General features: G+C 51.6%; 3 protein-coding genes across 3 annotated transcripts in view; 2 read left to right on the top strand and 1 right to left on the bottom strand.

The window, feature by feature from the left end:
- Positions 1-53,715: 53,715 nt before the first annotated feature.
- On the top strand, positions 53,716-55,085 carry FAM181A (family with sequence similarity 181 member A). Its single transcript, XM_040256593.1, has one exon. It carries the CDS (start codon positions 53,803-53,805, stop codon positions 54,682-54,684), a length of 882 nt encoding a protein of 293 aa, XP_040112527.1. The 5' UTR covers positions 53,716-53,802; the 3' UTR covers positions 54,685-55,085.
- Positions 55,086-59,789: 4,704 nt separating this feature from the next.
- Positions 59,790-108,240, bottom strand: ASB2 (ankyrin repeat and SOCS box containing 2). The gene is made up of 10 exons (XM_040256592.1): positions 107,722-108,240; positions 93,888-94,164; positions 85,372-85,470; positions 81,729-81,895; positions 80,741-80,896; positions 78,251-78,496; positions 74,277-74,448; positions 67,019-67,583; positions 65,696-65,849; positions 59,790-60,473 (listed from the first exon to the last, which is right to left on the bottom strand). Exons 2-10 carry the CDS (start codon positions 94,091-94,093, stop codon positions 60,337-60,339), a joined length of 1,902 nt encoding a protein of 633 aa, XP_040112526.1. The 5' UTR covers positions 94,094-94,164; positions 107,722-108,240; the 3' UTR covers positions 59,790-60,336.
- Positions 108,241-126,654: 18,414 nt separating this feature from the next.
- The window catches only part of CCDC197 (coiled-coil domain containing 197), a gene marked incomplete at its 5' end in the record, with an annotated part of 17,620 nt that continues 2,520 nt past the window's right edge, over positions 126,655-141,754 (top strand). The window contains 5 exons of the mRNA XM_040257614.1: positions 126,655-126,795; positions 131,689-131,909; positions 133,190-133,272; positions 135,022-135,200; positions 138,470-138,580. Of these exons, the coding sequence (XP_040113548.1) occupies positions 126,655-126,795; positions 131,689-131,909; positions 133,190-133,272; positions 135,022-135,200; positions 138,470-138,580 (735 nt within the window). The remainder of the gene's footprint in view (positions 126,796-131,688; positions 131,910-133,189; positions 133,273-135,021; positions 135,201-138,469; positions 138,581-141,754) is intronic.

Raw genomic sequence — 141,754 nt, 5'->3', positions numbered from 1 at the left:
GGATTTCCCAGGCAAGAATACTGGAGTGAGTTGCCATTTCCTTCTCCAGGGGATCTTCCTGACCCAGGGATAGAACCTGTGTCTCCTGGCTCTCCTGCATTGCAGGCAGATTCTTTACTACAGAGCCACCAGAGAAACCCTCATATTTCCAAATTTCCCAGAAAACCGTTCCTTAGCTATGACCTACCATCAGGTCATGGGGGCAGGATGAAGGATGAGTGGGTGAAGCAGCACAGGCCAGAAAGGAAGGTGGCTCAGAGCGGGGCTGAGCTGGGCTTCAGATGGGCAGCCTCAGAAGATGGGTGTGGATCTGGTAGCTGATGGTGGTGAGCATCTGGGAAGAGCTGGCGAAGCGCAAGGCACAGTGGATGTCTCATCTCCTTTAATCCTCCCTGCAGCCCTGGAAGCAGGGGGTGCCACCCGCCATCTTTAGAACAGGGATCTGAGACTGAGCCCCCCCGCTTCCTAAGGTCCCAAAGCCTAGCATGTCTGTTTGCCCTGCAGTGAAGCGACTTTCCCGTGGGAGGTGACAAGGGCTTCATTCCTGGGAAGCAGTGACTCGTGTTGTTGTATGGCAACAAAGCTCAGATGAGGGTTGGGCTAAATGCCTTTGGTCTCGAGCACTTGATTCGGACCATCCTCCACCACTGTGGCCAGAGCTCAGCGCTCTGCTGTGCACATGGGCTGGAGGGAGACCAGAGTTTACCTGGGGCTCCAGTGCAGACCTAGGAGGGACTCACCTGGGAAAGGAAAGTATGCGTCTTGAACGTGGCACTGTCACTTTGTGTGTGTGTGTGTGTGTGTGTGTGTTCATTCACTCAGTCATGTCTGATTCTTTGAGGCCCCATGGACTGTAGCCCACCAGACTCCATTTGTCCATGGGATTTTTCCAGGCCAGAATATTGGAGTAGATTGCCGTTTCCTACTCCAGGGGATTTTCCCAACCCAGGGAATGAATCTGCATCTCTCGAGTCTCCTGCATTGGCAGGTGGATTCTTTACTACTGTGCTTCCTGGGAAGCCCCTGAAAGAAGAGTTGGGGAAAGCCTAAGTGCCCATCTAGATCTATCTAGATCTAGAATACATCTAGATATATATCTAGATACATAGATATACATCTAGAAAGATCTAGATACATAGACAATAGATCAGCAACTACAAAGGCCTAAGGCAGGACTTCCCTGGTAGTCCAGTGGTTAAGAATCTGCCTTCCAATGCAGGGGAAGCAGGTTCGATCCCTGGTCGGGGAACTAAGATCCCACATGCCGTGGGGCAACTACACTGGCACATCGCAACTAGAGAAAGCCCTCACTTCACAATGAAGACCCAGTGCAGACCAAAAGAAAAAAAAAAAAAGGCTTAGGAAGCTCTCTGAGACTGACAAGGAGCAAATCCAAGATATAGTATTTTATGCTGAAAGCAAGTTGCAGAATAGGATATAAAATGGGACAGAAAATTATCTTAAAAAATACACAAAGTCTTATGCTTTCCTATGTAATTATAAATGACTGTCAATGCATAAGAGGTCTGGAGACACCCCAAACCAATGACGGAGTTCCTTCTAGGGAAAGGAATGGAGAAGGGCATAGGATATGGCTGGAGTGGAGGTTGACAAGGGGAAATTGGGATTTCTCTGTGATGCTTGAGTTGCTTACGAGAAAAAATATAATCATATGCTTCTTTAGTAGTTAAAAGTAAATGCATAAGATAGCAACAAGAAAATGGAAAATCTGCTTTGTGAATAATAAACACATGGAGTGGCAGCTTGATCTGATTGATTGATTCACTCATTCATTCGCCCACTCAGCCAATAGACATTAAAGAGTGTGTGTCCTCTGGGAGGCCCTGTCTAGGAACAGGAGCTGCAGAGATGTAAGATGGAGCTTAGGATCCCATGAGAAAAGTAAATGGCAAACAAAAAATGACAGTCCAGGGTGATAAAGTCGTCCCAGAAGCTGTGACAGCCGAGGGAACTACACAATCCAGCTGGCCCACAAGTACCCAGGAATTTTTATCTAGAGTGATATGTAGGTGGGGCTTTGTAAGGTGAGTAGGAGCCCAACTAGCCAACAGGGAGAGGGGTCCCAGCAGAGGGGGCAGCGTGAGCAAACTGCACAGCGGCAGAGCCCAGCACCATTCTCCGGGGGGCTGGAACCTGTTTCCCCCTCCAGCTCTCTTTCTTCCACCATGGCACCAGCATACAGACACTCTGATTCTAGTTTGACTCTGCCCTCTCAGCCACATCATCTCTCTGATCCTGTTTCTTGTCTGGAAAAGGGCGGAGTGTGGGGGAGGAGGAAAAATTCCTACCCTGCCAAGTTTCCAGGATCATGATGAAGATCAAATAGGATAATGGTTGGAAAAGTGTTTCATAAAACATAAATATTATTCAGATTCCTGTCTTATTTCAAGAGGCTGAGCCAGTTGCCTGAACAGATGTTAAAAAAAAAAAAAAAAAAGAATCTGAATAGGCCCCTCTCATATCCCCAGACCTCCATTAACAAGGAGCCGGCAAAACCCTTTCAGGCTGTCTCCTTCCTGAGAAGTTAGGGACACGGGGAGAAGGGGTGGGGTGGGATGAGAGGAGGTGGCCTCATCACAGCTGCAGGTCATAAGGACAGTGGCCCTTTCCAGCCAGTCCTGTGGTGGGGCCAGGCCAGGCTCTGGCCCAGCTATGAAGTCACCAAATAGGATTTTCTTTGCTCTTGAACTTGGCTGTTTTCCCTTTTTTTTTTTTTTAAACATCTTGCCAAGGAAACCAAATCTTGGAAGATTCTGCACTCTTCTCATCCTACAGAGGGGAGTCCTGGCCTTTCTCTGGGAGGGGGGTACTCAAGGGCCCCCATGCTGAGAGGGCCATGGTCAGTTTGGCTCTCCATGGCTTGGGATATGAATGGAAGTGCTGCTCAGAGCTCCCAGGGGCCTTTGACTTTTTCTGGGATCAGAGCTGTGAGGTGAAGGGAGGCAGCTCAGTCAGCAGTGAGGATGGGGATGGGGGCAAGGAGGCTTCGAGGTTCTGCTGAGCTTGTGCAGCTTAGTTCATTGTGGATTTCCATCCAGAATCAAAGACCAAGGAGCTGTCCATAAAAGCTGCCAACAGAGCTGTTATCCCAGAATGAAATCTACAATGCTTGAGTGTAACTGCCAGTCATGTACAGTGATGACCTGAGAAACCCAGGTTTACCATTTGTCAAGCAAAAATCCGAAGGTAGTTCAGGGAAAAACTATGGTAAGCTGGAGCCTTGTCTGTTGAATTCAGCTCAAGGGACAAAGGGTTAGTGTGGATGGTGGGAACTTGGGATGAAGATCCTAGCTCATGGGCTGAGGGGGTGGAGGAGGGGTACAGACACCCTATGAAGCAGGATGGATGCAGACACAGTCAAGGGACCCCAAGATCATGTTTAGGTTTAGGAATAGGACTCACATGACTCAGAGAGCTATTTTTTATTCATGGTTATGCAATGGCACCCCACTCCAGTACTCTTGCCTGGAAAATCCCATGGATGGAGGAGCCTGGTAGGCTACAGTCCATGGGGTCGCCAGGAGTCAGACACGACTGAGCGACTTCACTTTCACTTTTCACTTTCATGCCTTGGAGAAGGAAATGGCAACCCACGCCAGTGTTCTTGCCTGGAGAATCCCAGGGATGGGGGAGCCTGGTTGGCTGCCATCTATGGGGTTGCACAGAGTTGGACATGACTGAAGCGACTTAGCAGCAGCAGCAGCATGCTTTATAACAGTGAGGGGACACTGATTAAGGGGTTAAGGGGCACAGGCTGGGGACCAGGAGAGACCAGGCATGAGCATCCCTTTGTCATCTCCCAGCAGAATCTTACAGACAGAGCTAATTCATGTAGCAACATGTGACAGCCGAAGATATTCACCTGAGTTTTGGGCTCCACATCAGTTGTGTAGATGTGGCTGACCTTAGTCTCCAGCCCCTCCAGAGGTCAAACTGGTACCACATGACCCAAAGCCCCCACCATAAATCACGTTGTTTGTGTAGACAACCTGGCATGGACCCAAGACACTTGCATTGGGAGGAATATCTCCAGGGTGAAGAGGTTATGTCTCAGGAACTGATCCAGGGCCAGACTTCTCTCTGGAATGTGCAGGGTGTGGCCAACCCAGGCCTTCTGCGAGCCAGCCCTTTGCCAGCAGAACTCAGACAGAACTCAGAGCCTGGTTTCTTTTCCATGCTGGGTAAGACTGATGGAGAGGGGGCAGGAGAGAAGCTGGCCCAGTTGGGTCATGGCTGGCAGGAGACAGCTGCTGACCTGCAGCCTGACCCAATTAGACTGAGGGAAGATTGAGAGCAGAAAACCACCTGGGAGGACTAGCACATCCATTCAAGGAGGGAAGTTCAACTGGGTCAAATGTTGTTATAAAGATGCTGTGTGGGCTGGACTTCCCTGGTGGTCCAGTGGTTAAGAATCTGCCTGCCAAAGCAGGAGACACAGGTTCCATCCCTGGTTGGGGAAGATTCCACATGCCATGGGGCAACTGAGCCTGTGTGCCAACAGCTACTGAGCCTGGAGCTTTGTGACAAGAGAAGCCACTGCAATGAAAAGCCTGTGCACCTCAACTAGAGTAGCCCCCACTCACCACAACTAGAGAAAGGCCCCATGTAGCAACAAAGACCCAGCACAGCCAAAACTAGGTTAATATATATATTTTTAATGATGCTAAGATGAGGGGCAACCAGAAAGGGGCTGAGGTGGATGGTATATCTAGCCACCTGTGGCCCTTGGCACAACCACTGTTGCATGTGAGTTGATTTCCAATCCAGAGGGAAAAGCAAGCTAAAGTAATTCCTCAGACAATTAAGAGGGATAGGGCTTCCCAAGTGGCGCTAGTGGTAGAGAACCCACCTGCCAATGCAGGAGATATTAAGAGATGCAGGTTTGATCCCTGGAAGATCCCCTGGAGGAGGGCACAGCAACCCACTTCAGTGAATAGGAGTCCCATGCACAGAGGGACTAGAGAATCCCACAGACAGAGGAGCCTGGCAGGCTATGGTCCAGAGGGTCGCACAGAGTCTGACGTTTGAAGTGATTTAGCATGCACACATGAAAGAACTGTATGTTTAATGAAGGAACAAGAAGGAAAGTCTTATTTTTAAGTATCTTTTCTTGTTGTCTCCAAGATCACAACTTGGATATTAAAATGAAACTCCTTCCATCCACCCACCTACTTCCTGAGATGGGAGATGGCAGTGGGGAAGACATGGTACCTTCAGAAGAAACCTGGGCCCTGCTATTAGGAGATAAACAGAAGGAAGATGTGGTTGATTCTAGCAGGTCATGACAATGTGGGAGGTGACTGGATGAGCTGGTCTCCAGAAGACAGAAAGAGGACAAGAGAGTGAGATCAAGAGGGAGGTTTTGGTTCACAGACAAAAGGACCTGCTATCAACCAGAGCTTCCAAAGCCAGGCAGGGCTGCCTTGACTGGTAGTGAGCTCCCTGTCTCTGGAGCATGCAAGCAGGGGCTGAGTGGCCACTTGTCAGGGAGGCCGTGGAAGTAATTCTTGCTCTAGGAGGAAGAATGAACCAAGATGAACCTCTCCTTCTTTCTCCCCAGGAGACTGCATCTGGGCTGGGGCATTAACCATCCTTTGTATATTCAAAACTCTCCAATTTAAAATTTCAACCCAGACCACTCTCTTTAACTCTAGTACCAAGTCAGCTTTTTCCATCGTATGTCCAGTATCTACAATATGTCTAATACAGAGTGGGTATTGAGTAAGTACTTTTGAACAATTGGATGGACACAACCCCCCAATTCATTCCATTTCTCTTTTCCCTTGGTTTTGTACCATCACCACTTTGAATAAGCAGCCTTCTTTCTGCAAATCATGGTCCATGACCTTTATACCAGCTGTGCCAGCTTCATCATTCTCCATGCTTTATCTCCACCCGACCCCCAGGACCCCCGAGGCATAGATCAGATGGTCTACTTTGCTTGTCCTTGTCCAGTGCCCTGCCACTGGGCATGTCCTGCCTTGTTATGTTTTTGCCTCCTTCTGCGACTGTGAGTTTCTGGAGGTATCAATGGCATCTGATTCACTGTTGCATACCCAGTGGCCATCCCAGGCACTGGCATAGAGCAGGGGCTCAGAACCCCAGTGATGCCACAGACTGCAGCATTCCCAGCTCTCCCCTTAGCCCAGGTGAGCTGGGGCTGGTCGCCCCTCCCTGTGCCTTCCGCCAGTAGAGCGTGTATTCAGTTAATGAACAGCTCTTCCAGGGGTAGGAAATCTATTTCACTTTAATGAAATCTAATTAGTGCCTTCACTGTGGAGCCCTGGGCCCTTTCAGACTAAAGATGTTGAACGAGGAGGGACGCGTCTTCCTGTAACCCAGAGGTGCCTTCCCTGCCTCCACCACCCTTCCAGGAATAGCACTGCCAGCAACTATTTCTCAGCTTCGTTTATCCAAAAAATGAACACCTGTTTCCTACATCTCCCTTTCTCATGATTCTTCGAGTGTTACTCTGCAGAGTAACATGGGGAGGATATTCTTTCACTTCTGCATCTACTCACCCATTTTCTCATTCTATCACTTACTCATTTTCCTATCTCCCCACGTATTCATCCATTCATCCACTCTTCTGTCTGAACACTCATTTATCCACCTGCTCTCCCAAAGACATATCTACCCACTCATCCCCCCACCCAGCTATCTATTCAGTCACCCACCCATCATTCCACTCATCCATCTGTTCACCCATCCATCTGTCTACCTATCCACACATCCATCCATTCACCCATCTATGCTTCCATCCATCCACCCATCCATCACCTCATCCCACTCGTCCATCCATCCACCCATCCATCCATCCACCTATCCACCCATCCATCCATCATCCATCCACTCATCCATCCATTCACTCATCTATCCATCCATCCATCTAACCATCCACTCATCCACCCATCCATCCATCCATCCACTCCATCAATCCATCCATCCATCTCTCCATCCACCCATGCATCCACTTATCCATGCATGCAAACACAGACAACAGACATTTCCTTAAGCATCTACTTTAGTCCTTTGCTTGACCCTAGGGAAACAAGATGAACAAGATTCTATTGCTCCCCTGAATAAGCTTCCAGTCTAGAAAGAAAAAAAGCAACACACAGCACTATGCTCTTACATAAATGAGCTGCTGCCCCAGGAAAACCTGGGGTAAAATACCAGCCCAACTGTTTAGTAGCTCAAATTGCTTAACTTCTTTGTGCCTCTGTTTTCTCATTGCAAGTCGTGCCCGTCTCATGAGTAATTATAAAGATTAAATGAAATATTCATGTAAAGTACTTAGTGGGAAGCCTGTTATATATTAAGTGATCAACAATTGATCCATAATATTCTTCTTATTATATTGTTTCAGTAACCATTATTATCTATTCTGCCATACATTAATGATAAGATCTTATTACTTAGGCATTTAATGATGACTTTATACACTCAATGAGTATATTTACTGAATATCTACTGCATATCCCAGACTGTGCTAAGCCCTGTGCTCTTCAGGAGTTTAGAATCTTATCATGTAGACAATACAGAGACACTTGAAATCATTCTGTAGTTATAATAGCCATTAACAGTAACAATACTTTGGCCCCTGATGTGAAGAGTTGACTCACTGGAAAAGACCCTGCTGCTGGGAAGGATTGGAGGCAAATGGAGAAGGGGCTAGCAGAGGATGAGAAGGTTAGATAGCATCACTGACTCAATTGACATCAGTTCAGATGCTCAGTCGTGTCTGACTCTTTGCGACTCCATGGACAGCAGCATGCCAGGCTTCCCTGTCCATCACTAACTCCTGGATATGGGTTTGAGCAAGCCCCGGGAGTTGGTGATGGACAGGAAAGCCTGGCGTGCTGCAGTCCATGGGGTCACAAAGAGTCGGACGTGACTGAGTGTCTGAAATGAACTGAACCGAACTGAACTGAACAATTCTGAGACAGGTCGTGGTGTTTTTCCTACTTCACAGACAAGAAAGTCAGGGCAATGTCACAGAGCTGGTAAGTGAAGCAGGTGGGATTTGAACCACTTTCAGCAAATGGGGGCTCAGCTAGAATGCTCTGCTGGAGTGTGCAGAGGGAGAGATTCCTGCCAGTAAACCTCTTGAAGAAGGCAGCCAGGTGCAGGCGGACATCCTTGTGGAGACCACCGCCTATAGCACAGCCTTTTCCCAGATGTGGACCCTGGACCGGCTACAACAGATTCACCTGTTCCTGAGCTTCAGCCAGATCTGCTGAGTCAAACCACTGGGGGTGGGGCCCAGGCATCTGCATTTTGCTCATGAGCAGCCACTCACCAAGCTTGAAATCCACCGCTCTGATGATGAAAGCGGAGTCTTGTCTCCAACTTCACTACCTACTCCTTGGGGGATATCAAGCACATCACTGAGCCCCCGTGGGACTCAGCTTCCCCTCTGGGAAATGAGGATAATGATACTTGCCTCCTGGCCCATGGCTAGGCAAGGGCAAACAGCTAGCCAAGAGCAAAAGGGTAAGCAAGGGATACAGGGCTCGGGGTGCCAGGTGCTCTGAGATGCCCTGAGAGCAGTGGCTCTCAGGGTGGTGGGGAAGGTCAAAGGCAAGTGTGGGTGCTTTCAGAGCCTGAGGATCCCTTGTGGGCTTTGTATTAGATCCGACAGGCTCCCTCTGGGTTTCCAGACCTTTGAGGTATCTGTAGAAGCTTCAGCACTGACCCTTCCTTGCTGGATGGCTTACCTCACGACTTGGTTCTCCTTGGAACGTTCTCCCAGGACAAGTGGCAGAAGGTGCATGGGATCTGCTGGGAGCTCGCTTCCCTCGCCGCCCTCCAGCCCATGTGGCATCTGTGGCCACACACACATCTAAGAAATCTTTCCCTCCTCTCCCAGCTTGTGAGTAGCAGCCAGGGTGTCTTAGGATGCACCCCCTGCTTCTGTCCAGTGAGAGACGAGGTCGCCCCTGAAAGAGGGCTCTCTCAGGAAGGCAGGGGCATGACCAAGGGTCATCGTAACAGCTGAGAGATGGAAATTCACCTGTCAGTGTGCCCGTCACCCTGACTGTCACTGTGAGGGAACAGCTCAAAGATCTGCCAGCTGCTTCCGGTGGCCTGTTTATTGCACTTTTGGTTTTTCCTTTGTTTGTTTTTAAGAAATATTTTATTTTTCTTATTCTTTTTTTTTCTTAATTTATTTTTTAGCTGCACCACGTTGGCATGTGAGATTTCAGTTCCCCGAGCAGGGATTGAACCTTGCGTTGGAAACGAGGAGTTTAACCCACTGGACTGTCAGGAAAGTCCTGTTTATTGCCCTTTTGAAGAAGACCATGTCACCTTGGAAGCCGAGGGTGGCATTAGGCAGGTATCAGGCCCAGCAGGAGCACCCACGTCGTGGCTTCTGAGATTTGAATCAGCCTGGGTTTGGTCAGGGAGCCACGGTCAGTGCCGGTGACACGGGCATTAGGGCTGCAGGGGGGAAGGTGTGTGTGTTAGCCACTCAGTCGTATCCGGCTCTCTGCGACCCCATGGACTGCAAACCACCAGGCTCCTCTGTCTATGGGATTCTCCAGGCAAGAATACTGGAGTGGGTTGCCATTCCCTTCTCCGAGGTGCAGGGCGGGAGGGGAGGCCTGCAAGGTGTGGGAGGGCTGAGGGGGTGCTCGAGCAACGCCACCAAGCGTGAGCCCAGGGGCCAAGAAGGGTGGAGCGACTGGGGAGCCCCAGACAGGGGGCCTCTGGGGGGCACCTATATCTATGAGTGTGAAGGAGGTCCATCCACACAGGCCTCAGGGTATGTGAGGAGCCCTTGTGTGAGGAAGACTTCTGCCCCAACCTCAAGATCTTTCGAGAATATTGACCCTTCCAATCTCAGGAGTTTCTCATACTGACGAGGAGGGATATTAGTTCCCGGGGCTGCGGTAACAGAGCACCCTAGGCTGGGCAACTTACAGGGCAGAGATACGCCGTCTCATGGCCCTGGAGGCCAGAAGTCTGGGATCAGGGAGACAGGAGGCCCAGCTCTTCTGATGCTTTGAGTGAGAATCTGCTCCAGGCCCCTCCCCTGGCTCTGGGGGGTTTGCTGGCAATCTTTGAGGAGCCTCGCTGAGGCATCACTGAGATCAACCCTCCACCTTCATCTTCACGTGGTGTCCTCTGTGTGTGTGTGTCTGTGTCCAAATGTTCCCTTTCAGGAGGACACGGATCACACTGGATTGGGGGTTCACCCTACTCCCATATGAAAAGTGAAAGTGTTAGTCACTCAGTCATGTCCGAGTCTTTGTGACCCCATGGGCTGTAGCCTGCCAGGCGCCTCTTGCTTGAAATTCTCCAGGCAAAAATACTGGAGTGGGTTGCCGTTCCCTTCTCCAGGGGGTCTTCTCGACCCAGGGATCGAACCCAGGTCTCCTGCGTTGCAGGCAGATTCTTTACTGTCTGAGAACCAGGGAAGCCCAACTGATAACATCTACAAGGACTCTATTCCCAAGTAAGGTCTCATTCTGAGGTCCTGGGAGCTAGAACTTGATGTGTGAATTTGGGGTGGGGTGAAGCAAACTTTAACCCACAGTGGAAGAGGAGTCTGGACAACCGTGCCCAGCCTTAGACAGGTGTGGCAGTGACGAGGTGACAGCAGACAACCCCGGGCAGAGCTGGCGGCGGTGCTTCCCCACCCACCCCTTCAGCCCTTCATGAAATGTTCACTGAGCACCTACTGCCTGCCAGGCTCTGGGCTTGGTGTTGGAGACACACAGGTGGCTTGCCCTGCGTGTGTCCTGGGCACAAGTTGACAAGTAAACGTTTACACACCATGGACCGTAGCCCGCCAGGCTCCTCTGTCCATGAGATTCTTCCAGCAAGAATACTGAAGTGGGTTGCCATACCCTCCTCCAGGGGATCTTCCGGACCCAGGGATCGAACCCGCGTCTCTGAAGTCTCCTGCCTTGGGGGCAGATCAATCCCTGCTCCGTGAGGGCTTCACTGATGCAGAAGCAACACTCCTTCTAGCGGTGGGCGTGTTTCCAGCTGACCCCTCCCACTGCTGGTCTGGGAGCTCTGGCCTTGGTGGTGGTGTCCTGTCACCTGGGAGCCCCTTGAGAGTGGGACTTTGCCTTCCTCATTGTGGTCCCCAGTACCTGGCCTGGCCAAGTGCAGGCTCAGAAATGTTGAAAACCACAGGGCTGCTTAGCTGGCCACACTCAGCCTGCTGCGGTGTCAGAGGGCCCCCTAAACCTCACAAATGTCCCTGAATCTCCATCCCTTCTGTTTGGACATCACGAACACACGAGTTTATAACTACTATATTATCTCATGTCTGGATACCAGGGGGGACAGGGAGGAGGTGGTTCTCTCTGCCGTGATAAGAAGAGCCCCTCGTGTGAGGGCAGGTGACAAGGCTCTGGGAGAAGAAGCCAGGTATCCAGGGCCCTGCAGGGAGGGGTCAGTCCTGGGGGACAAGCAGTGGGAGTATGGAAGAAGCCAGGTGACTGGATGGGGGCTGTACTGGGCTTTTCCATGCATGACTTATTTAGAGCAGAATTTCAGCCTGGGCAGGAGGAAATTGGAGGTGAGAGCCATGGGGATGCACAGAGATGGATGGAAGAGAGGGTATTGGAGTGCAGAACAGACCAGACTTTCTGGTGGTTTGACTCTGGGGAGGATAGGGGGAGAGGGAGGGAGCACGGATGACCCTGGAGGTCTGCCCTGAGCCCCGGGGAGTACGGAGGTCCCATTGACTGGAAAGGCAGGGACCAGCTGGTTGAGAGTTCTGGAGGGTGGATGGAGGCTTTGATTCGGGACGTGCCAAATTTGAGATGCCTGACATTGCTGGGCTTTTCTCTCTTTAAACTCTTTCACTACCACTTCCTATCCTGTGCCCCCCAAGTCCAGGTTTCAGGTGTGACACAAGATGTCCACACGGGTGAGTCCACGCATGTTCCCAGGAAAGATGGGGACTGGAAACCTATTCAATCTGAGAGTTCCGTTTTAAAAAATATATATTTAATTGGAGGCTAATTACTTTACAACATTGTAGTGGTTTTTTGCCATACACTGACATCAGTCAGCCACGGGTGTACCTGTGTCCCCCATCCTGAGCCCCTCTCCGACCTCCCTCCCCATCCCATCCTTCAGGGTCATCCCAGTGCACCAGCCCTGAGCGCCCCGTCTCATGCATTGAACCTAGACTGGCGATCTGTTTCACATATGGTAATATACATGTTTCAATGCTATTCTTAACTTGAGAGTTCCTTTAAGGAAAGAAACCAAATGATGACTAAAATATGTGCTATGATTGTATATATTTATTTGACTGACAAATATCACAAAGGGAAGGGGCTCCATGCAGGGAAGGAGCTGAAGCCACCCCTTTCTGTCCTCTTCACTAGATGCCTCTGACTCATTCTTTAAGACTGGAGCATCCCTGGTAATCCAGTGGTTAAGAATCCACCCACCAATGCAGGGGACCCAGGCTCGATCCCCGGTCTGGGAAGATCCCACATGCCCAGAAGAGGCTAAGCCCGTGTCCCACACCTCCTGAGCCCTTACTCGAGAGCCTATGCTCCACAAGAGAAGCCATTGCGATGGGAAGCCTGTGCACCACAGCGAAGAGTAGCCCCTGCTCACCAACCAGAGAAAGCCCGCGTGCAGCAATGAAGATCCACCGGTCAGAAAAGAAAAGAAAAGAAATCCTAAAATAGCGCTCTGCCTAGACATCCTTGCCCTTGGCTGCCTTCTCCCACCCTCAGGATAAATGAGAACCTCTTCGCTGACCCTCATGGCCAGCTGCCCCTCCCTTTGAGACTGAGCTCCATGAAGGGTGCAGGGCTGCACTGAAGTCATGTCCAAGGCTTGGTGGACCCAGCACAAGGAGAGGATGCTCAATCCAGGTCAGCTGATTCATCCTCACTCCCAGGGGGTCTGCAGCAGCTGGCAGCACTCTCTTCACTGGCCCAGCCTGAGCCTCAGGGACTCCAGCCAGGAGAGACAGGTAGGCACGTCTATCACTTTCTACCTAATGAGTGAGAGGAGACCCCTACACACAGGCTGGCTGTGGAGACCCTCTTACCCTCAGTTTAGCTTCCGTTTGAGACTTGGCAAAGTCAGAATTCTTGTTACAGGAGTACTTACTGATCTGAGGCATCAGCTGGGACTCTGCTCAGAGCTCAGTAGGATGTAAGGAAGCTCACCCAACAGTGCAAAAAGGAAGACCTTGGTTCAAGTCTGCCTTCTGCTGTGTGACCTTGGGTAGGTCACTTAACTTCTCTGATCCTCTGCGGTCTCAGCTGTAATATCCAGGTAATGTGAACCATTGCCCTGTAGGGAGGGTCAGTGGAGATAATAATATGAAGACACTTATCGTGTACAAAGATTTATAAAAATTCTAAAATTAATCCAAGAGTTCATGCTCTAAAGGACTTGGCAAAACAAAACATTCAATAGGCAAATAGTGAGCAAAGGATTCTAATATTTAAAAATTATATATATATATATATATACATATACAAACCTTTCCTGTGTGCATATATAAAGAGAGAGAGACTGAGAGGGCTGCTTAATTTTCAAAGGGCCTCCCACCTGAGTAATCTTGCTCTGACACCTATAAGAGCTCTGGACGGGAGGCGGAACAGGAATGATTTATGCCCATTTTGCAGATGAGGAACCTGAGGGTCAGAGCTGCCATGTGACTTGCTCTGGCTTGAGAACCCTGTGGCTTGGATTTGGGGTAACATGGCATCTTGGTGAGTAGGGAGGGCAGGAAGGAGGTAAGATGGTGCAAACACTCACGGGCACTCTCTCAGTGCTTGGCCGAGTGCCAGGGCCTGGCTAAGCCACAGGACAAGACCGATTTTTGCCCTCCAGAGGCTCACAGTCAAAGGCAGAGAGACAGAGAAGGCAGGGGTAACTATGAGCACCCCAGGAAAGAGCAGGGCCCAGGGAGTCTGGCCTGGGTGTCTTTAGTCCTGCAGAGCTAGGCTTGGCCTCTGGAGCGTGCTGGGACTGTTTGGGGAAGGAACAGCAACAGGTTACAGGCATAAACAGGATTGATCCCCATGCTACCTGGGTGGTAGGCCCTGCTCACTGAAAGGGCAGGGACTGGAAATGAAGGATGGTGGCCCAGGATTACTTCTCTGCACATTAGGGTTACATAGGATCTGTTCCCCTTGAAATCCTCCCCACTCCTCAAGGCCAGTCAGTGATCCCTCCTCCATGCAGCCTTCTTGGATTCCCTCTGCTAACAGAAACCATCCTTCCTCTAATCCCCGGGGCGTGATATTTGTGCTTGTCTTTGGCTGGAATTCCATCGGCCATGGTATCACCTCCCTGTCAGTCCCTAAGTCAGCTCTGGAGGGCCGTCCCCTGATACAGCTTCTCCTTACCTGCTCCTCCAGTAAAGGGGGCAGCCAGCATCTGTTCAGTTCAAGACCCTTGACCAGTTGCCCTTCATAGATGATCTCGCTTAGTCTCCAGAGCAATGTCTTTTGTGCAGCTGTGGTGATGTTCTCACTGGTCACAGCCCAGGTTTTGCAATCAGTCTTGGGTAAAACCTCAGATCCAGGGCTCTTAGGGTGGGTGGGCTTGCACTGGTTTCAGAGCTTCTCAGAGCCCTGAAATGGTCTCCTCATCTGTGGGCTGGGACGTTACACCTGGCCCTCGTGGTAACTATTATTGTTACAGGAACTGGGCTCAGAGGAGGTAGTAATAAATGTATATTCAATGAATGGACGCAGGAACGTGCAAATGTGCCTTGGCCTCGAGCAAACATTTTGCAACTGGAAGGAGGCGTGCGTCAGGGGAAATGATGATGCAAATTGGTATCCAGATGGTGCTCAAATGCTAGGCTTGGGAGAGGTGGCCGCAAAGTCATCCTCCTCCTCATTTAAAGTGAGTTATTATTCTCAGGAGAATAGGGAAGAGGGCACTTGGCTCCAGCAGAGAAATGGGAACGTTTAGGCCAAGCAGGGTTGGCAGAGCATCTGACTGTGCCCTGAGGTCGTCAGTACCAGGAGAGGGCGGTGAGCAGGCCCGCCGGGGGTACACCTAGCCCAGTGCCAGGTCCCTGGGGGAAACCAGGAATCTCTGCTCTGGGTACAGTGAGGAGGGGACTAGTGGGCAAGTCCCTGCCTGCCCGGTTCCATCAGCAAAAGACCAGGATGAACAGGATCCAGTCAGGAGAGTGCCTCCCTCATGGACAATAAAGAATGTAAGCCCTAATAGTGAAATATTGAAAAGGCTTTTGGGTCTGAGGCCTGAGGGAAAGAGGTTAGATAATTTTCAGCATGATAATAATAAGGGAGAGTGGAGTGGGGGGCTGGGGTGCACTAACTGTGTTTCTTCTAAATGGAAAATTACGTGCTAGTTGCTCGGTCGTGTCCGACTCTGTGATCCTTTGGACTGTAGCCCACCAGGCTCCTCTGTCCATGGGATTCTCCAGGCAAGAATGCTGGAGTGGGTTGCCATGCCCTCCTCCAGGGGATCTTCCCCACCCAGGGATCGACCCAGGTCTCTTTCATCTCGGGCAGATTCTTTACCATCTGAGCCACAAGGAAGCCCCAGATGGAAAAGACCAGACTTCAAAGTAAACTTGAGATGTGTCTTGGGAAAGGAAGGTTGTCTGATGAGGAGCCCTCCTCCCCTTGAGAGCAGGAGACTGCCCCCTTAAGGGAGAAGCTCCCATTCACCCTCATGGTCAGGTGTCCCCCACCCTTGGGGGCCTCTGTGATGCTCCAGGGGGAAATGTTTGGGGTGTCTTCTGCTCTAGGGAGGGAGGAGAAGAGATCACCCTCCTGGTGGAGGAAGTCTGGGCTGGGGGAGCAACCATGAAGGTCCTGCTCACAGGCCCACCAGGCCAGGATGAATCATGGCGGGTCTGAGTGGGCTAGGTTCAGGTCACTGCAACACATTTTGAGCACCTGCTGCGTGTCAGCCTCCGGGTAGCAACAAGATTGTGCCGTGACTGGAACCCAGCAGAGAACCTAATGCCGTGGGGTTGAGGGTATTGAGGGGCACTAGGGGAGGACAGTCAGGATGGAAGCGGCCTCTTCCTCCCCCACTGGGTGAGTTGTTAATTCCTGAGCCGCAGGAGGGACCCGGTCCAGACTGCAGCATCCAGACGAGGTCCCAGCAGATGCTGCTGCCAGGCGGCTGAGAGCTGGCCCTCTTCCGCTGGGTCCCTGGTACCCAGCCCGGACTCAGAGGAAGTTGGCTGAGTGCCTCCCTTTGAGAGGACAATCCGCACTGCCTGGCCTTCCAGGCTGCTATTTGCCTGCATTGAGGAGCATCCTTGGGGCAGAGAAACAGAGCCCTGATGGGGCAATTGTGTGCTGGGTGGGAAGCATCGGGCAGCCAGGTTCCAGTCCGGTCTGCCCCTTTCCTCACCCTGTGACTCCCTGAACTGACTCCCGAGCCTCAGTTTCCCCAAGTCTGGCCTGAGCTGGTGGAACCAGCTGGTTCCAGCTTAGGCTTTTTTTAAAAAAAAAACAAACTGCTTTTGGGTCAAGGCCTTTTTGCCTCTTGCAGGCCCCTCAGGGATTCATTTGCATTCTTGGAATAAAAATGTGACTGTGCTTCATGCTCAGCCGCACATCTAAATGCTTACGTGGGGTTTATTTTGGAGAAGTAACTCTCCGGACTGCCACCAGCTGGGCTGGCGCCGCCGCCTCCCCTGGGCGAGGCAATCAGCCCCCCGCCGAGGCTGGAGCCCACGAGGGGCAAAGTCTCCGGACCTGGGGGAGGCGCCGTCCAATGAGAGCTTCACCCCAGGGGCTGTCGCGAGGCTGTTGGGAAATGTCTCATTTTTATATGTAAATAAATCATTTCCAGAGATTGCTCTGATCACAGCAGGGCTGCTGCTAAAAAGTGTTTGAAGTGGGTCCTCTGCCACCGTAAACTCTGTTAAGCATTATTATAGAGTTCGCTTGTTTTCCTCCACCGATGTCGCAGAAATCTGCCCACTCCCTGTGTTTTTGCCTCTTCTGCCTTTGTCCACCCTGGTTGCATCCCTCTGGGGCTGGGGAGCTCATCTCCAAGCCACCCATTCCGTGGTAGGACTCTGAGTAACGGGAAAGTGCGCTGGGATGGAAATCCTCTTTTGGTAGCTGTCGTGTCTGCCCCCTGAACCACACCTTGGTCTTGCTGTTCAGTAGATAAGTCATATCCGACTCTTGTGACCCCGTGGACTGTAGCCCACCAGGCTCCCCTAGCCATGAGATCTCCCAGGCAAGAATACTGGAGTGGGTTGCCATTTCCTTCTCCAGGGGATCCTCCCCAGCCCAGGGGTCAAACCTGGGACTCCTGCATTGGCAGGCAGACTCTTCACCACTGGGCCACCAGGGAAGCCCCACACTGCTCTGGCCTCTCAGAACCAACTTGCCCCCTTGGTCACCTCCATATACGGGGCCAAGGCTCCTACCTCCTTCCAAAGCCTGTAACAGCCTCCACCACTTGGGCCTGCCTCCTTTTGCTCCCTCACTGATGCGCTCCCCTTACTTCCTCTGCTCCAAAGCTGTCTGTCCTTCAAATGCACAAATGCACACCCATCTTAGGCTTTTACACTACTGTTGCCTCTACCAGGATACTTTTTGAAAGCTTCCTTCTCAAGGATCCCAGTTCAAATGTCACTTCTTCCGAGCAACCATCCTAAGTGTCCTCTAATGCCGTCACTCCTTTGTCATTTCCTCCAGAGCAGGTAACGTTGTTTAACTATTGTTGTTGTTCAGCTGCTAAGTCATGTCTGACTCTTTGTGACCCCATGAACTGCAGCACACCAGGCTTCCCTGTCCTACATTACCTCCCGGAGTTTGCTCAAACTCACGGCCATTGAGTTGGTGATTCCATCCAACCATCTCATTCTTTGTCACCCACTTCTCCTCCAACCCTCAGTCTTTCCCAGCATCAGGGTCTTTTCCAATGAATTGGCTTTTCTCATCAGATGGCCAAATTATTGGAGCTTTAGCATCAGTGCTTCCAGTGAATATTCAGGGTTGATTTCTTTGACTGTTTAACTGTAATACAAAATTTACCTAGTCACACGTTGCTGTCTACCAAACTAGAATGCAAGTCCCCTGCCAGGATGGGTCTTTATCTTGCTCCCACTGTCATCTCAGGTCTAGCATATAGTAGGTGCTCAATAAATGCTTCTTCCAAGAATGTGGTACCTGTGTCCTCAGAGTCTCCTGGCCCCTGGTTCCTCAATGGCCCCTTGCAAAAAGTGGATTCAGGGCCCTCACATCTACAGCCCCGTCCCTGGACATGTTTCCTTTTGTCTAAATCACAGATGTCCAAACTCACTTAGCAGCAGCAGCTGTTCTCCAAATGAAATCTTAGCAGCAGGCCCACTATATAAAACAGATAAACAGGAAGGTAATCTCGCCGAAGTTGGGGAGGAGAACAGGGTCCCCATACTCCTTGGCCTGCCAGTTCCCAGTGTAGCCCCTCAGGCACCTGCAGAGATACCTAGTTTCTGCCCGGCCATACTCGTGCCCTCTTTGGTAACAGACTCTGATTTTCCTCTGTGGACCCAACCTCACTCATTCTCAGACAGGAATTCCATGCACCCAACCTTGCCAATCAGCCAGTGCCACACTCTGTTTGCAGTGATTGGCTTGGGAAAGACACATGACCTGGGTTGGTCCAGGGTCTAGAGCTGGAACTCTTCCTAGGAGCATCAAATAAGAAGTCTGCTCTTTGTTCTGGGGTTGCTTGGCTGGTTTAGCGGAAGGCAGAATCTGTGGGCATCCACAGGCGAGAGCCTTCCTAATATAGCCAAGTCAGAGGACGGCAGACTCAAGAGATGGAGAAAGAGTAAACAAGGGCTAATGACATCGTCTGGACTCCGGGATTGGGCTCTACCTGCACAAATCCAACCCTTCACTTTACAGTTACCTGAGCTTATAGATCTCCTACTTTGCTTAAGCCTGTTTGAGCTTGGCTTTCTCTCACTTACAACGGAAGGAATCCTGACTGTTATATTAGGGTTCACGGAATACAGCTGAAGAACCACTGTTCTATATCATCCTTCAAATCAGGCAGAATGCATTGGATGTTTTAAAATTTCTGCCAACTTGTTTTCATGGATAATAATACCAATAACTCTCAGTTCTTCAGTGGTTTTCAGGTTTCATCATGCTTACAGAAGAACACTGTGAAAAAAAACCCAACCATTTCTAACTGTAGATCAGGAAATTGGAGCTCAGTGAAGTTAAGAGAATTGCACAGACACCTGAGGGATTAATCACAGAAATGCCTTTGCAAGGGCTTTTTTTTAGGACTTATGACAAATAAGTGAGAAAAGTATTAATACTTCAGTTACAGAAAGAGCTCTCATAAATTGGCAAACAGAACAAATAGAAACGTCTTTCAGTAAATAAATGAGCCATAGAGAATTCTCTAAAGAAGTGATTTAGGAAACGATTTAAAAATGAAAAAAATATTTCAGACTCACCAATAGTCTAAGAAATTCAAGTGAAAATAAGAAAATACTATTTTTAATTCTCATTTTTTAATGTGTAAATACAAAAGCAAACAAACAAAAATACCCAAACACTGAATGCTGTCCTGGACATAGAAAGGCAGGCTCTTCCATGACAATCCATCTGAAAAGAATTTGTCAAAAGCATGTTTAAAGCAGGTGGGCAAATGTTTCCTGAAATGGGTCAGATAATAAATATTTTCAGCTGACTGAATCATACAGGGTCTGTTGTAACTACTTAACCTGCCATTATAGTGCAAAGGCAGCCATAGATGTGGATAAGGCTGTGTTCCAATAAAACTTTATTCATAAGAACAGGTGATAGGTTGGAGTTGCCCCAGGGGCCATGGCTTGCCAGTCCTTTGTTTTAGATTTTTATTGTTGAATTATTAAAATATGGTCATAAAGACATGTACTTTCATGGAAACATACTTTGGATACAAAGTTAAGTGAAAAACAGCAAGTTACCCAATTGTTTATAAACATAACCATGCAAAGAAAACCGATAGCAAATATGAGAGAAAGAAATATACCTGAATTTGTTAGCTATGACTACATTAAAAAATCTAAATTTTAGGAGCTTAAGCCAACCACTATTATTTCTCCCAAGTCTTTATTTGGCAGGGCTGTTCTGTTGATTGGGCCAGTCTTGGCTGATTTCCTGAGGTTTGGCTGGAGGTCTGAACTGGCCTCAAAAGCATGACTCATCTCTGCCACACGCCGCTGCCTCTTCTCCAGCAGATCAGTCAGGCACGGTCACCTGGGGGCGCTGAAGAGGTCAGAGAGCCAACAAAAAGCTCATTTCTTTTTATTACTGAATAATAAGTCATTTTTGGATGTACTACAGTTTATTTATCCCTTCCGCTTTTGAAGGACATCTTGGTTGCTTCCAATTTCAGTGAATTAGGAATGAAGTTGCTATAAACATTTGTGCGTGGGTTGTTGTGTGAGCATAAATTTTCACCTCCTTTGGGTAAACACCAAGGAGTGAGAATGCTTAATCGTATGGTAAGAAGACTTTTAGTTTTGTAAGAAACCACCAAACTGTCTTCCGAAGGGGCTGTAACATTTGCGTTCCCACCTGTAACGAGAGTTCCTGTTGCTTTACATCCTCGTCAGCATTTGACCTTGGCCGTTCTCGTAGGTATGTAGTGGTATCTCGTTGTTTTAAGTTGCATTTCCTAATGGCATATGATGTTGGACATCTTTTCATATGCTTCTTTGCTATCTGTTTCTCTTCCTTGGAGAGATGTCTATTCAGGTTTTTTGCCCATTTTTAAATTGGGTTGTTTTGTTTTCTTATTGTTAAGCTCTTTATGTATTACATATATTAGTCCTTTATCAGATATGTTTTGCAAATATTGTCCACCAGAGTGTAGTTTATTTTTCATTCTCTTAAGAGTGTTTTTAACGGAGCAAAAATTTTCCTTGTAATGAAATCCAAGTTATCGATTTTTCTTTCATGGATTGTGCTTTTGGTGATGTATCTATAAACTCATTGCCAAACCCAAGATCACAGATATTGCCTTCTAGAAGTTTCATGGTCTTGTGTTTTACATCAAGTCTGTGATCCCTTGTGAGTTCATTTTTAGGAAAAGCATAAGGCCATTATCTAGATCCTTTTGTGTGTTTTCTTTCTTTCTTTTTTTTTTTTGGTATGTGGATGTACAGTTATTCTATCATCATGTGTTGAAGAGACCATCTTTTTTCCATTTATCACCTTTGCTGTTTTGTCAAAGACCATTTACCTATACATGTATGGGTCTGTTTTCTGGGTTCTTTTTTCTGTTCCTTTGATCTACTTGTTTATTTTTTCATCAATACTACACCATCTTGATTGCAGTAGGTTTATAATAAGTCTTGAAGTTGAGTAATGTCAGTCCTCTGACTTTGTTCTTATTAAGTGTTATGTTGGCTGTTCTGGGCCTTTGATCTTTCCAAATAAACTTCAGAACCAGTTTGGTGATTTGCAAATAATAACTTGCTGGGATTTTTACTGGTATTTCTTTGAATGTATAAATCAAGTCGGATAAAGTGAAGAGAACTCGCTCAGTCCTGTCCAACTCTTTCGACCCCATGGACTGTAGCCCACCAGGCTCCTCAGTCCATGGGATTTTCCAGGCATGGATACTAAAGTGGGTTGCCATTTCCTTCTCCAGGGGATCTTCCCAACCCAGGGATCGAAGCCGGGTCTCCTGCATTGTAGGCAGACACTTTACCATCCAAGCTACCAGTGTACCGTTTATAAATGTACAGTTAATGCTAATAAGTGTGAGTCATAATGTAGATTCCATTGCTCACACATGCACATGAAGATTTGCATATTGCAGGTAGTGGTTTGGAAAAAATGCTAGGGACAAGAGTGGAGCACCGCTCTAAGAAGTGCTGCATCGCCGGTGCCCACGACGGCCCTGAGTCAGCACCACGTGGACAAACACGGATGTCGTGAGTTTGAGGCAAAGGTGGGCTCTGGGTATGGAGAAGTTCTGCAAATACCTTGACTGATTTATTTTGCTTCTATTTTCCTTTTAATGTATGCACAAGGGTGATACACGATTAAAAAAGAAAACTCTAGGTCTAAATAAGTTTCAACAAATATGAAACAAAAACATTTTAAGATGACAAAGAAGTGTCATGATTTACGAGTCCCCTTTGTGTCACCATTGTGACGGAGGTCTATTATTTGTTAGTGGGACATGGAAGTGATAGTGCATCTTAAAGCCGACGTCCCTAGATTCTATGACGTGCAGTAAATGGTATCTGTGAGCCTCCTCGTAGAAATCCGTAGCGTATGTAGCATATGTGGAAGAGAATGTGAATTTAGTAGAGGGGACATTTACAAAGCTGTGGCCAGGGCTAAGGGAAATCAACCAGGGTGGTATAGGGTCTCTGGCTGGCCACAGCTGGGAGCCTTATGGGCAAGGAGAAGCAGTTACCACAACCTGAGGATAGGCCATAGGAAAGAATGGCTTGACTCATGCTGCCCTCTTTGCAGGAAAGAGCCAGGGAAAGGAACACCCAGCCTCGCTGTCTGGCACCCCTGATCCTACGTGCATGCCTACTCCTGTGTAGGCATGAGCAGTATCATTTAAACGCATCCAGCGATTCCCCTGCTGGACACAGGATGGTGGGGAGAGTGGGCGTGGCTCTGGATGGGCACGCGGAAATCATCAGGCAGAGGCTGCTTCTTTTTTGTTTGTTTTTAGCTTTTACTTTATTGTAAAGTTTAAAAGTTTCTGAATTGCTTTATTTTTTATTTTACTTTTATTTTTTACGTTTTTGCAAATAATCTTTAATGAGAAAATTGAACTTGCTTTCACAAATTTTTTTTGTACCAAAGTATAGTTGATGGCACCCCACTCCAGTACTCTTGCCTGGAAAATCCCATGGACGGAGGAGCCTGGTAGGCTGCAGTCAAAGTCTTTTCACTTTCATGCATTGGAGAAGGAAATGGCAACCCACTCCAGTGTTCTTGCCTGGAGAATCCCAGGGACAGGGGAGCCTGGTGGGCTGCTGTCTATGGGGTCGCACAGAGTCGGACACAACTGAAGCGATTTAGCAGCAGCAGCAGCATAGTTGATTTAAAATGTTGTGTTAATTACTGTTGTACAGCAAAGTAATTCAGTTATATACATACATATATGTGTATGTTCCTTTTTTTTTTTTAATTTGGCTGTGCTGGGTCTTAGTTGGGCTTCCCAGTTAGTGCTAGTGGTACAGAACCCATCTGCCAGTGCAGGAGACATAAGAGATGCAGGTTCCATCCCTGGGTTGGGAAGATCCCCTGGAGAAGGAAACAGCAACCCACTGCAGTATTCTTGCCTGGAGCATCCCATGGACAGAGAAGCCTGATGGGCTACAGTCCATAGGGTCGCAAAGGGTCAGACACAACTGCAGCAACTTAGCACGCACGCATGGGTCTTAGTTGAGGCAAGCAGGATCTTTAGTTGCAGCTTGTGGGGTCTAGTTCCCTGACCAGGAATCCATACTGGGTTCCCTGCATTGGGAGTGCAGCATCTTAGACGCTGGACCACCAGGGAAGTCCCTTTTCCTTTTAAAAAAATGTTTTCTTTTCTCTGATGGTTTATCAATGAGCTGCTTCTAACTCCACGCACTGCTCTCACCCTGGGGCCCTGTGCTGAGGCCTCGTGGGCAGAGACCAGGTACACAGGAGCCTTGAGCTCCATCGCTGCGAGCAGGCCCGCTGTTTCTCCTTCACCCTCTGCAGGTTCTGCCACTTCCGTCCTGAGCGCAGCGTGGCCAGGTCTGGCTCCTGACAGTCTCCCTGCTCCCCTCCACAGCCCAGCATCTGATTTACAACGTGAGACACTGTGGGGAGAAGTGAGACGCCAGCTTCGGGGCTGACACTTGGGTCAGGGCCGGCGGACGTCAGCTCACAGGCAGGGTAGTGGGCAGCTGGAGCTCAGACTGCGGGATGTTTATAGTTTATAAAGCGAGTTGTGAGTGTTTCAGTCTTGGCCTGAACACCTGCTGGCCCGGTTGGCTTTCCAGGCAGAGTCTGTTCTGATTTAGAGCTCTCGGTCTGCCAACTTGATCTTGGAAGCTAACTCTTGCTTGTCAAACCCATGGCAGATATAGGATCAAAGGATCTGTGACATCACAGCTGTGTTATCACTACAGGTTCCCTGTCACTGGACAGGCCAGGAAACTGAGGCCCAGAAAGGGAAGGTGCTGGACCGAGGTGCCAGCACCTGGGGTGGAACAAAGAACCCAAGGGTTAGAGTTTGCTGCCTGTGTTCAAGACCTAGCCACGAGCACTTGGATAAGTCCCTCGGTCTTCCTGTCCTCAGTTTCCATCTCTGCAAAATGGGGCTGAAAATAATTCCAAGCTCATTGTTCATGAGACTCAAATGAGCTCTGAGGCAGGTGCTCTGGGAATGATTTTGAGCAATGCGGATTCATGTCCATGGCCCCTGTGAGCTAACCCAGAAAGACCCTTGGTGTTTGTCGAGTGACTTAATGAGCGTGGAAGGGGCTCTACGGACTGTAAAGTATGCGTGCATGCTATGCATTCTGTTAAGTGGTGCTCTGTAATGAGGCTGGATTTCTGCAAAGCAGTGAATCTCACCAACCCCTTCCATGGGCTAGAGGGTCCCCAAAATGAAGGTCCTGTGTGCTTTTCTCAGCAGCAAATCCAGAGGTTTTACTCATGGGATGTAAAGGTGATCCTGATGGTTTAAACAAGAACTGCCCAGCTGTCACATGCTTCTTGATCAACTGCTTAGTCCGGACATTTAATGCTGGCCTGGCACCCAAGGCAGTCATGAAGCCCTGGTTCACGGGCACAGCCAGGAGGAAGCCACTGATGCTGGGAGTGAGTTCCCAGGGCTCCTGGGAGCATGTGGGTTGGACTGGGCCCAGCATAGGGTCTGCTCTGCAGCATGCAGACCCACAGAAAAGTCTCAGCTTCCAGGACTAGCAGGGAGGGGCTGGGAGAGGCCACATAGCCCCGTCACTGCTGTAGTCTGTCATGGACCCTGGCAGGGATCATGACCTCTGCATCAGCCATGTGGAGGCTGCTGCAAGCTCCACAGAGAAAAGTGAACTCTGGCAAAAGGAACACAAGCTGGACGAGGCCTTGAAGACCTACTTGTCCCAGGCACTTTGAAGAGAAACAGACAGAGGCCCAGAGAGGGGAAGGCCTGCCATGTAACACAGCAGCTCAGCCTTGAACTCAGGTCCTCGCTTTCCTGATACATGGCCTTTCTCAGTCTCTCCAGTGACTTTACAGAATAGTTTCCAGGCTCCCAGGGGTAGGCACTGCAACTGATTTGTGTGGGGCATGTCCATGGAACAGCCAGGATGCTCTCAGCAGAGTGGCTGCTTTGCATGCCTCCCTCATGCTCTAGTCTAAAGAAATGGCAGTGCCTGGAGTTGTGCCTGGACTTACACAAAATAAACTTCTATGACAGGTCAGAGGGCATGTCCAGAAGTGGCCTATTTGCTGTGTAGACATCCCCATCAATCTTGCTAGCTGATGTTTTCCTTAAGAAGTAGGAATATACTCTAGTTAGACAACTCAGGAAGGTCCACACTCTCAGGACCTTACCTCACCCACCCTTTTGTTTACTACATAAATAAGGAAAACAAGGCTGAGAGGTGAGAAGGGATTTGCATATGATCACACAGCGAGTTGGTCCCAATTATTCTTGAGTGACTCATCTGCAGACCCCTCTGGGGCCCTGGAAGTTTCTGTGAGTCTGCCCTTGGTTTTCTCTCCCTTGGAATTCCACCCGTGTCCCCTGCAGTCCCGGCTGTGTACTCACCCCCACATCCTTGTCCATCTGCTCTGTGCGCCTCTGCAGAGGGAACTTTCCCTGAACATTGACTCCCTACCCTTTCTCTGGGTCCTTTTGCCAATCCTTCCTGCTCCCTCTGCTCCAGATCCATCTTCCTAAGGGGCCGTCCTGAAGCCAGGTTCACATAAGTACAAGCTCTCGGGGCCTCTCACACCCAGATGCCACCAGCTGTCCGGTGCCCTGTCCCCTGCCCCCTCCTCCTTTCCTCTGACCACTATGGTTTTTCTACAGTCCTCGGCCCGTCCGTTGCTGCAGTGGACCCATGTCCCGGAGATCCCGCAACCTAAACGTCTCCAGTATCTGGCCCTGCCTTCCACCTCTGCTGTCACTTCCGCTGCTCTGTCCCCCTGCTGCTCCTGCCATCTGGTCTCCCTGTCCCCCAGTCCATGCCCTCAAGGAGGTGAGAAGCCTTCAGAGGTCCTTGTAAATTTCTGTGTAGAATCTGAACAGCTCAGCCTGGCTTAGGAGCCCTTCCAGGTCCAGCCCCCGTGAGACTACCCCACCCATTGCCCACCTTCTGCTCCCTTCTCTCCAGCCTGATCAGAGGTTTGTGGCCTCATCAGGCTTTGGCAGTCTTCTGTCCTTTTCACACGTGCTCTCACTTCCTGGGCATCCTCTCACCTCCTTGAAGACCCAGCTCGAGAGTCCCCTCCGCCACACATCAACCCTAAACCACTTTTCTGGTGAGGGTAGGGTTCAAAGCACAAAGACTCCCCACCCTATCCACTACCCCAAGGCATCTCAGCAGGACACAGGCCTGAGGTTTTGGGGCTAAACTCTCTGCACGGTCATGCTACATCTACCCCCAGAACATTCTGGAAAGCCTGCCTTGCATGAGAGTGATGTCTGTACGGGAATAGCTTGAAATCTGCTTTCATTTGTCGAGAGCATCATGGACAAGCACCGGGCTTCTGGAAGTGGTTGGAAGCCGTGGCCTTGCCCAGCAGCTCACAGTGGATCACCGCACCCCAGCAGGTGCCCTGCGAGGCCATCACTTCCCAGGCAGGGCTGTAACAGTTTGCATGGTCTGCCTCCCACCAGATGAGTGCAGGGTGGAGCAAGGTGTCTTGGTGACCTTTCTTTAGCCCTGGAGGAAGATGGCTCTGGTGCGAGGGGAGAGCTCTGGGCCAGTGCTGAGGGTCAGGACCCCGCCCTCGTGAGCATTCTGTGTCGAGACGTACTCCCCTCCACCTGCTTGCCTGCTAGCCGGGAGGACCCTCACTGATGGATCTGCCTGCTCTAGACATTTTGCTTCTGACTCTGGCTCCCAGGCGGTGCTTGTCAACAGTCTCCCAGAGGATGCGACTCTGGTCTGGCATTCGGAACTTTGGGGCTGCCATTTCCATGGGGCTCCACACTCAGTATTGTTATAATAACTCTGTGAGGTAGGAGGCTATTAACACACCTGTTCACAGGTGTGTAAGGTGAGTAGGAAGCGTAAGGGAGACTCAGAGATAAGAGGCGACATGCTCAGGACACCTGAGCAGCCCTCTCTCTCCAGTCCTTGTGCTTCTGCACCTGCTGAAACTTTCACTGTTCGGCGGATTCAATTTACAAGGAGAGGGGAGGATGGAGACCAACACGAGCACTCTGCACTCTTCCAGACCCTGTGGGTGGAAACCTACTGGACCCTGAAGCACTGGTTAGCGATGCCTGGGGCCACCTGGTGGCGGCCCTGGGAACTGCAGACAGGTACCCAGGAGGCTATAAGGAGCTTGACCAGCACCAGCCCTTGGACCCCCAATTTGTGCACCCTTGGGTGGCAGAGGCCCTTCCATTTATCACGGCAGCAAGATGGCTCTACAGAGGGCCCAACATCCATCTGAGGTGTTAGCTCCTTTGGATTCTGGTTTAGAAATCTAGAGTCTTTGAATTGGGTCTGGCTGGGCTCCAAGCAAGTCCGGGCCCTTTGGGAACTCCGTTTCCCCACTTGTCAGTGAAAAGGCTGGTTTTGATCTTTGAGGAATCCTCTTGGCTTGAACATTTCCTGTGTCATGACGGAGGACAACAGATGGCATTCAGATGGGGCTAGAAGAACTCTTTCTCAAGTATGAGGTTCAGGATCTGGGAAGAGGACCCAGATCCCAGAGCTGGGAAATGTGCTTTGTCCACTCCAGGAAGGAGGGAAAGACAGGCTGAACCATGCCCAGCTCTCCTCCGGGACTCCTGTGTTCGCCAGGCGTTCTCTGTAGATGTTCAAATTAAAATATAATTGAAAAATGAGGCTGTAGCTCTGGGTTGAGGGGTGGCAGGGCCCAGGGCTGCTGACTTAATCAGGCAGCTTAATGTCATTACATCTGTGTTAATAAGAGGCGCCGTGGCTGCGGGAGGGGGCCGCTGGCTGGGGCCCGGACGCTTTCCAGCTGACGGGGCTTCTCTTCTGCTGCCTTTCACTGCAAATGCCACTTGGGTTCTTTGTCCATTCCAGAGAATTCCCTGGAGTGAGATGAACATATGGGCCAAGATGGACTTTTATATATGTGTTCAGTCACTAAGTCGTGTCTGCTTCTCTTTGAAAGCTTGAGCAGGAAAAGCTGCCTGGTTTGTAACCTGGGAAGAAGTGATGGTTTATCCTCAGGGAGACTCTGCAAGGGGCCCCGGCCCAACCCTGGAGAAGGCACCTCTTTCCCTCTCCTCCTCTCTCTCTCTGACTCTTTCATACTCTCTGCCCCCTTCCATATCCTTAGCATCGCTTCCTCTTCAACTGCTCCTTTCCCAACATATTTGACAATGGCCCCATCAAGCCCCAGACAAACAAAAGCTGGCATGACTGCTCTGGGCTCTGTTGCTATCTAGTCGCTAAGTCTTGTCTGAGTGCTGTGACCCTGAGGACTGTAGCCTACCAGGCTCCTCTGTCCATGGGATCCTCCAGCAAGAATGCTGGAGTGAGTTGCCATTCCCTTCTCCAGGGGATCTTCCCGATGCAGGGATCGAACCTGGGTCTCCTGAGTCCCCTGAATTTGTAGGTGGATTCTTTACCATTGAGCCGCCAGGGAAGTCTGTCTCCCAAATGCTGGGGTCCTCTGGACCCTGGGCCCTGGGCCTCATTTTAATTGGGGAAAATTTAATAGAGAAAAATTCTCGTAGGAAAATGATGACATCACGTACCTGCATTACTCTGAATTAACCACTGTTAGTATGTAACACATCATCTTAGTTAGTATCAGACACAACTGTGGCTTCAGGGAGGGAAGACCAGACTGGGGAGACCAGTTAAGCGCCTGTCTTTATGCAGGAGCTCATTTACATACTGCTGTGGACTGATCACTAAAGTCAAGTCAGTAGAAAAAGTTAGCACAGACTCATGGTCAAAAGGACTGTGCTGCCCTTTGTGGACAGGGTACACAAACAGAAGGACTTGGAAAATATTCTTGTCCACTCAAGCAGCTGGAGCTGCCTAGATCATCTCTGGAAACATACACCAAGGCTGGGAATGTGGCTACCTACAGAGAGGGGGTGATTGGATAGCATCACAGAGTCAATGGCCATGAACTTGGGCAAACTCCGGGAGGTAGTGAGGGACAGGGAGGCCTGGCATGCAGCAGTCCATGGGGGTCTCAAAGAGTTGGACATGATTTAGTGACTGAACAACCACAATAACACAGAGAGGGGACCTCGGAGGCTGGGGCAGGGGAGGGAGTGACTTTTTACTCTCTATTCTAGATCTTTAGGGGACCAAGCATGTGTGTAACTCTACTGTCCACGGGGAATGATGGGGTTCCAGAAGCAGGGTGGGCTCAAGTCTGGAGTCTGAGGCTCACCCTTTGGACCATGCGTATCATGAATGATCCGTCCAGAAGCGGACCAGCACTGCCTTCCTTCCTCCTGCATCCTCACGCATGGTGACATCCTTCCTGCTAGAGCCAGGGAGACCTGGCTTCTCACCAAATCGGAGACGACCCAAGGAGACCCAAGGTCCTTGATAAAGAAGCGGAAAATCACTGCTGTGTCTCCTCACATGATGGATACACCCCACGGGAGCGTCTGTCGTGTGTCACCAGCTCACCAAGAACCCTGCCTGGGCATCTGGGGAGCGCGAGGAGGTGGGTAGACAGGGACGCCTTCTGCTTCCACCTCCAGCCCTGTCTCTGGGCAATGCTCCCTCCTCTCTCTAAAGCTTCCGTAGAACAGCTGTCTGCTCGTCTCTCTGAAGGAGGTGCAGGTTCCACAATGCCCTGCATCTGATCCTGGGTTGCCATGTGCTCCTTCCAGTCTGTGTCCAGGACAGGCTCCAGCCCCTGGATGGGAGCACCCCGAGGCCCAGACCGGCAGATCAGGCCTGGGTTCCTGACCAACCAGAGGGGGTCCAGGGGGAGAGGCCATGTCTCCCAGTGGGACTCTGTATAGGACGCACAGTGGGCAGTGAAGGAGCAAGGACCTGGCCTTCCTGCCTGCCTTAACCCCCTCTCTGGACTCTGGTCTCCGGCCCCTGTGTGCCAGCACCCCGAGGGTGTTTCAGCCCCACCCGCTGGCTGTCCTATCCCACCAGGACTGCTGCTGCTGCACCTGGACCCTTGCTCATGGTACAAGCTTTACTTCTCCCTACTTGGGTGCTAGCACCCTCCTGGAGAGCCCTACTCTGTCGCAGGGACCAGTGAAGTCTCTTCCAAGATAATCTCTTACACCCACTCGCACACCTTGAACTTGGAATCCATGCAGGCGGGGCTGGAAGCCGATGAGAGTGGCAAGCCTGCGTCCTGCCGGCTCTGGGGGCCGAGTCCTTTAACTGCTCCTCCAGCAGGGGGCGCCTTGGGGCACCATCTCCCACTGCCCAGGCCAACAAGGGGGTCATACAGGGTTGGACCTGTCTGGACCGCAGGGACCAGCTGACACTCAAAGCTGCCCACCCTGCACCCCCAGTGTTAAGTGCCAGGGTTCCCACTAGCTGCTCTGTAGTTTGAGCTGCTGTCAGTAAGCCACTGTGGGCCACGACGTGCCAGTTCCAAGCTCTGAGCCAAGCCCATCCCCAGCACCGGGAGGAAGGGCACTGCCTGGTGACCTGGTCAGGCCCCTCCCACCTCTGAGCCTCCCCATATGTAAAACAAAAGATCAGGAAGCATCTTCTCTAAGACTCGTGCAGTCATTAAAAGGCCTTCTTGTCGTCATCTTGCCTGACACTGCAGACATGAGATTTTACTAAAGAAATATCCCCCTGCCTGTCCATGGGGATCTAGGCGTTGCCTGTGTTTCTAATTGTCAAGTTCCCCTCCAGTAGTGACAACCTCCTTCTACCTAAAATGCTTAGAAACACACTGCAGTCGGGAGGGGCTGGGACAGCTTAACTTGCTCTTTGTTTACCTTGCTTCTCAAGGGGGCCTGAGGCCCCTGGATGGACTAAGGGCAGGACATGTGATCTCCTTTAGGGCACCTAGGAAGCAATTAGGGAAGTCCCAGGTGGCGCTAGTGGTTAAGAACCCACCTGCCAATGCAGGAGATGTAAGAGAGATGGGTTCGATCCCTGGGTCAGGAAGAGCCCCTGAAGCAGGGCATGACCACTCACTCCAGTATTTTTGCCCCGAGAATCTCCTGGACAGAGGAGCCTGGCAGGCTATAGTCCATAGGGTTGCAAAGAGTCAGACACTACTGAAGCAACTTAGCAAGCAGGAAGTAATTTCCCTAGCCTGAGGGGAAGAGAAGGGGAGGCAAGTATAGAATAATAGAAACCCAGAGAGAAGCCCAAGTGGGTGCTGTGGGAGCTCCAAGGAGTGAATCAATTGTGAATGGCGAGTACTGGGAGACTTCCTGGAGGGGGTGATACTTGGGCTGTGTCTTGATGGATGAGTAGGAGTTTTCCAGAAAGAAGTCCGGGTACAACAGGTGGAGGGCATGATACCTGCAAAGGAGAAAAAATAAAGGGCAGCATGAAGACTCCAAAGTCCTGGAGTGCAGACTTTGGCTCTTGCCCCACGTGACTTCAGAGAACTAGCGCTTGGACACTAGGTGGGGGATGGTGGAGGAAAATGAGCCCAGAAGGGACAAGAGTGCCCCCTTTCTTCTCCCTGCCGCCACCAGCCTTCAGGCTGCAGTCTAGCTCCCTCCCAGACTCCACGTCCAAGCCTCAGTTTGCTAAAGAATCTGTCAACTCAAATCCCCAAAGGAGGCGCCCTTGACTCTCTTACCTCTGCTGACCCTGCTCGGTGCTCGGCAAATCTCGTCTAATTGCTGGTCACCTGGCTTCAGTAGGATCCCCTTTAAAAACCCACCCTCTACGTGGCCCCAGTTGACTTTCCTGGTGGAGTCACTTGTTTGTGGCATCCATAAATCCAAGCGCTAAACTCACCTCCAAAGTTGTTCACATCTGCCCTGCAATCCAGCTCTCTAAGGTGTGTGGAAATCATATTACAAACCCTCCAGCCCAGCCTGCGTCCACATCCCCAACCGCCCTCTTGGTCTTCCCTCCCCCACCACTTCAGCACCCAGGCCCAGTGCCTACAGCTAGAGATCTGCCCTGTGCCCCATCCCGAATTATTCAAGCTCTCCAGGCCCCAGCTGTTCTCAGCACCTGGCCCTGCCTTGTCTGCAGAAACACCAATGAAGGCTGCGGCCCAGGCCCTCCCCTTGCTTTTTTCTGCCTCTGACCCACCAGCCCTGGTGCTTCCCTGTGACCATGCCTGGCATGCTATCTTCCTGTTTCTAGGGGAGCTATGAGTACATTAAACTTTCTCTCAATGGCATCGGCCTCTGTGTGGTGCCTCAGTCACTTTTATGATAAATTCTGAGACCTGGGCACAACTCAGCAATCTCCTGTAACTCCCAGGCCTTAGACACTGGTCCATCGTGGTCTCCCACACTCGTGCTTTCCCTAAGAATCCGAGCTCACGTTTCTACCTGCCCTCACGACACTCCAGATCCATGTCTAAGTGATAGATCAGGTTTACGGTGGCCAGACCTGAACTCTGCATTTCCTCCCACAAACTCACTCCTGCCTCTGCTTTTCTTTTCCCGGAAAATATCCCTCCTGTTCATCTGCTTGCTCAGGTCAAAGATCACTCCCTTTTTCTTGAAAGTCCATGCATCCCCACTTCAGGGGCTCTCTCTGGGAGATACCTACTCTCACCTTGACATTCAGGTCCCACATTACATGTCCCCTCCCCAGAAAGGCCCTCCCTGACCTGTCTCATGGTCCCTGTTAATTCCCTGCTTGGGAATCAAGGCCAGAAGCTTGGATGTGTTCAGGGTCTGTCTTTTGCACATGATGGAATGGGCTGGGCTCTCCTAGGTGTCTGCTGTGTCCCAGCATCCCGGGGAAGCCCGGGCACAGAGTAACACCTCGGGGCGCCTCTGCTGGGTGTCCAGCGGAATGGCCCAAAAGTCCTCAGGGCTGGGGGCTCAGGCACCTGGCGTGTATTCTTAGGAGGGAGGAGCAGAGAAGAAGCTTAGAGAGGATGGGGAGGAGGTCGTGGCCAAGCCGGCGAGAGAGGCAGCTGACGCTCGGGCTGACTCTGGCCCAGGACCCGGAGCACTGTCAACTCCAGCCATTCACTTCCTGATTCACATGCGTCCATGTCCACTCTCTTTTTTTTAAAGAAAACTATTTTTATTTTTCCGGCTGTGCCAGTTCTTAGTTGCAGCATCTGGGATGGACTCTTAGCCACTGGACCAGCAGGGAAGTCCCCAAGTCCACGCTCCTTTACAGCCACATACATCTGAATGAGATGTGGTCATCTCAGCCTTCAAAGCCATTTGAAATCTGGTTAAAATGGGCATTTAAGGTGGCTTCCCTAGGAAGAGGTTTGGGAAGGGTGCCTGATAGGTATACGAGCCTCCAGTTTCTCATAGTAGTGGGTGGTGGTCCCACTCCTCCTTGACCAGGGAGAGAAAGGCCCTCCCCAAATCCTGCTGAGCCTTTGATCCTGGACCCAGAGCCCAGGACCCTCAGCAGGCCTCCCATCCCGGGGCAGAGGCAGGGGCTCCCGGGTCAATCAGAGCCCCAGAGAGGCTGCTTGGTCTCTGATAGTGCTTCCCCACTTATCTGAGTGAGATCTCAGACGGTTCCATCCTGCCCTCCAGGAGGAGAATGCCTTTGGGAGAAGTGGAGACTAGCACATTTGGCGATGCATGGCCAGGCGAGGAGAGAACGCAAAGCAAAGTGAACCACAGGCTTTGGAATGTAAGCATGCTTTTGGGGTCCTTGAAAGTCGTCCACTGACCCCAAGGAGGGTGTGGTTACGGTATCGAGGGGCTCCCTTCTCACTCCACCCCCACCCCCACCCCAGACCAGAAGGACTCTTTGGAAAGATGAAATTTGAAGCTAGCTTGTCATCTGTGAGTCTAAAATGATGGAAAAGGGGTGATGGGGCAATGCCAACATTCAAACAGTACTCTTCACCCCAGCGTCGGGCCCTCCTGGCCGGCAGCCTCAGGGCGCAGGGGGCACGGTGCCCACAGCCACCCGGGATCATTTCCATAGACTTTAATCCTCTAAGAGCTGCAGGATGGTCTCCAGGGAGCCTGGCTTGTCTTTCTTCCTGCTTTTATTCTAATAGGTCTTATATGAGAAACTTAAAATGACTCAGGGGAAGCTGAGGAAGGAAAAGGGGAGGGCGGCCCTGGTGGGGTCAGCGGCAGGAGCCCCGCAGGGACTGTCATTAGGGACCCAGGAAATGCATCTGCAAGCAGGTCAAGGAAGGAAGGGTGCATGCTGGAGACCGTGAACTGGAGGCTTATGAGTAGAGCCTCGTGAAAGATGAAAACACTGGTGCTGCAATATATTGTTTAATACCAGTGTTGGTGTTTTTTTTTTTTTTTTTTTTTTAGCATTTCCAGCCTGCTTCCATTGTTCATTCTAAGAGGAGGTAGAGTAGGCATTAATTGTTATTCCCATTTACAGATGAGGAGAAGTGTCCAGAGTGGGGATCCTCACCCACAGGCATGGGTCTCCCCCTGTGACTTCTTTGAACCAGGGGCTTTCTTTACTTGGACAACTCCTTTGCTTCTTTGAGAATGCAAATCAGGAGAACCGGCCTCATCCCCAGTAACGCGATGAAGTACATCCTGTCATCAGTGTTGTAACTAAGTCCCCCTCCCCTCCTGGAACATTCCCTCCGAGAGGCAGGTGACTCCCTTGGGCCCTGCTCCATCTCCCAGGCCTGGTCTCGCCCTCCCACCAGCAAGTGCTGAGCAGCTGTCAGTGGGTAGATGTTTGGGGGTGTGGGTGGAAGCAATGAACAAACATCAGTGTGGTCCTGAACCCCCTGCTCAGAAGAAACAAGGAGGGGCTTCCAAGGATCCCAGATCTATTCAGAAATGGAGACTAGATCTTCCTGGGGTGGGAGGTGGGAGGTGGGGGCAGGAAGGAGATGGGCAGGGGCTCTGGAAGGTGCTGGATGGGGTGGGACATGGAGGGCTCCCTTCAGAAGCCTGATGGGGTGGGAGCTTGGGCTGCAGGCCCGGGAGACCATGAACCTTGGAGCAGAAGGAGCTAAAGTCTCCCTCACCTGGAACACAGGAGACTCGGAACAATTCAGAGGGCGCCCACTTGTGGTCACTTGAGGCCAAAGCCGAGCACCCACAGACGAACCCCGCATTTTCCTCTCATAGCCAACCAACTGTGCAGAAAAAAAAGGCTCAAAAGAGAGGGTGGGAGCTCTGCTTTCGGAGTCAGGAAGCTTGACCTCACATGCCACTAGTTCACCAGGGTGCTTTGGACAAGCCGTTTCACCTCTCAGCTTTAGTTTCCTCACCTGATTAATAAGGAGGTCAGATGAAATGAAATGAAAGGGGATGGATGACAGAGGATGAGATGGTTGGATGGCATCACCAACTCGACAGACATGAGTTTGAGCAAGCTGCAGGAGTTGGTGATGGACCGGGAAGCCTGTCCAGGCGTGCTGCAGTCCATGGGTCGTAAAGAGTCAGACACGACTGAGCGACTGAACTGAACTGGACTGATGGAATGAATGGGAAATGCTGACCACTGGCAAGCCGTGGGCTAAGCACAGGCCTGTGTTATCTGGGCTTCTCCAAGGGCATGGCTGGTAGGCGACAGAGGAAAAACTGAGGCTCAGATTGGTTGAGTGGCTCATCTTTAGTCACCCAGCTGGTAAGTGGCAGGGTTGGGCACGCCCCCCACCCCAACTCCCATGGGTTTCTCATGGCCTCCAAGCTCACTGCTATTTCTGTCCTGTGGTTCAAGGTGTCTGCCGGAGACAGAGATTCACAGGAGCCCCCAGGGTCCTGGCAGGCAGCTAAGGCAGGAAGTGAAGAATCAGTTGGCCAGGCTTTCAGGCCACAGTGCTAAGTTGCTTCAGTTGTGTCCGACTCTTTGCGACCCTGTGCGCCATAGCCTGCTCCTCCGTCCAAGGGATTCTCCAGGCAAGAATACTGGGGTGGGTTGCCATTTCCTCTCCAGCGGATCTTCCCAACCCAGGGATCGAACCCACGTCTCTTATGTCTCCTACATTGGCAGGCAGTTTTTTAGCACTAGGGCCTCTTGGGAAGCCCTAAGTAAGCTCATATACAAAATGCACCGTCAGGACCTCCCTGGTGGCACAGTGGTTAAGACTCCCCATCCCTATGCAGAGGACCTGGGTTCAATCTCTGGTCAGGGAACTAAGATCCCACATGGCCCGAAATTTAAAGCACTATCTTCTATGGGAGTTCCCTGGTGGCCTATGGTTAGGATTCCAGGCTTTCACTGCCATGGCTCAGGTTCAGTCTCTGGGCAGGGAACTGAAATCCCACAAGCTGCATGGCATGACACCCCCCCCCCCAAAAAAAACCCCAAATGTACTGTCTTTGCAGAAGAAATTATGACCATCACTCAACTAGCCATCAAAAAACTATGTTCTCTGGGCATACTGCTTACCCAGGAGAAGATCCAGCTGCCCCAGGGCTCAGCTCTTATCCTCTGCCCTGTGGTGGTGGAGGATTTGGAGAGTGAACCTGAGCCCCTAGGTGTCTCCTTATAGATGGATGTAGTGCTCTGACAAGGGCTTACTGGTTTCAAGGGAAGCTCCCGACAGGGGGCGTCTGATAGGGACTCACAGGGACCCAGGGGGACAGGTTGAGTGGGAATGGAGGGGAAGCTGATGGCAGGGCAGAGACCCTCCTACACTGCTCCAGGTGTCTTAAGGGGAGTTAGAAGTGCTCCAGCATTGAGGTTTTGGATTTGTTTATTCTGGTCCAGGCTTTGGACATTCCCTCCAACGAGATGACCATTTTATAGGATTGAGGAAAGAAGAAAAGAAAGAGTAATTGGATGTGATGGAATGTGCTGGGCTGGGGAGCCCCTGCGCAAGGGGTAGGGCCTAGAGCTCCATCACTGTTCTTGGAACCACCCGGTGGTCAAGGCTTGCGGTGCTGCCTGTCTCCCCACGAGCCCGGGTGCTGTCTGAGCACTTGCCCTGCCTCCAGGAAGCATTCTCTCTTTGAGGACCCTGGCTCTCCTCTGCCCAGAGTGGGCAGTAAGCCCCCTTCCACTGGGGCCTTTGAGGAGAGGGTCAGAGGGGCGTGGTCCCCAGAACAGGACCCCTTGGAGAGCAAGCAGCTCCTCCCCCTGGGCTGCCAGGCGACCTGTCAGTAAGCTCAAACTGCTCTGACAACAAAGTGCGAAACGCAGGTGATCTGCTGTGGTGTCTCCTTCCTCTCTAAGGCAAACCCTTGGATTTAATAACACAAAGTGTTACTTGTATGTCTGGAAGGGAGTTCAAAGGGCAGGGGTCCCAGCCGCCTAGAAGTTGGTCTGGTTTCCTTTAACCTGTTTTTGGAATTGCTTGGCAGCAGCCACATAATTTGCAGACAGTTGTGCTACTTGTTTTATACCGGAATGGAAATGTCTTCCTACAGTTATTCATCCAGCCAGTAAGTATTATTGAGTGCCTCTCGTGTCGTGTGTTGGACAAATGCTGATGGCAGTGGCGAGCGGCACAGAATCGGCCTCTGCTCCCAGGTGCCCAGTGTCTAGGGGTCACACACCAGTCACAAACAGGAAGGGATGCTTCGAGAGTCCTCAGTGAGGCGTGCCCAGGTTTCCAAGGAAGTGACATGTGAGCTGAAATCTGAAAGGTTAGTAGCAGGCTAACCAGGTGAGGGGAAGCATCCAGGTCAGGGACTCACACGTAGAAAACACATGAGGAGGACTTAGCGAGGAACTGGATGAACAGTGTGCCTGGAGCAGCTTCTGTGATGCTTTCATCACGTGGGCATTCATTGCTTTTAAGGGTTGCCCCTTTAAACCTCCTGCTATAGAGGACTTGTTTCTTTAAGTCCAGCAAAACCTTCCTGGTGGCTTCCCCACTAGATGTCAGGAGCCCTGTGCACAGATGGCCCTGTGACCCCCATCACAGCTTCTGGATAGTCACACATAGCCAGTTCCCTGGCTTTTGCACAGTTCTCCCCACCATCCGCATAATCTTGACTCTGAAGGGGGAATAAGAGGAGCAGAAGTCTGAGTGCTTTTCACACTTGGGAAAGCCCCTTTCCCTTGGCACAGGAAGATGACCACGCCAGCCTCTCAGATCTGTCCATGCTGACATCTCAGTATCACAGGAAATGTCTATGGTTATGTTCAAGCCTTGGCCTAAAAGCCATCTGCCTAATGTCTTCCTGACAATCAGACTTACTCCATGCCTTTGGAGTACCATGATGCTGGCCAACAGGAAAGTTTTAAATTAAGTGCTATTAGTGTGACATGATGGGGACCAGCCACTGAAAGAGCAGAGTGCCCTTACTCCTGATGCAGGGTCATCAGGACTGATCCATCATGGATGCCCTTCTGCTCCCCACTCAACCCCATCAATTCCTCTCTCAATGGCTAGCTGGCCCCCTGGGGACCAGTCATAAATGGGGAATGTGACTTCCTCCAGGTGTCTCTGAGTGCCCCAGGAAGTCCTTACCTCACCCCACATGGAGAGGCATCTTGGATGTCTGGTCTACTTGGTTCCAACCTGCTCCTCTCCTCCCTAAGTGGTACAACTTTCCTCAGAGCATATTCTCCAGGGGAGCCAAGAATGCTCTCTACAAAAGACACCTTTCTTCCAGTTCTTCTCCCTTAGGCCCATTCACAGAATTAAAGCAGGGAGGATGGCAAGCATTTTCTGGGTCTTGCCCAATACATGCATTCTCTGACATTTTAATTTGGCTATAAGACAATAAAAAGGTGTTAACTTAAAAAAAAAAAAAAAAAGAAAGAGTGACTCTCTAAATTCACCTGTGTCCTCCCGGGCACTGTTCATTAACATCTAAGTTAACCTTCACTTTATTTCAAAATTAATTATTTACCTTATTGTAATAGATGTTAATTAATATTTTAACTGAATTGAATTAAAAGCAAAAATAAACTCTGTAACTATCGTGTAAGTTTCACCATTATATTGCAAAGCTTTTCTGTGTTGCTGCTGCTGCTAAGTCACTTCAGTCGTGTCCGATGCTGTGAGGCCCCATAGACGGCAGCCCACCAGGCTCCCCTGTCCCTAGGATTCTCCAGGCAAGAACACTGGAGTGGGTTGCCATTTCCTTCTCCAATGCATCAAAGTGAAAAGTGAAAGTGAAGTTGCTCAGTCACATCCGACTCTTAGTGACCCCATGGACTGCAGCCTACCAGGCTCCTCCGCCCATGGGATTTTCCAGGCAAGAGTATTGGAGTGGGTTGCCATTGTCTTCTGTGTTAGAAGAGTATTATTCTGTCACATGTAAACATTTAAAACATCACCATTTCTGCATCTCCCTCTAAGTTAGAATGTGTTAAATTTTTTTTTTAATATGATGAGAACTTCATGACATGGAAGTGGTACAGGGCTTGCCTGAACCCAGGCTGAGTTTCCCTGGGGACTGCATCCATCCATAACGGGACTCAGCCTCCCTGGGGAGAGACCTGGCAAAGGAAACTGAGTCAGAGGCCCAGAGGTATGGGCCAGACCAGTGTCCCAGAGTGTGGGAAACATTCATTCATTGAGAACTTACTTCTCCAGCACCACGTGTGAGGTACTGTTCTAGGCACTGGGACAATCAGGTTAGCAGTCCAAGTTCCTGCCTTCCGTGTGGCTGACCTCTAGTGGCATCAGTCAGTAAAGCAGGTGAGTAGTGGTCATAATTTCTTCTGCAAAGACAGGGCTTCATGGAGATGAGTGCGATGGGGAAGAATAAAGCAGAGAATGCAGCAGGAAGATGGGGGGACAAAGACATAAATGAGGTGAATGGGTGGATCCTGCAAAAATCCAGGGCAGGGGTTGGCAGTTTTCTATAAAGGACTAGATGGTAAATACTTCTGGCTTTGTACGCCTTCTGGTGTCTGTCGCAGCCACTCTTGCCCCAAAGCAGCATAGATGGATCAGGGCATGACTGTGTCCCAGTAAAACTTTATTTATATAACTAGGTGGCGGGAAGGGAGTTCCTGAAAGCGGTAACAGCAAATGCAAAGACGGAGTGCCTGGTGATTGAGGAAAAGCAAAGAGAACTGTGGTTCCATGAAACAAACCAGGAACAGGGTACAAGGTGGGTGATGTTGGCCGGAAGAGCTCAGGTCTGGCGTGGGGGTGGAGGTGAGCGGGCACTGCGTTCACCACGGTAACTCTTCTCATTTATTTATCTGTTCGTTTATTTGGCTGCTTGGGGTCTTAGCTGTGGCATGTGGGATCTTTCACTGCAGTGTATGGATCCGCCAGTTGTGGTGTGTGGGCTCCATGTGGGAATCTTAGTTCCCTGACCAGGGATCGAACCTGTGTCCCTTGCATTGCAAGGAGGATTCTTAACCTCTGGATCACCGAGGAAGTCCCGTGGTAACTCTTCTTACTCCCTTCCTACCTAGTCAGGACCCGTGGAGGACCCTGGGAAGGGAATGCACAAAGCAGGCTTGAAGAGCCCATTTGCTAGTTACGTAATTGTTCCTCTCCTGTAGCAAGACTTTGTTCAGAGAATCTTTTAAAGATATATTTTGGGTTGGAATTGGGTGACATACAGAATTGCAATCAGAGGTCAGGAAGTGAAAGTTAGATGATGAAAAGGAGTCCACTGTGCAGGACCAAAGAGGAGCAGATGTCCCAGGTGGGAAGTACAGGGCTGGAAATCCAAGAGGCCAGGCAAGACAAGAGGGGACAATGCCCCCCAACTTCTCTGAGGGGTGCAGTGGTGTAGACGCAGACTGAGGTCAGACCCAGCTCTTCTCCTGCTCAGTACAGTGACAGTAAAGAATTCGAACTCCCCAAACCTCAGTTTCTTAACCTGTCAAATGGGAAAGCTAACTCTCATCTTAGAAAGTTTCATTCATTCATTCGTTCACTGAGGATTAAATGAGACAGCAGGTATAAAACTCTCAGCACATTGTGGGGTTCAAGAGGCGTCAGGCCCCTGCCCCACCACGTTTCTCTGGGGAAATCCCATTCCCAGGGGGCAAAGGCTCCTCTTGGATGATGAGAGTGTGTTGTTTGTGCAAAGCAGCCAAGAGGGAGAGCTGTGGCCAGGAGGGCCAAGCATTGCAGAGGCACCTGCTGTTTACACATTGGGAGGCAACTGTTGAGCTTCCAAGATGGCTTGGAAGCCAACCAGTCATTTTGCTCCATATTCTAGTTTGTTCACTGAACCATATTCGACAGGCTTTATTATGCGCCTACTCCGTGCAAATACGGCTTCCCAGGTGGCGCTAGTGGTAAAGAGCCCACCTGCCAGTGCAGGAGATGTGGGAGAAGCGGGTTCAATCCCTGGGTCGGGAAGATCCTCTAGAGGAGAGTATGGCAACCCACTCCAGTCTTCTTGCCTGAAGAATCCCATGGACAGAGGAGCCTGGTGGGCTACAGTCCGTGGGGTCACAAGGTGTAGGACACGACCGAAGCGACTGAGCACACACACATGCACGGAGGACAACTTCCTTTCTCGCCTTACCCTGCCCTGCTCCCTGGGGCGACCTCCCCCCTCCACTGCTCTAAAGTTCTTACTGGCTCCATTCTCCAACATCCCAACACCCCGGTCTCAGTTTGTTGAACTGAATCAGTGAACTCTGGCCTGGAGAGCAGGAGCACTTGAATCCTTGGGGAGTCACTTCCCTTCTCTTTGCCCTGTTCCCTTAATGAAAACCCCAGAGACTGGGTTACCAGCATGTCAATCTTAGCATCCTGTGATGGGTTGCCAGAATGCCGAGTTTTGCATCCTGCGATCTCAAACCGGATCCAGGGACACCTAGCTAATCCAGGCCCATGGAAGACATCACTAGCTGATTGCGGCATTCTCACTGTTATGCCCCAAGGGGCCCTCGGAATCTTTCCAGGGGCACCTGCCAGCCATCACCAATCAAATCTGAGTTGGCAGTTGAGATTAAACGGACTTTTCATCCCGGGCTGGTGTCCTGGGTGAGGTGAAGAGACACATCAGAAAGGCGCCAGAAGGTACAATCAAGGTGATGGGGCATGCGGAGGGTGGCAGGGACCAGAATGGGATCTCTCATGGTGAGAAGTGGAACCCTGGTCCATTGGGGGCATCCAGAGGGGCACTGAGATACTGCTTCCATGTCACTCCTGTCACATCAGCCCCTCTATGGGTGAGACAAGCCCAAGGTGGACTTCACCTGGGCAGATTTGGACCCAGCACAGAGGGGAAGCAAAGGAGAGGGAAGGGCATCAACTATGAGCCAGGCACCACGTTAGTCTTTTTCCAAGATGATATTTCTTACTTCCCATTATCTGCCCTGCCAGGGAACTTCATTTTAAAGATGAAGAACCTGAGGCTCAGAGCTTATTATCATAAAACTTTGATAATCTGCTGGGGTTGAACTCCAGCTTCACCTCTTCTAGCTGTGATGTCTTGGGCAAGTCCCCTAGTCAGCCTGTGGCTCAGTCTTCTCATCTGTAGAGTGAGGATGATAGCAACAGCCAGCTTGTTATGAAGGAGTTGATACAGACAACATTTTTGGAACATTCTCTACAGCATAGAGTAAGAGGTCTATTTGTTAGGCTGTTAGCATGGATGTCTTATTTATTTTGACATCTCTTGTGCTTCATAGAATGCCTTGCACATAGTAGGTGCTCATTAAATACTTTGGAACCAAACCACTGGGCTCTGACTATCCTTAGAAGAGTCCTGCATAACTCTCCATGTCTCCATTTCACAGAGAGAAAAACTGAAGCTCAGTGTGATTAGCTGACCTGCCCAAAGTGCCAGAGTTAAGAAGTGGTGGAGCCAGCCTCCACTCCAGGTGTATCCCCCAGAGTGCTTCCCTAAGGGGCTTTACCCTTCACTTTTTCCTTAAAATGTCTCTAAGTCTCACCTGCTGCTCAGCCCCTGAATAGAGGATATATAACCATGTGACATGAGAATGCACAAGTGGACAGTGATTCTGACCAGAAGGAATTCATTAGCCAGTGAAGTCTGAAAGCTAGATCTATAAAGAAAATGAGGTGTTTGATAAGTGTGTTCCAAGCTAACTTTGATTCCAGGCAGTGGGAGGTGAAAAAAATGATATGATATAAAGTGCATTTAGAGAGTTCAAGGTGCCCTTAAGCTGCGTAGGGATTGAACACAGGTTTTACCTTATTTGTTTAGTGGAGGCTGCTGAAAGGTACGGAGCCACGGCAGGGGTCAGCAGGAGAGGGTGTTGTGATCTATTAGTGATGTCTGCATGGGGAAGGAAATGACCAATGGGGATGGAAGTGAACAACGGGCGTCCAACGACCATCTGTAAAGGAAATGATAAAAGGCTGGTTCTTTGGCTGGGATCTGGCCCCAAGCCTGGTGGCAAAGGGTCCTGAGCCTTTCCTCTATCTCCTGATGCTCACTCAGTGACTGAGGTGTTTTGTGAATGGCCAGCCTCCAGAACAATTGGCAGAACTGATTCTAAAGAAACTGAGCATGGGCAAAGAGCAGAGCCCTCCTTGGTGAGGCAGACACGTGTCTGTCTTATTCTTCCTAACCTCATCTGAAAGTTTGCTTTAGTGTCCAATTCAGTCACTCAGTAATGTCCGACTCTTTGCAACTCCATGGACTGCAGCATGTTAGGCTTCCCTGTCCATTACCAACTCCCAGAGCTTACTCAAACTCACATCCACTGAGTCAGTGATGCCATCCAACCAGCTCATCCTCTGTCGTCCCCTTCGCCTCCTGCCTTCAATCTTTCCCAGCATCAGTGTCTTTTCCAATGAGTTAGTTCTTCGCATTAGGTGGCCAAAATACTGGAGTTTCAGCTTCAGCATCAATCCTTCCAATGAATATTCAGGACTGATTTACTTTAGGATGGACTGGTTTAATCTCCTTGAAGTCCAAGGGACTCTCAGGAGTCTTCTCCAACACCACCATTCAAAAGCATCAGTTCTTTGGTACTCAGCTCTCACATCCATATATGACTACTGAAAAACCGTAGCTTCGACTGGATTGACCTCTGTTGGCTGAGCAATGTCTCTGCTTTTTAATAAGCTGTCTAGGTTGGTCATAGCTTTTCTTCTAAGGAGCAAGCGTCTTTTAATTTTCATGGCTGCAGTCACTATCTGCAGTGATTTTGGAGCTCCCAAAATTAAAGTCCCTCACTGTTTCCATTGTTTTCCCATCTATTTGCCATAAAGTGATGGGACTGGATGCCATGATCTTAGTTTTCTGAATGTTGAGTTTTTAAGCCTGCTTATTCACTCTCCTCTTTCACTTTCATCAAGAGGCTCTTTAGTTCTTTGCTTTCGGCTATAAGAGTAGTGCTTTAGTGTACTAAGTGACTTCTAGTCTTGGAACTATAATGAGGCTTTGGACCTGGACATGTTTCCAGGCTCTCTGAGACTCTTCACCTGCCTAATTTAACTGTCCTGGGAGGAGTCTCAGAGAGCACCCAGGGACTGAACTTCCAGCCTGGCTGCACATTAGAATCACCTGGTTTAAAAAAAAACAACAGGGTCTGACTCACCTCCCTCATCCCATCCAATAAAAGATTCTGAATTGTTGGTCTGGGGAAGGGCCTGGCATCAGATAGAGAAGCACTGATCTAAGACAACAGTAAAATGATGGTAACATGTTGAAAATAACAAGTTAAGTATGTACACTGAAATATGTAGGGCAACCACTAAAAAGAAAAAAAACTATATGAAGAGATATATTTAAAAAAAAAAACCCAGAAAACAAATGACCACATGTCAGATTTAAGCCCTAACATTTCATCAGTTAATGTAACTTAAATGGCATAAAAATTAGAAGAGATTGGCAGAGTTGATTAAGATAATGATCCAATCACATATTGTCCCACAAGAGACTCACTTCAAATATAACTGTAATAGGCAGATTGAAGGTAGAAAGATGAATAAAGATATATTATGAAAGCATTAATTTTTTAAAAATCAGGAGTGGCTATATTAATACCAAGTAAAGTAGATGTTAGAGAAAACTACCAGGGATAAAGAGAAGCATTATGTAAAACTTAAAGTGTCAATCAACCAAGAAACAGAAAACATAGCCGTCCTAAATGTTTGTGCATCAAAAAACAGAACTGCAAAGTACATGAAGTAAAACCCATGAGGCTGAAAGGAAAAGAAGACAAGTCCACAATTATAGTTGATACTTAGACAACCCTCTTTCAGCAACTGATAGAACTACTAACAGAAAACCAGCAAAGATATAAAATAACTGAACAGCATTATCAGCCAACAGGATCTAATTGACATATAACTCTCCAGCCAACAAGAGCAGAATATACATTCTTTTCAGGTGTTTGTGGAATATTTGCTAGGATAGACCATATCCTGGCTCATTAAACAAACTTCAACAAATTTAAAAGAATTAAATCACACTGTGTATGTTCTCTAACTCTAAGGAAATCAAATTAGAATCAATAGCAGAAAGATCTCCTCAAATCTCTAGGTGCTAGAAATTAAAACAACATACTTCATGAATATATGGGCAAGAGAGACAGATTTATTACGAGGCACTGACTCATGCAAGGCTAAGAGATCCTATGATCTCTTAGCGTGCCAAATGCAAGCTAGAGACCCAGCAAAGCTGGTAGTGTGCTTCCAGTCTGAGTACAAAGGTCTGAGAACCAGGTGAGCTGAATATGTCAATCCTGGTTCAGTTCAATGGCAGGAGAAGACTGATGTTCCCGCTCAAGCAGGGAACCGGGAAGAAAATAAATCCTTCCTTTGCTTTTTGTTTTATTCAGGTCCTCCACAGATTGGGTGGTGCCCGCCCACACTGGGAAGGGCAATGCCGCCTTCTCAGTCCAGTATTTCAAATTCTCATCTCTTCCAGAAACACCCTGACAGACACACCCAGAACTCATGACTAACCAGACATCTGGGCACCTCGTAATCCAGTCAAGTTGATACATAAAATTAACCATCACAGAGTCAAAGAGGATGTATCAAGGGAAATACAAAAATGTACCGAACTGATTGAAAATGAAAATAAAACATGTCAAAATATGTGAGATGCAGCTAAAGCAGCACTGAGAGGAAATTTTATAGCACTAACTTTTTATATTAGGAAAGAAAACCTCTATAATCTAAGTTCAGGAAACTAGATAAAGAGAAACAAAACAAATCCAAAGAAGAAGGAAGAAAGTTAAATAATAAAGAATAGAAATCAATGAAACTGAAAACAGAAAACAATAGAGAAAATCAATAAAATGCTTGTTCTTTGAAAAATCAATAAGATTGTTTAGCAAGGCTGACCAAAAAAAACCCACAAATCACTAGTATCAAGGATGAAATGGGATTGTACTGCAGATCCAGCAGATATCAAAAGGATAATAAGAGAATAGCATGAACAACTCTGTGCACATAAATTCAATAACCTAGAGGAGATGGATCCATTCTTGAAAGACTACAAACTACCAAAGCGCATCCAATCGGAAGGAGATAATCTGAGTAACTCTATAAATATTAAAGAAATTGAATCCATAGTTAAAAACCTCCCTCAAAATAAATCCCCAGGCCCGGATATTCTCATGGGAGAATCTTATCAAACATTTAATGAGTTAGCATCAATATTACACCCTTCTAGGGGAAAAAATGCAAAGGAAACACTTCCCAATTTGTTTTATGAAGCCAGTGTTATCATGAAGCCAAAACTAGGGGAAAAAAATTACAAAAAAAAAACAAGTCTATAGACTAATACATTCAATAAACACAGGGAAAAGCAAAGAAAAAAAATCCGCAACAAAATGTTAGCATATTCAGCTTATATTAAAAGAATTATACACCCCAAGTGAGTAGGATATTTTCCCCAGTAATGCAAGACTGGTTCAGTATTTGAATATCAATCAGTATGATCCACCATATCAATAGGCTAAACAAGAAAAACAACATGATCATATAAACTGATGGAAAAAAATCACTTGACAATATTCAACACACATTTGTGATTTATAAAAAAACACACACAACTGTCTGCACATTAGGAATAAAAGAAAACTTTCTCAATTAGATGAAGAGCATCTACAAAAATCCTATAGCTTACATCAGACTGACTGCATTCCTCCTAACACCTAGGACAAGGCACAGATGTCTGTGCTCACCTCATCCAGCATAAAATTCTTTCCTGAACCCTGATCTTTCTGAGACCCCACATGGTGAATGAAAATTCAATGCCCCATCCTCTCTTCCTTGAGAGGTGGGTTGTCAGACTTACCAGCTCATTCATATCACTTTCAAGAAAGCACAGGGGAATGCAAGGGAGTACATCTAACTTTATTATGCTGATTGTTCTAATTTATGTTAAGAAAAAGCGTATTTGCTAAGTTTGGAACCTTTGTAAGTAACACTGACTTGTGACACACCAGCCCCTCACCAATGTCCGTGTGTGCAAAAATGGAGGCTGAGAACCGCTTATGTAATCCAGCCATGAAACTGAGGCCCAGAGAGGGAGAGTGACTGGTCCAAGATCACACAGCCAGCTATAGGCAGAGTTCAGAGATCTTGTCTCCATAGCCAGTGGTGAAATTGCTTCCAATATGGGGCTTAATCATACTGACATTTGTCCCTGTCACTGCAGCCAGGGACACAGGGACTGTCTGAGCTGGGCTGTGACTTCTCCTGGGTCATTATGAGGTCTCCAGTCGCTCTGAGGGCCCAGCCATGCTGATGTTCAGCCTCGGTTGTGAGGCAAGCTTCGCCAAGACGGGAAGCCCGCGGCTCAGCAGCCAAATTTCAACCCCACACCTCCCATTCCAAGGAAGCAGGAAGCCTGTCTGCTCTGATTACAGTTGACAGCAAGCCTCAGGCTGGTCTTTGATAGAAATACTCCCATTATATAAAGAGGTTACATAAATCATCTTGTGATTTCTGCGTTACATATCCACCGAGGTGCTGGTTGGACCACTGTGCCCTCGCCCTCCATGTAGCCTTTGTATGTTTCCTGAGCTGGGGTGGTTGGACAGTACAGCTGATGTCAGACTGTAATCTATAGACCCTTGTTTCAACATTCCCTGTCATCAAAACAACTTCCTTGTTCTGATCTACTGTTTGCAAAATAAATAGGAAGCATGCATTTGTGTGTGCAAAAATCAATCTGTGTTCACTGCACACCACTGCCGCTATTTTACATATTGGACTCCCACACAATATTCTTTAATGGGTTTCTCTGCATAAAAGCAGTTTGAAAGCCCACTGCCCCCAGATCACCTCCCCAGGTTCCCTCTGGCTTGGCTGGCACAAGACATGGCCAAATGCTTCCTTTAGTTTTCAGGTTCAGGTTGCACCTGCGTCAGCTAAGTCCAGAAGAGGGCCGTGTCAGATGACATCTAAAGATTCTGTAAGGGTAGCCCCTAGTAGTTTGCTTAAGAAACAGAGGAAAGTTAGTGTTCATTTCACTGGCGGTTGGGCAGAAAATGGGTGCTTAATCATCAAGACAAAGTTGATCTGATCCATAGTAAGTTGCCTCGGGAAGAAAGGAGCAAGCCAAGCGAGCCCACCCTGGCCTCTCTGGTCCCTGGCACATGGCAGGTGCTGAATGGAGTTCCTCGTGATGAACACTGTGGATAAATTTGAGGCGGGGTTAACACGACTGGAATGTTGGAGATCAGCGGATGGTTGGGACGGGACCCTCAAGTCCAAGTCAGCACAGCTGGCTTGCCTTCAACAAAGCTTTCTAGGGCCCCTGCTGCGGTGTAGCGGGGCGCAATTGTGAAACAGCGCCCCCTATTTGAAGACACACGGAGCACACGGTTGGTCATCAAGTGCAAGCATGGCAGCCACAAGTGTCCGTCATGAAGGCCTGCTCTTTGCCAAGGCCATGCTAGGCACTGGAGATACAGAAATGAGCCAGCAGACAAGCTCCCTGCTTTTGTGGAGCTCACACAGGTGGCGCTGGATGGGTGGGCTTTATAAACAATGATACTAGACTGGGAGCAGTTGCTTCTAGTCCACAGGGTAAATTCTATGTGATGGGATGTCCAAAGTACTTAATTCATGAAACATTTAGTGAGAAGCTACTTTCTTGGGCTCCAAAATCACTGCGGACAGTGACTGCAGCCACAAAATTAAGACTCTTGCTCCTTGGAAGAAAAGCTATGACCAACCTAGACAGCATATTAAAAAACAGAGACATTACTTTGCCGACAGAGGTCCATATAGTCAAAAGCTATGGTTTTTCCAGTAGTTATGTACAGATGTGAGAGGTGAACCATAAAGAAGGCTGAGTGCCAAAGAATTGATGCTTTTGAATTGTGGTGCTGGAGAAGACTCTTGAGAGTCCCTTGGACTGCAAGGAGGTCAAAATAGTCAACTCTAAAGGAAATCAACCCTCTATACTCATTGGAAGAACTGATGCTGAAGCTGAAGCTCCAATACTTTGGCCACTTGATGTGGAGAACTGACTCACTGGAAAAGATTCTAATGCTGGGAAAGATCGAGGGCAAGAGGAGAAGGGGCTGACAGAGGATAAGATGGTTGGATGGTATCACTGACTTAATGCACATGAGTTTGAGCAAGCAAGGAGGCAGCAAAGGATAGGGAAGCTTGGTGTGCTCCAGTCCATGGGGTCTCAAAGAGTCAGACATGACTTAGTGACTGAACAACGATAACCCTCTGTGCCAGCCTTCTGTGTTAAACCAAGGAGGTTAGACTTCATCTTTGAATCTGTAAATGGAGGATGAGAGCATATATAATTCTGGCACATTCGTGAAAGATTTCCTGGATGTTTGAGCTGGGCCTGAAAGAGTGCTGAGGGTACAGGGTTGCCTGAGTTGGGCCCAAGAAGCAGAAGTCTGAAGCTTGTCTTTGTGTCACCCACTGTAAACAGGGAGAACAATTGCTTCCCTGCACAGACCCAGGACCACACTGAGAGAGTGACTGTGGAAATTCTCTCCAGAGCAAGGCATGAGTATTATCAGTGATGTTTTTCCACCTGTGTATACAGGCCATCAGAAAATCATGGAGAAGGCTTCCTCGGCAAGGGTCACAGGCAGTCCCAGCGGTGTGGCCTGAGGTCTGGGGTGGGGCTGGGTCCGTGCAGGGAAGCACGGGTGGTGGTTCACATTCTCAGGCCACAGTTCAAGCCGTAGTCGCCACCTCTCCCCTCGCCTGATCACCCATCGCTGTAGCTCCCATGTTCCTGAGTCAGAAGTTGAGAGTCACGTCCTGAGGAAGGACAGGAGAGCTGAAGCCAGGACTTGACACAGAAAACCCGGTCTGAGAGGCCGTCCAACCCAACAGCTCAGGGGAGCGTCATGGCCTGGCGGGACTGACCTGGGCTTTGTATACAGACAGTCCTGGCTTCAGGTTCAAGTTCTACCAGTTAGCAGCTGTGGGCGCTTGGGAAACTAACTGCCTCTTGTGCTGCTCATCTGGGCTGGCAACACCCACACCCTCGGAGCTGTCCCAGGGCCACGTGAGCTGGGCCAGGTGCGTGCTTCTCAGTGGGGACCAGGTGCTCTACAAGTCTCCATTATCTTCACCCTGTTTTTCTCTCTCTCCCTTCCTTCCTCACTCTCTCCTTTATTTAGTGGAAGAACAGCCCCTATCAAGAGCTCTGGAGATTTTTAAAGATGCACACTCAAGTCCCACAGAGCTCAGGGGCCTGTTGGGGATGGGAGTCCATCATTGGTGGATGGGGATGACGTCACGGGCAGGCGGCATCAGGTAGGCTGGAGGGACTGCAGGCGCGTCTCCGAGGAAGCTGAGATCCGAGTGGAGTGTGCAGAGAGCATCCCCACGCTCTTAGAGGAGGGAAGTCCTTCCAGACCGAGAGGCTGGCGGGAGCAGACACAGAGGGTCCGGAGGCTAGGCAGGACTGGGGCTGGGGTAATTTGAGGCCAATCTCCCAGCAGAGAACGACGGAGAAGGTGGCTCCTGGGCCGGTGGTAGGTTGTGGAGGGGCTGGAATTCATACGAGGCTGGGTGCCCCCGGCCGCAGGCAGTGTGGAACCATGATGAGAGCTGCTCCAGAGCCTAACCGTGACCTCAGGCAACAGAGTGCTTTTTCCAGCCGTGTGGGCAGGGCACTTTGGAGCAGAAAGGATGTCTCCTGCGTCTACCAGTCAGGGTGGGCTGGATGATGCTGCAGAAGCAAATAACCCATACATCTCAGGGGGGTAAAATGACAGTGGTTTAGCCCTCGGGCAGGCAGAGGCTGCTGCAGGTAGGGGCCCACAGTCGGGATGCTGCAGCCCAGGGTCAAGCCTTCATCTCAGCAGCAGGGGAAGAGGGCCTGGAGATGCTACACCGGGCTCCTCAGGGCCTAAACCGTCTCCTCCAAACCCCTCATTCAGCCTGTGGGGACCCTCAGGCCAGAGGGGGGTGACTTGGAGCCTCCGTGCTGCCTGCAGGCACCTGGCGCTGGGAGTGGCTGCCCATTGGCCAGGAGGGAGGGGTGGGAGCATCACTGGCCGATGAGTCCTCCTGCCCTGCCAGGGCTCTCAGTCTGGGGATGGGGAGGGGGCTTTGGAGAGCATCCTTGGCATTTTAGTTTGTGATGTCAAGGTGTGGGCTTGTCAGCTGGCTAGGGGGCAGGAGGAGAAGGTGGCAGAGGAGAGGGGAGAAGGAGAGGGAGAGGAGGAGAGGAAAGAAGAGGCAGAGGGTGGCGTGCGGAGGGCCCACCCAGCTGGCTGGCACGGAGGCCTCGCCCATCTGGATTTCCCAGGCAGTTTCCCTCTGCCTGCGGCCTCACCTTCCTTCTGGCCAGTCGGTGGGCAGGGCCAGCGGCCGGCCCCGGGTTCCCTTGCTCGTTCGGAGCGGCCCTGCTTGCGGCCCCGCCGGCGTTGGCACGGTGACAGTAGCCAAGTGTGCAAACTTGTGCCATTGTCCCCAGGCCAAGGGGAGCCATGGAGACTGGCTAATATGACACAGGAAAATGTTTGCTGATGGCAATTCTATGGGCTTTGTGCACCTCTTTCTCCATCATGACGACTCGATTTAAGTCCCTAACTGTTTGACTACAAATGCTAGGGGACCGTGCAACGCCAACCTTTTGTCCGGCCTCACTGAATGGGCAATTCAGGCTTTGTGCAGCTCAATTGAGGAAGCAAACATAAAGACAAGATTCCTGAGAGCTCCGGCCCCCTTCCCATGGATATCCCAGCACCTCGTTAGAGGGCCCTTCCCCGGCCACCTTTCCAACATCAGCGTGCTGCCCGCCCTCGCAGACCCGCCAGTGCCCGTGCCTTGGGAAGGGGGTGGGGAGAGAGAGAAAGAGAGGGGGAGAGAGAGACAGACAGCGCGAGTGAGCCACTCAACACTCAAGGACAGCGGGGAAAGCAGCCCGCCCTGGCTTACCCAGTCCGATTGTCTGTCTGCACTGGAGCATGGCAGCTGCAGGCCCGGAGTCTTGGGGGGTGGTTTGCAAGCCCCTCTCTTCTGGGTCCAGCCCCTCCTCAATCTTGGACTTTATAAATACATACACACACACACACACACACACACACACACACATATGTGTACGCACACGACACACCCCGCCCCCTCGAGAAACCAGGGGACCGAGGTCAAGGGGAGGAGGGGCGTGGAGGCCGGGAAGGGAGAGTGGGCTGAAGGGTAGAAATTTACCGGGAAATGATTGCATTTGGGAGCTGTCTTTTTTGTGATGGTCCCCATGGTGACAATTTGAGACGGCAAAGAATGTGGGAACGGGGCCGCCGCCTGCTTGGGATGCTTTGTATCTGGAGAGGCGCTCCTGATTGGCCTGAGGGCCCCCCAGCTCTGGGGACCCGTCGTCCTCCATTCAGCCCACTCGAGGGCGGCACAACTGCCTCCAGCCGGACCACGGAGCTCGCCGGCTGCACCGGGCCTGGCCCAGGTCTGCGGCGTGGGGGAAACCTCTGCCGGGCCGCCTTGGCGGGGGCCCGGGCCCCCGCACCCTCGGTCAGTGTGGAGGCCCAGGCGGCTCAGGCCCCACTGGGTGGGGGGCGTGGGGCTGGCCGGGGCCGGGGGGAGGGGCGGGGGGCTGCGGGGTGGTGGCCGAGGAGGCATGAAATTGCTGCAGATGCTTCTACGGGGGAGCCCCCGCTGCCCGCAGCCTGCGATCAGCCCGCCAGGCAGGCCTCGGCTTGAGTGCCAGACAGGGGTCCTGCCTGTCCTGAGTGAGACCTGTGGGTGGAGCGTGGGGACCGAGGGGGGGCGGCGGCTGCTAGCAGGACTTGGGGGCGGGGGTGGGAGGAGGAGGGCACCGCCAGGCAACCAGGGGGCTTGGCCTTGCCTTAAAGTGGAGCGGCTGCCTCGGCTCAGAAAATGAAAACCTTGCCGGCAAGTCATGCCCTTCAGGCAGCGTGGTGTGTGGGGAGACACGCATGATTGCTGGTGGGCTCCCGCCCCAGCAATGCCACTTGGTAGGGCCAGGTGGCCTTGGGCAAGTTGCCTGACCTGTCTCAGCCTCACCTGCAGGTGCGGAGCTCTGTTGAAGATGAAATGGGTTTCTTCCCGTTGCATCCCAGAGGCTCTGGGAAAGGCTTAGCAGCCTGAATGGGTAACCCATGACCCAGGGACTCTGTCTAGGGCTGAGGGGGGCTGAGGTGGGGACCATTGCTGTCTGCAGCCACGTGGACTTTGGGGAGGGTAGAGTGTGGATGCTCGGAGAGACACCAACGGCTGCTGTGTCCTTCGTCAGGTTGGCTCTGTGCTCTTCCCTGGAGCTGCCAGCTGCCTGGAAAACCCAGCCTCTTCATGGAAAGCCCGGTGCAGTGGCGCTCTGGTGATGGCATCCGACAGTGACGTGAAGATGCTGCTAAACTTCGTGAACCTGGCGTCCAGTGACATCAAGGCGGCCCTGGACAAGTCGGCGCCCTGCCGCCGCTCGGTGGACCACCGCAAGTACCTGCAGAAGCAGCTCAAACGCTTCTCCCAGAAGTATTCCCGGCTCCCGCGGGGACTCCCCGGCAGAGGGGCCGAGCCTCACCTGAAAAGGGGGCCCGAGGACCGGCCCGGGAGGCCGCTGCCCCTCGAATCTGGCCACGGTTCCAGCCCCGGCGGGGGTGGGGGCTACAAGGAGGAGGCGTTGGGGAACCCCGACCGGGAGGAAAGTCTCTCTAAGGAGCGGACCCTCCATGGGCCGGATCCAGGAGCTGCCAGGCCTGGCCAGGTGCCCATGAGGAAAAGACAGCTGCCTGCTTCCTTCTGGGAAGAGCCACGGCCCACCCACAGCTACCCCGTGGGGCTGGAAGGGGGTCTGGGACCCCGGGAGGGACCTCCCTACGAGGGTAAGAAACACTGTAAAGGCTTGGAGCCCCTGGGGCCCGAGACTGCCCCTGTGCCCACCTCCCCCAGGGCACCGGCTGAAAAGGAGCCACTCAAGATGCCCGGGGTCTCCCTGGTGGGCCGCGTCAGTGCCTGGAGCTGCTGCCCCTTCCAGTACCATGGACAGCCCATCTACCCAAGCCCTCCAGGAGCCCTGCCCCAGAGCCCGATGCCCAGCCTGGGCCTCTGGCGGAAAAGCGCAGCTTCCCCCAGCGAGCTGGCCCACTTCTGCAAGGACGTGGAGGGCCCGGGGCAGAAAGTGTACAGACCTGTGGTTCTGAAACCCATCCCCACCAAGCCGGCCGTGCCCCCACCCATCTTCAACGTCTTCGGCTACCTCTAGCCAGGTGGGGAGGGCCTTGGCTCCCTCCTCTGGCCTGCAGGGTATAGGGGACCCCCAGGAGCGAGCTCTTCTCATGAGGAGTGGACTGGGCGAGAACCATCCCTTTGCATCGAGGGGAGGAGGGCAGGGCAGGATGGGGCAGGGGCTTCTTCTCGGGCAGCCGTCCAGCCAGCCCGCACAGCCTCCGGAGGCCAGCCCCTCCGCAAGCAGGCCAGTGCCCGACGGATCACCCGTGTGCCTGTGCAGACCTCAGGTGGCCGGGGCCCTTGCCCTGGCCCTCCGGCCACCCCAGAAGCCAGCGTTACACCACCTGTTCACCTGCCACCCACTGTGTAAGCCAGTCTCAGTCTTGTTCTTCTTGTTCTTTGTAAATACTAAGAAGGTTAAGAGAATAAAGACGTTTCTTTTTCAGTTTCCACATTCTCAGGTTCATGAAGTTGACTGGTCCCCCGGCCTAGGAAATGCTGGCTATGCCTAGGTGGAGGGCTGCTTACAGAGGCTGTCGTGGGTGGCGGGGGGCGGTGCCCGGAGTGGCCCAGAGGCCTCCGTGATGACTGGAATGGGCCTGGGAGCCCGCCAGCTCAACCTGAAGGAGGGTGGAGAGGATTCCTGGGAAAGGGGGCTCTGGTTCCCCATGTCAGCAAGTAGAGGCCAGGGGAGGCCTGGAGCCCCAGAGGGCCCAAACTGCTCTGGAGAATAGGAACTGGTACTGGGGTGTGTGTGTGTGGTGGGGTGAATCTGTCCTCCTGGTTCTGCTGTGGGATGTAGAGCTGGACCCTTCCTCTCCGGGCCTCCCTGCCCCACCTGCAGGATGAGGGGTGAGATGAGAACAGGCCTCTCGGTGGCACTTCCCACCCCATCACAGCCTCAGAGCAGAGGCTGGGCCAAGGCAGTCATGTTCGACCCTGGTTAGAGGGGAAGTTCAGGCCGAACAGGAACGGGGCCTCTTGTGGACAAAATAACTGGTTGTCTGACCAAGTTGTTTCTCTTTTATTTTTTGGTTCTATGTCCACAGGCAAAATTATCATCATCACTGTCATCACCATCACCATCACCTCTAGCTAATTCAGATTCCTAGGTTTCCTGCCACTGGCTTTCTTCCCAGGCCTGATGCAGCCCTTGGCACATACTAGGTGCCCGTCAATGGAAAGATGAGGGCCTCTGCCAGGGACCATGCACACAGAGGGGCATGCTGGTGGGCAGCGGCCCTCAGTTTGGCCCCGATAACACCCAAACCAGCCAAGCCACTGGAGGCCTCCACCCATACTGCAGTGCGTGGCGTGGCTCCGTGGCTAAGAGCATGGGGGCTGCCACAGGGGCTGAGCGTCTCATTTCCTCAAAGCACAGTTCTCACGACTGGGATGGGGGCACGGGGCCAGCCTGGTGGGGGACTCCACACCCACATCGACAGCATAACGTTGAACAGGTTATTCCCCATTCTGTGCCTCAGTTTCCTCCTCTGTAAAGGAGTACATGCGTGCTGGGTCTCAGTCGTGTCCAGCTCTGGAGGGGGTTACCGTTTCCTTCTCCAGGGCCCCTTCCCAACCCAGGGGTTGAACTTGCATCTCTTGTGTCTCCTGCATTGGCAGGTGGGTTCTTTACCACTAGTACCACCTGGGAAGCCCCTCTGTAAAGGAGGGACTAGATCAAAGATGGCAATCAGATGCACCCATGGCTTCTGCATCCAAAGCGAGCCTCATAACTGGTCACAGACGCTCCCTTTTCAGGTCCAGATATGGCCTCAGAATCCTCCCTAACACAGGACTCAGAATTAGTGATTGCTAAGGGCCTGCAGGTTCCCCCTGAAGTGAGGCATCCCCAAGGATGGGGCAGCTTGCTCACTGGGAAAGTGGGTGGGTTTCTGGTGTTTTATGTCTGACGGTCTCAGAGGATGTCAGAGCCGTGAGGCCACGTGACACAAGCAGGGTTGTTTTGCATGATCATCTGGTTCATGGGGTAAGGAGTCCTCAGCCGGGACCCTCACCTCAGGCTGCTCCACTCTTAAAGAACAGAGAGGGTCCCTGGAGGAGGCATGTCCCCTCTTTCCCGACTTGCACGGCATTACAAAGGTCCTTGCAGGGCCCACTGTGATAAGGTTCAGCCCCCCCCCACAGCACAGCAGGGTGTTAAAAGCTCTGATCCTGGCCCTGCCACCTAGCAGCTGTGTGACCTTGGGCAAGTTACTTGACCTCTCTGTGCCAGAGTTTCTTTGTCTGAAAAATGTGATTGAAAATTAAAAAAAAAAAAAAAAAAGGAAAATAGACCTGCCACGTGGGTAGCTATGGGGATGGTGAGAGCACCAGGCAGTCTAGTGTGACACAAAGGAGGAAAAGCTGCACCCACCCAAAGTCACCTAGTTATCTGACTATGTCTCTAGGTCCTTCCATGTCAACATTTCAATGTTTATAGACTGGGCAGCCCACAGGAACGGGTTCTGGGGCCATCAAACCAGCCAACTCCTTCAGAGAAGGAGCCCCACTCTGGGAGGCGTGTTTCCTTGGGTGCTGCTCCAGCACACGGAGCTTGGGGGCCCACAGCCCCTCTGGGGTTCAACCTTTCCCAGGGGTTATACCTGGTGGTGCTTCAGCCACACCCTGGGAGCCTTATCTGGAAGCAGAAACCTTTACCAGGGTGCCACTCAACAGAAGCACCCGACATCATAATTCCCCATGTGGAAGCAAGCTGGGGAAAAGACACACCTTGGAAATTCTCAGTATCAAAACAAACAGACAGCTGCAGCTGCAGAAGTAGCTGCTCCCCTAACCAAAACAGCACCGGGTCACATGTGCTTCTGCCCACAACACGCAGCCACTTCCAGGACTTTGACTGTTGGGTGAGGCTGTCTACACATCTCTGAGGCTGAAATCCTCCCAGGGGCTGGGTAAGCAGCTGTACAGTCCTCTTGACAGCAGATATGGTCAAAAAAGGAAACCCCGGGCACAGTCTGAGCACCGGCCAATCAGGATTGACCCCGGAAGCAGTGGGACATTAACCCTTTAACTGCTGGATTATGCGGAGGTGGTTGGGGGACTGGGAGGGAAACCTGCAAAGGCCATGCCTGGGTGAGGCACTGGAGGGGAAGGACCCTGCCCAGCAGCTGTGACTGGCCGGTATGGACGTATAACAATATTCTAGGAACCAAGGTGACTCCGGGGCCTCCCAGGCTGGAGATGGTGCCAATGCTGAATGCAGGCTTCCCTGGTGGCTCAGCTGGTAAAGAACCCACTAGCCAATGCGGGAGATGCAAGAGACTGCGGGTTTGATCCCTGGGTCGGGAAGATCCCCTGGAGAAGGAAATGGCAACCCGCTCCAGTATTTTTGCCTGGAGAACTCCATGGACAGCGGAGCCTGACAGGCTAGTTCATGAGGTCGCAAAGAGTTGGACATGACTGAACATGCATGCATGTGCGTGCACACACACACACATGTGCGTGCACACACACACATGCTGAATGCAGAGGCTGAGCCGTCCCTCCCACCTCCTGCCATCTCCTCAAGCCTCACCTCCTCCAGGGGAGACCTCCCTCTGACCAGCGTCCCCATCCTGCCCGATGCCCAAGGCCCTGTCTGTTAGGACCCCCTAGGACATAACGTGACCTAAGTGCTGGAGTTTTGAGTCTGCCTGATGCCCAATCCCATCCCGAACGCACCCAAGCATCTTTCTGTCCCATCCCACCCTAGATTGCCGCCATGCCCTCTGGCTCCCGGTCGGCGGAGGCATTCTGCAGTCAGGGTTTTCCCAACTATGCGCCGAGCCCTCCTCAGCCACTTCCCCTGGACCCCAGGGTTGAACATCCCCAGTCTGGGAGGGTGCAGGCTTCCTTCGGTATTTCTTCAGGATTTCTGCAGCACGAGACCATAAGACTCTAGCCGAGCACTGCTGGGCTGGACCCCCAGGGATTTGCTGTGTACCCAGGCAAGTTTTCCCACCTGTACCAGGGAGAAGGGGGCAAGAAGCAGCCAGATCCCCCAAATCCCTGGCTGGAAGGTGCTACTTGGCAGACTCGGCCTCTTTAGGAAGGCACTGGGACTTACTGGTTCCATGGAAAGCCAAGATGTAAGAGCCAGAAAGGCCACCAAGAGCCACAAGGCTGGGAACCCAAGGCCCCAGAGGTGCAAGCCCAGCCGAAGTCAGGCCTGGGACCAGTGCTCTTGCAACCCACCCAGCTGCTCATCTAGCAAAGGCCATAAGTAACCTTTGATCTCCGTTAGGCCTCTCCTAGAGGAGGCCCCAGCAGGCTCTTCAGCAAGCTCACCTGCTCTGGTGTCACCTGAGTGGTTTTAATCATGCGGGGGAAGACAGTGCCTATGAGCTACTGTGTGTGCTCACTCTGTCATATCTGATTCTTTGCAATCCCATCGGCTGCAGCCCACTGGGCTCCTCTGCCCACGGGATTCTCCAGGCAAGAACACTGGAGTGGGTTGCCATTTCCTTCTCCAGAGTGTGACTTCCATGGAAAAACAGGGCGGTGTAAGACTCAGATCTCGAGAACATGCCCTAAGTGCCCATCCTCAGTGCTCTCACCTGCAGCACCCAAAATGGGCTGGCGGCTCCTGTCCGGCTCCCCCCAAGTCATGGGAGGGTGCGAGGGTGGGAGGATATGGTGGAGGGCACAGGGCTGGCTTCCTGCCTCTCAAGCGTGGGGCCTTTGTGAGGGTTGACGACAGCCTCCCTCTGGCACCTGCTCACAGCAGCCAGTATTTAGATGGCTTTCCCCTCGCATCTCAGCCTTTGTCGCCAAATGGGTGAGTTAAGACGTGAAGACAGTGCCAGGGAACGTGTGCATAAGACAAGGCCAGGTGTCAGGAGACTTGTAGGCTCTGAGACCTTGTTTGTGATGAAGCTCTGGTTTCTATGGCAACGGAACAGGAGAGAGAAAGCAACGGGGCAGCAAGCTGCCCCCTCTCCTCTGGCCGTCGGGTCTCTTCTGGTGAATGAAGGACACATGCTCTGGGGCCTTTCAGAAGTCCAAACCAAAGTGACGTGATCAGGGCTCCACGTGCCCTGTCCCAGCCCCTGGTCCCACCCTCACTCCCACCAGGAGCAGGGCTGAGGACCTCAAGGCCCTGGAGGGGGGTTGGTGAGAGACTTCACTGGGCAGGGCGTCATCTGTGCAACATTTATTGTACCTAAGGAAGCCCTCTGGGCCTGAGGTCTCCCACCCTGCTCCCCTGGGCCACAGCTTTGGGGAGAGAACTGAGTCAAGTGGAGAGTTTCACAGAGCACAGTGGGAGGGGCATGGGGCAGCTCTGCAGCGAGGTGGCCCAGCAAAGACAGAATCACCCCAGAAAGAAAGCTCTCCAGCCATAGCCTGGAGGTGGGGTCAGGGCTTCGCTGCCGGCCCCCTTGCCTTCCCCCGACCACCCCAAGTTCTGCCCTGGTCCCGCCTCCAGGCCCCAGGAATGGAGCTTTCTGCCATTCCCAATGGCAGAGCCGGTCTGGGATCTCCTCATCCAAGTGAAAGCCAACACAGTTCTTCTCCTGCTCGACACATCTGTCCTCTGCTCTGGGCAAAGCTTTAGCCCAGAGACCTCTGAGAGCCCGGCAGCTCCCAGCCTCATCTGTCCCCGGGTCCCCTGGATTTGGGGACACCGCTGTCCTGAGACTCAGCGAAACCATCTGAGGAGCTGCTCCTCCCCTGCGTGCTCTGGTTACTGGGTTTTCTCGTATTTCAGGTATCTGATCAGCCTGCCTGGAAGCGGCAACGTGTCCAGGAGTTTGATGCGGTACTTCCCAATGGCCTTTCGAACTCTCAGCCGGCAAAGATGAGCCAGGGGTCTTGGAGGTTCTGGAAAAAGGACAGAAAGAGAGATGCTGATTGGTTGCCTGCACCCGGCAGAGGGTTTGCATCTCTGACCCCTGGCTTGTGGGAAGCACCTGACCCATGTGGCTGGCTAAGAGAGGAGATGCCCTGACTCCCCCACGCTCATGGCCCCTGCCAACTGAAAAGGTGTCATACTTCATTCACCTGCACAGCCCAAGGAAGGAGGGCAGGTTTGATGTTGTTGTGTAGTTGCTAAGTCGTGTTCAACTCTTTTGTGACCCCATGGACGGTAGCCCACCAGGTTCCTCTGTCCATGGGATTTCCCAGGCAAGAATAATACTGGAGTGGGATGCCATTTCCTTCTCCAGGGGATCGTCCTGGCCCAGGGATTGAGCTCACGTCTCCTGCAGTGTCAGATGGATTCTTTACCACTGAGCCACCAGGGAAGCCCAAGGAGGGCAGGTACCAAACCCATTTCCCAGGTGAGGGCTTAGCAAGAATCACGCCTGGCACTGGAGCTTGTCCTGGGCTCCCTCCTCTACGTGTCAGCCCAGACCCTGCCCTTCCTCATAGCCGCAGCAGATACGACCTCCTAAGTGACCCCATGCGTCCAGTTCAGCCCTGGGTTCTAGGAGGTGCAGAGAAGTCAGGATCAACAGGCAGGGACTGAGCAGGTCCCAGAATCCTACCAGGCCACCTCTTCCAGGAGGCCCCCAGGGATACTTCATTAAGTGGAGCTTTCTCAGCTAAGGGGTGGGGGCTGGAGAGAAGGCGGTAAGAATACCCCCTGATGCATCTAGTAATGGGGTAATTAATTTCAGCTCTGGGAACAGGGTAGGCATTTGATGAATCAAAGAATGCCATCCATTCATTCATTCAACACACACATGCTGACCCCTTCACTGCACTTGGCCCTCTGGGACAGAGGTACAGGGGTATCCACTCAGGAGCTTTGGGGAAAGCCTTCCATACCAGATGGTGCATCTGAGAAAGGTCTTGATGGGTGGTGGGTAGGAAGTTGCCAGGTAAGGGATGGAGGCAGGGCAGTCCAAGCAGGGGAAGCAGCAGTGCCAAGCCAAAGAGACCGCCCAGGGGAGACGGGAATGCAGAGGGAACACGGGGAGGGTGGAGAGGCCAGGGCACCACGGTGTAGCCTCTCCAGCCGCCCCATCAGGGCATTTCTGACACTTCTGCTCCCCTCTGATCTCAGGACAGAGCCTGTCCTGGGAAGCGCAGCCCCTTTCTCAGCAGAGCAAAGGCTGAGCTTGTGGGAAGGCAAAAGGCTGCTGGCAGACAGAGGACACAGGGCCTCCAAGGCTGGCATCCTGGTGGCTTTGGAGTCTCTGATATCAACAACACAGCATTAAATGAAAGTCAGTCAGTCAGTTCAGTCACTCAGCTGTGTCCGTCTCCTTGTGACCCCATGGACTGCAGCACGCCAGGCTGTTCTGTCCCAGAGCTTGCTCAAACTCAAGTCCATCCAGTCAGTGACGTCAGCCAACCATCTCATCTGTTGTCCCCCTTCTCCTCCTGCCCTCAATCTTTCCCACCATCAGGGTCTTTCCCAATGAGTCAGTTCTTGGCATCAGGTGGCCAAAGTATAGGAGTTTCAGCTTCAGCATCAGTCCTTCCAATGAACACCCAGGCCTGGTCTCCTTTAGGATGAACTGGTTTGATCTCCTTGGGATCAAAGGGACTCTCAAGAGTCTTCTCCAACACCACAGTTCAAAAGCATCAATTCTTTGGCACTCAGATTTCTTTATAGTCCAACTCTCATATCCATACCTGACTACTGGAAAAACCACAGCCTTGACTAGACAGACCTTTGTTGGCAAAGTAATGTCTCTGCCTTTAATATCTTGTCTAGCTTTTCTTCCAAGGAGCAACTGTCTTTTAATTTCATGGCTACAGTTACCACTTGCAGTGATTTTGGAGCCCCCCAAAATAAAATCTCTCGCTGTTTACATTGTTTCTCCATCTATTTGCCATGAAGTGATGGGATTAGATGCCATGATCTTAGTTGTCTCAATGTTGAGCTTTAAGCCAACTTTTTCACTCTCCTCTTTCACTTTCATCAAGAGGCTCTTTAGTTCATCTTCACTTTCTGCCATAAGGGTGCTGTCATCGGCATATCTGAGGTTATTGATATTTCTCCCGGCTATCTTGATTCCAGCTTGTGCTTCATCCAGCCTGGGATTTTGCATGATATAAACTGCATATAAGTTAAATAAGCAGAGTAACAATATACAACCTTGAAGTACTCCTTTCCCTATTTGGAACCAGTCTGTTGTTCCATGTCCATTTCTAACTATTGCTTCTTGACCTCCATACAGATTTCTCAGGAGGCAGTTCAGGTGGTCTGGTATTCCCGTCTCTTGAAGAATTTTCCACAGTTTGTTGTGATCAACACAGTCAAAGGCTTTGGTGTAGTCAATAAAGCAGAAGTAGATGTTTTTTGGGAACTCTCTTGCTTTCTTGATGATCCAACGGATGTTGGCAATTTGATCTCTGGTTCCTCTACCTTTTCTAAAACCAGCTTGAACATCTGAAAGTTCTTGGTTCACGTACTATTAAAGCCTAGCTTGGAGAATTTTGAGGATCACTTTGCTAGTGTGTGAGATGAGTGCAATTGTGTGTTAATTTGAACATTCTTTGGCATTGCCTTTCTTTGGGACTGGAATGAAACTGACCTTTTCCAGTCCTGTGGCCACTGCTGAGTTTTCTAAATTTGCTGGCATGTTGAGTGCAGCACTTTCATAGCATCATCTTTAGGATTTGAAATAGCTCAACTGGAATTCCATCACCTCCACTAGCTTTGTAGTAGTGATGTTTCCTAAAGGCCACTTGGCTTTACATTCCAGGATGTCTGGCTCTGTCGTAACACCATTGTGGTTATCTGGGTCATGAAGATCTATTTTGTATAGTTCTTCTGTATATTCTTGCCACCTCTTAATATCTTCTGCTTCTGTTAGGTCCATACCACTTCTGTCCTTTATTGTGCCCATCTTTGCATGAAATGTTCCCTTGGTATCTCTAATTTTCTTGAAGAGATATCTGGTTTTTCCCATTCTATTGTTTTCCTTTATTTCTTTGTATTGATCACTGAGGAAGGCTTTCTTATCTCTTCATGCTATTCTTTGGAACTCTGCATTCAGATGGGCATATCTTTCCTTTTCTCCTTTGCCTTTAGCTTCTCTTCTTTTCTCAGCTAATTGTAAGTCCTCCTCAAACAACCATTTTGCCTTTCCACATTTCTTTTTCTTGGGGATGGTCTTGATTGCTGCCTCCTGTACAATGTCATGAACCTCCATCCATAGCTCTTCAGGCACTCTGTCTATCAGATCCAATCCCTTGAAGCTATTTGTCACTTCCACTGTATAATCGTAAGAGATTTGATTTAGGTCATACCTAAATGGTCTAGTGGTGTTCCTTACTTTGGAGTCTCTGATATCAACAACACAGCATTAAATGAAAAGAACTATTTGTTCTTCTTGTTAATAAATGTTTATAGCACAATAAAAGGTTCTGCAATTTCCCCCCCCCAGGGTACAGTTTAGCTGTTAATTACCCTTCCCAGGCAGGGCAGGTCCAGGAGAAAGTGAGAGGTGGGATTCTCAGCAAGAACTGCTCTACTCTCTAGTGGCCTCTAGTGGCCAGTCCCAGTGACAGCAACCATTTATGAATTCAATGAATGTTTTATTGAGAATTTGGAGCTCCTAGCCAGTAAGCAAGTCAATACCACCCTCCTTTCTGTGTCGCCCTGGCATGGGTCTCTCTCTCCACGCCCCCTCCATCGCCTTTCCAGTAACTTTAATCAAGGGCCTCAATTCAAGTGCTCCCAGGCATTTGTGCAAATGGAAAATCCCACCAGAAACTTTAGACTTAAAGGGGCCCGGGGATCAAGGAGGAAGTCGGCAAGACCGGGCACTGGGCTGTGGGACACCTGGACAGGTAACGAGGCAGCATTCTCACCTGGGGACAGCAGCAGCAGCGGTGGGATAAAAATAACTTTCTGCGAGTCAGCCTCTGTGCCACGTGATCAACAAGCAGCCGGAGACGGGACTGTGCCCTTCCGACCCAGAGGAAACCCTGGGGCAGTTGGTTCTCCTTGGGACAGGCATGTCCTCAGTATCAGCTGAAGCACCCAGTTCAACTGTTCCTGACGCCTCACCTACACAGGTGAGCTCCACAATTCCTTAGAGGGATTTCTGTCCTGACAGCCAGGCTGCCTCAACTACGCTGCGCACAGCTGTTGGAACATGGCCAAAGCCCACCTCACTGCGCCAGGCACATCCCACCTGCAAACACCCCAGGCTGGCAGAGCTGGAGGAGCCGGACATTGAGCACGTCCAGCTTGCTCTGTATGGACAGGGGCCCTGAGGTCGAGGGGCGTCCTGCCCACGGTCACCCAGCAAGCCCCTGGATCCAGAGCTCTGGGGCCTGCCTCCTAGACCAGTGCTGCTCCAGGGGTGCCCTGGGAGCATGTTGAAATGTACACGTTTAGGCCCCGCCCCAGACCTGCCAGGTTAGACTCTGCATTTTAAATAAGATGCTCAGGTGCTTCGTGTGCAGTTTACAGTTTGAGATGCCCGAGCCCATCACTTCCTCCTCCACCCACCACACGGCTTCCCTGTGGCCCACAAACCTGGACAACTTACCCTAAAGATCCTGACACCCCTCAGGGAGCTGGGGTTTTTGTTTAACACCCCCTTTAGTGGATCTCGGAGAAGGCAACAGCACCCCACTCCAGTACTCTTGCCTGGCAAATCCCATGGACGAGGGAGCCTGGTAGGCTGCAGTCCATGGGGTCGCTAGGAGTTGGACACGACTGAGCGACTTCACTTTCACTTTTCACTTTCATGCACTGGAGAAGGAAATGGCAACCCACTCCAGTGTTCTTGCCTGGAGAATCCCAGGGACGGGGGAGCCTGGTGGGCTGCCGTTTTTGGGGTCGCACAGAGTTGGACACAACTGAGGCGACTTAGCAGTTAGTGGATCAAATCTGGATTTGAATACCCGCTCTGCCACTAACTAGTGATAAGACGTCTGCCCAAGTGACAGTCTCTCTGGGGTTGGTCTCCTCATTTACAAAACAAGGGATCACGGAGACACTGGATGTGACACACAGCTCAGAACCTGGCATGAGAAGGTGCTCATCAAATGTCAGCAGCAGTCACAGGCCCCGAGTCCTGGGCCTGAGTCAGGCAGGGGCATCTGCCAGCAGCAGCAGCAGTGACAGCCCATACCTGCTTTCTCCTTAATGACAGCCCAGTCCTCGAAGCTGTCAATATGCTCCTTCAGCCGCGAGCAGAGCTGCACGTTGCCCACGTAGTCCAAGAGGACATCGATGATGGGCCCTGCCCAGCGGCTCACTTCCGGGGCAGACAGGAACTCGCAGAACTGAAAGAGAACGCACACCAGCACTGGGGTGCCCAGGATCAAGAGCACTGCCTCAGCAAGCTCATCCTACAGGCGGGAACCTACAGCCAGTGAGGGCAGGGGACATGTCCGAGCACAGACACCAGGCAAGCCCAGGGTAGAAGCCAGCCCTCCATATCCACACCTCTCTCTCATCAACACAGGACTCTGCTGCCCAAAGTGAGAGGTGGGCAGCTTGGGCCCCCTAAGCCTCAACTTCCTTGTCTAGAAAATGGGTATATGACACTCACTTGAAGGGTTTTTTAAATGAGAATTAAGGCAATATAAACAAACTTCGTTGCACATAGAAGATGGCCCTTAAGTGATGCCATTAGCCATTGTTAACATCTCTAAGAGAAGAGTGTTTCTAACTTCCTTTTTAAAGATTTGTTTTTTTCACCTATGGTGGGTCTTTGTCGCTGCACACAGGCTTTCTCTAGTTGCAGCAAGCAGGGGCTACTCTTCCTTGCGGTCTGCAGGCTTCTCTTGTTGCACAGGCTCTAGGCATGCAGGCTTCCATAGTTGCGCCTCACAGGCTTAGTTGCTCAGTGGTATGTGAGATCTGGGACCGGGGATGGAACCAGTGTCCCTTGCAGTGTTGGATTCTTAACCACTGGACCACTAGGGAAGCGCCTCGAACTTCCTGTTCATTGGACTTTGACTTATTAAATCACACCATGGGCAGGTCTTGCCTCTGGGGTCACTGACTTTCTGTAGCTCACCTGCTCTTCTATTAGGCCTGGTCTCACCTCTACCTGGATCTTGGTCCATCACCGTGATATTCCAGGTGTAGGTTTGCTGCGGGTGGTGAACCCCTCAGTTTTGCAGAGTTCCCCACCAATCGCCTGCCGAACTGTTCCCTCCCCTAATACACAGGACGGAAATGCTCCTGCGAACCTCTAAGGCCTGCTGCCTCTAAAGGACGTTAACCACTGAATTTCCACTGCCTCCAAAGGGTGCTAAACGACAGCTCACACGCCCTCCAAAGTGCACTAACCGTTTGTCCACACTGCCTCTAAATCCTGTTCACCACCGTCTCCAGCTGCCTCCCAAGTGCAGTCCACCCTGCCGATGGTCCGCCCTGTCTCCAGTCCCCCCAGCCTCGGGAGCCCGCTGGGCCTGGCCGCAGTCCCCGCGGCGCGCGCCCCTACCTGGACCGCGCTGGGCGCCTTGTCCGAGGCGGGCGCATCATTGAACCTGTTGGAGGGCGGCGGGGCGGGCGGGTGCGGGCCATTGCCGTACAGGCACGAGAAGCAGGGCTCGCCGTTGCAGCCGAGGTCCATGAGGAACTTGAGCAGCGACAAGCACTTCATGGCGAACATGATGGTGGCGGGGAAGGAGGTGGGGTGCGTGGCGATGTAGGCGTCGATGTTGGCGCCGTGGTCCAGCAGCAGCTGCATGGTGCGCAGGCAGCCGTGTCGGATGGCCACGAGCAGGGGGTTGATGACATCCCGGTTGGGGTCGGCGCCGGCGAGCAGCAGCAGCTCGGTGGCGTACACGTTGTTGTTGACCACGGCGAAGTAGAGCGCCGAGCTGCGGCGGTCCTCGTAGAGGCGCGCGCGCTCGGGCGCTAGCGGGGCGTTCACGTCGAAGCGCGCGCCCAGCAGGGCCTCGAGCACCTCGTCGTTGTTGCGCTCGGCCGCCAGGTGCAGCGGGCTGATGCCGCTACGGCGCACGCGCGTGCGGCTGGTCACCGGCAGCAGCATCTGCACGATCCTGCGGGTGGGGCGGGCACGCGCGGGTCACGGCACCGGACCCGCCGGCAGGGGGCGCCGAGGGGCTCAGGCTCGGACGCTCGCAACCGCTGCGTGGGAGCGGCAGGGCCCACCAGCAGGGGGCGCCGTGGAGACGGCCAGTCTCAACAATTACACTGGAGGGAGACGGGGTCCACTTTACAGATAAGGAAACTGAGGCTCAGAGAGCTTCCACCACGTTCTCAAAACCTCAGAGCCGGTAACGAGTGGAGCTGGGCTTCAAACCCAGAACCCCTAAAGTTAGTGTGAAGTGAAAGTCACTCAGTCGTGTCTGACTCTTTGCGACCCCGTGGACTATACAGTCCATGGAATTCTCCAGGCCAGAATACTGGAGTGTGCAGCCATTCCCTTCTCCAGGGGATCTTCCCAACCCAGGGATCGAACCCAGATCTCCCACATTGAAGGCGGATTCTTTAGAAGCTGAGCCACAAGCCTCCAAAGTCTGAGCCCTTTAAAAATCTCAGCCAGACTGGACTACAGTTTCAAGAATCTCTTGCTGATTTCTTTCAGGCTAAGGGGTATTTCTAGAGGAATTGACTGGAAGGCCCCCAGACCTAGAGTGGAAAAACAAAATGAAGTTGTGCAGACCCTGCCCTGCCTAGGTCGGTGGAGGAGGGAGGGGCTTGGGGGGTGGGGACAGCCCTATCCAAGGGCTCACTATGTGCCAGGACACCGTCCAAAGGCTTTACACGCATTATTTGGTTTAATCTCCACAACAACCCATAAAGTGTGTCTTGTCATTCACATTTGTTTCAGATGAGAAAAATCTGTGCTCAGTGATGTTAGGGGACTTGCCCAGGCCATATGTTGGGAGACACAAACCAGGACTTGTCCCCTCCTCTGACTCCAGGGCTAAGCTGTCCTATATCTCTGTTTTGCTGCCCCGAGGACTTGAGGGAGCCGCCAGGTCCTGGGGAACAGGAAGGGACAAACGTGTCTGTCCCAACCACTCCTGCCCGAGGCCCCGGTCAGCCCTCAGTGACCGTGAGGTCACCTCCCCTGTCCTGTGGATCTCAATGCCTCTTCCCCTGAAGGCTAATTCTAGCCTCTCCCAGGCTCGCTGCCCTGCCTATGGCCTGGAGAGGGCTGATCAGCTGTGGCTGAGGCTGGAGATTCCTGCCAGTCCTGACTGTGGTCTCCTGTTGAATCAGGTGCTGTTTTCAGCAGTTAACCTACAGTAATCTATTAAAATATATCCTCCCAACAGCCCTATGAGGTGTGTACTAGTATTAATCTCGCTTACAGATGAGGAACCAGAAACCCAGAGAGGGTAAGTGACTTGCCCTGGGACACACAGCCAGCCAGTAGTAGGTGATGGAGGCAAGGTCTGAACCCAGGTAGTCTGATTCCCCCTAGAGTAGCTGTCTCCAACTTTTTCAGCATCAAGGACTAGCTTCACAGAACACAATTTTTCCATGGACTGGGGACGGGGGGATGGTTTCAGGACGATTCAAGTGCGTTCTATTTATTGTGCGCTTTATTTCTATTGTTACTGCATCAGCTCCACCTCAGATCATCAGGCAGTAGATCCCAGAGGCTGGGGCCCCTTGTCCTAGAGTGAGCCACACTCTTAGCCACTCCCCTACTTCTTGTGTAGCTAGTGGTTGGGTGACAGCTAGCTATGTCACAGGGGTTTGAATTCCTTACAATCCATTAACTTGCCTGACCCATTTTACCTTCTCTACAGCCCAGTGGGGCTGCCCAACTGGGTCTGTGGCCTTCTTTATGACAGAGGGGGCTCAGAGAGATGAAGCGACGGATCAAAGGCCATAAAGCCGTTCTGGGGCTTGACCCCAGGACTCCTGACCTCTTGTGTTTGCTCTCTTCCCCTAAACCCCTGCCACCTGCCAAGCTCTTGCCACTGACATGATTCCAGACCCTAGTTTCCCCAACCCCTGCTGACCGGTGACCTCGGGTGGGCTTCAAGGAGGTAACCACGGCAGGGCAAACAGGTGCACCAAGCCTGTTCCCAAGCCTCTCTGCCTCTTGGCACTTGGGTTTCCTGGGCTTCTGGCTTCCTGGAAATCTGATGCCAGGGATCTCCCATTAGGATCCCAGTGGAAAGTATTATTATGGTTAGTGACGCTGTGTTTGCTTAAAATCTGCCTCTCAAACCTCAAAAGGAAATTCACACACCCAGGGGGGCTAATTGCCTCCTAATTTCTATTTGTGCAGGCTCAGGAGGCCTGACCTCACTCTGTAGAGGTGCTGGTCAAAGGCAGGGCCAGGGCCTCACCCTGGACCACAGCCATCGCTGACAAATGCTCTGTAACAGCCGTAACGTGCCCAACCACGGGAAAAAGAGTGAGGGGGACTGCCCGGGGCCTCTGGCCAGATGGACTGATATCTGGCAGGTCACAGCTGGTCTCCAGTGGTCTCTTGTCGAACCAAGGCAAAGTGGCAGAAATGTGGGTACATGACTGGAGGCAGCCTAGGTCCCAGAAGCATCATCTTAATAACAGTGAAATCATCTAATTGTTGTACACTTCTGTAGGACATGGCCAAGCTGAGAGTCAGTGTGTCATGCTGCGTGGGGCCTGGAGATCGGTGTGTCCAGCCTCCCATTTTACAGAGGGTGAAACTGAGACCTGAGTGTGGGGGCGGGGAGAGAGTGAGGTTGGCCTGGAGGTGGATGGCAAAGCCCAGGCAGAATGAAGGTGTTGGTGGCCCCACTGCATGTCATCATTCCTCTCCCCTAGTCCAGGTGGTGGGAAGAAGGCAGGAGAATGAAGGCTGGACCCAATAAGACAGGCTGGGACCTTCCCACTTCTCCCACAGGCAGCCCTGGGACCACAGGAGCTCGAAATGCAACTTAAGTAGACAGCAAAGGTGCCCGTTGCCTGGTACAAGTTTTGGTGTCTGGGAGGCCCAGTGTCCCATCCGTCTCTTCTTCTTTCCCCAGCACAGAGGCTGTACCCACCAGCTCATTCTCCTGGGTCACCAGGTCATGGTGGTGTGACCTTTGCCAGCATTCAGTGTAAATTTCACCATAGACTTGACTTTCACAAGGGAACCAGCTGCCCACAAATGGCTCTGCTCCCAGTAACACTGGGCAGCGGTGTGTCAACCCAGCTGTGTGTGTGTGTATGTGTTGGGGGGATTATCTCTCCTCTGAGGCTGTATGGAGCCAGAAAAGACTCCATAGAGGAGAATCTGCCTGAGGGTGTCCCCAAGGGCACAGTGGAACTTCTGCCCATGAGGGGTCCCTCTGGGGGAAAGTCTGCAGCTTTTCTCCTGGGAGCTAGAGCAGGGAAACAGTTTTCCCAGAAAGAGTTTTAAGGGTCTTGCAAAGGTAATATTAATTAGAAGTAAAAGAGAAAGTATATTTTAAAATGAGGGGGCCAGAAGTAAAGTCCAAAGGCAAGTCTGTGTTATATGTCAGTCACAAAATTGAGTCTAAGATACAGGTTCTCTCCTGGGATGCCTCATAAAATCATCTGCAGCCCCAGCCCCAACCCAGATTGCTTTCAGTGAGATCTCTGAGGCTGGGGCCCAAGTCTCAGGGCTCTAAGGGTTCGTCAGGGTCCCAGTGTGCAGCCAAGGCTGAGAACCAGTGGTTGCGGTGCTATTCTAAATTCAGTTTAAAGGAAACTTGGGCCATCTGCTCTTGTCTAATACCAACAGTTTCTTAATAAATCTATCTTTGGTGCTAGCTTCCCTGGTGGCTCAGAGTCTGCCTGCAGTGTGGGAGACCCGGATTCGGTCCCTGGGTTGGGAAGATCCCCTGGAGAAGTAAATGGCAAACCACTCCAGTATTTTCGCCTGGAAAATCCCATGGACGGAGGAGCCTGGCAGGTTACAGCCTATGGAGTTCCAAAGAGTCGGACACAACCGCGTGACTTCACTTTTTTTCACTTGGTGCTGAGTTTTAATCTCAAAAGTTGCGTTTGCTAAACTGGAAATGAAAACTAAGAAAAAAGTATATCTTGGAGGTGCCTAAGACTTTGGGGTCTTGGGGGCTTCTTTCTCAGCCACACCTAAATGTCACACTCTGCAGTTAATGCACTGAATTCACCATCTGGCAAACACGGACCCCAGCTGCTGGAGCCACTTTCCGTGCCATGGATGGGCAGGGTGTCCTGGTGGGCAGCTGAACGTGGAGAGCCTAGAGAATGTCACAGCAGATCCCTGAGCAGCCAAGGAAGGACGGCATGGAGAGGGCCACATGCCGCATACCCTGGGGTGAGTGCAGCACTGGGGCCTTCTGGCCAGGTGACAGAAGCTCGTGGGAACCTGGTTTTACCCCTTTGTAGGGCAGCCCTCAAACTGCGGCCTGGTCCCTCTCACTCTTGGGGTCCAGAGGAGCCTGGGATCTGAGAATAGAGGGTGAACAACCAGAGAAATGGCTTTGGGGGTCAGCATGAGTCTCAGGCAGGAGACTTTCCAGGAGCATACATCATTCACATAGGTGGTTCCAGAGAGGCCCACCCTTGCTCCCTGGCCAGCCTTAGGCATGCCCAGTGCTCCTTCAAACTGTCCACCAGCTAGGGCCAGACTGCTGGCCCCTGGGCCCACCTGAAGGCATTGGGTGTGATTGAATGATGCGAAGTGACAGTCCCAGCTCTGCCACTCTCTGGCACGTCACTTCCCGTCTCTGACCTCGGGTCCCTCCTCTGCAAAATCATGCTTGATTACATCAGTGTTCCCCCTAAAGGTCTGACTGGGCTGTATCTGGTTGGCTGGGAGCTTTTCAAAGATAAAGGCATGGGCTGCTTCTCTCCTGGAGATTCTGGTTTTGTGTGTCTGGGAGGCATCATTTAAAAAACAGCCCAGAGTGACTGTGCTGTACAGGCAGGTTTGGAGAGCCAGTGGATCAGGAGATTTCGAGGGTCAACCCTTCTCTCTCTTTCCCTCTGGATCTTTCTAGAGTCAGACTAAGATAAACCATGTTTGTTGACTGCTGCTGGATCTTTTTGCAACTGGAGAGTGAGATGCTATCTTGCTCATCACCTCTGCCTGACTTGAGTTGCTTTTGTCCTTCCACTGGCTTCACTGAAAAATGATGGAATTTACCCTTCTTACATAAGAGAGAACACAGACCCAGCAAGCACCTACTGTGTGCTGCACTCTGCTGGGAGCTTTATTTCTACTCTATACACACGTGCATCCATAGCCCCCCCAGGCGGTCCGACTACTTCGTATTTTACAGAGGAGGGAATTGAGGCTCAGAAAGGTTAAATAACTTCCCCAAGGCCTCAGTAGGAATTGAAACCCACATCTGTCTGCCTCATAGCCTGCTACGTGGCCCAGAGAAGGCGAGGTCTCCTGTGTGCATGGGTGGGGCAGGGAGGCATCCTTGGCTGGTCGTTTGTGTGGGTACCTGCAGAGCAGGGCCTAGAGCGGAGACCACCCACACCCCCCAGCATGCACGATCTTCTCCCTGTTGGGGACAGGGCTGCATTTCCTGAAGTGTGTCATCTGGGGTACAGGAGATGGGATTATAGGCGAGAAGGTTTTTATTATTATTATTGTTAATTGTAAATTGGTAATTTGAACAATTCAATGTTTCCTTTTGAAAATAAATTCATTTAAAATAAAAATGTCTTTAAGGGGCCATACTAAGAAGTGAAGGTATAGACATCTAAAAGCAGGAAGAAAGTCTATGAATGCTCAGTTTAGGGAACACTGGTCAAGTGGAAATTACTGGGCCCATGCATCCTTCACGGTTAGCTGGAGTTCCACCCCCTGGGCAAGGCTCTCCTGACCCTCCAGCTAGTGGTGGTGCTGGTGGAAGTTTAACAGCTTGCTCTTCGGGGGAAGGAGGGGGCTCTGATTTCTAACAATCACCAGTTTCCATGAAGTAAATACTCTCACCAAGGCCGATTTCAGACTACCAAGGTGATCAGTCAGCTCACAGCAGTTGCACAAGCCAGCTCTAACACACCTCTGCTTCCAGCCCACGCTAGTCTCAAGGACCACCATGCAACTCAGTCCTGCGTCCTTTTTCATTTTCATGAGCGTGTTTCTGTGTGTGTGCATGCATGCATCTTCCCTCCCACCAGACTGCTCCCTGAGAGCTTTAGCTTCTTTCATCTCTTTCAAAGTACCTAACACATAATAAGTGCTCAATAAAAACTAGCTAGTACCAATGGTACTATTTGTATTATTGTAGATGTTCCCTGCATCCTTGCTTACTGCTGAGAGGCTATTTTTGCATCCCCAACAGAAATATCCCCTAGTCTGGATTCCTATCCGGCTTCCTGTGTGGAATCTGGTAGACATAAGGTTCGGAACAAGTGAGCTCCTGTCTTGTACAAGCTGAGTGATCTTGGGCAAGTCATTCAACCTCTCTGTGTCTTAGCTTCCTCATTTTGAAAAAAAAAATGAAGGTAATCATATCTACCTCAGTAGATCTGTTAATGGAATTATAAAAAGTAGAGTTGTTAAAAGGATTAAATATGTTTATAATGTAAAGTGCTGGTAAGTGCCTCATAGGAGTTTGCGGTTATTATTGTTGTTGCCGTTGTTGTAAGCGTTCATTCTAGCTTGCTAACTGCTTGGTGGTGTTCCACTTTTCCACCTAAACCGTGACCTGGGCCCTGAACTCTCCGGCCCGCCCTACCCCCCAGTGGGCGGGGCATTCGGAGGAATGGGTGGGGAAGTGGGAGGAGCCGCGGGGCCTGGGGGCGGGGCCTGGGGCGGGGCCTGGGCTGACCTGTAGTTGCCCTTCTTGGAGGCGATGTGCAGCGGGAGCATGCCGTCCTTGTTGGTCTTGTTGGCGTCCGCACCCTGTGACAGCAGGAACTCCACCACCTCCTCGTGCCCGTTCTTGCAGGCCTCGTAGAGGGCGGACGCGCTGTCGCTGGCCTGTGTGTTGATGTCAGCGCCTGGAGAAGCAGAGGCGGATTGGTGAGTGATCAGGCCGGTCACTGTCCTTCATGTAACGCCCACCTCGGGCTGGGCGTTGCTGCCGTAACCACCCTGACACACTGGATCACCCGGAGGACCCCCAGCTCCTTTCTGCTACACTGAGACCCCGGGCCGCCAGCCTGAACTGCCATAGTGATGCTGGGATTTACCAGCCACTTGCTCTATGCCGGGCCCTCCCTGGTGGCTCATGCGGTAAAGAATTTGCCTGCAATTCAGGAGACCTGGGTTTGATCCCTGGGTTGGGAAGATCTCCTGGAGAAGGGAATGGCAACCCACTCCAGTATTCTTGCCTGGAGAATTCCATGGATAGAGGAGCCTGGCAGGCAATGGTCCATAGTGTTGCAAAGAGTCAGACTCGGCTGAGCGACTAAGACACACACATGGAGCGGTACATGTGCTGTCTCTTTGAGTCCACAATATGCTAACCCCATGCCATCAGAAACAACTTTATCTCCATGTTACAGACAAGAAAATGGAAGCACGCGCGCGTGTGTGTGTGTGCTAAGTCCTTTCAGTCAAGTCCAACTCTTGGCGACCCTATGGACTGTAGCCTGCCTGGCTCCTCTGTCTATGGGATTCTCCAAGCAAGAATACTGGGGTGGCTTGCCATGCCCTCCTCCAGGGGATCTTCCTGATCCAGTAATCGAATCCGCATCTCTTATGTCTCTTGCACTGAAGCACAGAGAACCTCTGCAACTGGCCCCAGACCCCACAGCTCATAAGGGAAGAGCCAAAACGTGAACCTAGATGGTCTGATGGCAGAAGTCCTGGCAAATGTTCTGATGGCACAGACAATGCTCCTAACACTCATTCCACCTAAAATGATCCAGATCCTACCCTGAGGAAGGCCCTCACAGTTCTAGGGGGGCACAGAGCCTCCTCATAAAGAAAAAACCTCAATACCTTTATTAATTAGGATTTATTTGCTCTTTGCCTAGTGGCTCAGATGGTAAAGAATCCGCCTGCAATGTGGGAGACCCCGGTTCAGTCCCTGGGTGGGGAAGATCCCCTGGAGGAGGGCATGGAAACCCACCCCAGTATTCCTGCCTGAAGACTCCATGGACAGAGGAACCTGGTGGGCTATAGTCCATGGGGTCCCAAAGAGCTGGAGACGAGTGAAGTGACTGAGCGTGCATGCAGCATGCCTTCCGTTTCAAAGATTAAGAGAGGAATTTATTAACAGCCATGGCTTCTGTCTCCTCTGAAAGAAACACTACACCATGCTGCCAGGAGGAGGCATCAGTCTGGTGATGGTTTCCCTTCAGCCCAATCTCCTACATCTGCTCCATCTCCTGGTGATGGAGAGAGAAGGCAGGGGTTTCTCTGCAGAGAAAAGTGCAGTCTGTCCCCAGCCCCTATTCTGATAGGAGATGGAACGGAGATAGCAGTGAAATATCAGCAAGGGCTGAAATCAGAATCCCTTCTGGGCAGTCAGCTTATCACAAGCGCTCTGGTACTTTTAATATTTGATGATTGCTTTCTGGTCTAGTGGAAATATCACAGGTTTTCATGACAGACAGCAGCTGAAGTTTCTGTTTCATGCTTTACAAGGTCTATGGCCTCAAACAGCCTTTAGGAACCTCAGTTTTCTCATCTGTTGACTGAGAAAAATAGTACCTAGCAACCAGTGTTACTGTGAGGTTATCTAAGTAAGATAATGGAATTAAATATCTGCTATAGACAAAAACATGTATGTCCCCCCAAGATTCATATGAAACCTAATCCTCAGTGTAATGGTGTTAGGAGGTAGAGCCTTTGGGAAGTGATTAGGTTATATGGGTGGAGCCCTCATGAATGGGATTAGTGCCCTAATAGAAGAGACCACAGAGAGCTCCCTTGCCCCTTCCCCCATGTGAGGACACAAGAAGAAGATGGATGTCTAGGAGGTAGAAACAGGCTCTCATGGGACGCTGAGTCCAACGGCACCTTGATCTTGGACTTCCCAGCCTCCAAACCTATGAGAAATAAACCTCTGTTGTCTATAAGCCATCCAGTCTGTGGTATTCTGTGCCAGTCACCTGAGTGGATTAAGACAACCTCCCTGCCCGGAGCCTGACACAGAGAGGGTGCTCAGCAAGCACGAGTTCCCCCAGGACTAAGGGCTGGGACGCAGGCACTGCTCCTGCCTCCACCCGAGGGAGAGTTGGCAAGTGGCTCCAACACCCCTGAGCTCTGGAAGACTTGCTCCCTGAAAGCCTGGGCCCCTGCCAGCAAAGCCGCCTGCTCACACAAGAAAAATATTTGGATTTGCAAATGGACTCAGCCCTCAACGGGAACAGACTCTGACTCAGGGTGTCAGCAGGAGAGCTGGGCAGATGTTCAGTGCTAGCCTGCTCCTCTCACCCGCGGAGCGCCTGGCCCTTTGTCCAGCCTCCTTGCCTGGCTCCCAGGACCCAGCCTGTGCTCTTTTGCTTCTGGCCGGTCAGTCCAGATTTGTCCCCAGTGGCAAGGATGTGCCCTGGGTCTGTTTTCCCAACAGCTTGGGCATGTGCTGAGTAAATGGATGCTTATTCAGGCCAAGTCCCAGGATGGAAATTCTCGAGCCCTGGGGCGGGGTGGTGGAGTGCAAAGAACTTGCAGTTTGGGGTCAGATGATGGCAGTCAGAATCCAGGCTCCGATTGTGACCGATCATTTAATCTCTCTGAGCCTCAGTCTCCTCCACTCCCTGCCTCCTAGGCTACAGAGAAAACCCCTCGGGCCTATTCTGTGCTCCTGCTTAGTGCAGGGCCTGTCATGCAGCAGGTCCTCGAAAGCTTCTTCCAGCTCAGCCCCCAGGTCTGGCTTGCTTCTGGTGTCTGTTTCTCTAGTGGCAAAGTCATTTCCATGGGAGTGAGAAGAGAAATCAAAAGAGTTCTTGGGGAAAATCAGAATATTATGATCTTTTTAACCAAAAGAACATCTGCCATCGTCTCAGAGTCTTCTGTTACTGGGACGTAATAATCTGGGCAATATTATTTTATTTTATCCCATTAAGTGAACAAAGATTTTTAAGAGGCAAAGAGTACAAAGACCAGGGTCTGAATCCCAGTTCTGCCACTAATTTGTGTGACCTTGGACAAATCACCTTCCCATCCTGGCCCTCGGTTTCATCACCTATAAAGTGAGTTGTTCTTTAACAACAAAGTTGTGTCTGACTCTTTTGTGACCCCATAGACTGTAGCCTGCCAGGTTCCTCTGTCCATGGGATTTTTAAGCAAGAATACTGGAGTGAGTTGTCATTTCCTTCTCCATATAAAGTGAGGAGGTGACCTAGATGTTGTTTGAAGTTCCTTCTGGCCCTGAAGGGTGATGTGATGGAAAGAGAAGTTGCTGGGGTGTTGGGAGGTCCTCAAACGCTGCTCAGTTAAAATTTGTCTTCTGAGTGCAGCTCATCAAGTCTTTCTCAACCTGCTAGTCTATAAGTAATTTGCTGCGTGACTATTGATAGGTAAGTCGCTTCCTCTTTCTGGGCCTCAGATTCCTCATTTGTAAAATAAGGATGTTGGACTAGGTGAGAGACAGCTAACATGGGGCGGGTGTACCACACCCCTCCAAGTGTGTTCCTAATTGCAGGCATCACTGGTGGATCTCAACTTGTTTCCCGCTGAGCCCAGGCACAACCTCAGAATCCTTAACACAGCACTCCCAGAAGATGCTGTCACTCAATCAGAGTAGGTCCATAGATGACACCTAAACTTGCTTTCCCTTAGAGTTAATCTGAGGTCCTTCTCAGCTGTGCTCCTTGGGAACTTCATGACCCAGGGACCCTTACTACTCACCGTGTTTGGCCAGGAATCTCAGTGCCTCCAGCTGCCCACTCTGGGCAGCCACGAACAAGGGGGTGATGCCATAGGCATTTTTGGCTTCCACCTTGGCGCCTCCGCTCACCAGGATCTCCATGACCTCCAGGTCGTTGCGAGCCACAGACTCGTGCAGAGCCGTCCAGCCTCGGTTACAGCGGTGGTTGGTGTCCGCCTTGTACTGCACCAGAATCCTCACTGCCTCCACGTTCTTGCGCTCACAGGCTGTGCCCAGCAAGAAGCAAGACGGTCAGCGGGGCCCCTGGCAGGACTTGGACAGCCATGCCTTCATTCATTCATTTGTCCATCCAACCATTCATTCATCAGCCAGAAGTGAATTCACGCAACAAATATCTGCTGAGTCTGCACTAAGTTCCAGTCCCTTCACTAAACCTAGGATATACAACTATAGTAACAGTAATTAGCAATAATATTCTGATGTGTGTATAGCACTGGTTATGTGCCTGTACTCTATTCTAAGCACTTCACGTGGTTAATTTAGTTCTCCCAAATACCCTTAAAGGATGCTGTATTGTCCCTTTTCACAGAGGAGGACAGTGAGGCACAGAGAAGTTAAGTGACTTGCCCAGGGTCACACAGTAAGTGACAGAACTGGGATTCAAATCCAGGTAGTCAGGTCTGGAGTCTCTGTCCCCTGGAAGGTTCCAGAATGCCCCTAACTCATCTCCCTTTTCAGTGTTACCTGTTTCAGTCCTCCACGAGGCCAGAATAAGAGGAGGGCAGTGTCACATTCCTGCTCAAAACACTTCCTCAAACGCTGCTCAGTTAAAATTTGTCTTCTGAGTGCAGCTCATCAAGTCTTTCTCAACCTGCTCAAAGCTCCCTTTTAAGCCTTATCTGGCTCTGGACTCTAAATGTACCCTTAGTGCTGGCAGAGCTGTTCCAAGGGAGACCGAGAACTTGTCCGAATTAACCACCCCTGGAAACTTCTCTGAGTCAGTTAGGGAGATGGGGAGAAGGAAGAGGGGCTTCCTAGGTGGCTCAGTGATAAAGAATCTGCCTGCAGATGCAGGAGACGCAGGTTCGATCCCTGGGTTGGGAAGATTCCGTGAAGTAGGGGATGGCAACCCATTCCAGTGTTCTTGCCTGGGAAATCCCATGGGCAGAGGAGCCTGGTGGGTTACAGTCCACGGGGTGGCAAAGAACCAGGCATGACTGAGAGACCGAACGTGCATGCACACGAAGGAAGAAGGGCTGCCTGTGCAGTGTTTCAAACAGGACCCCAAGCGAATCTCACGGCTTCTCTAAGCCTTGGGCTCTTTCACCTGTAAAGCAAAGGTAACAAAACCTTCCCGAGAGGGTGCTGTGGGAGAGTGGAGTGGGGCAAGGTACAAAGGCTCTAGGGTGGAGCTTATGTAGGATCAGGGTTCAGGCTTCAGCTGTGAGTCACTCAGCATCCTGGGAGGTCTTTCTGGGACAGCTGGGGCTCTGGGTGACGGCTCCGGTGCCCAGGGGACATGAGTTCTAGGGAAGACACCTCCACCACAGGTCTGCAGTGGATCCGGTTCCTGTTGCCGATGGGATATTCCAGGGAAATTGGGAATTTCTGTCGTTTTTCAAAGTGTAGAGGCCCTGTGCTTTTTGCAAGACCCGGAGCTGACTGTTTACATGCATAGGCATGAACTAGACACTGGAGAGTGGAGTAGTTCAGAGCGTGATGCTGGCATCCAGCCCTCAGAGTTAGATCCCAGGTCTGCCCTTCCTGGCCATGTGATCCTGGGTGCCTCCCGTCTGCTCTCTATGCCTTAAGGCCTCATCTGTAAACTGGGGAAGCTAGCAGTGCTTGCTTCATATGTGGATGTATGTGAGGGTTAGAAAAAAGAACAGAGCTTGGTGTATAGTAAACACTTGATAATTGCCAGCTGTTGTGATTATTCGGATTTTGACTCTGGGCATTGCTAGGGCAGCTGGTGACTGTCCTTGGATGACATATTGAGTAAGTTGGAGTTTTCATTTTCTCAAAAATCCTGGAGCAACAGATTCCCTCTCGTGCCTCTTCACTTTTGCCTATGCTGTTCCCCTTGCTCATCCCGCTGGTGAATCCCTCCAGTTCAGGTTCAGCTCTGGGACTCCCTCCTGTGGGGGTGCCCTCTCCCACATCCTGGTCCCTCCCCCAGGCTCCCTTGTGTCAAGCTCTTTGGTGCCAGTAGCTGACTAAGAATCAATGTATATCGCCTGTGAATCAATGTCTACCGGACTGCACGATCACAAGGGCATAGACCATATCTTTTCATCTCTGAGTCCTCAGTGTGCCAGGCCCATGGGAGAACTTGGGAAATATTGCCTGAATATGTGCACGAATGAGTGGTTCAGTTATGTAAGTTATACACCTGAATGAGGCTGTGCCATCACAGTGGACCCGGTGGGGAGGGTTGTACACTTTGCAAGCAAATCCTCCTGATACGCCTCTGGACTTTTCCTGGGGGAAGCCCACGCCCCTGGGCTCACCTTTGTAGAGCGGTGTCTCTCGGGACTTGTTGGAGATGTCGGGCTCGGCACCAGCCTGGAGCAGGAATTGGAGGCAGTCCACATGTCCCCTGCAGGTCGCCAGGTAAAGGGCCGTTTCCTCCTGCAGGGTGCGCTGGTCGATGACTGCCGGGTACGCTGTGGAGGACAGACCAGGAAATTCATGAAGGAGGAAGATACCCATCTGTCCCTCCAACACAGAGTTAGTCCCAATTCCCTCCCATTCTGAGGACAGACACCTGTGGCCTCCGCCTGAATTTACCAACCAGACTGCCTTCTTCCTCTTGGTCCTGGATTCAGCCACTTACAACAGGGCTGTTTCAGCTCTCCGTTCATATTAATCCAGCTCAGATGCCACCTCCCCTGGGAAGCCTTCCCTGATTGAACCCCCTCCTTCTCTGAACCCAGCCTTCCCTCACACTCCCACCAGCCACTGCCGCTCTTCCTGCTCTGGCGTGTGGTGGGCTGCCTGGGGTCCCTTTCTGGATCCCTGAGGGCAGAGGTAGATCCTGCTTGCAGGTGTTCCCCACCCTCATCTAGCCTGGGGGGAGGTCAAGGCTCCAGAGAGGAGGCATGAGTTGCCCAGGATCTCACAGCTGTTGGAGACGGCCTTGGCAGGGCACAGACACAGCTGTGGTATTTTCCACACCAGATCAACCCTGGAACATTCTGGGACAAGCTGGCACTCTCAGAAGTCAGCCCTCCCTCAGTCCTCTTCTAGGAATTAGACTCTCCTGTCCTGGAGGGCTGGAGAGGTGGCAGGATGGGGTGGGGAGGGCGGAGTTGGGGAGACAGGGGACACGTCACTTCCTCCCTTCCAACGTGCTGACTTTAACTCTGCAAGGCGGGGTGGTACCTTGGCCTTGCCCCTGGTCACCACGGTTGTTGTGGGCCAAAGCTCCAGAAGGAAAGTGCCACCACCCATGGGTCCCAATCCCACCTGTGGCCGCAGCCCAACCCGCCGCCTCACCTCGGTGCAGGGCCTTCAGGCAGTTCAGCTGGCCGTAGTAGGCTGCCTCGTGCAGCAGCAGCCAGCCATCCTTGTTGGGTTCTGAGAGGTTCTTGCCCGCCTTGATCATAGCCGTCAAGGCCTCTTCATCTCCTTCCTTGATGGCCTTTAGCACAGGGTCCACGGGCCTGTAAGAGCAAGGGGCGGGTCATTCCTCAAGACCGGGGCGGACGGAGGCAGGGCCAGGAGCGGGGTTGGCTGTGGGATCACACAGCCCTGCTTGTCCCCGCTGCTCTGGGACAGGTGCTCAGCCCCTGCAGCCGTGTCCTCTCGATGAGGAGACTAATCCTTCCTAACCCCCACAGGCGAGCCCTGGGAAGCCTGCCCTGACCTCAGGCCTGACCTTGGCCCTCCAGCTCTCAGCCCCATCACAGCTTCCTTGGCCTGCCTGCCCGTGTCAGCCTCTCCCTGCCTCCGGTCATAAGCCATCGACTCATCACTTGTCTTTACATGTCTTTGATCATTCGCCCACCATCTGTCTGTCTCCTTCACTGGACTGTGAGCTTCAAGACCATAGGGCCTGTGTCTTTCTTTTATCCCTTATGATTTGATTCCCAGGGCCCAGCTCAGTGGCTTGTCCTTAACAGGTGTTTAATAAATATTTGCTGCTTGAAAGAAAGAGCGAGAAAGAACATAGAAGGAAGGGAGGGAGGGAGGAGGAAGAATTCAGAATTTAAGAACCGTAACAGGGAATTCTCTAGGGTCCAGTGGTTAGTGCTCCACCCTTCCACTGCAAGGGGCACAGGTTCAATCCTTGTTCAGGGAACTAAAATCTCACATACCTTGCCACCAAGCAAACAAACAAAAAACCAAACCAACCAAACAGACCCCTAATTCTTTCACTCCTTCATCTCTTCTATTTCCCCAAAGACAGTTTCTTCCCTGTTAGAATATTTCTTGTTTCTTTGGGAATTTTATTTGCATCTCATTCAAAACAACTTTGCAATGATTTCCTTTGAGCATTTGGAGGCATGAAAGTGAAAGTCGCTGTCGTGTCTGACTCTTTGTGATCCTATGGATCACATAGCCCGTGGAATTCTCCAAGCCAGAATACTGGTGTGGGTCCCCTTTCCCTTCTGCAAGGGATCTTCCCAACCCAGGGATCGAACCCAGGTCTCCCTCACTGCAGGCAGATTCTTTACCAACTGAGCCACAAGGGAAGCCCAAGGATACTGGAGTGGGTAGCCTATCCTTTCTCCAGGGAATCTTCCCAACCCAGGAATCGAACCGGGGTCTCCTGCATTGCAGGCAGATTCTTTATCAACTGGCTATCGGGGAATCCCTATTTGGAGGCAAATCAACCTATGAAAATAAATATGGGGGCTCTGGATCAGGCCTCGCCTGTGTTGCATACCCTTGTGAGCCCCTTGAACTTGGAGCATTTCCACGTGTTTACCTCTGAGTTAGGCACCACAAGGGGAAACTACGAGAAACACGGCAAGCTCATTCACCTCCACAGATGGGAACCAACGGTCCCTTTTACAAGGAGCTCCTTGGCGGCCAACAGAGAATTAGGGCGCCCCTCTGTCCCTGCAGCTTGCAGTGCCTGGCTCTGCTGCACCAAGACCATCGTACCAGAGGATTCGGGCATCCAACGCTGGCCTCCAAAGTGATGGGCAGCCAGCCCCATGGGAGTTTTAATGATAGTTAAACACCTTCCCTGCACATAGCGCTCCAGAGTGTACCAAACGCCTCCACCTCAGGGCCTATTTGCACTGAGATGGAAGCACAGACCCCTCAGAGTGGGACTATTCACAGTGAGTATCTCTCTGGGGTCTGCCCAACCCTTTTCCTTACTCCAGATCCTTCTCCTCACCCCTAGAACTTTTAGCTGCTACAAGATTTAAATGCCTGGAGGACTAATACATCTGAAGCCTTCACAATTTAAAACTCTGTCAACATCAAAGAGATTCCAGGGCTAAGGTGAGAGGTAACTTCTTAGCTTGACTCATCCAAGCCACTTCGCTTGTTCATTCATTCATTGATTCTCGGCGCTGACTTCCTCCATCCTTAGAGAGTCAGTGAGGACCACGACTGCTATGGTTCCACCCTTGGGAAACATGCTGCATAAATGTCCCTATCTCCCAGATGGAGGAGGTGAGACCAGAGGCCAGCCTGGTCCCAGGACCCTCGTCCCTGTCAGGGGCCTGGATAGGCCCGGAGCGTCTGCAGGGCCAGCCCCTTCACCCTCCCAGCTGCTTCCTGCAGCGAGAGCAGCACTTCCTCCCGGCTCTCAGTCTCTCTGGTTATTAATAGCTTCAGAGCACAGATGCCGGTTAAGTTACAGATCCAGCAAGGACGATGGGTAACTGACCAGATAAGCCCTGGAGTCCCCATCAACGCCATCACTGCCACCTTGACGAGCTCCTCTTACGAGCGGCCAGAGCAGCCCCTGTTGGTGTCAGGAGAGGCCCAGGTGGGGTAGGTGTCCCGTCTTCCCCGGAAGGTCTCCTGTGGGACCCGGCTGAACTGGAAAGGATGAGGGCTGGCTGTTTTTGTGGCCTCGGTGGTGTGCAGTGTCATGAAAACACTCTCAGGACCTGCCGCCCAGCTTGGGTCTTGTCCAGCTGGGGTATGAGGACCCTGGAGCACTCAGGCACACACACCGCTGGCTTGTCTGTGAGCTCAGCCAAAGTGCCCGCCTCCAGGGTGGGGGGAGCTGTTGGGGTGTTAGACCATCAGAGACTAAGAAGCTACACAGGACCCTGGAGGCCACTCTGTCCTAACACAGGACGGAGACTCAGAGAGGGACAGCAACTCGTGGACAGTTGCACAGGAAGCGGCGGCAGCGCAGAGACCAGAATCTGGGTCTCCCTCTTCCTGACGATCAAAATCCTACCTGCAGCACCAAGGAAGAGGTGGGATGGCAGGTTGCGGAGGGCTGAGAAGAAGAAGTGAAGCATTGGCCAATCGCCTCCTCCCCACAATGTAGCTGATCAAGGATACAAGGGCTCCAGCGATGGGACCCCTCTTTGGCTTTTAGCTGCTTCTAGGGTCGATGTGGGGGAGCAGAGACAGAACTCGCACAGAGCTATTTTCAAGGACACACCGAGCCCAGATCCTAGTACTAGGCAAAGAGAGCCCCTCCTGTGGCTCGGATTGTTTCTCCGTTTTAGCACCTGGCGCTTAATAAATAAAAGCAACAAAGCAAAACCGAACTTGTGGGTGTGGGCTTTGTGGATGTGCTCAGACAGACCCGTGCTGATGACGAGGGAAAGTGAGACAGACAAGCAGCAGATTCATCAGCCTCAGCTCTGAGCCTCTGGGGTCCTGGGCTGTCTCCCCAGTTTCCCTCTCACTGGGTCCCCAGGTTCAGAGCCCCGTGGGGTGACTCTAGTGCACAGGGCCCATCTGAGGGGGCGGCACACCGAGGGGATAATCGCAAGCTCAGCCTGGCTGGCAGGTCCTTGAGGACAGAGTCTGTGACCACCAAGCCCGGCTTGGCTGGAGCCTCTGAGTCTCCGGGGGACATACCTGGAAGAGGTGTGTGTCTCGGAGGGGGGGGGTCCCTTCCTGGGGCCCGTGGGCCTGCCTTCCACCCCCAATCCCAGTCTGGAGGAGAGTGAGCTTGGATGGTCTGGGGGCCACGGCGGGGGGCACTTACACCAGCTGGGAGGACTTGCTGCGGTTGTATTTCTGCATAACCTCCTGGAACAGGCCCTTGGGGGCTGAGGTCGGGGCGCTCTCAGGAGACACAGCGGACCTGGAGGGTGCAGGGCAGGAGTGAAAGAGGGAAAAGTATTCCGTGTATGAGAAGCGGGTCATGGCCGGAGGCAGGAACGAGGATGGAGGGAGAGCGAGGGGGAGACTGACAGACAGACACAGGGCTCTGAACCAAAGCAGATGGCCGGGTCCTCCCTGTGTCTGGACGCAGCTGCTGTGTCTCCAGATTATTTTTGGCCCCTGGAGGAAGCCCTGGGAGATTTAAATGACCATATAAGACAACAATGAGGTTAACCTCACCCCACGCCCCAGGTCCCCCCTCCCCAGCCAACCACGCGGGAGGCAGATATGAAGCAAGGTGACATTCTTCACCCAGAAGATGTGAGAAGTAGTCAGTGGCAGGTCCCAGGATGAAAAGCACTCAGTCTCGGGGCGGGCTGGGCTGGGTCCCCACAAGAGATGGACAAGAAATTCACCGGGGTGGAGGACAAGGAGAGCAAAGCTGGGGCGCCAAGCCAGGTCAGTGCCCCACCCCCACCTCGCCGGCTCCTCATTAGAGGGTCCTGCCATCCCAGGGTCAGAACAAACAGGGCAGAGGGCACAGCAGAAGCATGCATGAGGGTCACGAGAGCCAGGGCTTGGAGTCAGACTGACATGGGTTCAAATCCAGCTCTGGCACTTCCTGGCTGTGTGACCTTGAACAGGTACCCCTTCTCTGGAATTCAGTCTGGTGAGGCCTGAGTGCTTGAACAGTGTAAAGGGCTTATCAGAGGGCCGGGCACAGGGCTCGACATGTGTCCACCATTGATCATATCACGATTTCATCTCTCTGGGCTCCGTTTTCCCACCCCCCACCCCGGGCTGTTGTAAGGACAGGAGGGTCAAAAGGAGGGGTGGTGGCCTCTGTACAGATCTGAATTTGTTGGAGTTGGCGTGGGAACAGGGCTTGCTGGCCCCTCTTCCAGCAGACTGGGGGCCCTGGGGCCTTGGACACCCCAGATGACCCAGTCTGGTCTCCTGTGCCCCTCTTGGGGTACCCTGAAGGATTGGGGAGGATGCTGGTACAGGTGACCAGCCCCCTGTGGGCCACGGAGGTGCTAGAGCTATAGGCCCTGCAGATTTTGTGGGCACCCTCAGCCAGGTGGGGACACGGAAGGGTGAGGAGCAGAGAGACGGGCAGGACGCCAGCACCTGTCCCGCGTGGTTCATCACTGCAGCACGGCCATCACTTCCTGCCTTCCTTCTCGTCGACCTGTTCCTGAGCACCGCGAGGCCAAGTGTGATGCCACGACTGCTAGAGTGGGTGCCGATGCCACTGCTTTGTCTAGACATGGAGGCTGAGGCTCCAAGAAGTGAGAAACTGCCCCAGGCCCACACGCAGCTGCGAAGTCGCTGCCTGCCTGTCCGTGGAGCTCTGACAATGGGCTCCATTCCCCAGAGGCTTGGTCTTTCCCTCTCTCCCACCCCTTTATCCTCTCTTCTGCCCTCAGTCCACCACACTGACAGGCCCTGCAACTGGGAACAAGCCCCCACCCCTCTGTGCCTCAGTTTCCTCTTTTGCAAAATGAGGAGGCGGGACCAGACCAGGGGTCCCCTCGCTGCTGTGGTGGTTGTGGAGCTTTCGCTGCAGTGAACTCACGTGGATACTCAGGAGGTCACACACACCCAAGGCCGTGTCCTGGGGAGGGGGCTCAGAGCCCGGGCCTGCCAGGGTCCTCTTCCCAGCCTCAAGAGCTGCTGCTTCAGCGTCACTGCTGCACTTGCTGCGTGTATATGTGCTCAGTTGCTCAGTCGTGTCTGACTCTTTGCAACCCTGTGGACTGTAGCCCGCTAGGCTCCTCTGTCCAAGGGGATTCTCCAGGCAAGAATACTCGAGTGGGTTGCCTTTTCTGCCTCCAGGGAATCTTCCTGACTCACGGATCAAGCTCGAGTCTCCTGTATTGGCAGGTATATTCTTTACTCCTGGCCCTGAAAAGGGGAGACTTCTGGGCACAGTGGCAGTCCCCAGCCCGAGGGTCATGACAAAGCCCTGGGCTTCTACATCTGCATGGCCCTGGGCACCCAGTCACTCTCATCATGGGTCCATGTGTGGCCTCATCACTTTTTGCTGTTAGACTGATTTTAGCCAGGTAAAAAGCATTGATAGCAGCCCACTATCACCCTGAAATGAGGACATTTCACTGATGGCATAAAAGTAACAGCAAGAAAGGGACAGTGAGGCTGGTAGGGGTGGCAGCGAGGTGGTGACGGTGACTTTCCCTCATGAAGCCTCAGGGCAGCACCTTCTTTCCATCCTCCCGGCTCCCTGGATAGAGGCAGGGGGCCGATTGCTCCCACAGGCAGAGGAGGAAACAGACAGACCATGCTTGTTTCAAGGAGACCTTCCCAGCTCCTGCTGGTCCCACGCCGTGCACGAGGCCCCGGGCGGTGCAGATGGTTGATGTGATCCTCCAGATGTTCAGAAATCTACAGTGTTGGGGGGCCAGGACACACACCGCCACCGGGCTGCAGGGGAGGGCCTGGGAGAGAGGCTGGAGGATTCACTCTGGGGGCTCTGAAATCAGGCATTAACTGGGCTGGAGGGGCAGATAGGGTGAGTGCTCAGAGCTGGAAAGTGTGCAGGGCCCCCAACTGGGTTCCGTGTTCTTTCTGATCAAGTCTGCCGACCCCACTTCCCCTCAGGTCTGGAGCAGGGAAATTCCCAGCGAAGAAAACCACCAGGGCTGAGTCATCCGAGGTGAGAGGGACCTGGCAGGATGTGGGCACAGGTCATGACCTGGAAGGGGCCCAGGAAGAGTCCCCCGTCCTCTGTGTGGGTGGGCAGGTCGGGGTTGGGGTGTGTCCCCATAGCCAGGTCCCTGTCCTGGAATCCAGCCCATCCCGATCCTGACACCGGTCAGGCTCAGTGAGAGTGGGGAGCCGGGCAGTGATGACAAGGTCCCCTAACTTCTCAGTGAGTCCTCTTGGAGTTAACGAGATGCCCGGGCCAGTCCCAGGAAGGGTGTTAATTTGGCCTGGACCTGGGTGAACGCAGGTGGCAAGCAGGCATCTTAATAGCGGAGGGAGCTGGTAACAAGACTCTTCCCCGTGCCTGCCACCCTACCAAGCAGCGTCTGACACCTGCTCTCTCATCTGGTCCTTACACGAACCCTGTGTCCAGCACAGGTGTCATGAGTACAGGGCCTGGCACACAGTCAAGTGTTAGTCACTCAGTCGTGTCTGACTCTTCGCAACCCCATGGGCTGTAACCTGCCAGGCTCCTCTGTCCGTGGGATTCTCCAGGCAAGAACCCATGGACTGTAGCCCGCCAGGCTCCTCTGTCCGTGGGATTCTCCAGGCAAGAACACTGGTGTGGGTAGCCGTTCCCTTCCGCAGAGGATCTTCCTGACCCAGGGATCGAACCTGAGTCTCCTGCATGGCAGGCAGATTCTTTACTGTTTGAGCCCCCAGGGAAGTACACAGTAGGCGCTTGATAAATTTCAATGAATATTACAAAACAAGCAAATGAAAACCTTTGAAAGGGTAATACCCTCTATGGCAATCTTGGTGGTGTGTGGTTATAGGCCAAGACCTCAGATTCCTGGAGAGCCAGCCCTCCGTGCTCATGGTTAGAGAGAGGGAGAGCTCACATGAGCCCACTACCTCCATGCCCAGGCCGCCCATGAGCTCTGTCCCCTCTCATCCACTGGCCAACTCATCCTTTCTGGGCTGGCCAGAGAGGACTCACAAGTAGAGGGGAATGAGAGTTCCGACTGCAACTTCTGCCTTCCCATCGAAGGCTAAGATTCATTGAGAGTTTGCTGTGTACTGAGTCTTATGATAGGCACGTGGCACGAACTACTTCATTTCATCCTCTAGACCACTTTGTGAAGGCGATATAATTGGCTCCCTTTTGCAGATGAGGAAACTGAGGCTCAAAGAGGTTCACTTTCTCTAGCCCGTTTGACGAACTCCTATTCATCCTGCAAAGCCCACCTCCTAGACTAAGAAATAAATCAACTCTTCCTGTGTCCCTCTGACACTGAAGCAAGCCTCTTTGCTGCACCCATCCTATTTGATCATTGTGTACCTCTGAGCTTTGCCCTCGTTAGACTGCAAGCTTCGGGAAAGTAGGGACCAGGCCTGATTCACATACAAGTGCCAAGCATGAAGCTGGAACATCATAATTGTACAGTAAAAGTGGCTTCTTTGAATTGTTTGCAGCTGTGCATACATCAGCTCAAGCAAGTTCCTGCCTCATGCTTTCATCTTCTTAGAAATGTAACCTTAAATAAAATGCAGAAGTTTGAAAACTGGAAGACCCAGCCTTCTAGACCCATTTGAACTGGTTCATGTCGGTAACCCTAGACTCCCTGCTTCATGAGTGCATGAATCCTGTTTTTTTTATTGGATAGGAAGTTCGTCTTCCATTCAGAGAGTCCTCAGTGGGCCAAGGTTTGGCGAATGATAGTCATACATACTCAAGCCAAATCCTTTGCCTTGGGTTCAGGGATCAGAGTTCAACCCTTTACCCTCTGGTAGAGGAGAAGCAAACTGGAAAATGACTTTAAGAGGGAATATTATATTTTCTCTGAAATGCTGAGCTGGCTTTCATTGCTAGGATCCCAAAGTGCCAGTTGACCTTTATGTCCTCATTTGCCATTTTGGTCACAAGCAGGTAACAATAAATTGTATTTCTAGAGAATTTTCAGAGAAGGCAATGGCACCCCACTCCAGTACTCTTGCCTGGAGAATCCCATGGATGGAGGAGCCTGGTAGGCTGCAGTCCATGGGGTCGCTAAGAGTCAGACACGACTGAGCGACTTCACTTTCATTTTTCACTTTCATGCAGTGGAGAAGGGAATGGCAACCCACTCCAGTGTTCTTGCCTGGAGAATCCCAGGGACAGAGGAGCCTGGTGGGCTACTGTCTATGGGGTCGCACAGAGTCGGACACCACTGACGCGACTTAGCAGCAGTAGCAGCAGAGAATTTTACTGGATTCAAAGTACACTGATTTGCATAGCAACAATCACTGGGCATCTATAGTGATCCAGGCTCTTTGCCAGGCACTCACTGGAAAAGACTCTGGTGCTGGGAGGGATTAGGGGCAGGAGGAGAAGGGGACAACAGAGGATGAGATGGCTGGATGGCATCACGGACTCGATGGACTGAGTGAATGCTAGGAGTTGGTGATGGACAGGGAGGCCTGGCATGCTGCGATTCATGGGGTCGCAAAGAGCCGGACACGACTGAGCGACTGAACTGAACTGAACTGAGGATACAAAAGTGAGTAATATCTGTTCTCTGTCCCCAAGAAGGTCACACAGTGTCACTGGGGACACTCTCAGGAGGCCAGATAATGACACAAAAGCTTGTCCAGGAAACGGAGGCTGTCATGAGATGAGCAGTCAGGGTACACAGGGAGGAAGTGGGGGAAAGCCATTCAGGCGGCAGGATGTTGCGGGGGACTTCAACACCTACCTCATCTGATTTGCTTTTCGTAAGAAAAGGTGCCAGGTGAGCCTAGGCAAGTTCTGTTATTACCATTTTAGGGATAAGGCTGCTGGGGCTCAGAAAAGTCAAGTCACTTGCCTGAGGTCACACAGCCAGTAGTGACAGAGGGAAGATCCAGACCCACTCTACACGCCCTTCCCTTTCTGGTCTAATCAGCCACCGCCTCACTCGGGTCTGCATTCACCCATTCATCCGCCTACAAAGGGCTCTGCGGTGTTGCCACAGATCAGGCCCCACGTGCTAGACACGGGGCCTCACAGGAAGGAGGACGAGTGAGGCTCCAGCCTTCATGGAGTTCACAGGTGAACGGCAGAAATAAAAAGATAGAAGCTGTAAGTCATTGTCAGGGCAACGAAGTAAGCAGCCAGGAAAGGAAGAATGCAACCTGCTTGACCGGGGAGCCTGCTCAAAGATGAGGAGGGGCTGGCCACGGGGAGCCTCTGAGGGCATGTGTGATGCCCACCTTCTGGACTGCTGTGGGGCACTTAGACGGACACGGTGATATTCGGGGATAAATCTGTTCCACGACTCTCTCGGGCCCTATACTTACTCTCAGGCGGTGTCTGAATGCAAGTCCATATGTCTCTTGTGGGGGTGGGACCCTAAATCTCAGTGGGGAGGAGGCCCTTGGAAGTGGAGGAGGGGCAGGAAACAGAGGCCTCTGTAGCATCAGCACAGCTGGCTAAGTGTCTGAAACTCAGGGTGCGTCAGACCTTGGTTTGGGTCCTGGCCCTGCGGGGCGCCTGCGTTGTCACACGTAAATCGGACCCTGAGACATCCACCTTCCGTGGCTTCTCTCAGGGTCAGGTGAACGCTCGTGGGCTGAGCTTGCAGGGCAGGAGAGGAGAATTTCATTAAAAATCCCATGAAAGGGACTTGCTTTCCCAGTAGCTCTGCCTCCTTTCAGAGACGAAAGGGCAGAACAGAACCCAGGCGGCCGCAGGTCACCTCCAGGGTGCGGAGAGGCAGGCTCAGTCCTCCTGCCCTGCACGACTCTGCCTGGGTCTTAGGTGAGGACCACGTGGCCCCGCAGAAGCCCTTTCCCTGCTATGTGAGAGGTTTTTCTCAGAATAAATGTTTACACCCCATGGTGGGCCTCTACTTTCTACCCAGAGAAGAAGGAGGAGGTCAGGGCCCAGTGCTAATATTTTCAAGGGTCCCAGGACTCCTGGGGGTGGTTCCCACACTGGGGAGAAAGCTGCAGAGGTGGCCCCAGGATACATGGTTTGTGCTGCAGCTAGGATGAGGGCAGGATGCTCTTCTATCTGATCCCCCTGAGAAAGAGGAACCTGTGGTCTGACTTAGGCTGAACTGGCCAGAACAGGAACCAGGGCTTCTAGAACATGAGCCACCACGATCTTAGCTTTGGACTTCTGCATTTCAGATAGAGTCCCAGAATGGGACTTCCTTATGCACAGCTCAGTAACTTAGAGCTTTCATCTGAGGAGGCTGCCTGCCTGCCCCTTTAGGGAAGGGATGCCTGAGTGGTGGGCATCCCAGGCCTTTGCTCAGCCTGCCTTGCAGAAGTGGTCTAGTCTCCGAAGGGCCAAAGTCACCCTTTGATCAGGGTACAGGGTCAAGGTGTACCATCACCCACCTTCATCCCTATCCACTGGTTCTGAGCATCAGAAAGTCTGTTTATTGTTGCTGCTGTTATTACTATTATTGTTTGAGGTTCAGAGAGGTTAAGTGACTTGCCCGAGGTCACACAGGAAGTCAACTGGCTGTTGAAGACAATAAGACTTGAGGCCTATGACTCAAGGTAATACCCACACAACGGTTATATCACTTCCTACTCCCATGGAGAATGGGCATATGTATATGTATGGCTGAGTCCCTTCGCTGTTCACCTGAAACTATCACAACTATATCCCAATCGTTAATCAGCTATACCCTATTATAAAATGTTTCTGGTGTTAAAAAAAATAATAAAAATAAAATTTTAAAAAATTCCTGCAAATACACACTTGTCTTGGACTCCATGCGGAGCAAAAGCATTTTTTAAAATGTATATGCTTCTTCTCTAAAAGCATTATAAGATCCAGTGCCATTTTAAGGTCCCAATTACCTCCATGCCTCTCACCTCCTATGAAGGGGGTAGGTGTCTAGACCTGTCTCTGGACATGCTACATGTCCAGCATGAAGCCACATACGGCTACTGAGCCCTTGAGATGTGGCTAGTCTGAATTGAGATGGGCTGTGAATGCAAAATACACACTGACTTCTAGAGACTTGATAGGAAAGGGAATGTAAATATCTCATTCGTAAGCTTCATATTAATGACATTTGGAAATGATAATATTTTACATACAAGTTAATTTCATCTGTTTCTCATTACTTTTTAGTGTAGCTCTTGGGATATTCAAATTGCACCTGTGAAATTACAGTTGAGGCCCACACCATAATTCTACTGATGCAACCTGGCGCTGCTGTAGATGGTCCAGCTAATGGGATGATGAGGTCATACCAAGATGGGGGAGCCAGAACGGAAGGCAAGATAGCTTTGCCAGGCAAATATTCCTGCTTCTCAGACATGTATTTCCAGGGAGACAGCATAGATAGGGTAAACTCTGGCCAGATTCAGCACCTCAGTTCCACTGCATCCAATCATAAAGCCAGTGATATGAGACTAAGCTTTGGGCTTTGGAACCAGACAGGTCAATGTCTGCAACACAGTCTGCCAGCTGTGTGACCCTGCACTAGTTACTCAGCCCTGAGCTTCAGTTTCCTCATCTGTAAAATGGGAATATAGCATAGAGATTCCTAGAAGGTCCTTAAGAGGATAAAATGAGGCAAAGTGTGTATAGCACCCAGGGCAGTGCCTGGCACCTTCAGAGCTCAGTAAGCTTGGATAACAACTGTAAGTCATTACAGTGTGAAAATACAGCTTAGAGACCAGGCTGCTTTGGTCTTGGGTTAACAGTGTTTGGGATCTGCACCCGATTGGATGCCCCTTGCTCACCTGGTCCATGGATAGAAGTGGGCGGGTTCACGGTTGACACGTGTGGGTACAGTGGTCTCAGGGGTGGCTGGGCCCCGAGTCTTGTCAGCCAGGCTCTGCTCAATGGCCATCTGGACCAGCTCGTCCTCGCTCAGGCTGCTGTACAGGTTGTATTCCTCTTGCCCAATGGCGCGCGGTCTGCCCCGAGCACTGATCTCCGTGGCCATCCTCTTCCACCCCTCACCTCCACCTCCAGAAGACACTCAGCAGGGAGGAGCCAGCATCAAACCAGAAAACTCTGTGAGGAGATCAAAGCCATCCTGGTAACTAAGAGTTTGGAAAACAGCTGTGTTTATACACAGGGAAGGCTATGCTTTCTTGTAGCAATCACACAATCATGTTTCATCCTTTTGCTTTGTCGTATGATTTACCCAAACACCCATTCATCTATACATCCATCCATCCATCCACTCATCTATTCATCTGTCTGCCAGCCCGACTATCCATCTAACCAACCACCCACCTGTCCAATTATTCATCCTCTCTCGGATCTAGCTGTCCACCTACCTACTCATTTATCCATTCGCCCTCCCATTCGTTCACCTCATCATCCATTTGTCCAACCCTCTAATAATCTATCCATCCAGCCATCCATGTTCCTACCCATCCACTCATCTGTCTATCCAACCATCTAGTCATTCACTCATCTCTCCACTATTTAACCTCTGATGTGTTTGTCTGTCCCCCGCCCAGTCATTTATCCACTCAGCCACCTATATATCTATGTATTCAGCCAACCATCCACTCATCCATGGTTTATTTTTCCATCCCAGACAGCCTATCTATGCATATATGCATGCATCATTAATTGAGAGATTATTTACTGAGCACTCTTCTAAGCATTGGTACCAACAGACAGAATCCCTGCCGTCATGGCACTTACACAACTGTGCTCACATTCCTTCCTTCCAGTTATCCACAACACCTTATTCCCCACTTCTCTGCCCTGTACTAGAGTTGAGATTATTAGAGATGAATCATATGCTGTAGTTAAAAATCAGTTGTTAAAATCACTTGCCATGTTGATTCCAGGGACTGTCTTCTCAAAAAAAAAAAAAGCCTAAAGGTGAAATGGACTTTGCTTGAGTCAACTGCTTTAAGGAAATGAGGCCAAATCAGCTAAGCTTGACTTTTGTTTTGACTGGCTGACATGCAGTGTGACTCTAGGTCAGTGCTTCTGAGCCTTGATTGAAGATTAGAGTCATATAAGGTCTTTTTAAAAAATATGCAAAATACCAGGGCTGTAATTTGGTTTGCTCAGCGAATATTCACCTTCCTCTTTCCCTCGGAGGCAGATTGTTCCCCTGTCCTTCCCCACGGAGATTGGGCTTGGCCTTGTAACTTGCTCTGGCAATGAACACTGATGGACATGATAAAGCAGCCAGTTGACGTGCGCGTGTGCAGTGACACTCACTCCTCTGCCAGCTCCAGGACACCCCCCTGCCCCGGAGCCATTGCCCTTTAGCTGGGCCCCAGAGTGAACCCACTTGGAGCAGCCTTAGCCCAACCCGCATAGAGGAGCTGTGTCCAGTGGGCCTGCAGCCTGAAGCTGAGTAGCCCAGCCTGGCCTGGCCTAGATTAGCCCATCGACCTGCAGACACAGAACACCAGAATAAATTCTTTTTTTTTTTTCTTGTTTTGGTTGCACCACGTAACTTGTGGGATCTTAGTTCCCTAACCAGAAATTGAACCCCTGCCCTCTGCATTAAGATCATGGAGTCCTAACCACTGGGCCACCGGGGAATTCCTGAGAATGAATTCTTATTGGGGGTGCTGTGTTATGTAGCATTCTTGTGGCTTTAGATAACTGATACTCAAAAGACTATGCCAGGCACTTCACAAAGAAAGCAGCTAAATGGCCAACCACCAAAGGTAAGGGCACTTCACTTCCTAAGTATCTGGGGAGAATGTAAATTAAGACTCTGATGTAATACCGCTATATACCCACCAGAATGGCTCAAGAGAAGAAGATGGGAAATGATGAGGGTTAGAGAGGATGTGGAGCAACCAGAATGTTCCCTACTCCTGGCAGGAGTGTCAAAATGGGATGGCATTTGCTAATGCTGAGCATATTTATTTCCTTTGACCCTCAAATCTCCACTCCAGGCTGTATGTCCAAGACTTGTATACAAAATGGCAAGTTCGAGAATATCCATAGCAGCACTGTTCGTAATAACCCCCATGGAAACTCCCCAAATGTCTATCAGCATTTGAATGGATTACTACATTGTGGTATATTCACGTGACAGATAGTATACATCATTGAAATACTCAAATCGCCACTATATGCAATAACAGGATGAGTCTCATGAGCCAAACTGAGCAAAAGAAACCAGATAATAAAGAATATACACACACCATTCAATCTGTATAAAGTTCAAGAACAGGCAAGGAGAGTGGTTACCTTTAGGAGTTAGCAAAGTGAGAGGGACCATGAAGGGGGCCAGTCACACGATATTTTTTTAAGATTTTTTTCTTTGATGAGGACCATTTAAAAAATCTTTATTGAGTTTGTTACAATTTTGCTTCTGTTTTATGTTTTGGCTTTTTGGCCCTGAGGCATGTGGGATCTTAGTTCTCTGACCAGGGATCGAACCTGCACCCCCTGCATTGGATGGGGAAGTCCTAACCACCCGACTGCCTGGGAAGTCCCCTGTATTTCTTGATCTAAGTGGTTTACTATTGGTTGGTTCCCTTTGAATCCTTGGAGCCATTCAAGTGATCTGTATGCTTCTCTGTGAGTACATTATACCACAATAATATATCTACTTTAAAAGTATATAAAATTGGTTCTCTATAAAGGATTGTGTTTGGGCCCCATCTCAGACCCATTACGTCAGAATCTCTGGATTCTGGTGTGTGGCCTGGGTATCACACTTCTTCTAAGAGCTCCACAGGGGTCTGGGAACCATCACTTGGCAGAGTGACCGGTCATAAAGCACAAGTGGGGCAGGGGAGCACCGTCCGGGGTGGAGGAGGGGCAAGGGATGAGGACACGGGCTGAGTCCTTGGTAGATATTCTTCTCATGACTGTTACCGGGGCTTACCTGGTAGCTCAGTGGTAAAGAATCTGCCTGCCAATGCAGGAGACTGGATTTAATCCCTGATCTGGGATGATCCCCTGGAGAAGGAAACAGCAACCCACTCCAGTATTCTTGCCTGGCAAATCCCATGAACAGAGGAGCCTGGAAGGTTACAGTCCATGGGGTCCCAAAGACTCAGACATGACTTAGAGACTGAACACACACACACACACACACACACACACACAATTACTGTCACAGCCCTAAGAGTAACAACTGTTGGCCTATAAAGTTCCACCTGATCTCCTACCTCTACCATTATTATTATTTTGCAGCAGCAACAACATCAGTTTTGCTTATTGTCTAAATAGCTCCAGACTGGGAATCGAGAGACTTGGGTTCATTTCCCAGCTCAGCCATGAGCATCTTCCTCTCTTGGGCCCTTGGGTTTCCCATCTGTTAAATGGCGGGGTGGACTAGACCCTGCCCTCTGTCACTGGCACCATGCAGCCAGGTTGTCCCCACAGCCGCCTGGGCCAGACCCTGTTTCCCACACTGCCTTCGCTACTCTGTGCCTAAGGTCCCTGCCTTGACTTTTCCAGGCCTGGAGTCCAGCTGTACCCCTGACTTGGAACAAGGCAGAGACTCAATACCTGTGGTGCTCCCCTGACCGGAAGTGCTGATGCCCAGTGCCTGGCCTAATGTTTCGATGCCTCCACCTGAGGGCATCCCTCTGCTCCAGGCCAGTGGCAGGGGGAAGAGCACTGGACTAAGAGTCAGAGACCTGGGTTATAGTCTCCCAGTTGAGGCTCAAGTGCTGTGTGACCTCAGCCACATCCCTGTCCCTCTCTGGGCCTCAGTTTTCCCATTGCAAAAGGAGGGTTTTGGCTAGAAGCTTTCCAAGGGCTCTTCCTGTTCTAAAATTTCTGCAACTCATTGAGATATTTAGTCAGCTCTGTGTTAGTGAAGCCCAAACTCTCTGTCCCTGGGGGTCCCTATGGCCGCGTCAAGAGATTCTCCATAGTTATGGAGCTTGCTGCTGCTGCTGCTGCTAAGTCGCTTCAGTTGTGTCTGACTCTGTGTGACCCCAGAGACGGCAGCCCACCAGGCTCCCCCATCCCTGGGATTCTCCAGGCAGGGGGAATAAGGACCTAGGTAGGAATAGAAGGATCTTAGATCTGAGAGTCAGGAACTCTAGGTCTAGTCTCAATTCTGCAACTTACTAGCTTTGTGACCTTGGTCAAGTCACTTCCCCTTCTGGGCTTCAGCTCTTTTATCAGTAAAAATGGGAATGAAACAACCCACTTCACCATGCTGTGGGAGCCATACCTATGGTGGGTAGGTGCAGGCAGTGGGGAGAAGACCCCCCAGTCCTTCACCCCAAGATAGCCATTGGCTTTGCAGCCTGGTGTGGGTGGTTCAGAGGCACCTGGACAGCACCCAGCTCCAGCGAGCACCCCTTCCTGACCAGATTTCTAGGAAGGCAAGGGCAGCTAGGTGATGCCATCTCCTGCAGCTAATGCCAGACTCCTCAGCCCCTACCCCCATGGGTGAGATGCATCCAGAGACTTTCCCTTTTATCATTTATCTCATGGCATTGCCCTGACAACAGCCCTAGAAAGTAAGAACATTTTTTGTTGAATTAACTTACTAAACCTTCTGCATCCTTGAGCCTTCCACAAGGACTTGATGTCCCTGTGTACTTGATACCCACACATGGGTGTGTTGGATGAAGCAATTACGATTCAGAAGGGGAAGGAAAAGGTATACATGAGGACAGGCAGCTGGAACATAGGGGTTTGGAGCCCAAGCTTCCTACCTCAAATTCAGTGCTCCTTCTGGGAATTTCAGGGACACGGATCAAGGTAAGCAGCACTCATGGGCTTCTGAGCAGGCAGGGGTAATACTGCCATCCTCCTCCAGCCTGGCACCTGCACAGCGGGCATGGTGTCAGGCTCTCAGCCCATGCAGGGGAAGTTTCCCAGGTGGGGAGTGACCTTGAAGGTTCTTGAAGGAGAAGAGCTTCCCCATCTTCGCTGTGGGACCTGACATCTCTTGATTTTCCCATTGAGATCCTCAGTCTGTCTGCGGCCACAGCACCCTGAACAAGCCCAGTCTCGTCTGATCTTGGCCTGGTTAGTACTTGGTTGGGAGATCCTCAGCCTTGAGTAAGTTACCCATCTTTAGAAGCCTCATGTGCAAAAATGGAGACACTGGTAAGGACTGTTGTGAGGAGGTGGTGGCAGCATTAAGAGGGCGCAGGCGTAGCGGGCCTAGCACTGGACCTGGCCGTTGGTGTGGAAGCCTGCGATGCCCGGTTGCTTCCCCGTCACGGGGCTTCCCCACCACAGGCTAGGGCTGCTGCCAAGGACAGGGGGGTGTCTCCTGGAGGTGGGTGGGACTCCTCAGCCTTAGCATGAGGGGCTGTTAGGGAACAGCCTCTGGGGACATTGGCTGGGTTCAAATCACAGCTTTGCCGGTTATTAGCTATGTGACCCTTAGAAGTTTAGTTTCTCTACCTGTTTAGTTCAGTTCAATTCAGTTCAGTCGCTCAGTCGTGTCCAACTCTTTGTGACCCCATGGACTGCAGCAAACCAGGCCTCCCTGTCCATCACCAACTCTTGGAGTTTACTCAAACTCATGTCCATTGAGTTGGTGATGCCATCCAACCATCTCATCCTCTGTCGTCCCCTTCTCCTCCCGCCTTCAATCTTTCCCAGCATCAGAGTCTTTTCCAATGAGTCAGTTCAGGTGGCCAAAGTATTGGAATTTCAGCTTCAGAGTCAGTACTTCCAATGAATATTCAGGACTGATTTCCTTTAGAATGGACTGGTTGGATCTCCTTGCAGTCTAAAGGACTCTCAAGAGTCTTCTCCAACACCACAGTTCAAAAGCATCAGTTCTTTGGCGCTCAGCTTTCTTTATAGTCCGACTGTCACATCCATACATGACTACTGGCAAAACCATAGCCTTGACTAGATGGACCTTTGTTGGCAAAGTAATGTCTCTGCTTTTAAATTTGCGGTCTACGTTGGTCATAACTTTTCTTCCAAGGAACAAGTGTCTTTTAAATTCATGGCTGCAGTCACCATCTGCAGTGATTTTGGAGCCCCCCAAAATAAAGTCAGCCACTGTTTCCCCATCTGTTTGCCGTGAAGTGATGGGACCAGATTCCATGATCTTAGTTTTCTGAATGTTGAGTTTTAAGCCAACTTTTTCACTCTCCTCTTTCACTTTCATCAAGAGGCTCTTCGGTTCTTCTTTGCTTTCTGCCATGAGGGTGGTGTCCCTACAATGGGCTCAATAAGAGCACCTGTTTCATGGCAGAGTGACAGTGGGGTGAGGAGGTGAGATCCCGGGTGATGCCCTGCCCCTCTCTTGTCCTCAGCTTCTCCTCATCTTCGTGCTGCTCAGCTTGATTTCTGAGGCCTCGGCTTGGGGGCTGGGCCACCTTCTGGGCCTGAGTCCAAGAAAGAGGCTGGCGGTCTCACAGGACCCTCTGGGAGGCTGATTGAGATAAAAATAGCCCTTCCCAGGGAAAGTGAAAGTGCAGTGGGCACTGCCAGTCAAGCTAGGGGCCTGCAGAGGGAGCAGTGTTTGAGTGTGGCCCATCCAAAGCCAGCTTGGAATAGGGGAGACCAAGGCTTCCAGGGCCCCCTCTTTTCCTCCTTTGTGGGTCCCCAAACATTGGCTCCAGGGGAACCTCCACCTCTCCCAGGTGGCATCTGTAAAATGGGGGTAATAGTCACTGTGATGGGGGTTCTTGTGTTAACACAGTAAAGCACTTAGCACAATGCCTGACCCATCCACAGTTGGTGCTCTTCCAAGCTGGGCCTCAGTTTCTACACCTGTAAAATGGGCATAGAAACATGGGCCCTTGCAAGACTCAAGTGAAGATTAAATAATAGCACTTGAAAAGTGGTCCTTCTTCCTCTGGTTCCTTCCCCTCCCCACAAATCCAGGCTCCCTGACAGCCAGGGTCTGCCTGGGAGCTGGCAGGGGCCTGGGTTCCCACAGATGGGGTGGTGTTTTGTGGCTGTTTGGGGTGGGAAGAGTGGCTTCTTGATGTCTTAGTAGAAACTGGGGCTGGGAGCATGGCTGGGAGTGTCGGGGACAGGAAAGGGCCTGGCAGTCATCTTCCAGGGCACCAAGCTCCACTCTGCTGGGGACCTGAGTCAGAGGTAAGAGCCCAGAAAGCCACTTCCAGCCCTCCGCTCCTCTGCCTTCCCTTTCCTTCCTCGTCCACTCACTGTCTGTCCCAGACGCCTTCCTGTGGCTTCTCCACCAGGAAGCCTCCCTGATCTGATGGCTGAGGAGCCCTGAGCTGCCTCAAGGGCACTCGTCCTCCCCTAGTACTCTGACTGCCCTCTGTGGGCCTGGCTCCCTGGGGAGTCCCGAGGCATCCATAGCGGAGGGCCGTGTCACATTCGTGCCATAACCCAAGGACCTAACCCAAGGCCAGGTACACAGTAGGTACTTAATAAATGTCAGACAGGCAGGTGAATGAATGATTGGGTCAAACCTTGGAAGCACAGCTATGATGAGAAGACCCTGCTTTTGGTAGAGAGTATGACCACAGATGTCTGACTGCCCGGGTTCAAAGCCGGCTCTGCCACCAGCTGGCCGTGTCATGGGAAGCAGGCTGCTCCCACCCCTTCTGCCTCACTTTGCCCTTCTGTAAAATGGAGACATAGTAGCATCTTGTCTACAGAGGTACAGTCAGACGAAACAAGGTGACATGTATAAACACGGGGCAGGCCGCTTAGCACGTGGCCAGTGGCCCAGGAAAGGCTGCTAACACCAGTCCACGCTCCTGAGACGCTGTGATTCTCTGCTCTCACTCATTCCTGCCGGGATGCTGTCACCCGGAACTCCTTCCCGGTTGGCAGTTTCCATGGGAGTCGCTTTCCCCTCAGCTGTGATCGGGAGGGACGTTAGTCCAGGCAGCCCCGTGGGACCCTGTTGGGCGGGCCTGGGGGTGAGTAATGGGCTCAGAGCTTGGGAAGGAGGGAGATCGCCACGCCCTCCCCAAGCCCAGCCTGGGTGCAGGATGGATTCTGTCCACCACTTCCAAATCCCTCGCTCCCCAGGACCCCTCCCGCCGCCTCCTTCCTTCCTGCATATACAACCTGCTGTCCTGGGAACTTTGGAAGGACCCACAGCCTGTTCCCCTCCTTCTAATCCTGGGTTTGAATTCGTGTGTGAGGTGACCGCCTGTAAACAATAGAGGGTGTCTAGTGAACTCTTATTTCCTGGAACAGGCCTGGCACGTAGTAAGGGCTGGATGAGTGTTTCAGGCAGGGTCGACTTATGTGTTTTAGGTATGAGTGTGGACTGTCTGAGTCAGCTCTTATGCCAAGCGCTGTGTTTCAGACACTGCAACAAGCACTGGGAGAACCACAACCCTAATGCTTCCCCTTGCAGTTAATTTACACTCTCCTGAACGTTGTCCGCTTGAGCCACATGCTGGATCTATGAGGAGGGTGTTGTTTTTCCCATTCTACAGATGAGGAAACTGAGGCAACAGCAGGGCAAAATTGACAAACCAGAGACTAGAGGCTACATCTTCTGACTTCACACCTAGTCCTCATCCCATATAACCAACAGATTTTAGTCATTTTGTAAGCTTTGAATAAAAGGCCAGGTTAAACTGAATACTATATATAAACACACACACACACATATACGAATACATTCAAAGGGGGCTTTCTTGGCTCAGATGATGGAGTATGGCTGCAATGCAGAAGACCTGAGTTCAATTCCTGGGTCGGAAAGATTCCCTGGAGGAGGAAATGGCAACCCAGTCCAGTATTCTTGCCTGGAGAATCCCATGGACAGAGGAGCCTGGCGGGCTACAGTCCACGCAGTTGCAAACAGTCAGACACCACTGAGCAACTAACACTTTCACTTTCATATATTAATATATTATAAATGTATATACATATATGTTATATAAGTATATAATTGTCTATCGATGTATTCCAGGGCCTCCCAAACATGCCATGACAGTCTGAGGCAGTCCTAACCTCTGACTGCTTGGTGAGCCTGGGGCCATATGAGGAAGTGAGGCATTGGCCTGGACTATTTCTTGGCCCCCAGAGTTCTCAACCCCACTCCTTGTGAAGCCCAATAAGTTTATGAAGCTTAATCTTTCTGATCTGCTGTTGCCCCAGATCCGGAGGGGTCCTGGGAAATCTGAGGAAACACTTCTAGCTGGAGACTCCTGTTTGTAAAACATTAAAGCATCTCTCCCCTTCCTGGGTCCTAAGGCTTTAAAAGCTAAACCATAGAAAAGGATGGGGCTCGTACTACTATTATAAAACAGATGAACAAGGACCTTCTGTATAGTACAGGGAACTCTATTTAATATCTTGTAAAGACCTATAAATGAAAGACTCTGAAACAGAATACATACATCAGGTTAACCAAAGAGTTCGTTTGGATTTTTCTGTAAGATGTTATGGAAAAACTCTACTGAACTTTCTGGTCAACCCAATATACATGTGTAACTGAATCACTTTGCTGTACACCTGAAACATCATAAATCAACTAAACTCTAACTAAAAAAAAAAAAAAAAGCCGGTGCTGTGGGTCCCTGCGCCATTTCCTGGCCAGTTTCACATACTGCACCTTTTGACTTCTCAAGACCCCCGCACTGGGGGAGGATTCTTCCCATTGCCCAGATGGGGAGACTGAGACCCAGATTGTAAGTGGTAGAGAGCCCCCCTGCTCCTGTTTTCATCAGACTTTCTGACACTGAACGCTTAGAGCAGAGGGCAGGGGTTAGTCTGGAAATCTCTGCTAAGGGCTGACCTGGCCCTGGGGGAGGAGGAGTGGAATCCGGGCCATCTTGCTTGGACCCCAGAAGGGCCCAGGTTAGAGCCCCAGGGTGGGCCTTTGCAACCGGCAGTGCTGACAAGCCTCTGGCTGCTGGCGTCTGGGGCCTCACAGCTGTTAGGATTTGAGCCTTTGTTCAGACTCTAAAGCCCCTCCCAGCTCTTCTGATCTCAGAAACTTTGATGCTGGTGACATACACATTCCCGGCTTCTCTCAGGAGCTAGGACTCTAGATTTCTGAGGCTGCACGAGGGTTGTCGGAGGTTACTGAGCTGACCTGTTACTGAGTAACCTTGTTGAAGGTTACCTGACCACTGCTGACCCATAGCCCAGGAGGGGAAACTGAGGCTCAGAGACAGGGCGCGACGGGCCCAAATCACCGAGGGAGGAGGTGACGAACAGGGATTTGAACCTGCCCAAAGCTGCATCCACTCCCACACCACCATGCCCCCAGGCCCTCTGTGCCCAGTGTATGCAGAGGAATCCAAGACTGTCCTAAACGAGCTGAGCACCACTTGCTAACCTGAATCAGGATGAATTGCTCACCAGGGGTTAGGACCCTGATGACGTTTTAGAAGATTATGTATTGATTGTTGCAAACTGCGGGCAGAGGCTACCCCCAAAACAAGGGGAGAGAAATAGGGAGAAGGGGAGACAGGGAAGAAGAGAAAACAAGGGGAAAAACCTCTTTCCTCTTTTTTTGTTGGAAAATATTCCATTTTTCAAGGAGAAGCACATACTCTGCACAGGCCCAAAGGCCCACAGTCTAAGGCGGGGCCATGAGCACCGGCTAAGAAAAGCGTCAGTGAATGCCAAGTTTCCATTTTATATCTTTTTGGGACCCATGCTACTGAGTCCCCAGGCCTCGTGGGTCACCTTCTGCTCAGCCTCCCAAGCGGAGGACGTGTCTCTTACCTCCCAGCCCTGAAGGGGCTGCTCATGGCACAGCTAGCCCCCTCCCATGCGCCTCCTGGCCCACCTCCTCACTTTTTCCCACAGCAGCAGCTTGGCACATACAGGTCTGGCACGTATGGAGTACTCGAGACCCCCACCCCGGTTTCTGCCCAGGGCTCAGTGAATGCCAGGCTTTGCCTTGTGCCAGAAGCCTGGGCTGGGGATGAGAAGGGGCCGGGCTCCCTGGTGTAGGTCTGAGCCTCTGATCACTGTTCCCCAGCCCTCACACGCAGCCCAAGTATGGCCTTGCATGCTAAGTTGCTTCAGTCTTGTCCTACTCTTTGCAACGCTATGGACTGTGGCCCACCAGGCTCCTCTGTCCATGGAATTCTCCAGGCAGTGGGTTGCCACGTCCTCTTCCAGGGGATCTTCCCCACCCAGGGATCAAACCCGCGTCTCATGTCTCCTGCATTGGCGGGCAGGTTCTTTACCACTAGCGCCACCCAGGAAGCCCAAGTATGGCCTTGCCCAGCCCTATTCTGGGCACCCGGAGAACATGGACTCTTTCTCATCTTGACCCCTGGGTAGTAGAATGTTCTGGAAGCTCTAACTCCAGGCTCCAGAAGAGAAAATCTCAGGTGGGGCAGGGGTGCTCTCCCAGAGCCTTCTCTCTTTCCTCACCCAGCCTAACCACATGCAGGGCTGGGTGGAAATCTTTTATTCGAGATCACTCCAAAATCAGCTAGGATCCTTCTCCTTTTTTTTTTTTTTTGTTTGTTTGCTTGCTTTTTTTCTCCTGCCTTTGCTTAAATCTTTTTCTTCTCCTCCCTCTACTTTTTCTGTCTTTTCTACCCCTCTCTTCTGTCTCGTTTTCTTTAAACAATTCAGGCAGTTTAGGAATCACCTGACTTCTGTATGGAAAATCCCACGAACAGAGGAACCTGGTGGGCTATAGAGTCCATAGGGTTGCAAAGAGTCAGACATGACTGAGCGACTGAGCGTGAGTTCGGTATTACCATCACCTCCCCACAACGTTTTCCTTGGCCACAAAGCTCTTAACAACTCATTTATACTCCCAAGCATTAACTGGTTCAAAAGAAGGTGCTGAGGATGAGAAGTAAAGATATAAACAAGTCCTGTGACAGCTGCTGCCTCTGGGAAGCCTGACCCTCTTCAGCTCAGTAGTGGAAGGACAGTGGGCGGGTCCCAGGATATTTTTGTGCCTCCTCTGGGAAGACTCTTTTGGATTCAGTTTGTCCACATTGTACAGCACCTTATGATGGTTCATTGGTGCCAGAACGGGTCTGTTTACTGCACTGCTGGTTCCCTGGGGGACCTCAGAGACCACGGCCTAGGCTGTGGGCACTGGAGGCCCATCAGCTAAGAGGCCAGGATTTGAGTCCCATCTCCAACACCTCCTAACTCTCTGGCTTTAGATGAGACCCTTAACCTCTCGGGACCTCAGTTTCCACCTTTGGGAAATGGGAGTGACCATCATTTCTAATTCATGCTGCCCAGGAGAAGAGTCAGTGAGAGGAACTACCACAAGCGCTGGGCCAGCACCTGGCTCACAGTGAAGGCTCAGGGGTACGAGTGCTCTTATTCATTGTCAGGTCACCAGGGGTGGGTCACATATGGTCCCCACCCCAAAGAGGAGGAAGAAGGTGACGCCCTCCCCTCCTACCAGGCCCTCGTGGGCTGGACTATTTGTGCAAGAATGGATGATGCAACCTGGAAGGCTGCCAGGTGGTGGCAGCCGCCAGTCCTGGAGGGGTCTGTGCTGTAAACAGGCCTGCCATCAGCTGTCAGGACGTGTCCAGCTGTTGCAGAAGTGACTGGAGTCTGCCCCTGGCTGCCCCACTGCGCTCTGCCCCGGGCCTCCGACCGCAGAGGTCAGGGGCTGTGGCTGGTGCGCTGGCCCCGCTGGCTCTGCCTGGGCGCTTGTGAACTCCCTCAACTGCTGCCTCGTGCATAAACTTTCCCGTTGTCGAGGCAAGCTCTTCTATCCTGTGCTGGGGGCTCAACTTCTGCCCTGACTCAGGCCTTAATGACTTACCTAAGGTTCTCTGCCTCCCTGCCTCCTTGTTCCCCTAGCTTTGCAAGGAGCTACCTGAAGTCAGATCCTCCCCACTGCTCCTCTGCTCAAAAATGATCAGAATGTGTTCCATCCTCTTGCCTGGCCTGGTGGCAGCAGTATCTCCCATGCCTACCCCCATTCCCAACTTCCCCTTCTAGCATCACCACCACTTCTCACCACCTGACCCTTTGCTATAACCACACGGCTCTCCCTACTGTCTCCGCAGACCCACCCCAGCTTGTCTGCCTTTGCCTGAGCTGATCCTCCAGCTGGAGGTCCCTGTCCCACCCACCCTCCATGCATCTGAGACATCCATCCATCTTTTCAAAGGCCAGCACTTCCTTGAATGTGTCCTCGTGTTTACACACACACCCTTTTTCATTCTTTACGTGGTATCTTAGTTTTGTTTGCAGATTCTATTTCCTCTCCTAAATGCCAAGTTATTGCAAATACAGCTCGTGGCATCCAAGGTTGCTGTCACCACCTCCCCCCCGCACACACACATACACACAATCCTACCCATACATAGATAGATGTTCCATAGACGCTCCATAAATGGCACATGAAATTAATGCCCCCATGCATGAAAATATCTCCTCCCTCAACCTAAAAGCATTTCTGAAAGTCATTAGTCTGATACAGACATTGCCCAAGGCCTATGGAACCAACAATAGCATCATTGATAACTCCTTTTGCTTTGCCATTTTTAGAAGTACACAGTAGAATGATACTCTGAGCAAGAATCCTCCGGAAGATTGGACAAATACATGCAAACGGCTGATTCTCTGTGCCCCCAATCCAAAATAAAAGTCACCAGCCTGCTTTAATAACTCAAGAGAATAGAAGAAAAAGGGAGACACACAAACATACTTTGACTCTATGAGGCTATGAATAGACACCGCAGCGGTTAAGTCCCAGCCCGACAAGCAGTCTTTCTGCATAAGAAAGTTGAAAGCATGCATTACCTGTTAGGCTCTGAAACAAGGGTAAAATTCAGGGGTAAGAAAAAGGAGTTTTCCTGAGAGTGTCTTAATTCAGAACATGCTCCCTGAGTTTGCCTTCAGCCCTGGCCCTGGGCTTCTGGCTGCTCTGCCAGGCAGTTCTGAAACGCTCTCCTTTGAAGCAGGGAGTTTATTTCGGGCCCATCGCATGACCAATGATGGCAAGCCAAACTATAAGATGTTATGAATCTCAGATTTCCTGTTTAAAGATTGCACCGAGGAAGCCGCGATCCTGGTTTCCTCCAGGCCGCGTCAATTACGGACTTGACTTCGGAGAGCATCTCAGAGCTTTGGCTCTCCCGTGACGTCATCACTTCTGATCCTTGACACGGAGGCCATATATGGGTATGTTTCTGGAACTCCCCAGGAGGGAGCGAGAGAGGAGAGAGATGCAGAGAGTAAGACACAGAGCTGGGAGAGAAAGCTGGAAGCAAGAGCAAGGAGGGAAGTGTGGGAGAGAGGAGAAGGGAAGAGAAGAGAGAGAAAAGTGGAAAAGCGGGAAGAAAGGATGGAGAGAAGAGAGGAGGAAGGAGGGGAGTCGGGGAGGCTGGGAAGGAAGAGGGGACGGAGGGAGACTGAGAGCAGGCTGGAAGGCAGGGAGGAAGAAGGGCTGAGCAAGAGGGAAGCGAGGATGCGCGGTTCACTGCTGGGGCCTTTGTGGGTAGCAGGTGGCAGAGCCTGATATTTGGGGGTCCCAGGGTGGGAATCCAGCTGCTGGAGTCTGTGGGGTGGGCAGGGGAACAAATGAACAAATAAGCCTGTGGGGAAGCCCCAGGCAGCGGCAGTGGAGCCCTTCCTCCAGGCCTAGGGAAGAAATTCTCTGCTTCTGGACTCGATGGAGTGGCCCAAAATGTTAGCCTCGGGTGGCAAAGGCTGCACACATACAGGCACATGCCCTGAGCATGCACGATGCCAGGCACCCACATGCCCACGTCTGCGCTCAGATCTCAGGTTACAGAGTCGGGGAAGCTGGAAATGTCACTTGGTCCACTCCTCTAAATGGAAAAGAATTTCCATTTCAGAGACCACTTCCCCTTGCAGGATATTGGACTTGTGACCCCAGAGCATGGCTCACTTTGCATATTCCATCTGGAAGTTAATCTCAGCGAGTTCAGGGAGCCCTGTAGTCGGGTCAGTGTTCTAGAGGCTGACCTGGGGCTGAGGACAGGAGGGCATGATGAGTCCCAGGCTGTCTCCCAGCTACTAGCCTCACCCTCACTTGGGACAGTCCCCCCAGGCCACTGTGGCTGATGACCCCAAAAGGTCAGTTCACACATAGCACCCCTAGGCCATGTGCCATGATAGGGATGCAAGAGAAGAGGGGGCTGTCCGGGGCTCTTTACTGTTTGGGGATTTTTCTCAGTAGGAAGAAGTTCTAGCAGGTTCCATGGAGTGTGTCCTTGGAGTCCTACTGCTTCCTTGGGATCCCTGCCAGATGTAGGGCACAGATGCCACTGCTTTCTATGTCACAGATCCCAGATCTGGCCTGCCTGGGAGAACTGGGCTGTGGGCAGGGACAAGGCCCCTTCTCAGGTGGCCCTCTGTCTCTCCTCTCCCTCCTAGTCCAGACAAACCTCATAGAGTCAAGAAAGCTGGAGAAACTCGGTCTCCAAATCCTGTTGCCTGTGCTTGCACTCAGCTTTTGAAAATTAAGAGCCCGAATTGTGGGTCAAGCATCACAGGGAACAGAAAGTGCATTGAGTGTGGACAGCAATGGGAGGGGGCTGGCCAGACACACTTTGACTCATGTATGACAATGTCTTCTGGCTGCACCCGGACAACTCTTGCAGCAAGTGCTATCATTACCCCCATTTCACAGATGAGAAAACCGAGGCTTGGAGAGACTGGGGAGTTTGTCCAGAATCTATAAGTGATGGTTTAGCAATTTGAACCATGTCTGCCCGAAGCAAAAACTGATGCTTTTAGCTGTAGCTCTATCTCCCCAAAGCGAAAGTGTTAGTCGATCAGTCACGTCCAACTGTTTGTGACCCCATGGACTATAGCCTGCCAGGCTCCTCTGTCCATGGGATTCTCCATGCAAAAATACTGGAGTGGTAGCCATTCCCTTCTCCCAGGCATATTCTCAACCCAGAGATTGAACCTGGCTCTCCCGCATTGTTGTAGGCAGATTCTTTACCATCTGAGCCACCAGGGAAGCCCCTATGCCCCAGCTAATGAGGAAATCAAATGTTGGAGCAGAACAAGAAGCGCCACAAGGCTTTGACTATAAATCAGTGAACATTTGCTATTCCCCTGGTCCTTCACTCATCCCACGTGGGAGGCCTGATGCTATGGATAAAGGTCCACAGAGTCTGAGACCCAGGTTGGCCTGTCTGTTCACATTACAGGTCAGTCATCTCCAAAATGAAGTTGGGCTAACTTGTTGATTCCCAACCTAAATTGCACATTAGAATCCTATTAAATTTAGCCACACCTGCCTCTACCCCCGAGATTCTAATTTAATTCATCCAAGGCAAGGCCTGAACAGCACTGATTTTTTAAAACATTTCATTAAAGTGCAATATGCCCACAGAAAAGCAGACTTATCACAAGTATATATCCCATCAATTCACAGGCACCCCAACACCTACATCAAAGAGAGAATACTACCTGCCCTTTCAACGCAACCATCTGCCACCTCCTGCCAAGGGTGACCACTCTTCCTGACGGCTAGTGGCTCATGTTGTCTTGAACTTCCTATGAGTGGAGTCACACCAGTGTCTTCCCCCACTGAACAGTGTAGTCTGAGGTCCGTCCATGTTGTTTCGTGTAGTTCCAGATTGTTCCTTCCCATTGCCGTGTGGTTTTCCATGCTCTGAATGTATCTCAGTTGGTCCACTCTGCTGCTGTTCATCCTTTGGGTGGTACCTAGTTTGGAACTATAATGGATATCGTAGCTGTGAACATTCTAGAACGTGTCTGTTGGTGAATATCCATGCCTATTTCGGCTGGGCCAACACCTAAGACAGGAATCACTAGGTCATAAAATCAGTATATGTTCAGCTGCAGGAACACAGTTTTCCAAAGGTGCTGTACTAACTTACCCTCCCACGGTCTGTGTGCTTGAGTTCCAGATGCTCCATATCCTCACCAGCTCTTGGCATTTTCCACCTTTCTCACATTATCCATTCTGATGGGCAATACTGTTAATTCACTGAGGTTTTCATTTACGTGTCTCAGATTACAAATTACACAAGCCTCTGAAAAGTCTTGGCCCCAGGGATATTTGGAGCCTTTGTGCAAGGCCCTATAGATGGTCCTGTGGAATAGTCCTCCAGGGAAGGTTTATATGGAGACAGAAAGGAGTCAATGGGGGCACAGATGCAGAGGCAGAAACCAAACAACTGGTCAACCTGCAGGGCAATGGAAAGAAGGCCTGGAGGCCAAGAGAAAACCCCAGGGCTCACAGATGGCACCAGGAGGGTTCTCTCCTGATCCCACACAGAGCCTCCCCTCCCTCCCTCTATAGCTCCTTACCCTGCTTTATTTATCTCCATAGCACTTCTCACCCTCCCCCAGAGTTATGATGTATTTATTTGTCACTCATTATTTATTGCCTGCCTGTCCCGTCTGGAATAATGTTTCTGTTCACTGCTGTGGACCAGGGCTTACAATGATGCCTGGCGCATATTTAGTGCTCATTAAATGACTGTTGCTATATGGGCTCACATGAAAGCCACACAGCTCCTGGGTCTAAACTGGGAAAGGCTGTATCATGTTTGGCAGCTTCATCCTGGCTCATGGCTGCATAGACACTCACACTCACACACACACACATGCACACGCCCCCCAGACCTTTCAGGCTTCCCTCCACATTTATTTTAATCTGAATTCGATGAGTAAAGTTGGGGGGAGGGAGGCAGTTCATAGAGCCCCAAGCCTAGTAAAGACCAGAGAGGGAGCCAGTCCAGCATGTTCTCCATATGACGGCGACACCTCTTTCAGGAAGGAGAGAGAGAGAGAAGAGGGGGAGGGTGCTGTGGACTGGGGTATGGGACTCAGTGCCGAGTGTTGGAACAGTTTGGACCCAGCGACATCACCAGCTAAAATAAGCACCCCTGAGGTCTTGGTGTGCTGGCCCCTAGCCCTGGCTGCCTCTTGATATCAGTTTATTTTGGTTTCAAGGGATGAAGAGGGACAGGAAAGAGTCAGATCCACGCCCTGGGCAGAGTGCTGGGGTGGAGAGGAGGAAAGCAGACGGCAGGGGTGGGGAGGGCAGACAAAAGCCCCAGGTCCTGGGAGGCGGGGAGGTGCGTCTACAGAAAGGAAGGAGGGGGCGAGGAGAAGGCAGAGAGAAGTCCCCCACCTCCTCCTTTCCTTATGATGAGCACGGTGCCCTCTGGGCTGTGGCTAACCAACAGTTCCTTTCCTCCGGAGCAGTCAGGACCCTCCTCAACCTCCCAGCTCAGGGGGCCAAGGCAGACTCCTGGAGAGAAGACCGTTTGCTTAGTTATAGAGAGCAGACAGTGAAGAATCTGCCTGCAATCCAGAAGACCCAGGTTCGATCCCTGAGTTGGGAAGATCCTCTGGAGAAGGGGATGGTGACCCACTCCCGTATTCTTGCCTGGAGAATCCCATGGAGAGAGGAGCCTGACAGTCCATGGGTCGCAAAGAGTCAGACACAACTGAGCAACTAACACTTTCACTTTTTTTTTCAGAGAACAGAGTAAGGGCATGACGTCACCCCTCATATGGGAGAGGAAAGACATCTACCTCAGCTCTCAGGCTTCAGCCTTCGGATACACAACCATCTGCAGCAGAAGCCCTGCAGCCCCAAGCCCATCCATCTGTGAGCTCTTTCTCCAGGGAGCATCTGGCCCTGGAGGATGTCCTAACAGAGGGTGGTCCTGGGCCTCGCGGGGACATGCTACGTCAGCTCCGTGCAGACAGTATCTTCCTTGCAGAGATTGGAAGGGCTGCATTGGCGCAACCCGTTATCATCGTCCTGTTGTGTTCCCAGCATGGGCACTACGGCTGGTTAACTTCTGCCTGCTGTGGGACCTGCCCGCAGCCTGGCACCTCGCCAAATCTCACTTTCATCTTCTGAGGCTAGGAGAGCACTGACTCTCCTCTCCCGTGGCTATTAGGGGATTAGATGAGATCCCAGGACTCAAACATCCCACCTCAGGCCCTGCACGCAGGAGACGCTCATCCATGGGACTTCTTCCACCCCACCTGCCCCCTGCAGAGGGTCTGTGTGTGCAGAGCAGGAGGGCATCTCCCACGGGCCAGGCAGGCTCAGGTGACCAGTGAGTGGGCCTTGGACTGATCCATCCTGGAAGCTGCTGGCCCCTGCGCTGGCCAGGCCCCTTGGCCCCTTCCAGGGTCTGGTTTCATCATGCCTGAATCACCCTTGGGAGCTCGAGTGAGCTTTGTTAGCTGCTGGGAACAGGTTTTCCATGAACATAAACATGCTTCGAGTGGAGCTGGGAGCTCTCTATTGCCCTTTGGTGAGAGGGAAGGCAACCCACCTCCCAACCAGGGCGAGCCTGCAGCCGGCCGGCCCTCCTGCCCAGGGGTGAGCCAGGCTGCATCAGACAATGCGTTTCCCGCTGGGTCCAGCCTCTCCTGGCCAGCCCAGCACCGTGCAGACAGAGCTGAGGCCAGGCCCTGGGCCGTTCCCTCCACCACTGCAATGGAGCAAGGAGGGCAGGTACCTCTTGTATTCGGTCCCTGGTCAGCCACTCTGGAGGTGGAGCTTGCAGGGAACAAAGTCTCCACTCCAGAAATGCAGCTCTCACAGTCTGGCATTTCTGCCGGGCAGCTGGCTGTAGGGCTGCTGAGCGCTTCAACTTTGCCTTATTCCTCAGGGAATGCAAAGTGGCCAGAGCTGTGACATTGCAGAGGTGTCATCAGGCCGGCTCTGGGCTTGCTGTGATGAGGAGGGACCTGGGCTCTGGGAGGGAGTCAGGGCTGATGAGGAGGCAGGCAGTGGATCAGGTGTCCCGACGTCCCAGGGTTGGGGAGGGATGCCGACACCCCCACTGAGCAGCCCCTCCAGGGGTCCAAGCACCTGCATGGCCATCCAAGAGGGAGGCATATAATCCTGATGGAGGAACTGAGACCCTCCAGGGATTCACCCGCTCCTGGTGACGGTGACCCCTCCACCCACACCACCTCTGTCTCGCAGAGAACTGACAGATCAGAAGAAGAAGAAATGTCTGAAGCAGAAAGTCCTCGGGTTTCATCTGCACCAGCATCCTTTTTCTGAGAGAAGGGAACATGAGGCTAGAGAGGGCGAGGCTTTGCAGAAACCACAGCTTCCAGAAATTCATTCTGCTTCTCCGCAGCTCCCTCTCAAGCTTATGGTGTGGCCATAGAGGCTGATAATCACATCATGCCCTGGACACAAAAACCCAAGTTGCTGGGCAAGTGGGCAGGAACCCCACTGCGTCAGAGGGAGATGACAAAAGGCAGGCTGGACGTCCCCTGGGCACATTTACAATGCCTGCTACCTCCTGGAGGCTCCCAGAAGTGCTTCAGGGTGGGGAGGTTGTGGTTTGCAACAGACCACAAGCTCCAGTGAAGAGCTGGAGGCTTAAGCACAGGCAACTTGGGTGTCAATGTCATTGTGCTTCCTTGTTCCCGCTCCAGGAGGTCAGGCAGGGGCCACTCTCAGCACAGAATCGCTTGTAAGGTGACTGCCCCAGGTCTCCCTTGCAGAGCCAAGTGGCTAAGAACCAAGACTCCGGAGTCATCTGCCAGCTCCACAACTTTCTAGCTGTGTGATCTTGGATAAATTACTTAACCTCTCTGAGCCTTGGAGTTCTGATCTATAAAGTGGGAGAAAAAATGATAGTACCTATGCCTCACAGGAAAGCTGCAAAGATTAAATTTTATATATAGTGGGCGCCCCCACCTTACCGTCGGTTCCACCTTTCATGGTTTCAGTTACCCTCGGTCAACCACAGTCTGAAAATATTAAATGGAAAATTCCAGAAATAGACAATTCATAAGTTTTAAATTTCAAGCTATTCTGAGTAGCAAGATGAGATCTCATACCAAATCTACTCTGTCTGCCTGAGACCTGAATCATCCCTTTGTCCATTGCATCCTGGCATTGGTCACTTAGTGTCCATCTCAGTTATCAGATGGACTGTTGAGGCATCACAGTGCTTGTGTTCACTAAGTAAACATTTTACTTAATAATGAGCCCAAAATGCAGGTGCATTGATGCTGGCAATTTGGATCTGCCAAAGAGAAGTTGTGAAGTGCTTCTTTTAAGTGAAAAGATGAAAACACACAAATTAATAAGGAGAGAAAAAAATTGTATACTGAGGTTGCTAAGATCTAGGGTGAGAATAAATCTTCTGTGAAATTGTGAAGAAGGATAAAGGAATTGCTGCTAGTTTTGCTGTCAAACTTCAAATTGCAAAAGTTACAGCCACAGCGTGTGACAAGTACTTAGTTGAGTTGAAAAGGGCATTAAATTTGTACAATAGTTATTCTGAGAAAGAGAGGGACTTCACTCACATATCTTTTATCACAAGTGGCTCAGCTGGTAAAGAATCTGCCTGCAATGCAGGAGACCCCAGTTTAATTTCCGGCTCGAGAAGGTTCCCTGGAGAAGGGATAGGCTACCCACTCCAATATTCTGGCCTGGAGAATTCCATGAACTGTATAGTCCGTGGGGTTGCAAAGAGTCAGAAAAAACTGAACGACTTTCACTTCACTTTATTGCTATGATTGTTTAGTTTTATTATTGCTTATTGTTGCTAATCTCTTACTGTTCCTAATCTATAAATTTAAACTTTATCTTAGGAATGTATGTGTGCTTCCCAGGTGGCTGTAGTGGTTAGCAACCCACCTGTCAATGCGGGAGACATGAGACAGGGATTCGATCCCTGGGTCAGGAAGATCCCCAGGAGGAGGGTGTGGCAACCCTGCAGGATTCTTGCCTGGAGAATCCCATGGACAGAGGATCGAGGTGGGCTATAGTCCATAGCGTTGCACAGAGTCGAGCACCACCGAAGTGACTTAGCACGCACACACGCATGTACAGGAAAAAGCAGGATACATAGATTCAGTACTATCCATGGTTTTGGGCATCCACTGAGAGCCTTGGAATGTATCCTCCTTGGCTAACAGGGAACTACTGTATATATTTTGGTCACCCGATGTGAACAGCCAACTTATTGGAAAAGTCCTTGATGCTGTGGAAAGATTGAGGGCAGAAGGAGAAGAGGTCATCAGAGGATGAGATGGCTGGATGGCATCACCGGTGCAATGGGCATGAACTTGGGCAAACTCTGGGAGATGGAGAGGAACAGGGAGGCCTGGCGTGCTGCAGTCCACGGGGTCGCAAAGAGTCGGCCACAACTGGGCAACTGAACAGCAACTGTATATATTCTTTAGAATAAAGACTTACAAATGTTAGGTGTTATTAACTTAAACTTCCTGAGAGAGACAGAGGGAATGGTTAGTTGAAAGCAGTGGTTCTTAACTGGGGACATTTAGGGAACATTGACAATTCCTGGAGACGTGTCTGGTAGCCACAAGTGAGGATGCTGGGGGTGCCACTGCATCTGGTGGGGAGAGCTCGGGGATGCTGCCAAACATCCTACAGTGTTCAGGACAGCTTCCCCAGCATAGAGTTAAGAGCCCAAATGTGCACGGTGCAGTAGTGGAGAAGCCTGGCTGGAGGAAGGTTCTCCAATGCGTGTGGAAGGAAGAGGATTGTGGGGGTAGGGAGAGGTCTGCTCGGAGTAACCAGGGCTCTCCCTGCTCTCCAAGGATGGCTTTGGATTTCAGGAGGGCCAGGTGTTTGGAGTTTAAATACCTTGAGACTGTTATAGAGAAGGCTCGTTGAACCCGTCACATAAACCGGCCCTGAAGGTCACCAGCAGAGGCAACTGCAGCCGTAGTTTGAGCAAAGCAGAAGGAAGAGCCTCAGTGATCCCCATGAAGCCTGGGGTTTGCCAGTCAGCAGGAAACGGGGGACTCAGCCCTGCGAGGGCCAGGCGTCCCTGCTGGTAGCTGGTGCGTTCAGACACACACGCTGATGATGCTTAGATCATCTGGACACTACACGTAACTTACCTTCTTTCAGTGAAGAGCTGAATTTAATCCACCTGTTGTGAGGGCCATCGGCCAATGAACTGTTAATCGCATCAGTCACATCCAACTCTTTGCGACCCCATGGACTGTAGCCCACCAGGCTTCTTTGTCCATGGGATTTCCCAGGCAAGAATACTGATGTGGGTTGCCATTTCCTTCTCCAGGGAATTGAACCTGCGTCTCCTGCATTGCAGGTGAATTCTTTACTGCTGAGCCACCAGGAAAGCCCCAAAGGGCGTGTTGCCTTCCCTCTGGGGGATCGAACCCTGGTCTCCCGCATGACAGGTGGGAATACTCACCACTATACTAATGAGGACAGCAGCAAGTCTTATAAAAGTACTAAATAACTGTCAATGTCTCTTTTTTCCTAAAAATATATACTGGACCTCCCTCTCTTTCTTGGTGCCTCTGTGCATGTGCACATCTTGGATGAGAGACAGCTAGCACTCTGAAAAGAGCTCAGGCCTACCCACCAGGGTGCTGGTCTTGGCCCTTCTGGAAAGTTCTCTGTGACCTCATGCAGACCCTTCCTCTCTCTGGAGCCCTGAGGAAAGAAGAACAGCACTGCCCCATGAGCTGGTAGGAACCCAGGCCCCTCCAGGCTCCAAGAGCCTCTGAAACCAGAAGGAGCAGCCATAAGCGGCTGCACCCATATCTCTTTGCTCTCCGAGAATAAAAATTCTAAGTCAGTTGGAATTCAAAATCAAGCCTATGTAAATATTTTCAAAACCAGAAATTAAAAAAAAAAAAAAGGGACAACAATGATTTTGAACAAGTCTCTGAGTCCAAGTTGACTCAGTTATTACAGGTGCCGGAAAGAAAACTCTCCTCTGTCTCTGCCTGTTCTTTCCTTTCCCCTCTACCCTCCAGTTCTCCTGGTGCCACTCAAGTCAGCCAGCGTCCCCTCCAAACTGCACTGTCATCGCTCCTGGCCGCTGAAGAGCGTGTGACCTTGGTGCACACCGCCACCTGCCAGCAGCAGGGCTGTGCCAGGGAAGCGGGGGTTGGAGGATGTCTGCCAACTCCTGGGCTCCTCTTGTTGATGCGGGGCCTGTGGGTGGCCCCAGCTGGCCAGCTGGCCCCTCAGGCTCGTCCCTCTCTCTGGGCCTCCCGCCCTCTATTTAGCAGCGATGCTAAACAGCAGGATCAGGTGTCTGCCATGCCACACGTCCTGGGAGAGGGGGCTGTTGGGGCCCGAAGATAGTGTCCAGGCTGCAGTGCTCAGTGGCCTGGCTCCGGACCCTTGCCGTCAGGTGCCTGTCGGGGTGAGGGTGCTGTGTCCCCCGGGGGCATGTGGATCCTGGGAGAATCAAAACAGGCTGCCTCTGACAGGTGCTGCCTGGGCGCCTTGGTGGGCTCTCCAAGGCCCCTGCAGGCAGCCCCCCTCCGAAGCCTTCTGCAGCCTCCTTCTCTCTGTGCCCCATTCCCACTCCACCTGTCTGCACATGACTGTGTTGGAGCCTCCAGGTTTGGCGGTGGTCTGTCCCTTCACCCTTCCTGGCAGGTTCTGTAAGGCAGCTGGTGAGAGGTTAGAGTAGGTGGTGTCCGGGTGGTCTGCTGAGGGTCTGTCTGCCCCTCCCCATCCCCCTCCCCCCAGCAACTGCTGGGAGGCTTAGCCCTCTCGGGGCCCCAGGTTCTCAAATGCAAGTCAAGAACCATAAGGAGCACCTTCCTCATGGGGTTGGGATCAGGCTTAAACGAGAAGGTCTAGGGCACGGTTGGGCTTCCCTGGTGGCTCAGATGGTAAAGAACACACCTGCAATGCAGGAGACCCAGGTTCAACCCCTGGGTCGGGAAGATCCCCTGGAGAATGGCATGGCAGCCCGCTCCAGTATTCTTGTCTGGAGAATCCCATGGACAGAGGAGCCTGGAGGGCTAGAGCCCATGTGGTCACAAAGAGTAGGCGCTGTTTACAATAGCCAGGACATGGAAGCAACCTAGATGTCCATCAGCAGATGAATGGATAAGAAAGCTGTGTATACATAATGGAATATTACTCAGCTATTAAAAAGAATGCATTTGAATCAGCTCTAATGAGGTGGATGAAGCTGGAGCCTATTAAAGGGAATAAAGTAAGTCAGAAAGAAAAATACCAATACAGTATATTAACGCATATTGGAATTTAGAAAGATGGTAACGAAGATCCTATATGCAAGACAGCAAAAGAGACACAGAGATAAAGAACAGACTTCTGGACTCTGTGGGAGAAGGCAAGGGTGGGATGATTTGAGAGAACAGCATTGAAACATGTATATTATCATATGTGGAATAAATCACCAGTCCAGGTTCAATGCCTGAGACATGGTGCTCAGGGCTGGTGCACTGGGATGACCCTGAGGGATGGGATGGGGGGTTCGGGATGGGGACACATGTACTCCCATGGCTGATTCATGTCAATTTATGGCAAAAACCACTACAATATTGTAAAGTAATTAGCCTCCAATTAAAATTAATTAATTAATTAAAAAAAAGAGTAGGACACGACTGAGCAACTAACACACGCACAGGGCAGGGCTGTGTGAAGCTCAGTGACTGTAACTATTTTTGTTTTTATTCTCGAGGCACAAACTAAATGCCATGAGCCCCACCAGGAGCCAGAAGCTGCTGGGAGGTAGAACTGCTACATCTGAGCCCTGGGGAGACACAGCCTGGGGGGGCAGGGAGCAGGGGTCAGGAATTGGAGTAGAGAGAGGAGTCAGGAAGAGTGGGAGGGGAGTAGCGCGGGAAGAAGGAGGGGAAGGGGTTAGCATGGGGGTCAGGAGGCCATCCGACAAAGGAGGAACAGGCCGCCTTGAGTCTCTGCAGAGTGTCTAGGTGCACAGGTGGGTGCGGGGTATCCCAGGCCAAGGGGGAGGCGTGAGCCAAGTCCTGTGGCCTTGAAGCTGGTGGCCAGCTGGGCAACCACAGGAGCTGGGCCTGGCCAGAGGGTAGAGTGTGGGGAAGGGCAGACGTGGGCTGGAAGAGAAGGCAGGCGCTGGGCCAGCAGAGCTGGGCAGGCCTTGCTTGGACTTGAACTCTGGGGGAGATGATGGAGGGATGCTTTGGTTTCCTTTGGGGCTGCCAAGATGGGCCTTTATTCCTCTCCTATATTGGTCCAAGGTCAGCATTTCAGGGAATGCGTAACTTGATTCTCAGTCAGCGACCCAGGTTCCCAGGTTGCACTGACACCCCTTAAAGTCTGGCAGATTGACCTTGACCCTGCCCACCTCTCTGTCCCTTCATCAGCTCCTCTTCATTCAACCTTTGGCATATGCCTGCTATATCTTATAGATAAAACACAGCATGTCTAGTTAAACTTGACTTTCAGACATACAATAAATACTCCTTTAGTCGAAGGGATGTGGTTGTTTTAGTTACCAAATCGTGTCCAACTCTTTGTGACTGCATGGACTGTGGCCCACCAGTCCCGTGTAATCCTCTGTCCATGGGATTTTCCAGGCAAGAAGACTGGAGTGGGTTGCCATTCCCTTCTCCAGGGGGTCTTCCTGACCCAGGGATCGAACCCGAATCTCCTGCATTGGCAGTCAGATTCTTTACCACTGAGCCACCAGGGAAACCCAGTCTAAGTATAGTAGTCCCAATTATTGCATAAGATACACTACACAATTCCCTGCTGTTTATCTGAAATTCAAATTTAACAAGGTGCACTGTATTTTTCTTTCTAAATCTGGTGATCCCACTTACAGGGCCCCTAATTGGTGGACTAATGTGTCCCTCAGATCATGGGCATTTCCAGTCACCCCTGACTAGAGCAATAGGTTGGGTCTGAAGCACTTACACTCTGCCTGCATAGACAGAGCTATCAGTTCAGTTCAGTCGCTCAGTCGTGTCCGACTCTTTGCGACCCCATGAATTGCAGCACGCCAGCCTTCCCTGTCCATCACCAACTCCCGGAGTCCACCCAAACCCATGTCCATTGAGTCGGTGATGCCATCCAACCATCTCATCCTCTGTCGTCCCCTTCTCCTCTTGCCTTCAATCTTTCTCAGCATCAGGGTCTTTTCCATCAAGTCAGCTCTTCGCATCAGGTGGCCAAATTATTGGAGTTTCAGCTTCAACATCAGTCCTTCCAATGAACACCCAGGACTGATCTCCTTTAGAATGGACTAGTTGGATCTCCTTGCAGTCCAAGGGACACTCAAGAGTCTTCTCCAACACCACAGTTCAAAAGCATCAATTCTTCAGTGCTCAGCCTTCTTTATAGTCCAGCTCTTACATCCATACATGACCACTGGAAAAACCATAGCCTTGACTAGACGGACCTTTGTTGGCAAAGTAATGGCTCTGCTTTTTAATATGCTGCCTAGGTTGGTCATAACTTTCCTTCCAAGGAGCAAGCGTCTTTTAATTTCATGGCTGCAATCACCATCTGCAGTGATTTTGGAGCCCAGAAAAACAAAGTCAGCCACTGTGTCCACTGTTTCCCCATCTATTTGCCATGAAGTAATGGGACTGGATGCCATGATCTTCGTTTTCTTAATGTTGAGCTTTAAGCCAACTTCTTCACTCTTCTCTTTCCCTTTCATCAAGAGGCTCTTTAGTTCTTCACTTTCTTCCATAAGGGTGGAGCTCTGGGCTGCTTCTTTCTCCTATTGTGGTGGCATCAAGTTTCCCTAAGGGCAAGAACACAGTCTAAAGATGAGGGGACTGACCCCGACACCTCCCCAGCTGCATGGCATCAGCCCCTAAAATGCCCCCAAGTCCATGCACAGAGGCCCTCCTGGTCCCTGTTTCCATGAGCAGGCCCTGGCTGTCAGTAGTGACATGGTCAAATTCTCAGCCTCAGCTTTGAGCTCACAGCAGAACCCCAAGGGGGCTGGCATCTAGGACAAGGACGCTTGGAGAGAGAGGGCAGGGAATCAGATGGATTTGAAGTTTCTCAGACTTGTTCCCCTGCCACCAGCTGGAGAAGATGCTCTGCCTTTCTGGGACTCCTGTGATGAGATCAGACCTACCTGGCAATGATCTTCCATTCTCAGCCCAGGATGCGGAGCCGTCATTAGACCTGTGCAGGTGATATAATCAGGAGTGTGATGGCTCACTGTATTCACAGTCCCGGGGATGGGGAAACTGTGGGGCCAGGTTAGAACTTGATTCTCCCTGAGCTCCTTCCTCCTGCTTTCAGAAATCCACCCTCCTTCTTCCTTGCTGCTCCAGCTTGGTCTCCTTCGCCCCATTCATCTACCACTGCCAGCATTTTTAGGGACATTGCGACACCCCCAAGCACCCAGAGAGCCAGCAGAAGTCATCCCAGCTGGGGACTCAGCCCTCACATGGGGCAGCTCATGGCCCAGGGTCTGGGGGCCTCGCCTCCAAGCTGAATGATGGCGTGACTGCACAGGGTCAGGTAATCCCTGGAGAGTTTGGGAAGTGCTGAGACTCCCTGGTCCACTGTGAGGGGGCGGCTCTGACAGCTGGGTGCAGGTGGGGTGGGCGACCCAGAAAGAATGGGGCCTTTTTCCAGCTTGGCTGCAGAGCATTCAAGAGAGGGCCTGGCCTTAACCGGAAATGGCTGTGGACCTGAAAACGGCACAAATTCTGGCTCTGGGAGTGGACCCACGCCAGGCAGAATAAGAGTAATAACAGTGGCTTTCTGTGTGTGGCGGGGGGGGGGGGGGTCGTGTGAAAGTCACTCAGGTGTGTGAGACTTCTTGCAACCCCATGGACTATATAGTCCATGGAATTCTCCAGGCCAGAATACTGGAATGCATAGTCTTTCCCTCCTCCAGGGGATCTTCCCAACCCAGAGATCAAACCCAGGTTTCCCGCATTGCAGGTGGATTTTTTGCCAGCTGAGCTACAAGGGAAGCCCAAGTGTATGTGTAAATCAGCTAGTTTAATCCCCACAACTACAGATAAGGTAGGTAATATGTTAACCCCATTTCACAGAGGAACAAACTGAGGCTCAGCGAGGTCAGGCAATGTGCCCAGACAGGACAGCTCGTGGCTGGAGAGGAGCCACTAGGGATGCCACATCTGCCTTCAGTGCCAGGCTGAAATGTGGCATCAGTCTGCTCCAACATTCACAGCGTGGCTATGGAAACACAAGACCCCCTAATGAGGAGCTAGGACTTAACAAGGACACTGTGAGGAGACATAGGACTCAGTGTGAGGAAGGGAAGATGTTCTGGCGGTCAGAGTGGCCCAGAGGTGGACAAGGCGACTTTGGGAGGGACTGAGTCTGTGTGGTTGGATATATGCAAGTGAAGAGGCTGGTCCCGTTTTCTGAGACCCTGGTAATAACAGACACTGTACTCTGGATTCTCACAGCTCCATCACACAGGCGCTGCTGTACCCAATTTACAGATGAGGAAATGGAGGTCCAGAGAGATTAAGTGACGATAGTTATGCACGTGACTGGTGGGGGAGCCATGACTTAAAACCAAAGATGTGTGTTTCCAAAGCTGTCCATACATCTACTGAGCACCTACTGTGTGTCTGGTACTATTCTCCTCTGTGTCTGTGCTCAGTCACTAACTCCAACTCCTTGGGACCCCACGGAGTGTAGCCCTCCAGGCTTCTCTGTCCATGGGAGTCTCCAGGCAAGAATGCTGGGGCAGGGGGGGTTGCCATTCCCTTCTCCAGGGGGTCTTCCTGACCCAGAAATTGAACCCGAGTCTCCTACATTGGCAAGCGGATTCTTTACCACTGAGCTATCTGAAAGGTATACTATTCTTTTAGACATTAAGATTCCAGAGGGACCATTCTTTGTCCTGGTGGACATCAGATTCCAGTGAGGAGAGAGACAACCCAGAGTAACAAGACCAAAATAGAACTGAGCAAGAATGTTGTTCAGTCGCGAAGTCATGTCTGACTCTTTGTGACCCCATAGACGGCAGCATGCCAGGCTTCTCTGTCCTTCACTGTCTCCCAGAGCTGGCTCAAACCATTGAGTTGGTGATGCCATCCAACCATCTCATCCTCTGTCGCCCCCTTTTCCTCCTGCCCTCAATCTTTCCCAGAATCAGGGTCTTTTCCAAAGTGTTGGCTCTTCACATCAGATGGCCAAAGTATTGGAGCTTCAGCTTCAGTATCAGTCCTTCCAATGAATATCTAAGGTTGAGTTCCTTTAGGATTGACTGATTTATCTCCTCACTGTCCAAAGGACTCTCAAGAGTCTTCTCCAGCACCACAATTTGAAAGCATCAATTTTTTGATGCTCAGCCTTCTTTATGGTCCAACTCTTATATGATTACGGGAAAAACCATAGCTTTGACTATATAGACCTTTGTTGGCAAAGTGATGTCTCTGCTTTTTAATATGCTGTCTAGATTTGTCATAGCTTTTCTTCCAAAGGGCAAGTATTTTTTAATTTCATGGCTGCAGTCACCTTCTGCAGTGATTTTGGAGCCCAAGAAAATAAAATCTGCCACTGCTTCATTTTTTCCCCCAATTTCCCCATTTTCCATTTTTTCCCAGAACAAGAATGCGGTGAGACCAAAGGTGGGCTGAACTCAAGAGAGTTTGCGATGGTCAGGGGAGGCCACTCTGAGAGGTGCATTTGAGCTGAGATCAAAAAGGCAAGAAGGAGAAAGTATTGATATCATGAAGAGCTGAGGAAACAGTGCTCTGGGCAGAGGAAACCACAGGTACAAAGGCCCTGGGGTGAGCCAGGGGAAGACCAATGTGGGGAAAATAGCCGAGGTAGGGGACCAGATCACTGGGGCCCTGGTCCTCCAGGGTTTAAACTTCTTTTGTAATTATTGGAAGGTTTGTAAGCAGTGGTGTGCTGCAGACGACTCATGCCCACTCCTGACAATCATCCGTTAAATCTTCAGGATTGTTGCCTGTTGTTAAACTATTAGTAGCTTGAAATCAGCCTCGGTGGGAGTATTTACACCATGGAAACTGGCCGGCACCACAGGTCATGGCTTTGCACCCTGGGAAGCAGGTGGTTAAGCACTTATTTGCACCACACTGATTTTAGACAGGGAAGTGGGGGGACGGGATTTGCACTTGAAGGAACCCTCTCTGGCCGCAGGGAGGAGACTGGCTTTCAGGAGACAGAGAAGTAAGATGCCAAGCAGGGACGGTCACTGCATTAGTACATGTCCGAGAGATGGGGGTTTGGACCAGTGTGGGCCAGTGGATGGATCTGAGTGGTTCTGAAGGCAGATCCAGTGGGCCTCATTAAGATGACCCCATTACTGAAGCTCAGAGCAAAGAGGTGACCTGCCAATGTCACAAGGCTGGAGTATGGAGGAGTTGTGATTGAGCCCAGGCCTTTCTGTTCCCTAAACCTCAGTGTTTCCTGATTGCCTTGAAGACTCTTCCTGGGGAAGGTTATGCTCTAGGACAAAGAGGAAATAATTAATGCGTGACCCTCAGCCCTAGGGGGCTTCCCAGGTGGCTCTGTGGTAAAGAATGTGCCTGCCAAGCAGGAGATGTGGGTTCAATCCCTGGATAGGAAAGATCCCCTGGAGAAAGAAAAGGGCAACCCACTCCAGTATTCTTGGCTAGGAAATCCCACGGACAGGGGAGCCTGGAGGGCTACAGTTCACGGGATAGCAAAGAGCTGGACACAATTTAGTGACTAAATAACAACTCAGCCTTCGCTTCTTGTGGTTGGAGCAGGCCCTTCCCACACCTCTTCTCAGGAGGGCAGTTCCTCTGAGCTGCTGTGGGGGGTGTGGGGCGTGGAGGGAGCCAAGATGTCATGGCAGGGACATTGAAAGGCCCGGCCTGCCCTGGTGGGCCCTGGGGCCCCAGCCAGTGCCCTGTCCTCTGTCCCAGGAGGGCCTGAGCTGCCCCAGCTCTGGTACCTGAGACCTTCTTGGGAGGGGCCGGGTTGGGGGAACACAGAGCAAGGATGAAGGCTGGAGCCGGGCCCTCAGAGGAGGAGCAGCCTCTACATGGCTTCCTGGGCCCGGGCTGCTCTGGGTTTGCCAGGGTGGGAGGGAGCGTTAGGGACATAACTGAGAGTCTATCTCGGTGGGGGTGGGGAGTCTAAACAGTGCAGGGTCTTAGCAAGATTCTGGCAGAACCGCTATTCTTGTCTGCCTCATGCTCGCTACTCCCCCACCTACCCCCCGCAACCCCCCCATCCACCCGTCACCCCTCCTCACCCCCCACCAGCTACACACACTCCCCGCCCCTTCCCTGGAGCCGCCCTTGGCACCAGCCCCAGCAACAGGGCTCAGCTGCTTCAGGCCCTCCCTCTGCGAAAACTCACTCTCAGACAAGCACCCTGTGCCAGGCGGGCACTGCCACTGTGATCTTCTGGAGGGAGCAAGAAGGAAAACTCAGGCTGGTGGAACCAGGTAGAGTTGCTTGCTTTTCTCAAAGAGTTAGGGGAAGGTTTCCCCTCATCCTCTCTCCCTAAAATATTAATCAGCTCCTAAAAGCTTATTCCTATCCTTCTAGAGTTTCCTCTTTGTACACACACACACACACACACACACACACATGCTCACGCACTATTTTTACCAAAATGAGATGCTGCTACATATTCTATATGGTTATTTCATTTAATCCTAGGTTGTTAATATCTCTACTTTGCATTTCTGGAAAATGAGGCTCAGAAAGGTTGAGTACTTTTCCTAAGGTCACACAGCTGGTCGAACTGCCTGGCTCCACAGCCTCACTCTGCGTTCTGGGCATCATCACCTCTGGATGCAGAAGGCGCATTTGGGGGCTGCAGAGCAGGCGCAGCTGGAATTCTGGGCGGAGGCCTGGTCTGCCATTCCCTTCCGCTGTGCTGTGATACTCAAGCCCTGGGGTCAAATTCCAGCCCCACCGTCCTTGTTAAAGCTTTTCAAAAGGGTATTCTATCGCCATTTAATTGTGGCTCTGCCCTTGAAGCGGGCTCCCAGCTGTCTATAATAGACAGCTTGACCTTGAATTTCTGTCTCTGGAAGCCCAGGAGATAGAGGCTGCCCTGGGAGGTCTGGAACCTGGGCTCCTCCGCAACGGTGGAACCTCGGCACTTCCTGCCTCCCTTACCTTGATCTCCACTTTTCTGAAGTTCCTTTCAGCCCCGAGGTAAGCTCCTGACTCCTTTCCTGGCTACTGTAGCTCGCTGGAGAGGGGCGGGGCGGCAGGGGGCGGGAAGGGGGTGGTGGAGTCAGAGGAATAGGGTTCAGGGCAGCTTAGTGGTCTGGAAGGAAGTGGGAGTTTAAAAACAGGTTCTGGACCCCTTAGAGTGGGGTCCAAATCCTGAGCAGGACCTATGCAATTGTGCAAGGCCCACGCTCCCAAGATTCCCAACTGGTTTTACAGCCTGCCATCGCTGTCTTGAAATTCTTAATTTTCTGAGTAAGGGGCCCAGCTTTTTCCTGTTGCGCTGGGTCCCACAGATTGCACAGCCAGCCCTGATACCCGTTATGAGCCATGTGCCCTTGGCAAGTGACTTCTCCTCATTGATCCTCAGTTTTCTCATCTGCAAAATGGAGCCATGTTTCCACCTTTTGCAAGGATTGTGCTGAGAATTCAAAGAAAGACTCCAGGCCAAGAGGCAGGCAGCAGTAAGACCACAGCAGGCGTCGTGCCCTGGAAATTGTGGCTGTCTTTCTATAGGGCTCTGTGGGGTCCTATATAGTCGTGTCGGACTCTTTGCGGCCCTTTGGACTGTAGCCCCCAAGGCTCCTCTGTCCATGGAATTTTCCAGGCAAGAATGCTGGGGCAGGTTGCCATTTCCTTCTCCAGGGGAATCTCGACCCAGGTATCGGACCTGTGTCTCCTCTGTCTCCCACATTGCAGACAAATTCTTTACCCTCTGAGCCATCCAGGAAGCCCCATCTGTATGGCCAGACAGGGAGAAATATCTCTGGAGCCACATGCCGTCCGTCTCCCAGTCTTGTTCACGGGTGGGACATTTCAGGTCAAAGATAAAATCCTCCCTGGGAAGTGAATGGTCCCACCACCTGTGCAACCCCCCTGCCTTTGGCTATATTGGGTCAAGGGGTTTAGGGCCCTGTGTTGCTGGGAGATGAGGTTACAGAGGCGTGTGAGCCTGGGAAGAGATGAGGGTCTGGTGAGGCTGTTCCAGCAGCGGCTTTCAGCAGAAGGTGGGTCAGTCATATGCCCTAAATAAATGAAGGCTTGATGCCCAGGGGTGGGGGCGCTGATGGAGCCTCCCCCAGGGCCACCTCCCTCAGTCTATATCCTTGGAGGACCCCATGTCCCAGCAAAACTCAACCTTCCAGATGCTTCTAGAATCCCAACTTCATAGCTCAGCAATTTCCCAATGGTGAGATCTTGGGCAACTTACTTAACCTCTCTGGGCCTCAGTTTCCCCATCTGCAAAATAGTAGTTAAATGACCCCCCACGTGGGAAGTGCTTACAAGTGTGCCGAAAGCATTAGACATTGCCACGGCTGGCCTGCCCGCCTCCCCTCCACTCTGAGCCCACCAGCAGGCTCTGAAATGGCAGTCTGGCCGGGCCTCTTCTTTAGCTGCTTATCGCCTTCAGGATAAAGCCCATACTCCTTATTCCATCTTCTCTGAGCCTCCGTGCAGTGAGCCCTGCCCAGGGTCCATTTCCCCTTCTAGAAGTCAACAGACTCAGGATTTGCCCTGGGAAACCTTCAGCCCCCTCGGCAGAGCCCATGATGTGACTGTCAGTCAAGCCAAGGGGCGGGCACATGACGCAGGCTCAGCCAATTGGGCACATTCTCTAAGGACTTAGCCTCTTAAGGATGGAGAAGCTTATGGAAAGAGGTTGGAAGGATTCATTTGGGAAGTTATACCCTGAGTTGCTGTTGTCTGGATCTCCAGGGCTGCCCTGGGACCTGGTCCTCTCTGAACCTGGCTCTTCAGCCTTTCTTCCGATTCTGTGCAATCCCTCACAGCCTCTCAAGGATGTCCTCTTTGTCCAGAGTGGCCCTGTCAGTTTCTGTTGCAGGCATCCCAAGGTCCTGGTGGAGATGCTCTGGATCCTGCTGGCAACTTCCCTAGACATATCCCGGCTTTGACCTTCAGCTTTTAAGGATCCACCTACTGTCATCACAGGGCTTCCGTTGTGGCTAAGTTGGTAAAGAATCTGCCTGCAGTGCAGGTGACCTGGGTTTGATTCCTGGGTCGGGAAGATCCCCTGGAGAAGGAAATGGCAACCCACTCCAGTATTTTTGCCTGGAGAATCCCACGGACAGAGGAGCCTGGCGGGCCACAGTCCGTGGGGTCATAAGAGTCAGACACGACTCAGCCACTAACCCTACTGTTCCCACAGCCCATGTCTGCCACTATGTGTCTCTGAACATTTGTCTCTGCCGGTCCTTCTGCAGGAAAGCCCTTTCCACCTTACTTCTCCTCACTCATTCTTCTTCTTTTTAAAACTGAAGTATAGTTGATCTACAATGCTGTGTTTGTTCCAGGTATACAGGAAAGTGACTCAGTTTCCCATATGTATCCATCTGTTCTAGCTCAGATTCCCTTCCAATAGAGTTATTACAAGAACTGAGTCCAAAAAAAAAAAAAGAACTGAGTCCAGTTCCCTGTGCTAGACTGTAGGCCCTTGTTATTATTTTATATATAGTGGTATATATTTGTTAATCCCAAACTCCTAATTTATCTCTCCTCCTCCTTTTCCCTTTGGTAATCCTAAGCCTGTTTTCTATGTCTGAAAGTCTGTTTCTGTTTGGTAAACAGTCAGTTGTATATTTCTTTAATTCCACATGTAAGTGATGTCTGCCATTTGTCTTTCTCTGACTTACTCCACTTGTTACAATCACCTCTAGGTCCGTCCTCATTCATTCTTATCTTCAAGAACCGCCTCATACATGCGTGCCAAGTGGCTTCAGTCATGTCCGACTATTTGCGACCTTGCGACCCCATGTAGCTCGCCAGGCTCCTCTGTCCATGGGATTCTCCAGGCAAGAATACTGGAGTGGGTTGCTTTGCCCTCCTCCAGGGGATCTTCCCGACCCAGGGATCCAACCCACAGGTCTTATGTCTCCTGCGTTGGCAGGTGGGTTCTTTACCACTACCACCAACTGGGAAGCCTAATTACCATCTCAGACACTGTCAAAACTGGGGGCACTTCCTCCGCCCCTCCTCCACACGCAGGCCCCCACCCCTAGGCCTGGCTCTGACCCTCTGGGCAGCCCCGGGGCTTCTCCCCCTCAGCACCAGCAACCCTTCATCTGAGCCCAAGGCCAGATCCAGGTCCACCTCTGTTTCTCGGTTGGTCTCAACAAATGCTTTCTGGGCTCCAGAACCATGGAGGGTCAGATAGCTCCCTTGGGATCTGCTCAGGGACTCATCTGCCAGCTAAGACCGAACCCACTGCCTGCTGATGAAGAGTCATGAGGGGAATGCTGAGGAGTGCAAGCTGGGGAATTGTCCCAGAATAACAACGAGCCCAGCTCCTCTGGGTTGGCTGTTGCCCCATTCTCAACCTTTGGTCCAGAGCCTGCCCCAGCCTTAGTCTTAGCCCCAGCCCCTGACCAGCTCCAGCCACAGGCCTGACCTCACACCCTGCCCTCAAGCCCAGCCCTGTCTCCGCACCTGCAGAGCCCCTCCCCTACCTCTGCCTTCACTGCAGCCCCTTCTGATGGTCTCCCTGGCGAGACCCTCCCAAGCTGCCCTCTGCAGAGCCTCTGCTCTGATTGAATGGGGCCTCCAGTGGGGAAGGCCTGGCCAGACAACTGGGCAGTGAATGGAACAGGTGTATCAGAGGCAGGCACCATGCCCAAGTCCCCGCCAGTGACGGAGGCCCTGCACCAGGTCACAGGGCTGAGCATTAGGCAGGGGCAGGGCCAGGACCAGGTTTAGGTCCAGAAGTTTCCTTCTGTTCCCCCACCTCCCCTGCTCCAGGCCAAGCTTCCTCCTTAGCCTTGAGGGGTTTGGGGAGAGAGGGGCTGAACTCTCCATGGTTGCTGACTATCCCACCTAGGGAGGTACCCAGGCTATAGCTACCCAGAATCAGGTTAAAGGAGGCAAAAAGGGGAGTCCCAGGACAAGCCAGTAGGATTTGGGAAGCTTGCAAGGTAGGGGTATCAAGGAAGATCAGCCTTGAAAGAAGGGTAAAAATAGCCTAAGTCCACCCTCCCCCCAACCCTGAGGTCACCAACGCCTCTCCACCCCTTCCCCTGGGGAACTGAATCGGGGAGCAAAAGGCCCCCAGGACCTCAGGGAATCAGGCCCTCCACTCCATCCCCAGGTGAATCCTGCAATAGACAACGTCATGAGAACGGAAGCCAGCATTGTGATGTCACAGGTTGGCAATGGCTTTGTGCTCCCGGAGCTGTCGAGTGAGTCAGCCAGACCCCTTCCTCTTCCTTGTGCTCATGGACCCCTGTCTGACACTGGGGGCTGGAAAAGTTGACCAAGTAGCCCCTCCCCTTCTCACCCTGCTCCTCCCATGTGCTGGCCTGGCCCAGCAGGTGGCCAATGAATGGCATGCTTAGGGAGATTGTCTTCTTTTAGCCGTAACTAGCAAACCAGACTTAGGTGAGTGGCCCAGGAACTCTTTGCAAGGCTGTGTTGAAACTGCCTGTTAACTAGGCCACCTTCCCAGCTTGACTGTGAGCTTATTCCAAGTGTCTACCTCGGTCTAGCTCTATGGATGCCCAGAGTATATGATGTCAGTTGAATGCATAAATGGTTGGCAGGATGGTTGGGGAGAGACAGATGACAAAGGAGCCTCCTCCCTCTGTGGGTTACTCTCTGAGCCTGCCCCAGCTCTGCCCCCTTGGACTCTTTCCTGAATGCTCTTGGAAACCAGCGTATGTTGGAAGTCCCAGGCATCTTGGTGCCCATGGGTCTTGACGGTCCCCGTTATGGTGTGACAGCGGCAATGTTGCCGCTGCAGAATGGCACCTTTGGCCCCTCCAGAGCCGACTTTGAATTTTATAAAACTGGAGTCCAAATCAGCCCTACTGTACATCCTCGAGCTGGCCACAGGGGTCCCCTCTGAACCTCGGTTTCCTTTTCTAGGAAGCAGGACTGGAACCTGACTTCGGAGGACCGTCAGGAGGACTGGAAGAGAAAGCTACTGCCTTGACTATTGTCGTGGACACCCACCTCCTTCCTGCCTGGCCCACGCGGCCCCATCGTCCAGAGTCGCCCAAGGTGGTGTGGCGGCGATGCCGGCGGCCAGGGACGCAGGCCAGGAGGCTGGCCCGAGTGATCCCGGCAACAAGGACAGGGACCTGCAGGTGCTGTTCCAGGAACTCTGCCAGCTCCAGGCTAAGTACGAGTTGTCCCAAGCCCCGCTGTGCCCCGGGCCCTGGCCCCAGGGCCACCTGCGGTGGGCTAAGCGGCTGAGACTGAGCAAAAATGCCTGAGAGAGCAATGGAAAAATTCCTCAGGGCAAGGAAATGGCCAGGGGCTGGGGGATGCCTGGGAGTAAGTCAGGAGGGGTAGCTGAATTGTGAGTAGCGAGGGGTGGGGGCGCATAACTTCAGGCTTTGGCTGGTCCCAGGCCCTGCACAGGCTCAGTCTCCCAGCATGAAGGCAGAGCTGTGGGTGGCCATCCCCATGCACCTGTCAACTCAGCCCTTCCAAAATCAACGTGCGAGGCTGCTGCCCAGGCTCCAAGCAGACGCCCTGGGTCCTTGCCCAGAGAGGCCCTTCCATATCAGGCTGCCCACGAAAGCCTGAATTGGGTGCAAAAGGATGCATCTGTGAGTGATTTTTTGGAGAGAAGGTCCAACCCATCCATCATACTCTCACAGGGCTTCCAACCCCAACAATGTTTAGCATTGTGGCTCACCCCACGTGGTATTTGCAGAGAGGAAGACCATTCTTTCTTGCATTTTTCAGGATGGTGTGGATGAGAAAATAGGGTCTGAGATGCAGAGTGGCTTGCCCTGGGGCACTCAGCGGTCACTCAAAGATACCTACCATGGGCCTGTCCCCGTCCCCCTCTGCCCGCTGCCCTTGACTGCTGACCTTGAATGGGCCCAGAGCAGGAGACTCATCTTGCTTGGTGATGACCTTGACTGTCAAGCATGGCTGGGCAGTCACATGTGGCCATCTCCCCTCTGGGGGCTCTGGGGCCCCGACCTCAGATGCGCTGGGCATCCCAGACCTGGTCCCCACCTTCCTGTGAGGAACTAGTTACCCCTGTTACACATGGCCCACCCAGGTAGACAGGTGAAACCCCTGGCCAGATCATCAGCTAGTGGGGACTCAGGCCATCTGCCACCTGCTCAGCCTGCAGGAGGGGCTCCGTAGACCCCATGCCAGAAAGTTTCAGCCTTGCTTTTCCCCCAGGTCTCCTTTCTTATGGCCTGACCACAGGCATCTGTTTGACCTGTCTATGACTCAGTTTACTCAGCAATAAAATGGGGGTGGAGAGACGCAGTCAGTGGCCCACTGATGGGGACAGTGACTGGTCCAGCCCAGATCCACATAGCTCCAGAGACGGGCCCTTGCCAGGGGTCACGGCCTGGGGGTCTCCACACCACGTCCTCACGTCTGGCTCACTCTACAGGCAGAGGAAGCTGAAGAGGGAGGTGGAGAAGCACAAGCTTTTTGAAGACTATCTGATCAAGGTCCTTGAGAAAATCCCCAAGGGTACGTATAGAGCTTTCGCAGAAGGCCTGTCCTCTCTGCGACCACCTCCCAGCCCGGGATCCGGGCACGTGTGACTCCAGTGAACCTCGAGCTTACCTGCTGCATGGGAACCCACAAGAACATTTCACCGTGGTCGAGCCAGCCTGGCCACCAGCCGTGTGACCTGTGTGGCAAGTCCTCAGCGTCTCTGTAGAGTGAGAACAATGAGAGTTCTGTGGCCTGGATCACATTTCATCATCATGTACTGGGTTGGCCAAAAATCCCTCGGGTTTTCCTGTACCATCTTATGGGAAACCCCAAATGAACTTTCTGGCCACCCCCAAATCACAGTGCCTGATGTTCAGCTAGCACCCAGGAAATGTCACCTATTGTTATTATCTCATTTGTCTTTGGTTTTGCTCTTAGGAGCTAAAATTACAGACATCTGAAATGGATTTCTGTGTTTCGTTTGATCGTGGTTTGCGCCAGAATCCACTGTGATCAGTGCTGGAAACTTGGTAGGAAAGGGAAGGGAAGTCATAGTTACATATTTGTATTATTATCATCATATTATTATCATATTATTGTGCCATCAATAATAAAATAACTATTATTGTTTATGAAATATTTACTCTATGCTAAGCTATAACTCCTCCTTACGAGGTGCCAGGGCTTCCCAGGTAGCTTCCCAGTGGTAAAGAATCTGCCTGTCAAAGAAAGAGATGCAGGGGGTGCAGGTTTGGTCCCTGGGTCAGGAAGGTCCCCTGGAAAAGGAAATGGCAATCCAGTATTCTTGCCCGGAGAATCCCACGGAAAGTGGAGCCTGGCAGGCTACAGTCCATGGGGTTGCAAACAGTTGGATATGACTGGGTGACTGAGCAGGCATACACATAGGAGCTTCTGGGAACTGTGTTACCCAGGCTCAGAGACGTTAAGAGACTTACCCAAGGTCACCCAGCCAGGAAGTGGTGGAGCTGGGTCTCAGACTTCGGTCTATCTGATTTCAGAGCCACTGTGCTAAGTGCTCTGAAGCTGTGGGAGCCCCAAGGACTCTGCCCTGGAGGTCAGGGAAGGCTTCATGGAGGAGGGGGCCACTCATGGAGCTCAAAGTTGTTCAGCAAAGGGGACCAGCGTTGCAGGCAGAGGGAACAACACAAACGTAGGCTGGAGCCCCGCGTGGTGGGTTTGGGGCTGGTGAGTTCCAGTGTGCTGGAACACCGGGGCCTGGCAGCGGCTGCTGCGAGGTGTGATTGGAAGGTTGAGCAGAACCAGAGAGCCTTGAGCACCGAGCCAAGAAGGGGTGCAGGGCTCCGGGCCGAGCACAGGTCTTGATGTGGACCCAGTGCCCAGGGCTGCTGCCAGCAGCCTCCTAGGTTGGAGTCTTCCTAATTCAGCCATGCAACCCTGTTCGACCCACCTGGAAGGAGCAAACACCAAGGCTGGGGCCTGTTCGCTCAGGGCAGCAACGACCCCTGTCCTCTTCCTGCAGGCTCCCCCAGCCAGCAGTTTCTCCTGCGGGTTCCAGGGGGGTGGGGCAGGGCGTGGGGAGTCTCCTGCCTCATTTGACAGCGATCCAGAATCCTTGCAGCCATTCAAATGCTGAGGCTTCCCCTGAAGGGACAGGAGGTGGCTGATGGAGCCTTCTCAACTCTAGGGCTCCAGCTGACAGCAGCGGTCCCCCACCCCTCCACCGTGTGAGCATCACTGCAGGGGGCTGGTAAGCGCTGGGCATTCTGTGCCCACCCATCCTGCCACGCACTGTCTCTGTAGGCTACAACCAAGGGGAGGAGCCGGAGGAAACCCCGGTGGCGGCCATGGTGGAGCACTACGGGAAGCTCTTCGCAGTCAGCCAGGACATCCAGAAGCGTCTCGAGGCCTTCCTCCAGATGAACCAGGCCGTCCACAAGAGTCTGGAGTCTCTAGAGGAGGGCCAAAGGGCTCTGATCCCGGTAACAGCTGCCTGAAGCCTGGCTCATCCCCCTGGGCAGAGAAGTGGGGTGTAGGCACCCACCGCCCTCTGCACCCCAGAAGGCTTAGAGCAGGGGTGGGCAGCTGGGAATCTGGGTGGGGCTGTCACTCCAGAGCCTTGTTCTGAATCCCTTTCCCTCCGCTTCTGCTGGGTGTCTCCCCTGGAAAATTCAGCTTATACTTAAAAAATAATCTTTGTGGTAGAAAAGTCAGGAGTGCTAGATTCAGACAGACTGAGGTTCAAATTCTCCTTCAGCCTCTGACTAGCTGCATGACCCTGGGCACAACCATCTCTGAGCCTCAGTTTCTTCAACTGTGAAATGGGGCAATACAACCTAGCTGGTAGGCAGTTGTGAGACATCGAACAGAAACTGTCTCAGAGTAAATGCCCCCAGAGGTCATCTCTCTCATATTTGGTTTATCTTCTAATAAATTCAACTTTTACCCCAAGGGATGGGCATTCCATGCAGAAGAAACTTCCTGGCAAAGGCATGGCATGATGAATTTTTGTGCTGCAGCTGGGGCTTGGGGACACGAGGACAGAGGATAGGGATGTGGAGAGGGAGAAAATAGGAAAAGAGAGGCTGACCGGTTGGTTGATTCTTGCGAGGACCTGGCTTGGAGTTTGCAGCCAGACTCTGCCCCCTAGTGGTAGCACTGAAAACCTACACCATCTTTTATCTTTTTATCTTTTTTTTTTTCCTTTGAGGAAGTTCAGTTCAGTTCAGTTGCTCAGTAGTGTCCACTCTTTGTGACCCCATGGACTGCAGCACACCAGGCCTCCCTGTCCATCACCAGCTCCGGAGTTTACTCAAACTCACGTCCATTGAGTCGGTGATGCCATCCAGCCATCTCATCCTCTGTCGTTCCCTTCTCCTCCTGCCCCCAATCCCTCCCAGCATCAGAGTCTTTTCCAATGAGTCAACTCTTGGTATCATGTGGCCAAAGTACTGGAGTTTCAGCTTTAGCATCATTCCTTCCAAAGAACACCCAGGACTGATCTCCTTTAGAATGGACTGGTTGGATCTCCTTGCAGTCCAAGGGACTCTCAAGAATCTTCTCCAACACCACAGTTCAAAAGCATCAATTCTTCAGCGCTCAGCTTTCTTCACAGTCCAACTCTCACATCCATACATGACCACTGGAAAAACCATAGCCTTGACTAGACGAACCTTTGCTGGCAAAGTAATGTCTCTGCTTTTTAATATGCTATCTAGGTTGGTCATAACTTTCCTTCCAAGGAGTAAGCATCTTTTAATTTCATGGCTGCAATCACCATCTGCAATGATTTTGGAGCCCAAAAAAGTAAAGTCAGCCACTGTGTCCACTGTTTCCCCATCTATTTCCCATGAAGTCATGGGACCAGATGCCATGATCTTCGTTTTCTGAATGTTGAGTTTTAAGCCAACTTTTTCACTCTCCTCTTTCACTTTCTTCAGGAAGCTCTTTAGTTCCTCTTCACTTTCTTCCATAAGGGTGGTGTCATCTGCATATCTGAGGTCATTGATATTTCTCGCGGCAATCTTGATTCCAGCTTGTGCTTCCTCCAGCCCAGCGTCTCTCATGAGATACTCTGCATGTAAGTTAAATAAGCAGGGTGACAATATACAGCCTTGACGTACTCCTTTTCCTATTTGGAACCAGTCTGTTGTTCCATGTCCAGTTCTAACTGTTGCTTCCTGACCTGCATATAGGTTTCTCAAGAGGCAGGTCAGGTGGTCTGGTATTCCCATCTCTTTCAGAATTTTCCACAGTTGATTGTGATCCACACAGTCAAAGGCTTTGGCATAGTCAATAAAGCAGAAATAGATGTTTTTCTGGAACTCTCTTGCTTTTTCAATGATCCAGCGGGTGTTGGCAATTTGATCTCTGGTTCCTCTGCCTTTTCGAAAACCAGCTTGAACATCAGGAAGTTCACGGTTCACGTATTGCTGAAGCCTGGCTTGGAGAATTTTGAGCATTACTTTACTAGCATGTGAGATGAGTGCAATTGTGCAGTAGTTTGAGCATTCTTTGGCATTGCCTTTCTTTGGGATGGGAATGAAAACCGACCTTTTCCAGTCCTGTGGCCCCTGCTGAGTTAAGGGACACTGTGAAAAGCACTTAACATGCTTTATCTCATTCAAATCTCACCCCAGCACCCCAAGGTAGGTGCTTCTATTCCTAGAGCTGAGACTAGGGGAGGCGAGTGAGGTGTGCAAGTGCAATATTGGATCCCAACTTTATTGAAAATTTTAATATTTTGCTCATCGTACATTATTTTTTGCATTAACTTTGATTTTTAAAAACATTGCATTAAAATATTGATATTAATTCTGAGCTAAGTGTTGCGCTTTAGTCCCAGGCAGGCCATTTTTCTCATTTTTGAAGTAAGGAAACTAGGGCTCAGAAAAGTGAGGAGTCATGTATACCCCGAGTCCCCCAAAACATCCTCCCGGGGCCTGGTGTGGGAGTGTGCCCAGCGCAGCCTGTGCCCCAGAGGCCTTCACAGCCTTATCCCTGACCCAGGGTCCTCCCAGCAGCCCCTGCAGCTGGAAGGGCCCAGACAGGTGGTTTTGCTTATGGAGACTGAAACAGGGTTCTAGGAGCTGAGCTGGGATTCAAACCCCAGTCGGCCTGAAAAGTGAAAGTGTTCGCCACTCAGTGGGGCTTCCCTGGTGATTCAGAGGTTAAAGCGTCTGCCTGCAATGCGGGAGACCTGGGTTCGATCCCTGGGTCGGGAAGATCCCCTGGAGAAGGAAATGGTAACCCACTCCAGTGTTCTTGCCTGGAGAATCCCATGGATGGAGGAGCTTGGTGGGCTACAGTCCACGGGGTTGCAAAGAGTCAGACACGACTGAGCGACTTCACTTTCTCTCTTTCATGTCTGACTCTTTGCGACCGCGTGGACTGTAGCCTGCCAGGCTCCTGTGTCCATAGAATTCTCCAGGCAAGAAATACTGGAGTGGGTTGCCATGTCCTCCTCCAGGGGATCTTCCCGATCATGGGATCGAACCTGGGTGTCCCACATTGGAGGCAAATTCTTTGCCACCTGAGCCACCGGAGAACACCTAGACATACCTTCCCCTATGTCTCCTGGTGCTTTGAATGGCTCTGACCCCCCCAGAACTTTCTGTTCCCTGAACTTTCCACTCCCCACCCCCATCCTCGCTCAGACCGTCCTGAGCACTGAGCTCCTGGACCAGGCCCAGTGCAGACGCCCCTGGGGAGGGTCTGCTGCACCAAAGTGACCCAACCACCCTCACCGCAGCGCCTCAAGATCCGGCTGTGCCAGCTGCAGAGGAGGTGTCACCGCAAGCAGGGGCAGTGGCAGCAGCTGGCACACGGGGTCACCCACCAGAAAGACATGGGCAGCTGTGAGGTGAGCTCAGTCCGCTGGGTGGGGTGGGGGTGGGGCAAGAGCTGGGGGCTGCTGTCTCCTCCATAATATCAGCCCCCAACACACACACACACACACACACACACACACGTATCGCTTACCCACTTCTCCCTCGTGGCTTGTTGTTGTTCAGTTGTATCCGACCCTTTGTGACCCCATGGACTGCAGCACGCCAGGCTTCCCTGTCCTTCACCATCTCCCCGGGTTTGCCCAAGTTCATGTCCATCCAGTCGCGCTGATGCCATCATCCATCTCTTCCTCTGTCTTTCCCTTCTCTCCTTGCCTTCAGTCTTTTGCAGCATCAGGGTCTTTATGAATGAGTCAGTCCTTCGCATCAGGTGGCCAGACTAGAGGAGCTTCAGCTTCAGCATCAGTCTTTCCAGTAACTATTCAGGGTTGATTTCCTTTAGGATTGACTGCTCTGATCTGGTGGCTATTAGTTGTCAAAGGGCTTCTCTAAGATGAGGCAGATGCTGAGGCCACAGGCCGTTAAGGTAGCTGGGATGCCCCCATTCAGGCATGTGCACTCCTAAATAATGTGATTCTTATTCATATTCTATTTCACCTTGGAGAAGAGTGATGCTCAGAAAGAATAAGTCAGGGCTGAAGTCAAGGGACTTGAAGCTATGGTTTTCCCAGTACTCATGTATGGATGTGAGAGTTGGACTATAAAGAAAGCTGAGTGCCGAAGAATTGATGCTTTTGAACTGTGGTGTTGGAGAAGACTCTTGAGAGCCCTTTGGACTGTGAGGAGATCCAACCAGTCCATTCTAAAGGAAATCAGTCCTGAATATTCATTGGAAGGACTGATGCTGAAGCTGAAACTCCAATACTTTGGCCACTTGGTGTGAAGAACTGACTCATTTGAAAAGACCCTGATGCTGGGAAAGATTGAAGGCAGGAGGGGAGGGGGACAACAGAGGATGAGATGGTTGGATGCCATCATTGACTCAATGGACATGAGTTTGAGACAGCTCTGGGAGTTGGTGATGGACAGGGAAGCCTGGCGTGCTGCAGTCCATGGGGCTGCAAAGAGTCGGACATGACTGAGCGACTGAACTGAACTGAAGTCAGGGGCCAAGATTTCTGGGTTTAATCCTTTGAGCTTCTCTTTTCTGGGCTGGGGAATGTGGACTAGTTACCCTCTGAACACCTCCTGGGTCCTCCCCATGCCAGAGTCTGCACCCTACTAGCCTCGGGGTTTGCTGGGAGGAGGTGGGGAAGCCAGGCTGGGGAACAGGGCAGTGCTGGGCGCACTCCATGTGGGCAGGATGCAGTCGGTGAATGTGGACCTTCTCAGGCCCCGTGGGAGACTAGTTTGGAAGACACGAGCATTGGAGTCCATGGGCTTCTACTCCCAGCCAAGCAGCCCTGAGGGGGAAGCTGGATCGGCTGCAGTTTACAGAGCCTGTTCTGGGTCTTTCTCTTCAAGGTGGGAAGCAAGGAAGCCACAGCTGATGACGACTCTGAAGACCTGAAGTGTGGGACTCTGGAGCTGCCCTGAGTGAGGAGCCCTGGGTTCCTCCATGTCCCCCCCAAACAAGCCCGTCCGTTGGGTGTGGACCTCAGATGTCCCCAGCTGGGAGGACCCTCTGGAAAGCCAGTCCATCCTGTGTCCCTCTTTGCAGGGGAGGATGCTCTGGCTCTGGGGAGTGGAGGGACTCGTCCCAGCCCCTTTGGGTGTGGAGCACAGACCAAGATGAGAAGGTAGCTCCGGGCTCCAGGATGCCTATCTGGCCTGAGCGAGGTGGGGAGAGGGGGCAGGGGATTCTAAGAGGGTGGCCCAGCCTGCTCACCTTCCTGCAGAACGAGCTGCTCAACTACGTGCAAATGGCCATCAATGACATGGTCCAGCAGTGCTGCTCCTCTGCCCAGGCTGTGCCCAGGGGCATGGGCCTCTTCTCCAAGCTTGACCTGATCCAGGTGAGGACTTGTGCTCCCCAGGAAGGCTTCAACCTGAGCCTGTCCTGGGCCTCGGCTCTTGGTGTGTCCGTGGTGAGCTGCCCTGTTGGCCCTTCCCTCCCTGGCTGCATGGTGCCTGCATGTGTGCAGTAGGGTCTTGGGGTCTTTTTTAGCCTCTCAACAAACTTGTAGTGAGCACCTATTGGTGCTGGGTCAGAGAGTTACAAAGGAACTCCTGCCCTGCCTGGTCTTAATGTGTAGTCCCACTTTGTTACATCATGTACACACACACAAACACACATGGGGTACACACTCATATACATAGTCATATGGTCTCGCCGAACACCCTGTAATATCCATGAAACATACACTGACACACCTGCAAACCAACACACCAAGATACTCACAGATGTGGTCATATATTTGCACAGGGAGGGACATTTCAGTGACTGAGGGAGCCTCAGTGCTCCCGATGAGCACTGATGAGCTCCGGATGAGGAGCGAGGGGTCCTCATCTTAAACTTCAGGCTCTCCTCAATTGCTGAGCTTTGCTGCCTTCTCACTGGGAGGAGGGTCCCCACCCCCATCAGTCATCCCCACCCCCATCAGTCATAATGCTGATGCCGCAACAGTGGAGGTCAGGTCATCAGACTGGCTTCCACCAATGACAGCATACCTTGTTTTAGTTTTAATAATATCTTTAATGAGATATACTTCCAGTGCCCTAAGATTTACCCATTCAGAGCACTCACTTCACTGTTTTCAGCACAGTCAGAACTGCACCATGATTCATAGTATCTCATTCCTGAATCCTTTTGCCACTCCTCCAAATAACACATTTTGTGTCTGGTTTCTTTCACTTTGCATAATGTCTTCATTATGCAAATGTCTTCATTCCCTTTTATGACTGAATAATACTCCATTGTATGGACAGACCACTCTTGTTTATCCAGTAGGCAACTGATGGGCATTTGGGTTGTCTTCATTTGGCAGCTCTTATAAATAATGCCTCTGTTGCCCATGTTCTTTAAAAAATATTTATTTATTTGGCTGCATTGAGTCTTAGTTACAGCACAGAGGATTGTTTGATCTTCATTGCAACATGTCTGGTCTTTTAAAGTTGCAGCATGTGGGATCTAGTTCCCTGACCAGGGATCAAACCTGGGCCCCCTGACTTGGGAGTGAGAGTCTTAGCCACTGAACCGCCAAGAAAGTCCCCATGGCCACGTACTTGTGTGGACATAACTTTCTCAG

The sequence above is a fragment of the Oryx dammah genome, unplaced genomic scaffold (assembly GCF_014754425.2).
Source record: "Oryx dammah isolate SB20612 unplaced genomic scaffold, SCBI_Odam_1.1 HiC_scaffold_16, whole genome shotgun sequence".
Lineage (NCBI taxonomy): Eukaryota > Metazoa > Chordata > Mammalia > Artiodactyla > Bovidae > Oryx > Oryx dammah.
This window is presented reverse-complemented; position numbering and strand designations above follow the sequence as displayed.

Coding starts and splice junctions, on each gene's coding strand:
- ASB2 (XM_040256592.1), bottom strand. CDS start 94,093: ATGGCCACGGAGATCAGTGCTCGGGGCAGACCGCGCGCCATTGGGCAA. Junction 81,896..85,371: donor AGCAAGTCCTCCCAGCTGGT/GTAAGTGCCCCC, acceptor TTGCTCTTACAG/GCCCGTGGACCCTGTGCTAA. Junction 65,850..67,018: donor AGGCGCCCAGCGCGGTCCAG/GTAGGGGCGCGC, acceptor GTTCTCTTTCAG/TTCTGCGAGTTCCTGTCTGC.
- FAM181A (XM_040256593.1), top strand. CDS start 53,803: ATGGCATCCGACAGTGACGTGAAGATGCTGCTAAACTTCGTGAACCTG.